At 41.0% G+C, this 125,687-nt stretch overlaps 2 protein-coding genes across 10 annotated transcripts; one reads left to right on the top strand and one right to left on the bottom strand.

Moving 5' to 3' along the window:
- Positions 1–5,993: 5,993 nt before the first annotated feature.
- On the bottom strand, positions 5,994–84,749 carry RBM6 (RNA binding motif protein 6). 8 transcript variants are annotated; one of them, XM_020789346.3, is made up of 21 exons: positions 84,631–84,749; positions 79,813–79,911; positions 75,728–77,036; positions 75,161–75,250; positions 71,414–71,483; positions 62,660–62,733; positions 36,472–36,546; positions 34,803–34,863; positions 34,146–34,430; positions 30,570–30,730; positions 27,133–27,230; positions 26,534–26,576; positions 24,755–24,812; positions 24,103–24,197; positions 23,372–23,521; positions 20,999–21,088; positions 20,495–20,752; positions 17,720–17,794; positions 11,519–11,616; positions 10,078–10,207; positions 5,994–6,266 (listed from the first exon to the last, which is right to left on the bottom strand). In XM_020789346.3, the coding sequence occupies exons 2-21, from the start codon at positions 79,854–79,856 to the stop codon at positions 6,141–6,143; spliced, it is 3,390 nt and encodes a 1,129-aa protein (XP_020645005.3). In that variant the 5' UTR covers positions 79,857–79,911; positions 84,631–84,749; the 3' UTR covers positions 5,994–6,140. The 8 variants fall into 8 exon arrangements, with proteins under 8 accessions (XP_020645005.3, XP_020644996.3, XP_078241639.1 ...); XM_020789337.3 differs by having other exon boundaries at positions 34,146–34,436; XM_078385513.1 differs by having other exon boundaries at positions 34,146–34,436; positions 75,728–77,252; positions 84,631–84,709.
- A 5,239-nt stretch (positions 84,750–89,988) lies between these two features.
- MON1A (MON1 vesicular trafficking associated A) lies at positions 89,989–109,926 on the top strand. 2 transcript variants are annotated; one of them, XM_072989856.2, is made up of 6 exons: positions 89,989–90,279; positions 99,228–99,375; positions 103,075–103,542; positions 106,235–107,000; positions 108,003–108,150; positions 108,808–109,926. In XM_072989856.2, the coding sequence occupies exons 2-6, from the start codon at positions 99,249–99,251 to the stop codon at positions 108,946–108,948; spliced, it is 1,650 nt and encodes a 549-aa protein (XP_072845957.2). In that variant the 5' UTR covers positions 89,989–90,279; positions 99,228–99,248; the 3' UTR covers positions 108,949–109,926. The 2 variants fall into 2 exon arrangements, with proteins under 2 accessions (XP_072845957.2, XP_072845958.2); XM_072989857.2 differs by lacking the exon at positions 89,989–90,279 and adding an exon at positions 91,075–91,162.
- The last annotated feature ends 15,761 nt before the right edge of the window (positions 109,927–125,687 follow it).

Here is a 125,687-nt window from a genome sequence, read left to right on the forward strand (position 1 = left end):
CCGGCAGCGCAGAACTATCCTGTGGGCATACAGAGAAGCTCTTTGATAAGAGTTGCCTTGTTCACGCAGTTATTAGAAAGCGCGCCGTGGGCACAGCCCCTCCCCCTTGTCCCTGCCGGGAGGAGGCCCGGCCCTTGACGTCGCTTTTATGCCTTATATCGGGGCACGAGTGGGATGGACGGAGGTGGGTATGGAGAGCCTGCCTGCTCCTCGGGCGGGCCGGCGAAAGCTGCCGGCCTTGCCTCTCGGCCGAATCGCCGCCCCTGCGCTTCTGGAGAAGTCCACGGTAGAAGGCCGAAGAAGCTGCTGCTTTTTCATTCCTCCTTGAACTATGATTTATACATTGGCAGGAAAGCCTTGACTTAAGCTTCCATAAGGAGGATGCAATCTTTTCTTTACTGTACACCCGTTTGTCCGAAATTGTACCCTTCACAAAACGGCGGGTATGTTAGAGAAGTCCCTGCTGGTACAAAGCAATTCCAGTTATGAAGGAGCTGGTATTTACTATCACAGAGTCCCTCCCACGGCATTAAGAGTGTCAGGGGTGATGTACAGTCGAACTGCAACGTTTTTCAGTTTTCAGGCAAGTGTAATCCCATGTAATTTAGGATGGATCCTTATTTCTTGGCCTTCTTTACAACAGACCAGGAGCACTTCTGTCTTACCATATTTCAGTTTGTTTGCCCTCATCTAGTCCATTACAGATATCAGTCACTGGCTTAGGGCCAAAGCTTCCTTGGAATTAAAAGGAAAGGAGAGAGATAGTTCAGTATCATCAGCGTTTATACCCTATACCAGTGATGGGAAACCTGATAGTTCAGTATCATCAGCGTTTATACCCTATACCAGTGATGGGAAACCTATGGCATGCAGAGTCCTCTCAGAGAGCACACAAGCCATATACAGTATTGCTGGATCGCTACCCCTCCAGCAGACAAACCTGAGGAGTTGGCTGCAGTCACAGTGCTAGCACCCCAACAGGTGGCGGCCAGGATCCGGAGCAGCTGGTGCTGGCAGGGGTTGGGCACAATTGGAGGCAGATCCGGAGTGGGGTCTGGATGCACTGTCACTTCTGCTTCCACACTCTGGGTTGTTTTTTTCCAGTTTGGGCACTCAAATAGGTTAACCATTAGTGCTCTACACCAAAACTGGAGGACCTCTTCCAGTCGTTTCACGTAAATACAGGAAATAAAATTATGAAATAAATAATATAAATACATGAAATAAGTGCATGACATTAAATAGCATGAGGGTCAAAACCGAATCCTGAGGGGTGCCAAAGGCCAGGGCATCTAACAGAAGTCCCCTACCACCACTTTCTGAGTTCACCCAGGAAAGGCTGAAAGCAGTCTCACGTCTGTAACCAGATCTGTAGCCAAACTGAAATGGATCTGGATAATCCATTTCATCCAGCAACCCCTGAATGAGGCAGCTATGAAGGAAAACAGTTTTTAATTCAAGCAGCCATGCTGGTCTTTGTTGATTTTACATGAAGATTATACCCCAATGTAAAACACTCTTCAGTTTCTTCTGTAAGTGCATGAAAGTACCATCAAACCACACCAGAACTTAAGCATGCCTGACTAGTTTAATAGCTTCCAAATGTGGGACCCCAAATTTTTGTTAATACTTCAGCTTCCAGACTTCCCAGCCAGGATGACTAATGCTCAAAGCTTCTAAGAATTGTCATTCAGCAGTCTATAGGGATCACATTTGGGGGACACCTTGTTTACTTCGTTCAGGAGGATCTAGTCAGAAGCACAATTTACCATGATTTGGGAGATATGTAAGTAGTGTGTGCTTTTTTTTAAAAAGGTAGTCATTAAATAACACAATCATCTCTATTTCAGTGAAATTTCCCTCATGTCCACATTATTTAGAAAAACTACTCTGTGGGAAAATACTTTCCCCCTACCATAGGTCCAATCAGATTTGTCTCTACAAGACAAAGCAAGAATCTCTGTCTTCACTGTTTGGGACATTCTATCATAGTACCTTTCCTGTTCCCTAAAATCCTTCTGTATATCAAAATCCTCCAGGGAGGTGTACAATAGTCAAGAACTGTTAAGAATACCACCTTACATAGAATACAGTGGGGTCTCTACTTAAGAACTTAATCCGTATTGGAAGGTGGTTCTCAAGTTGAAAAGTTCTTATGTTGAATCTGCATTTCCCATAGGAATGCATTGAAAACCATTTAATCCGTATCTGCTCTTTTCTGTCCATAGAAACTACAGTGGAACCTCTACTTAAGAACTTAATCCGTTTTGGAATGGTGTTCTTAAGTTGAAACGTTCTTAAGTTGAAGCAAAATTTCCCATAGGAATGGACTGAAAACCAGTTAATCTGTTCTGGCTGTTTATTTTGTTATGTAGAGGTGCGTTCGTACATTGAAGCATTAGTTCCCATAGGAACTAATGCAAAGCTGGTTAATACGTACTCTACCACTAGGGGGAGAATTTTTTTTAACCTAAGATGACCTTAAAAAAAGAGCAGGAAAGTTTTTTTTTCCTGTTCTTATCTTGGATTTCTGTTCTCAAGTAGAAGCAAAATTTAGCAAATGGAGCTGTTCTTAAGTTGGATTGTTCTTAAGTAGAGACGTTCTTAAGTAGAGACCCCACTGTAATAGAATAATGGAGTTGTAATGCCATGCAGTCCAACCCCTTGTTCAATGCAAGAATCCCAATCAATACATATCTGACAGATGGTTGTCTAATTTTCTCTTGAATGTCTCTGCCACTGGAGCGCTCAACACTTCCCAATATAATTGATGGCTTGGTTTACAGTCCTCTTGCCCTCTTTTGAACTCGTTCCAGTTTATCAGCATCCTTCTTAACATGCAATGTTCATAACTGGACACAGTACTCAAGACAACACCTGACCAGAGAAGAACAGGAGGGAATTTCTGAGTTCACCCAGGAAATTTCTGAGTTCATTCCATTATTCTGTATCACAGGATTTGAAGATAGTACTTCATTTAATACAGACTAAAATAGCAATGTATGGAAGAAAGAGCTGGACCATAAAGAAGGCTGACTGCCGAAGAACTGATGCTTTTGAATTGTGGTGCTGGAGGAGACTCAAGAGTCCCCTGGACTGGAAGGAGAACAAACCTATCAATTCTAAAGGAAATCAACCCTGAGTGCTCACTGGAAGGACAAATCCTGAAGCTGAGGCTTCAATACTTTGGCCATGTCATGAGAAGACTCCCTGGAAAAGGCCCTGATGTTGGGAAAGTGTGAAGGCAGGAAAAGGGGGATTGACAGAGGATGAGATGGTTGGACAGTGTTACCAAGGCTACCAACATGAATTTGACCCTACTCTGGGAGGCAGTGGAAGACAGGAGGGCCTGGCATGCTCTGATCCATGGGGTCATGAAGAGTCAGACATGGCTTAACGGCTAAACAACAAAATAGCATTTACCTCTTTTTGTGGCCACATCACACTATTGGCTCATATTCAGCTTGTGATATACAATTCTAACATCCTTCTTCCTCATAGTATTACTGAGCTGAGTATCCTTCATCTTGTAACTATTCGGTTTCTCTTTACTAGATGCAGTTAATACCTGTTAAATTTTATTTTGTTGTTTTCAGCCCAGTGCTCCATCCTATCATAATCCTTCTGAATTTTGTTTCTTGATTTCCAGGGTATTAACTATTCCATCCAATGTTGTATAATCCACAGGAAAGCATTCCCTGCACCTCCTCATGCAAGTCATTAGTAAAATACAGTTTGTTAAGGCGCACTGGGGTCTCGACTTACGAACTTAATCCGTATTGGAAGGCGGTTTGCAGGTCGAAAAGTTCGTAGGTCGAATCTGCATTTCCCATAGGAATGCATTGAAAACCATTTAATCCGTATCTGCTCTTTTCTGACCATAAAAACTAATGGGAAGCTACTATTCCGCCTTCTGCCTCTAGAGGGGGATATTTTTTTTTCCTTTTAACCTGATGCCTTAGATTTTCAAAAAGGAAAAAAAAACAGTTTGTAATTCTAATCTAAATTCGCAAGTTGAGTCCGTATATTCCTGAGAGTGGTCGTAAGTCGAAAAGTTCGTATGTAGAACCGTTCGTAGGTCGAGCCCCCACTGTTATCAAATCAAATAATCAAATAAATTTATTGTCATTGTAAGTATATACATAATATACCCATACAACAAAATATCTCCTCCCAGTTTGAGGAGACATTGAGTACAATTCTGTAACTGACTGTGTATCCATTTGATAGCTGTTCTATCCAGCCCACACCTAGTATGCTAATCAGAATATTGTGGAGCACTTTTGTCAAAAACTTAGCTTAAGTCACAGTATCTTATTGCATTCTCACCATCTACCAAGGAGAATAGTTGATAAAAAATGAGATAAGATTGGTCTGGATGGAAGAATTTGTTCTTGACAAGTCCATGCTGGCTTCTAGTTATTACTGCATTGTGGCAGGGATGCTTTACCAGGGAGGAATGAACTGAAAGTTACAATTTGGTTTACACTATGAATAGAATTTTTACCCATTGACAAATAATTGCTTTTATAAATACAAGTTTTACTTTTAATGGTGGTATCATGCCTGGTCTGTAGTTCCCTAGTACCTCTTTTTTGCCCTTTTTGAACATAGGAATAGCATGTTGTTGTTCAGTCTTTTAAGTTGTATCCAACTCTTTGTGACCCCATGAACCAGAACACGGCAGGCCCTCCTGTCTTCCACTGCCTCCCAGAGTTTGGTCAAAAGTAATAGCATTAGCCCTATTCCAGTCCTCTGGCACTTCACCATGATTTTGAGAAAATAAAAGACAATGTTTCTGAGAGCTTTTTAGCCAGTTCCTTCAATACTTATGGATGCTGTTCATCAAGCCTTGGAAATTCGAACTCATTCCAAATACGTAATAAAGTATTCCCTGATCATTTGTTTATTAATCTCAAACTGTAATCCTGCCCTCTCCACTGTACTTCACATTTGCCTGGAGGTCATAGATTGTCTTTCGGGAAAAGATGAAGTTAAAACAAATTTAACATTGTCTGTTATCAACCCTGTGCAAGTACCACAACATTATATGCAAATTCCATTCATCTCTGCATTGAGCTTCATAATAATTCTTGATATCAACTCCTCCTATGCAACCGAAATATTGATATTTCTTGTTCTGCTTTATGTGCATTTTTCTGTTAACAAGATTGCTTATTTAAACAAAAATGCAAAAAAAAAAAAAAACCCACAGCCCTGCATAGCACTTACATTTCTTGAAATAAAAAACTATTATTTCAATCACCTCTTGCTATATCAACAGTAATGTGACATGAAATACTGTATAAGGTACTGAGGAGTCTGAGCTGTGACTACAAATCAAAGTTCTGTCCTAGTGCAAGTAAATCATTTTCTAATACCAGCGTAATTTGGTTTTCATTCCATCAGTCATATCCTCTTTTCTCTTGCTGTGTGCTCTCAATTTACTAATAATTATTGGTTATTAACCTTTTTACACGACATTCCTTTGCAAATGTTCATCCAGCTAATTTTCTCATGTGCTACATGAACAATAGGACACTGGACATTTTTAAATATTGCTTCTTGTCTATAGTTACATGAAGTGTTTATATGCTACCACTGTTAATTTCCCCATTAGGCTTTTGGTTTAAAGAGGCTACGTAGTTTTCAGAAGCACAAATAACAACTCAGAACTCCAATCTTTTATCTCCATGTTTGTAAAGCCAGATTTGCATAGTCCCTTCCAGCAGATAACAAAACTCAATCCAACACCCCAGCAGAACTCTCTTCCTTTAATCCTGGATTATTCCTCATGCATCGTCCGCATCTGTGAAGGGCCGTGGTACAAGCCCATGAATATAATACAGACTAACTATTCAGAGGGATATTTATGGCACCCAGTATACTGCAGATGCACACAGCTACATAGAAGTGTGCCTGAATTAAAATCCTGTTTCCCAATTAAGATTCAGTTCAAAAATTTGGAAAGAAGGAAAGAAAAGACCAAACACTTACTTTTCCCTTTTATTTGAAAAACATGAAACAAAAACACCTCAGCAGGAAAAAGAAACATTGATTCCAAAAGGGAAAAAAAAACAAGGACACACACACAGGAGGGCTGAAGGGTATAGGATGTGTTGGGAATTATTTCCATGTTTTTATTCAAGTTCCTTGTAGCGGGCAAACATGACTCTCCGTACAGCATCTCTGTATGTTTCATTAGATTGCCTTCTACTGGGTCTCCCTTGGGTTCCTAAGCCAGCTCCCCTCTTCCGGCTTTCTGGCTGTAAGAGAAAAATATAATGTATATGATATAGTGCTTGCACCAGAAATTTATGAGCTTGTTTTTTTCATTGCCAGGGAACAAAACACATGTTCTTTGATACTAAGTGTAATTTAAAAAATACTCAGTATCTTTGATAAAAGGAATAGCATATGATGGACGTATCTTCAAAACCACCTAGTCTTGCCTAACACATTTGAAAAAGACACTGATTGTTTGGTCCTTTATGAAGTGGTGTTATATTAATTTCATTTTATTGATTCCCTTTCTGAACCCCATCCTCAGAACTGAGACCCACCATATTCCCATTCCTATTCAGCTATATTTAAGTGTGTGCTCCACAGTTTCCACTTCAACAAAGCAACTAAAATAGGAGTAAAACAAAGAGAAATGTCATAATAAAAAACCCAACAAACAATAAAAAGCATTAGCAGACTAAAATTATACCAAATCCAAAGACATTTTCAAAAATCAGAATCAAGTTCAGCCAAGTGAAAGGCTTGAGACAGAAATGTTTATATGCTGAGAGAAAACCATTAATAAGAGGCTTGTGGAAATTAGTGAAAAGTGTGAATTTCCCCATTCTTCCTATCATTGAGCATTTGGGGCACTTTGGATTGTATTTCTTGGTGTTAGGGTTTTAAATCTGTTGTTATTCTTCCTACCTTGGATGTTCTCATGAGCTCATCCTCACACCGGGCTGCACTGATGTAAAGTGGGATGCTTTCCCATATAGGCTAACAAGGTGCCTGTAGCTTCTGAGAAGCTAAGCCATGCCTGAAAGAGATAGGGTTGCCTGCTCCTGATTGCCACCAACTACTTCAATCTAGTAGTAGTAGTTCTGGAATAGAGATACCCCTTTGCATAAAAGTATTGATACTTGCTGGACATTGATTCGCTGACTGGAGCCAGGAGTGTTCAAATGCCCACATGGCTCAACCTCAAGGAATGTGTGCCTCAGCTGGAACTCGGACCTATTCCACCACCTACTGCTATAGAGCTGCAGAGCTTTCTTCATCTGATAAACTGTATCTTATTTACTGTCATTACAGTCAATAAATCCTTTGTTGCAGTGGTTCCCAACCTTGGGTAACCTTGGCCTGCAATTCCCAGAAGCTTTTACTACCAGCTATGCAGGCTGGGGTTTCTAGGAGTTGTGGTCCAAGAATACATGTGTTATCCAAGAGTGGGAAGCACTGCTATATTGAACAAATGGTGATGTCCTTTTTCAAGCACCCCACAACCTGTTACCATGGAACCATGATGTAGCAACCCAATTAAAACAGGAGGCAGCTGGAGCTGCAACTGAAGAGGGCCTTTTATGTTGGTTCCATCAACGGTACCTCATATGTCAACATGAAATTCTAAGAGTCTCTTCTGGTGATTTCATTGAACAGACAGCAGAGTACAAGAGAAGGTGGTCCTTCAGATGCATTACGCTTTTCACATCTGGATGCACTAGAAGCACAACATTAAAAGTCTTTCTCCCATAGAGAATGTCAAGAAATGAAACTGGGTGAGTATACTTTTCTTCCATAAAAGATGCTAGGAAGTTCAGAGAATTTTTCCACCCAATTTTTCAGTTTTTCAAGGATCAGTTTTTCAAGGAGATAGCTGTTAGTTGCAGCAAAAACATGGCATATTTTAGACTCACTAGTTTTATTTGGTATAAACTTCAGTAGGATGTAGCCCATTTCTACAGATGTATGGATCACAGCCTCAGGAGATTATACAATGGTGAGAAGGAGAGAATATGAAACATACTAGAAGCACAAGAGGCCTGATGCATTGATGCTCATCCTTGGGAATGACAAATACAATTCTAAATGACACAAATACAGCATGTCTTCAAAAAATTCTGGTGGAGAGGGGGCACTTAGTTATGTACGTATTAAGTTTTTTTATTGGTTAGTTTTGTATTTTTGGTGTATTTTGCAGTCAATAAATTATTTTTAAAAATGATAGTTGTCAAGAGTCATTTCCTAGACAGTGAATGACTCAACCATTAATTCAGATCTATGAAGGGTGTCACAGGACTGTTGATTTAACCTGTTTCTTTTGTCAACTGAAAGACAAGTTGTTACCTAAGACACACACACATCTGGGTAGAGAACTCCCTCTTGTTTGGAAACAAAGGGCAACACAAATTCCTTATCCTTTTCCACTAACTGGTTCCAAAATCCTAAGTCACCTGGGGTCTGACTGTCTCATTATGTATCTATCCAAACATTAAAAGCTTCAGGAGAGACCTTCTTGAGAATGCCGAGAGTTGCAGAGGTCCACCTGAAAGGCACACAGGAGAAGGCTTTTTCCCATGCTACTACCAAGCTGTGGAATGTATTCCTTCCATTGTTGCAGTCTTCTTTTCACTTAAATTTCTTTTAAGGAAGGATGTGAAAAGATGTTTGAAACTGGTTCATAATACTGTTATAATATTAACTGTTTTTTGATGTAATTTACAGTGGTGCCTTGCTTTACGATTGCCCCGCACTACGATGAATCCGCTTAACGATCTTTTAGCAATCGCAATTGCGATCATAAAACAATGGTCTAAATGGGGGAATTTCACTTTGCGATGATCGGTTCCCTGCTTTGGGAATTGATTCTTCGCAAAACAACATTTTTCTTACAGCTGATGGGCAGTTTCAAAATGGTTGCTGGGTAATTAAAATGGCTCCCCGCTGTGTTTAGGGACGGATTCCTTGCTATACAGGCAGCGAAAATGGCCGCCGTATGGAGGATCTTCGCTGGATGGTGAGTTTTTACCCCATTGGAACGCATTGAACGGGTTTCAATGTGTTTCAATGGGGTTTTTTATTTCGTTTTACGATGTTTTGGTTTAACAGCGATTTTCCTGGAACGGATTATCGTCGTTAAGCGAGGCACCATTGTATTTTAGTGTTTATGTTTGTCTGAAAGTTGAATCATGGTGACTTCTGTCTTACTAGGTTGAAACATTTTGCTACTCATCCAAGTACCTTCTTCAGTCTGAGAGTTGGTAAGAGATCCCTGATACATCCTTCACATTGGTTTCACTTCCCCCTGGTCTGAATAGATGGACAAAGGACTGGAGGGAGTGAAAATCCCACTTCTGCACCCCCAGTCCTTTGTCTATCTAACCTGCCTATTCAGACCCAGGGGAAGTGAAACCAATGTGAACAATGTATCAGGGGTTTCCTACCAACTCTCCTCAGACTGAAGAAGCTACTTGGACGAGTAGCAAAACATTTCAACCTAATAAGAAAGAAGTCCAGTTGCCATGATTCAACCTCCAGATAACCTTACCTGGATGACTGAGAATCTTCACAGATAAGTTTATATTTGCTTTTGTATGATTTTCATGATTCTGCGATTGAATTTGTTTTTATAATGTTTTATGAGGACTATAAGCCACTTTGAGACTATTTAGTAGTGGAAAGGTATGACAAAAATGGTGATAGTAGTAAGAATAGAAATTAATTTAAGTAGGAGCTGCAAACTGACAGCCTACAAATTGACAGCAGTTTTTCAGAGGTGTCTCAGAAAATAGCGTGCTCATTAAGTATATAGTTCATGCACCTAAACAAGAATCATTGGCAGAAATCCTGTTTGTGATACAAGCCAAATCATAACCTTCCTCCTTGCTAAGAGAGAGTGCAATTCTTAGTCGGGGGGATGCACGCACACATGTCAACATTTATGTGCCCTTGAGAATTATGACAGGGATGCTTTGTTTAGTAGGGATGAATGAACTAAAAGCTACAATTTGGTTTATGCTATGAACAGGATTTCAGCTACTGAAAAATAATCACTTTCATAAATCCATGTTTTACCTCCACTGGTGATGTCATGCCCTGCTCATTGCGTCCTAGACCTGAGCCTTCCTTCCAGCCCATAGCCTGCATCATACGGCTTCCTTTGTTACTGCTGTCTGTCCTTCCTTTATCTGTGGGCTTATAATCACTGCAAGCAAATTTAGGACATTAACATGAAGGCATTTTCAAGAGAACGCACAGCATAAGTCATTGTATTATATTAACCACACATTTCACAGGTACAATTGTAACTCAAAGAAGACTTGACATTCTCCTTCCTAGAGGCTCATTATCTAAAGGAAGAGTCAAATCTTGTAAATCCTATTTCTCTCTCTCCTATAATTACAGTGGTGCCTCGCTTAACGAGTGCCTCGCTGAGCGATGAAATCGCTTAACGAGGCACTCTGGGCCATCGCTGGAGCATTCGCTCAGCGATGGCCCCTATGGCGATTTTTCGCTGTGCGATGATCGCTAAGCGATTCGCTTAGCGATTTTTGCACAACGAAGCGGGGGAGAACAGCTGATCGGCGGTTCCAAAATGGCCACCGGAAGGTCCGCGCCGCATTTTCGCGCCCTGCCCTCGCTTACCGAGGGCGCGAAAATGGCGGCGCTATGGAGAAACATCGCTTAACGGTGAGTTTTCAAGCCATAGGAACGCATTGAACGAAGTTCAATGCGTTTCTATAGCTTTTTTTATTCCGTTTAGCGATGTTTCGCTATAGCGAAGGTTAATCCGGAACGGATTAACCTCGCTATGCGAGGCACCACTGTACTCTGGTCTTACACAGTTTATATTTAAAGAGCAACAGGATCTGCAAAGGATGTCCTAACATTTAAGGTGTAACCAACTTGTGCTAAGTGACTTTGGATAGGCACATTCTTCCCTTAAAAACACAGCTGTCCTGATGGATCAAATGAAGTACTCTGTGCAAGACTTCTTACAGGCAATTTCTGTGTGCCTCTAACTCTTAGGGTTAAGAAATCTACAAATTTCTCAGACTTATAGAGAGGAGAAAGCAAAACATCCTCACAAACTGCATCTCTGCCTCTTCATCATATCAGACATATATTACTAAATTTCTTGACTCTTACAAATAGTAGCTTATTAGAAGATATATTGAAATCTGAATGTAGTTAACAATGTAATTAACAATGTTAACCAGGAAGCTTTTTCATTCAAATCTCCCCTCAGTCATGAACTCCATCCTCACTAGGGAGCAACCCATTCTCTCCTGACCTCAACCTCCAATTTGTTCTATAGAAATACTGATCTACTTTTTAAAATTATTGTAAAGATTGCTGAAGATGTATGCACGGTATTTTGAATTCTCTGAAATATCTACATGCAGGAAATATTATTAATGTTATCATTAATGCTGTTTCTTTTCATTTCCTATATACAAAACACACAAGACATTATAAGGATACGTTATTTTGTGAGAAAATGACACAGCATTACCTTTCAGAATTCCTGAAGTTTCTTGGCCGTTTTCTCTCTGGGGACTCCCGTTCCTCAAATCTCTCTCTTCGGCTACTTGCTTTTTCTTTAAACTTTCCCTTTATGACAGAAAGCAGAGTTAGTAAACTCCTGCTCTGATGCGGTGCCTAAAGTTTGTTTCCCTGCAAATTTCAAATGTGATATAGGTAGTGGAAGAAAGTTGCTAAGTCCTTTAATACTGCAATCAAACATCTTATTTCGTTCCCCAGATGCTTTGAATGAGGAAGATACAGAGATAGAACTCAACCATTTATACTCTGCAAAAAAAAAATTTTAATCTACCTTATTTGATATTATCAAGCTAATATTCAAGTTCTTCCAAAATAACTATCTGCTGCTTTATATCTTCATCAAATTTGCTACAAATGAAATGATGCTTTATTTTGCAAAGTACGATTCTTCAAGTGGCTGTCTGGAAACTGACAGCAATGGGTACCGTTATGTGACTGTGTGGACACCTGTTTGGAACATTGTGCAGCTGAGTCAGAAAGGAAGCCTACCCCCACCCTTCACCATGCATATCTAAGTGCACCTGAACTTGAGTTGTTCAGTTATAGCCTGCCACAATTTAACAGAAACAGAATGGAAACATAAGGGTAGGAGAGTAGGTTGTGCAAGTTCTCAGATGACCATTAGAAGAACCAAATTTACTGAAACACATCATTCTTTTCTCAGATCTCTGTTACTCACACTGCTGTGAAACTTATAAGCTGTTTAACCAGTGTCTGGACAGCATAAAGGAAAGAACTGTCCTGATGAAAGATGCCTCAGCTTGAGAACAAACAACCAGATGGCAATGGTGGATGAATGTGAAAAGCTGTGGACCACCTTGGTATAAAGAAGGTGTCCTGCAGGCAGAAGAATTTCTAGTGAACAGTTTCAGCTGATGTTGGAAGTGGTCTTGTTGAGAGAATTCTCAGAGTGGATGGAGGACATCCAATGAGTCTATACACCAGGGAGAGGCAGTCTGTTCCCCAGTGAGTGAAACACTGGAGAAAAAGTGGAAAATCTTGCAGTCACTAACATAACATACAAAAAGTTGAATGGAACACTTGAAAAATGCAGTCCTGGGGGTGTATAACACTACTGCTTTAAGAACATTGAAAGTACACAAGGCCTGCTCTGATAGAATAGTTGGACCCTGATAAAAAGTGGGCAAGACAGTGTTCTGCTTCAGGTGGAATTAAGACACTACACTGAGTAGAAAGGAAGTATCAAGGTGCAGAGTACGCTTTGGGAATATTCTCAAGAAATGGTGCAAGGTTCTGGAGCTCTGGAGACATAATTTCGCTTTAGAATAAGATCTAGTGTTCTTACTCCAGTTCTGTTGACAACCTTATTAATGTTGGGATTGTGAAGCGGTGGTCTGTTAACTCCTCAGTCTTGTCACTGAAAGATACTTCTCCATCAAATGCAGGCCTTCAATGAGTAGGCTGGAATCTTCAGAAACCTATTTGTGCTAGGTCAGATATGACATAGTGCAATAGTGCCTGAGATCACCTTGGATGTGCAGTTCTGTCAGGCATTTAATCTGATGCCCCCACGAGTCTAAAAGCCTCAGCTTGAAAGGGGAATGCAATTGCCTTATGGTCATCATGCAGACATTGAAGGAATGCCTCCAACTTCTATAGGAATTGCTGATATATCACCATCACCATCTAACAACTATTGATTCCGATTGCCAAGACTGCAGAAGAATATGAGTGTCTGCCTCAGATGTCAAGTTTTGTCTGCTTTTATTCAGCAGAGAAATGTGCAGCCTGCTTTCCTCTTGTCCATGAGGCTTCAACAGCAATGCAGTTTGAAAGAGAATACAGTAATCAAAGAAATAGGCAGCACTTTCTTCCTGCACGTAATAGAAATGCTCAATGTCAACAGGAAGTTGGGAAGTATAGTTTAGTTCATGACTGCTAAATTAAGGTTGCCAGAGCAGGTAGAAGAGGCAACAGAGTTAGAGCAGAGGATTACTGATACACTCTGCTAAATACAGCGTCATCAACCAGCAGTGAAACTTCCTTTACATAAATACCCAGTGACTTTGCCATCCAAAGAGCCAATTTGGCATACGGTCTGAGATCTCCAGAGGGAGAAGTCAGGGCTGCATCACCCACAACCAGAAATGATTGGGGATGAAGAACAGGGAGGCGGCAGGTCCAATACTAATTATCCTACTTCCTTGTTTGATGCCAGCTGTTCCATATCATGATCCCGTGGCTTAGAAAACAATATTGATGCAGCAATCAGTATCACAGGGTATTGTATTGGCAGCATTGTGAAGACCTTAGGAGACTAAGGTCCCTTCCTCTAAGGTCGGTGACAGGAGACAGGTTTATTAGTCAAGTAATGCTGAAGGACCGAGAACTCCCAGAAGTACAAGCGGGATTCCGAAGGGGCAGAGGAACTCGAGACCAAATTGCTAACATGCGCTGGATTATGGAGAAAGCCAGAGAGTTCCAGAAAAACATCTACTTCTGCTTCATTGATTATGCAAAAGCCTTTGACTGTGTGGACCACAGCAAACTATGGCAAGTCCTTAAAGAAATGGGCGTGCCTGACCACCTTATCCATCTCCTGAGAAACCTATATGTGGGACAGGAAGCAACAGTTAGAACTGGATATGGAACAACTGATTGGTTCAAAATTGGGAAAGGAGTATGACAAGGCTGTATATTGTCCCCCGGCTTATTTAATTTATATGCAGAATACATCATGCGGAAGGCTGGACTGGAGGAATCCCAAGCCGGAATTAAGATTGCCGGAAGAAATATCAACAACCTCCGATATGCAGATGATACCACTCTGATGGCAGAAAGTGAGGAGGAACTAAAGAACCTTATAAAGAGGGTGAAAGAGGAGAGTGCAAAAAACGGTCTGAAACTCAACATCAAAAAAACTAAGATCATGGCCACTGGCCCCATCACGTCCTGGCAAATAGAAGGGGAAGATACGGAGGCAGTGACAGATTTTACTTTCTTGGGCTCCATAATCACTGCAGATGGAGACAACAGCCACGAAATTAAAAGACACCTGCTTCTTGGGAGGAAAGCGATGACAAACCTTGACAGCATCTTAAAAAGCAGAGATATCACCTTGCCAACAAAAGTCCGAATAGTCAAAGCTATGGTTTTTCCTGTAGTGCTGTATGGAAGTGAGAGCTGGACCATAAAGAAAGCTGACCGCCGAAGAATTGATGCCTTTGAATTGTGGTGCTGGAGGAGGCTCTTGAGAGTCCCCTGGACTGCAAGGAGAACAAACCTATCAATTCTAAAGTAAATCAACCCTGAGTGCTCACTGGAAGGACAGATCCTGAAGCTGAGGCGCCAATACTTTGGCCATCTCATGAGAAGAGATGACTCCCTGGAAAAGACCTTAATGTTGGGAAAGTGTGAAGGCAAGAGGAGAAGGGGACGACCGAGGATGAGATGGCTGGACAGTGTCACCGAAGCAACCAACATGAATCTGACCCAACTCTGGAAGGCAGTGGAAGATAGGAGGGCCTGGCGTGCTCTGGTCCATGGGGTCACGAAGAGTCAGACACGACTAAACGAAACGAATGCTGAAGTAGTGTGACAAAGCCCAGCAGAATATGCCTGTAGAGAATTTAACACACCTGTGTATGCTTGGGATAGCAGTAGAGTCATAAGCTTAATATCAAACAAGGTTATGTTGATAAATCCTTTAAGGTGTACCTTGAGGAGTTCTTTGGTATAAAGCAGTACTAAAGAATAATATGGTCACATCTTGTTGGGAACTGTGTTAAGTATGCACAGGGGAATAGCCGTGTTGACACACTGGCTGTGAGGTATGAGCATTGAGATCAGGGACAAGAGCATCTGGATCATGATCAGGACCTACTTGGTTGGCACTGTGTTCAGTAATGATACAAATGGTTTCATTGTTAAAACAGGTGTAGATGGGGGGAATGGCTGAAAGCTGGATGTGTTCACTGAAGGGGATTTCTAGGAAGTAGCTCCAGTCAGTACACTTTTGGTGGATTTCTTGGACCTCTTCCTGGTCTGAGCAACCTCTGTTTCACCTGCATCTGCCTGGCATTCAGAGGCTTATTTCTTGGATCTCAGCACTGGAAAGTCTTCCCCCAGTGTTGGTGGAGGTGACCAAAGGGAAGCCCTAAGCAAGGCCATGTGGATGGGTGACCCGTAGGTGAAGTATTTATAATGGTAGGCTGTATATTGTCCCAGTGAAGCTGAGACTGATGTGGCTGTGATTGGTGGTTTCACGTGGTTTTTTATATTGACAACAGCACCTGCTTCAAAGACAGCTTCTTGCAAATATTGACCAAGGCTGAATGGAGAAGTTTTTCTCAGCACCCTGGTCAGTGGTTTTCAGAAAGTTCTCCCAAACATATAATCTGAATTGGAATTTATATAGCTTCATTCCTTGTTTTGTGAAGTTGCAGCAGATTGTAGAGGTTTGGGAAAATTCAGAAGCAATGAGAATGACCATCATCTACGACTGCATAACAATGTAAGAGCCCTGCTGGATCAAGCCAAGGGCCCATCTAGTCCGGCTTCCTGTGTCTCACGGTGGCCCCACCAGATGCCTCTGGGAGCACACAAGACAACTAGATACCTGTCTCCTGATACCGCTCCCCGGTTTCTGGCATTTGGAGGGACCTTCCTTTTAAGCCTGGAGATTATACATCCCTATCATGGCTTTTAACCATGGTCTTTTCCTCCAGAAATCTGTCCAATCCCCTTTTAAAGCTATCTAGGCCTGATGCCATCACCACATCCTATGGCAAGGAGTTCTACAGACTGCAATTTGTACATTTTCAAAGCAAATACGTTGTTGCCCTACCAGGCCCCTCTCCTGGTATGGCAATGACACGTGGTGGCTAGGGAGAGTGCTGGGGTAAGACGATAGGTTGACATGGGTCAGGGAAGGTCACAGCAGTGCACTGCTCTGGGGTAGGGGTGGGGAGAAGAGATTGTGCCTCCAATTTTTCCTCTGATAGAGACTTCAGCCTGACCCTTTAGCTGTTTGTGTGTGTGTGTTTTTGAATCAACTGTTTACGCTGTGTAGTTATGTTTGGAGGCATGAAAATTATACAGATTTTTAACTACACGGGGATCCAGCAGCCCAACCCCAGTGTTGTTGAAGGGAGAAGTGTACTAGCATGTATACAAAAGCAGAAATTTGGAACTCGGCACATTTCTGCAAACTGAAATCAGGTCCTCTTCTGGACACAAATTCTACAATTATAACTTTTAGCATCTTCTACTTGCAAATGTTTCTCTCTCAAAGAGATGTGTGTTGCCTAGTCTGAAAGAAAGGAAAGTAATCTTCTGGGAAATTCTCAAGTAAATAACAAGCATTTGCAGATAACCTCTACACGCGAAGAGAAAGATCCCTGGATGAGGCACAAACAGTACTAAATAATAATGGTTGAAATACTGTCGAAATACTTCACAGTTGTAAATGGTGATGTTATAAACTTTCCTATTTCTCTCTTCCTAGTCCCCAGAGGGAGGTGTTAGAAAACATTGAAGTTTACAGATTTTGATATCATTATCATTTACAGCCATTAAGCTCTTCCAAGAGGATCTCAGCCAATGTGTTTTGGGCTTTTTACCCACTTGAGAGTTATTCCTGACTAATGGCTTTATTTTGGAACAACTACCAGACTATTATTTCCAAAAATGAGGTTAAGCATCAACACTCTCCAGATAGCAAGGTGAATAACAGCAAAATACACAGGTTACACATATGAGGAAAGCTGATTTAGTCCAGTGCACTAATCATTATTAAACATCTTTTCTTCTCTGTGATGTTGCTGTTCAGTATTTCCATTTTCTGACAAAAGTAGGTTGGACTAAGAATGATACTTTAATTCACATTACAGAATCACATTCCAACTCTGAGAGGTCAGGAACTTGCAACTTTTCAGGTGCTTCTGAGTATGAACCTGACCATTCTTGATCATTAGCCATGATGACTTGAAGTGGTGGCAGATGGAGCTCAAATATATTTGAAAGGACACAAAGTCCCTTTCCGCCTGTTTCTCCTGTCTTGTACTATTTATGTAGCTACAGTCAGGGTGGTAGACACATAGAGGCCATTGTTAATGTTTTGTTTACATATCAGATTTAGCAGCACAAAAGCTACAGAAAGCACACTATTCCTTTCTGAATCTCCAGTTACCTCTCGCTCTCGCCGTTCCAAATATGCCAGCTCTTGCTCTGATCGCTTTATCTTTTGATGAATTTCTAGGTTTTGCTGTTAGAAAAAGTAAAAAGAACAAACAGCTCTTAAGTCATCTCACCTTATACAATGAAAAATATTTTTTCTAGATATTTAGAATTCTCATCCAAATATAAAATTGTATTAGCAATGAAATATTAAGATGAATAGTAGATATTTGGGAATAAATGCACTAAATGTAATCACCACTAAATGCAAACATTTAAATACACACTACAAAATAAATGCAATAAAGAACATAAAATGTAAACAAAGGAATACCCACTTATTAGGAGCCTTGTGACACAGTGGTTAAACTGCTGTACTGCAGCCAAAACTGTGCTCACGACCTGGGGTTCAATCCCAGATAGCCAGTTCAAGGTTGATACAGCCTTCTATCCTTCCGAGGTCAGTAAAACGAGTACCTATCTTTTGGGGGGGGGGCAATGTGTAGCCTGCATAATTAATTTGTAAACCACCCAGAATTGTGCTTTAAGCATCACAGGGCAGTAAGCAACACACTTTGATTTTTATTACTCTCTTCTTAAAGAATATATTCTTCCAATCCTCTTAGAAAAATCTGAGCCATGGCTTTGGGTGCCACTGTCAATGTAGCTTAGTATACCTCTAACTAGGAACAGAGCTTTTCCATTATGACACCAGTTTGGTTAGTGGAATCCTAATACTGTAAAGATCCAGAATATGAGTGTCCTTGGTCAAGTTTTCTGTTAAAATAAAAAAACAGGATTTACCATGAAGTTTGTTTTTAATTAGTGAAGAATAGACTCAACACACAAGAGAGAAGCAGAAAGGCCTAAACAAACTTCATGTCTAGTTTGGGAGGAAGAAATCCCCTCTACTCACAGAGCTAGTCATCAGCAGTTAGATCAAAGAGAACTCTACTGGCTGGAATGAACAAAACTGGACAGAGACTGAGGCAGCATGATATAGGTAGTGAGCCCTAGGTGATTCTACCTATTTGAGGGAACTGTGCAAATGTGATGGGAAAAATGACTCCCCCCCTTGTCCTGACCACCAAAGAATCACCCACTCGGAAGAGATGTCAAGTCCATTCTCCACTGATCAGAAAGTACCTTCACAGTCAGTCCAACCTTCCATTTTTGGTCTGTGTAAAAGTTAACCCCAAACAAAAGGGATGTAGTGCAGCACTATCTCTTCTTGAGTGGGAAGTGCTGTAGTATTCTACAAATGAAATACAGCACAGCTACTCGACAAAAGTGGAAGGAGCAGCCCATGTGGCTACCCATTCCAGAGCCAAAAAGTCTGTTAAACCACACCCTCTTCACAGTGCATGCTCCCCACCCCTTAGCTAATCCTGAGTTCTTCCAGCCTGCCGCTGATAAAAACATGTATCAGTAGACTGAGGGGAAGGGGCTGGGTTGTGTAAATTCAGATGACCACTCAAAGAACCATACTTATAGGTAAGCAACAGGTGCTGCTTCTTTGTGGTCTTTGTGACCACAATGAGTGACTGACAAGCTCATTTACTTGTTTAAATGGCCACCCAGGGCACCAATTGGAGAATGTGGATGCCAGTCAAACTTTTACTACAAACTGAGGAGAGCATCCAGCAGGTAACACTGTTGGTTTGGCTTTGATTTGGCTAAAATTGGCCTCTCCTGGTGGTTAAACTAAATTTTCATCCCAACTCTCTGATGGAGGCTGGCCATGTCGTTGCATTGCCTTTGTCCCCCAGCTGAAAAGAAATCTTAAACTTCAAAAGAAGGTGATGGGGTGGGGAAGGAACGAGGTAGTTGAAAATTACCTGGTGGCTCTTTGTTTCAACAGTTGGGAAATAAATTCCAAATAAGTGCCACCTAGGGAGGAATTTGAAACCATACCAACTCACCCAACAAGCTGTTTGCAGACTGCCTCTGAACTCACCTTAATAAGATTGCCTGGCACAAACAACTGCCATGAAACTTTTGGAATCTAACATATAGTTTTTCTGAATCATCCACAAGAACTTGGTGCACAGCCTGAGGGAGATGAATTATCATGGAAAGCTAGCTGTTTGCAGCTGAGTGGCCTAATAAAGTAATCACCTGCTCTTGCATTTTTTCAGGATCCTTGTGACTTGGAAAACCTCTCTACCTGAGCATCACTCTGAATATAAGGATGTCCCTCAGGTGCAATGATTCCTACATCCATTGGTCTAAAGCAGTGGTTTCCAAGCTTGAGTAACCCAGGTATTCTTGGACTGCGACTCCAAGAAACCCTGGCCAATGCAGCTGGAGGTAAAGGCTTCTGGGAATTGCAATCCAAGAACACCTGGGCTTCCCAAGGTTAAGAACCACTGATCTAAGTAATGAGTTCCCAGGGATGACTGGCATCAGGTGTAGGACTGTTTATTAGGGATAGGACTTTTGTGGGGGAAAAAACCCAGTCCCATAATTCAGTGGGAGTCCTCCACGCTGAATTATGGGACTGGGAGCTATCAAACAGCAGAAGGTAGAGTAGTCATTTTACCTCCATGCCCTTCCCACACCACTTCTTTGTGCCTTTGAAAGGTATACCACTGCATGTTTGTGAGTCACAAGGACTCCCTGGAACTTGTAAGTGTGCAAGGGGAAACAAGTCTCTAGAGAGGCTGCCTTTATAATTTTTGGCAGTGTTTCTGTCAAGAATTTCTGCCAATCAGAAAATCTGTCAAATAAAGTAAGATACAAGAGGAACATTGGAAAACCCTCCTCAATGAATTGCCGCACTTCTTACTTTGTGAAGGTTGGAAAGTTGTTGATGCTTGATCAGTACTTCTTTATTTGGAAACTGCCTCCGGCAAAGTAAGCAGGCCAGCTTATTCCAGTCGGTCAACTTATCTTCCTCTTTTTCAGCCTTCTGAGGCCTTTCCTCTACTTGTACTGCTGGCCGCGGAGGCAGAGGCTGTGGCTCTTCTTCTTCCTCCTCCTCCTCATTCTCACTGTCACCACCATATTCCCCTAGGAGTCCTATCAGAGGATTCACCACTTTCGGCTACAGAAAAATGAAAATGGAATGAGATCCACATGCAATCCTGAAATATGCAGCTATTTTGAAGGTCTGAGATAGGTTGAGGGGTGCAGCTCTAGAAGCTGTCTACTGCTGCACTGTAACTCCATAGTCTGTGCTAAATATATTTCTGCAAGAGACTCCACCCTGGTCAAGATTACCAGAAAGACATTAAACCTGGAGAAGAAAAAGTGCTCCAATAAAAAAAAAGCTAAGCAATTTTTTTCTTACCGGGGGTGTACTCTCTTCTTTCTTCAGCACTGGAGGTAGTGGCTTTTTAAAGACATCTTCAGCAGGAACCTTCTCTTCTTCAAATTCATTCTGAAACAGCAAGAGTGGACATTCACTTTATAACCAGTTGGGCTTCCTCACCACTTGCTCTTCAATTGTTCTTAAAAGTTTCCTTTCTTCACCAGTCTACTATGTCTTCCTTTAAAATGACTGGCACACCAAAACATATTTCCTTGCTTGTGCTCTCTCACTTGTTTTATGCCTTCCCCTCCCAAGTACAACAAATTATGGTGAGAACTGCAACGTGCCTAAATGCTTAGTAATTAGAGCATTACAGCTTTCAAAGGAGGGCTCATATACAATGTGGTAATTTGTTTGCTCCTAGATATAAGTAGCAATGGAAAATATACTCTCAATTCCCCTCCTGAGCTAGTTCCTAGTCTAGAATGTAATTAGTGCTGGTACTCCCTCTTCAGACTAAATCGGACCTGCATTAAAACAAAGTAAAATTCAAAGTATCCATTTACTGAGTAGCTCTTAGAATGTGAGGAAATAGTTACTGGGAATTGTGTTCTAAATGTCTGAACAAATTTATTACATATCTCAAATCCTATACTTATAGCCATATTATCTTAGATGCAAATGAAATACTCATGTACCTGTGGTATTAAATAGAATGGTTAAACTGGATAATACCATAGTCTGAGCAATTTCAAGCAATGGTCCACAAGTCAAATCACAATCCTTTCTCACTATTAAGAGTTGAGTCTTCAAGAATAAAACAGTTTTGATGAACAACCTGAGCTACCTGAATAGGTCCATGAATGTGCTTCCTAGTCCTACACTTTTCAAATTGTTGTGTTAGATGTGAACTGGGTATTACCTATTTGTCAGCTCTAAGACAAACAAGGATTGCATGATCTCTAAACTGAACAGACCTTTGGTTCATTTGAAAAATCTGTAAGTTGGGGTGATCTTACCTGTCAGTCATTTATAGTACAATTACAAATATATATATCTTAATAGCCTAGCTTCATTTTAGTTTATTATGTATGGAGGGCGAAAGGTGGACAGTAGAGATAGGTGTATTCATACGAACATTAATATCCTCCCACAGGTGGCGATAACGAGGGTCCAGCCCCATGGTGCCGGACGGTCCACTCACCAATCCGCCACTGCTGCGGACACCGTGATTCCTCCAATGGCTTCACAGATCGTGATCGTCTAGCCACTCCTGGCACGAGGCGGGAGGACAAGCCTTGCTGAAAGATTGAAGAGTGGATCACAGATCGCAGTCTGCAGAGCCGTTGGAAGAATCGCAGTATCCACAGCAGATCGGTGAGTGGACCATCCAGCTCCATGGGGCTGGACCCTCGTTATCGCCACCTGTGCAGGGGTATTTGTATATGAATAACCCCATCTCTAGTGGACAGTAAAGGAAGCTAAGAGGAAAAAAACTGATTTGTTTAAATATAATGAGGGAGAAGAACTTTACTGAAACAAATGGATCTTAGATCCAAATCCAACCTGAATTCTCTTGATAAGCAAAATTACAAAACTGAGGCTGTCATACATTGGGCACATTATGAGAAGATGAGAAATACAGGGAAATACAACAACATGAAGATGAAGACAACGGAAAATGAGGAAGCCCCAAAATGAGATGGGTTGACTCCACCAAAGAAGCTACAGCCTTGAGTTTGCACAAGCTGAGTAGGTTTGTCAAGGAGGGGACATTCTGGAGGTCACTCACTCTTAGGGTTGCCATTAGTTGGAGTCGACTTGAGGGCTCATAACAACAATGTTTCTCTGCTTGCTTCTTTTTAAACAGACATTTAGATTCTGCATCCATAAATCTACTTCCTCCTTTGAAAGTCTGTTCGATCTACTAGTTTTTACAATAGAACAAGCTTTTTTGCTCATGAGGACCTTGGGTGGCAAAGAGTGACAATAAAGTGGAAATTATATCAGTTAGTTGTTGGTTAAAGTAAACACTATCCAATGCATATCCTTCCAAGTCTCCAGAATTATCTAGTTGCAAAGACAAGATTTAATTATAGCAGCATTGCTCCTCAGTCCCACTAACAGACTGAGACGCTTCTCCTACTGGGCTTTTGATCAGAAATCCCCATCAGTGCAGTAACCTGGAATTGTGCGACTAGGTGAAGCACTGCTGAGATTCAAACACTGATCTCCATTAAATTTTTTTTTTAAATTTCACCCTTCGCTTATCAGTGGCAACACTTGCACAAGTAGCCCAATTCTACACTTGCAGGATCTTTTGTTCAACAGAAGTTGAGTATGACACTGGCCTAAGACTATTGGGGGGGGGCACTTGATTCATAACCATGAGTTTGTGACAGAGAAGTGTACCTTTGCTGGTCTGCTTCTGTGTCTGTCTCTTCTGTCTCTTTTATCTTTACTGCATGTCTCCTCTTTTTCACTTGACCTTTCCCGACTCCTATGCCTCCTTCCACTAGGTGGCGGTGATGTAGATTCTTCTCTACCCATTGGCACTTCCCTCTGGATGGAAATATTTGATATATGTTTAGAGAACAATAGCCAAAATCCCATTGCTTAGTGTAATAAAACACACTAGAGTAGGCCCATTGAATCAGTGGAGATTTAGTGAGTCAACTCCTACATCAGTTTCGTTAATTCAAATGGGGGTACTGTAGTTTGTTTGTTTGTTTGTTTGTTTATTTATTTATTTAACTTATATGCCGCCCACACTACCCGAAGGTCCCTGGGCGGCTTACAGCATTTAAAATACAATAAAAAGGCAAAATAAAAGGGCAAAATAATTAAAATGCAATTAAAATACATATTCTAAAAATTGCCATCAGACCTACAGCTGATATTATTTCAGTTAAAAGCCATTTGGAACAGGAAGGTTTTGACCTGGCGCCGAAATGTCATCAGCGTCGGCGCCAGACGAATCTAGTTGAGATTTACTTTAGCACAGGTAGAATAGGATCATTCAAATCAATGGAACTTGCAGTCGACTCACCAAATCTCCACTGAGTCAACAGACCTACTCTAGTGTAATTTATTGAACAAAGCAACAGGATTTAATCAAATATGAACATAAACATTATTCTCACCTGCGTATTGGGATCATAATATACTCCTGTTATTGGGTCAAAATAGTTTCCAGTATCCGGGTCATAAATGAATGTGGACACATCCGAAGAAGAGGCTGAAGGGAAAGAAGTGCAAACATGTTATTCCAAAGGGGACACACATATTTTAAATAAAGCAGGAGTGGCTCAAGCAAAAAATCCAAAATGTGCCAAACAGGGTATTTATAAGTCAGCTCCTGTAAATTCTGATTCAATGGGCCTAATCTACTTACTACTGCAATTTTGGCCACTAAAAAAAAGAAGACTGCCAATCTACTGCCTTTTAGTGATATCTCTGAATCAGCCATCTGGGACAGACATTCTTACCTGTCAGCCACCTATGACAGAAAGGCACGACATACTGATGAAGACCCTATTACTGAAAGACTCTGAATGAAGAAATTTCAACCCACATGAGTCTGGCTGAATTTCACTTTAAGATTTTATGGCTGGATTAAACAGTCTGATACAGAATGAACATGCAGCTTTCTTCTAAGGCATCTGTGTTTCTAAAATATCTTGCAGTTTGTTTTGATTGAAAGCATCAACAAATTATACAGAGAAAAACATTAAATATGAAAAACAGTAGTACAGAGGTGTCAAGAACAATAAAGTCAGCGAAGTTGTGCCTTACATTCTGATCTTCGTTTCTGTGAACCAGAGCTTCTCCTTTCACTCCTATCCCGTTTACTCTGAAATACAAAACATATACAAGTAAAACATCCAGTGAACATTTTTCCATTGATTAAGCATTCCAAACTGAAATGCTGTTAGCTATGAAATCCAGCTCCCCTCAGGTCCCAAATCTTCCTAGAAATCCTTTGTGATCAGGGGAAGCCTTTTGGTATCCTCAGGACGGGGGAAAAGGTGTGGAGCCCTTAATATTTGAAAATTACTGCCACTGTTCCCATTGCTGCAATCATGACCACCATCAGCAATTTTCAGGTATTAAGAGCCCCCACCCACCCACACACCCATTCCAAGGATCCAAAAGGCCTGCCCAGGTCAAAAGAGATCCCTAGGGAGTCCTGGAATCTGGAGGGTAGGGATAGGAAGTTTTAAATTAATTTAAATTACAGATTAACATTGGAAGCTGATATCATCAGCATTTACAATGTGCAGCTCTGCAGTTCAGCCAGTAAGTTCGCATGTAACAAGATACCAGTACCAACATATTTGGCTACAGGCATAACTAGTAGATTACAGATAACTCCCCCTCCCCTGCAGTAAGCAGGGGTAGATCTTATGCTTTTATGCTCTATCTGTTCTGATTTGTGACCCTTTTGAAAAGGGTCACAAATCAGAGCAGATTTGTGCATTGAAAAGGGTCACAAATCAGAGCAGGTACAGAGCATAAAAGCCTAAGACCTACCCCTGCAGGTGTAGGGAGTTATCTGTAATCTGCTAGTAATGTCAGGTTTGATCCTATTCAGGTGAAAGGCTTCCTGGAACCATGGGATAGAACAGGGGAAAACACTGCTTCAAAGTTTAGTTCATCAAGTAATCACCATGTGAGGAAATGATACCATCTTTCCCAAGAAAGCCAGATGAATGGTTATATAAAAGCCTCAATTGGACATAAGGTAACAGGGAAAAGAAAACCAGTGCTGGATGGTTCTTAAAGCAAGTGGCATGTCTAATACTTACTGGCCAGCCTGGATATATCACTTTTCCCAACTAACTTTGTTTCAATATACTGTAGCTTAGTTTTCAGGTATGCAGCTATGCCTATGTATCTGACCTGAATCTACACCACACTGTGGCTGTACATGGTAGTGTGACACTTTTTTTCTCCTCACCATCTTCCTACAGCTGAAACTGCAATCGAAAAGCACACATTGCAGGGTTTCCAAGTCCTGTCAATTCTGCTTACGATAAAAGTTAGCAGATGTCTTCCACTGGATTTAGTCCAATATACACACACGTACTCTAATGTGTAATATTACCCAAACAGAGACAGAATATTTTATTTTTCACACTTATTTTATTCTTTACATTTTTATGGTTTGTGCATGCTATGTGCCATTTGTCTGGTATTTTTCTAATCTTTCCAATTTACTTTACCTGGAATCTGACTTTGAATCTTTCAGAACCTAATTTTCAACAACCTCTGAAAATGTGTAGCGATGTGTAGCCTGTATAATTAAAAATTGTAAACCGCCCGGAGAGTGCTTGTAGCGCTATGGGGCGGTATATAAGTCCAATAAATAAATAAATAAATAAATAAATAAATAAATAAATAAATAAATAAATAAATAAATAAATAAATAAATAAATAAATAAATAAATAAAAACGGGGGAGAATACCAGGTAACATTCTAAATCAAACTATGTAGTCATATAGTCTCAGCAAAGCTTCAAGGCAACATTCAATTTCCTCTTAATGCAGTCACAGTTTACACTAAAAACATACCTGGCCAAAGCGGGGGAAATCACCCTGATCGCCATATTCATTTCTAGCAAAAGAAAGAAGGGAACATCTGTTAATAACAATTCATGGGCTCTGAATCTGCTACACACGACAGGTTAATTATGCTTCAACGATGTAAGCAGACCTGCTGGCTTACAAAAACGTGGGTAAGAATCTAATATACTACAGTATTCTTAAAGCACTAAACAGGCCAGGAAATTCCAACATCTGCAACATATCTCATGTTTAGCTACAAATCGTTGATGGGAAAAGAAACAATACAATTAGCTTTACTACTTATTTTTGTTCAGCCTATTACTATCCACATTCACTAACCTAACTCTTCAAATGGTATAATATATTATGGCTACAGTACTTTGTTACAAAAGGAACAATGGGTTGAACTAATTAACACAGCCTCCTATCAAGAAGATTTCAACTGCATAAATCGTAATAAGTACTATCAGTCATTTCAATCAAAAATGGGCTGTCTAAAACATTCCTTAATTTGGAAAGTTTAATCCCCTTAATTCAGAGTCTGGCGTAAGACTTGTATTAAGACAAAGGCACTCCAGCAAGTGTTTTGGTGAGGTGCCTATTACCTTCTCTTTCCTGTGGCTAGGTTTATATCCACAACACGTCCATCAAAGCTAATCGGGGGATCCAAATCTTGTAAAACCTTCACTAATCGGACTGCTTCCTATGAAGAAAATTAATGAATTTCATAAAATGAGATATATTTCACCCACAAAGCAAGGAATTAGCTACCACAGGCTCCTTCAAGTGCCCCAAATTCAAGGAAGTTCTGCTGTGCACAAAAGCAAAATAAGCTGCCTTGGCCAGATTAGGCTCCTTTCACACTGTGTTGTCTCTACCAGCCTGTCCCTTACTCCCTGGGCAAGTACAGCAATACCAGACTTAAGTCACACTGCTTCAAAAGAAATTAGATGACAAACTGTTCCTCTTCACAATGTGAAACATGAAGTTAGCAAGACCACCTCTGTCCCTTATCCCTAAATCAAACCCCTTCATCCCATCAATAGTGGCAAGAAAAGAAACCACACACCTGAACTTCAGATGGTAGTTCTACTGAACTGCCTCAGAATGTTGGTCCCTCCCTCATTACAACCTTGTTGTGTGCAGAACCACTCCAAAATAGCTAAGAACTCCCTCAAATCTTCATGACATTACCCTCAACACAGAATGTGGTTCGTCTCAGGAGGTCCACACTGAGTTCTGCTCACTGAATGGCTGAAATCCTGTTGCACAGTTACATAAACAGTGTAACTTTTGAAAGCAGATTGCCATAAATTAAGAAATCTCCACAGCATTATCTGTTGTATTCCAAGTTGCATGCAACAGATAATGCCTAGGTAGATTTCTTAACAGTAATTGATGTATAAAAGTTTCACCATTGCCAGGATTTCAGCCCATGTGTACGATCTTTCCATGCTTTCTCCTGATCCTGAGAGAACAATATACTACTCTGAAAACAAGTATCTAATATGCAAGTCCTTCAAAATGTGTCCACTATGATTACTACTATGCTGTAAAGTTGGTAAATTATGCTGGGCAGGAAATAAATGCTGAGTAGATGTCTACTCAGATCTAGGGATCTTGGTGTACATCTCTGGAAGACCCTTATATATGGCAAAATAAAATGGCAGAGTTATACTGCAGCAAGACAGTTTTTAACAACAGAAGAAACAAGTAAAACTTCAGTAGACATGAAGGTCCAGAGAGTTCTGTGACAGAAGGCAAAATATGAAGTGAAAAGCAACAATCTCATCATGAACCTAAATTATGTACTACACATCAAGGCAAATGCATTTCTTTCTCAAAAGCGGCGGCGGCGGCGGCAGCACAAGGATATTCAATCTGATTCATGAGTTGCTTGCGGCAAAACTCCGCATGCCACAATTTTAATTTATTTATTTATTTATTTATTTGATTTATATCCCGCTCATCTGGTAAATCTATACCACTCTGAGCGGCTAAGGCTAAGGTTCCCCTTTGACAAATGTCCAGTCATGTCTGACTCTAGGGGGCGGTGCTCATACCCGTCTCCAAGCTGTAGAGCCAGCATTTGTCCGAAGACAATCTTCCGTGGTCACGTGGCCAGTGCGACTAGACACGGAACGCCGTTACCTTCCCACCGAGGTGGTACCTATTTATCTACTCGCATTTTTACATGCTTTCGAACTGCTAGGATGGCAGGAGCTGGGACAAGGGACGGGAGCTCACTCCGTCACATGGATTCGATCTTACGACTGCTGGTCTTTCGACCTTGCAGCACAGGGGCTTCTGCAGTTTAACCCACAGCGCCACCACATCGCACCCCACCACTGCCACAATAGTTCTGACTAATATGGTTACAGCAGTCAGCATAGTACCATTATGGCCATACTGCCCACATCTACAAGGATTATTACAGTAATGCAGGAAGATAAGATGTCATCATGTAGTACACATAGGCTATGCTTACACCACAGTTAAGTGTTGCGTAGTTAGTTATTACCATAGCATTATTGTTATGAGAGTTCTGAACTTTTCAGTTCTGTTGTTGACTAACCATAGCTTAACATAACATCCATATCCAAATGGTTTAATAAAGACATTGCTCATAGGGTCAAAATATTAGATGCTTTTCTTCAGCAGGAATTATACTACTAGCTCCCAACCCTCTCAGGGTTTACACTGAATTGGGAGCTGACAGGGGAAACAATACACTGTTGTGAATCATCAGTTATTGCACAAAGTACTTGAGGATGGAGTACAATTTAAATGAGCAATCAAGACTAATTACCTTTACAAAAGACTTTCTCTTGATGCAGATAAGAAGGGCTAAAACTGATTTGCTGATGGGGACCAACAGAGCTGCCTGCATTTTTGGGCTGCCTTTGAGGATGTTGCTGCAAGGCTCCCATTAGACTTTACACCACTACTGAACCCAAGTACAGTGGTGCCTCGCTTAATGAGCGCACCATATAACGATGAATTTGCATAGCGATCCGTTTTTTGGGATCGCTAATGCGAAGGCATATCGACGGTCACAATGGGCAAAACTCGCATTGCGAAGATCGGTAAGCGTTTCGCTTACCGATCTTCGCATTGCGACGTCGGGGGATCAGCTGTTCGGTGGTTCCAAAATGGCCGCCGGACGACCCAAAATGGCCGCGCGCAGCATTTTCACGCCCTGCCCTCACTTACCGAGGGCACGGAAATGGCTGCCGCTATGGAGGAACATCGCTGAACGGTGAGTTTTGTGCCCATTTGGAACAATGGGTTTCCCCATTCCGTTTAGCGATGTTTCCCCATAGCAAAGGTTAATCTAGAACGGATTAACCTCGCTATGCGGGGCACGACTGTAATTACACTGTCTATGGCTTATGAAAACAACTTCAAATTTCAATGTATAATGCTAGCTTATTATAGTAATAGTAAAGATTAACTAAAATTTATGGTTTCAGATACACCTTTAACTTGTGGTTAAAATCTTACCTCAGTCAGAGTAAAACGCAGTAGCATTTCTGCAATTCCTAAAAGCCTTCACAACTAGCTGTGCTGGCCAGGGTTTCTGGGAGTTTCACTCCAGGAACAACTGGGCCACCTACAGTTAGGAATCACTGCTATAAGAAGAAGTCAGCATAGCCTTCTGTTGGTAAGCACTGAGTTGCTTGACTCTGAACACAAGAACAAATGCTTACAATGACTTCTTAACATGTGACAATTTGTCACTTGAAATTTGGGTTATGCCAGCATCAATATGTAACAGGATTCTGGACAATATATACAAATGCATCCACTACTTGCTAGCCTTGGCTAGAGAAAGCAGAAGAACTGAACAAATGTAGAAAACCCAGTACTGTAAATAGGAAGCTCCCACTCTGAAAGTGGGAAAGCGGCCTAAAATACAGTAATTGTGAATAAAGGAACTGAGAACTATAAGCAGAACTGGAGCCTTTCATACAAAACAATGCCACAGTATTGTATAGCACACTATGTGGAAAGGTAGAAGAGAGGAGAGAAAACTACATACAGCATGAGAGTCCAGTTCAATGAAGCCATAGGTGTAGCCCATCCGTCCAGCTTTGTTCTTCACCACACGTACATTTGAAGTAGAGAGACGGACATATGGGGCCAGAAGTCCTACAATCACTTCTGGTGGAGTGAAGTGAGGGATGCGTTTCAACATAAGTGCTGTCAAAAGAAATATAAGGGGATATATGTATTTACTCCTTTCCATGCTTGTCTGGCTTAAAGGTTATGAAGTATAGCTTCAGTGAACAGAAAGACAAATACTAGGCTGCCAGCTGTGTCATGGGCACAGAAGTTACTAAAATTCAAATGGCTATTATAAAGGAAATAAGGCACTAATGCTGCACTAATCTTCATGGATTGCTGCCTTGTCGTGGCGAAGGGGCTTGAGTAACTCAGAGAAACTATGGGCTATGCCGTGCAGGGACACCCAAGACGGACAGGACATAGTGGAGAGTTCCGACTAAACGCAATCCACCTGGAGTAGGAAATGGCAAGCCACTCCAGTATCTTTGCCAAGAACGCCCCATGATCAGAAACAAAAGGCTAAAAGATATGACGCTGGAAGATGGGCCCCTCAGGTCGGAAGGCGTCCAATATGCTACTGAGGAAGAGTGGAGGACAAGTACAAGTAGCTCCAGAGCTAATGAAGTGGTTGGGCCAAAGCCGAAAGGACGCTCAGCTGCGGACGTGCCTGGAAGTGAAAGGAAAATCCAATGCTGCAAAGAAAAATACTGCATAGGAACCTGGAATGTAAGATCTATGAACCTTGGGAAGCTGGAGGTGGTCAAACAGGAGATGGCAAGAATAAACATCGACATCCTGGGCATCAGTGAACTAAAATGGACAGGAATGGGTGAATTCAGCTCAGATGATTATCATATCTACTATTGTGGGCAAGAATCCCGTAGAAGGAATGGAGTAGCCCTCATAGTCAACAAAAGAGTGGGAAAAGCTGTAATGGGATACAATCTCAAAAATGATAGAATGATGTCAATACGAATCCAAGGCAGACCATTCAACATCACAATAATCCAAGTTTATGCACCAACCAGCATTGCTGAGGAGACTGAAATTGAACAATTCTATGAAGATTTACAACACCTTCTAGAACTGACACCAAAGAAAGATGTTCTTCTCATTCTAGGGGACTGGAATGCTGAAGTAGGGAGCCAAGAGATAAAAGGAACAACAGGGAAGTTTGGCCTTGGAGTTCAGAATGAAGCAGGACAAAGGCTAATAGAGTTTTGCCAAGAGAATAAGCTGGTCATCACAAACACTCTTTTCCAACAACACAAGAGGCGACTCTATACATGGAAATCACCAGATGGGCAATATTGAAATCAAATTGATTATATTCTCTGCAGCCAAAGATGGAGAAGCTCTATACAGTCAGCAAAAACAAGACCTGGAGCTGACTGCGGTTCTGATCATCAGCTTCTCATAGCAAAATTCAAGCTTAGACTGAAGAGATTAGGAAAAACCACTGGGCCACTCAGGTATAATCTAAACCAAATCCCTTATGAATACACAGTGGAAGTAAAGAACAGATTTAAGGAACTATGAAGAACTTTGGATAGAGGCTCGTAACATTGTCCAGGAGGCAGCAACGAAAACCATCCCAAAGAAAAGGAAATGCAAGAAAGCAAAGTGGCTGTCCAACGAGGCCTTAGAAATAGCAGAGAGGAGAAGGGAAGCAAAATGCAAGGGAGATAGGGAAAGTTACAGAAACTTGAATTCAGACTTCCAAAGAATAGCAAGGAGAGACAAGAGGGCCTTCTTAAATGAACAATGCAAAGAAATAGAGGAAGATAACAGAAAAGGAAAGACCAGAGATCTGTTCAGGAAAATTGGACATATTAGAGGAACATTTTGCGCAAAGATGAACATGATAAAAGACAAAAATGGGAGGGACCTAACAGAAGCAGAAGACGTCAAGAAGAGGTGGCAAGAATACACAGAGGAATTATATCAGAAAGATTTGGATATCCCGGACAACCCAGACAATGTAGTTGCTGACCTTGAGCCAGACATCCTGGAGAGCGAAGTCAAGTGGGCCTTAGAAAGCCTGGCTAACAACAAGGCCAGTGGAGGTGATGGCATTCCAGTTGAACTATTTAAAATCTTGAAAGATGATGCTGTTAAGGTGCTACGTTCAATATGCCAGCAAGTTTGGAAAACTCAACAGTGGCCAGAGGATTGGAAAAGATCAGTCTACATCCCAATCCCAAAGAAAGGCAGTGCCAAAGAATGCTCCAACTACCGTACAATTACACTCATTTCACACGCTAGCAAGGTTATGCTCAAAATCCTCCAAGGTAGGCTTCAGCAGTATGTGGACCGAGAACTCCCAGAAGTACAAGCTGGATTCCGAAGAGGCAGAGGAACTCGAGACCAAATTGCTAACTTGCGCTGGATTATGGAGAAAGCCAGAGAGTTCCAGAAAAATATCTACTTCTGCTTCATTGACTATGCGAAAGCCTTTGACTGTGTGGACCACAGCAAACTATGGCAAGTTCTTAAAGAAATGGGAGTGCCTGACCACTTTATCTGTCTCCTGAGAAACCTATATGTGGGACAGGAAGCAACAGTTAGAACTGGTCATGGAACCACTGAGTGGTTCAAAATTGGGAAAGGAGTATGGCAAGGCTGTATATTGTCCCCCAGCTTATTTAACTTATATGCAGAATACATCATGCGGAAGGCTGGACTGGAAGAAACCCAAGCCGGAATTAAGATTGCCGGAAGAAATATCAACAACCTCCGATATGCAGATGATACCACTCTGATGGCAGAAAGTGAGGAGGAATTAAAGAACCTTGTAATGAGAGTGAAAGAGGAGAGTGCAAAAAACGGTCTGAAACTCAACATCAAAAAAACTAAGATCATGGCCACTGGTCCCATCACCTCCTGGGAAATAGAAGGGGAAGATATGGAGGCAGTGTCAAATTTTATCTTCCTGGGCTCCATGATCACTGCAGATGGAGACAGCAGCCCTGAAATTAAAAGGCGCCTTCTTCTTGGGAGGAAAGCGATGACAAATCTTGACAGCATCTTGAAAAGCAGAGACATCACCTTGCCAACAAAAGTCCGAATAGTCAAAGCTATGGTTTTTCCTGTCGTGATGTATGGAAGTGAGAGCTGGACCATAAAGAAAGCAGACCGCCGAAGAATTGATGCCTTTGAATTGTGGTGCTGGAGGAGGCTCTTGAGAATCCCCTGGACTGCAAGGAGAACAAACCTATCAGTTCTAAAGGAAATCAACCCTGAATGCTCACTTGAAGGACAGATCCTGAAGCTGAGGCTCCAGTACTTTGGCCATCTCATGAGAAGAAAAGAGTCCTTGGAAAAAACCTTGATGTTAGGAAGGTGTGATGGCAAGAGGAGAAGGGGACGACCGAGGATGAGATGGCTGGACAGTGTCTGCAAAGCAACCAACATGAACCTGACACAACTCCGGGAGGCAGTAGAAGACAGGAGGGCCTGGCGTGCTCTGGTCCATGGGGTCACGAAGAGTCGGACACGACTAAACGACTAAACACACACACACACAATGCTGCAAGTAAAATCTGCTTACTTTTACTCTCATCCTCTTGGTGTTTGTTGTCCATGGATTTTCTTGAACCACGTTCTTGGTTTTCTTTTCGTGGTGAGTATGTCTCAGAATTTCTTTTCTTCTCCCGTGATGGCCACTGTTCCTTGCTTTCATCCTTTTTCTTGAGTTCAACCTCCTGAGTCTGGCACTGCTGTTCAGGAGGCTTTTCAGAAACCAGTTCTTGTGGAGGAAGAGGCTCTTCAGCAGGCTCTTCCTCAGGTACTGGTTGTTCAGGTAACTCTTCTTCCTCTTTTTCATTTTTCCCCTCTGTTACTAGGAATAAGCGGTGGCAACCAAGTCACGTCATCATCAACCGCTAGGTTAAAACTATTATCTTTTATTCTTATCCCTGCATAACATATACTATTTTAATCACTTATTTAATGAGTTATTACAGAGAATAAACCTATCTGCTGAGAACATGATTTTTTTTTATTTATATGAATGAGAAGCAGAGGTAGATCACACCCACACGAATGACCTACGATGACCAATGTACACAAAAGTGTCTTAAATTCATCGTAAGTCAGTGTTGGACATATACCAGCTGCTACTTAAATAGGTATTTCAGTTATTTAAATACATGTTGTTGTTTGTTTATAAAAACTCAATGTAAGACAGTAACAGAAGTGGGCTCACCATTTCTTGGGAGTCTGCAGAAATTACAGGATAAACAGTACGATATAGTGGACACTTTACACTGCAATGCAAAAGTTGAAGCATAAGAAACATAAGTCTTTGTCTTTTCGGAAAAGTTTATTAAGCAGACCCACATAGATAAATTCTGATGAACAAAAATTACTGTTTTACTGAGGTTCAAACAAGATGTTACAGCTAGATTCCTGTGAGTTGCCAATCTACATCTCAATGACAATATTTAGTTGAAATAAAGTGTCACATGACTACATTAGCAGCGACTGAAGTGGCAGGCCAGAAGAACACTAATGCAATGCTTTGCATTTTACCTTTTTTTTTTTTTCTACTACACTTACTGGAATGCCACAGGTTGGTGGCAACCACCATCTCCTCAATGGCTAAAGTCTTGTTGTTTAGTGGAATAAGTTGCCCTAGAGTAGGCCCATTGAATTAGTACAAATTTAGTAAATCTATCCTCCCGCCCAACAAAAAGAAGTCTCTAATTACTAGCAATCTCCTGCTAGTGGTGATATCACTCCTGCTATGCCAGTGGAGGCCAAGACAATACTAGTCATAAAAGCTAAAGAAGGAAGCACTGGCCTAGACAAACCAAGAATGCAACCTTCCAAATGGGTTTGGACTGTGTCTGCTATAACCCCACACTGTAGGTTTTGCTGACTAGGACTGCTGGAAACTGTAAGCCAAAACAAACAAACACTGAGAAGCAAGAGTTGTCCACCTCAATGTAAACAACTGAAAATCTGCTCTCTAGTTGATGGAATCCAACTCCTATCAGTACCAGCCAGCACATCTAAAGATCAGGGAGGCTGGGAGCTCTACTTCAGGAATTTCATGTTCTCCACTCCTGATACACACAGTGACACTTCTCAAAGCAGAACACAAACATTTCTGGAAGCAGTGATTATAAATAATAAATTAGTACTGGCAATGAACCGAAAGCAGCTCTTAGCACCTAGAGTAGAAAACATTTTGAAATGCAACAGTCTTGCTTTCAATACAGACATACTGTATTTAAAGAAACAAGTGTATCTAGAACTTTAATATGTGGGTATGATTCAGAAAGAACCTCTTCATTTAGAGCAGAAGTGAGGAACTAGCTTCAAATGTAAAAAAATGAGGGCATTCCCCAACAAACCACTAAGTGAGGAGGAAGATGGAAGAGACAGAAGCGGGTGACAGAGAACTTCTGATCTTGCCTGCTTTTGACTCTAGTCCCATCCGCTTATTACTTCAGTCCTGCCCACTGCTGGCATGCAGTTGGCACCCAACTGGCAATCTGCGAGGAAACATGTCCCTCAACCCAAAAAATGTTTTCTACCCATAACTCAGATCTTTCAATCCAATGAAGAGTTTAGGGTATTCACATGCTTTGTGACTGTCAGTGGAATATCACCGGCACCAGGTGATAAGCTTAAGAGATCCAATAAGGAAATAAAACATATTTTTAAAAAAAAGCTACAGTAATTTTCTCTACCAAGGAATGGTGCTCATATTCCCCCACTTCTCTGTTTTTACTGACTTAAGATTTCTCCCATAGAAAGCAACACACCATTAGAAATATCCACAAATCATATGCCTAGTCCCTTTGCCTTTGCTCATTTTGTTACATGCTATCAAGTCAGAATTGACTTATAGTTCTCCATATACTCACACGCTTGCAGTGCCAAAATTCAGGGGACTGGGTATATTCCAGGGTCACTTCTTTACCACCAATTACAAGGGTTCCCTTTTGAAATTGGACAGAAAGTGAGAGAGAAATGGTTAACATGCTCATAATAACAGAAAACACAAAGAAAGGTTTTACTGAGAAGAAAATATATCTGATTTAAATGCGTGGAATGCTGGAAGTCAATGAAAAACAAAGGAAATGTGGCCACTGCATTCAGGACACATTAGCTCTCTACTGCTGTGCATATAGGACAAAACCCATAGATATTGACTCAGCAAAAAAGGTCAAACAGGGAACTGCCTTCTATGGCAAATATAGATGAAAATATTTATTGATGTACAATGGAAGTTTTGTTGAGAGAGTGGTGAAGAAGTTACTGTAAGACTTAACCATTAACTGTAGAGGTAGACATGGCCTACAACAATCTTTGTTTAATGGCAAGGACGCATGCACTCTCATCCTAAAGCAGTAATGCTTGTCTGCCTGACAACAGTGTCACTGTAAGACCACTGGAACACTAGTGTACAGTAACATATATTTTATTATTTAGTGCTGAATCCTTTACCTTAATCTCTTGATTGCAAAGATATGTTTCTGATACTACTTTTAACATATAAATCTTAAGATTTTGAGATGTATCATAGAAATTATTCTACCTTTAACGTAATGTGTTCAGAAAACAATTGATGCCATTTCTTACATTAATTTAAAAAAGAAGATGAACATAAATTGTACTGTTTTCCTAGATGACTATTTCTTGTCAACAAAAACGTCTCAAAGAAATAACCATTGTCAGCATGCTTAAAATGGCTTCTTTTAAGCAGCTTCTTCGCTTTTAAAAATTCAGTATCTCAAAGAATATGATCTTATTCTCCCCTAGCTACAATCCCTAAGCAAGTAGAGAAGCAAGTCACAAGAGATTTTCAGTATGGACCAGTTTTTACAAGGAAAGCAAACAGGTAACATTTCACCAACCAGAATGAACTTATATAATAAAGGCCATTGAAAACTTGAGATAGTCTGTGTTATTCAGCTGATTTATGGCAGGTTTGTTAGAATAAAGCATTGATTATGTAATCAGACCTGCTGATTCAAATCTAATGGATGGAGAGAGGAATGTAAGACGACATTCTCTCTGATATTCTAATTACAAAGTGCAAAGGAACACACTTCAAGTGTTGTATTGCTAACGTACTGAATGAAATGTCATCACAAAAGCATCCAACATTATACAGGATGTACTCTGCAAACAAATACTCAAACAGAAGGGAACAATAAGGTTTGTAATAAAGTTAGCTTGGTCTGAAATTCCAGAACAAGCTAGATACACAGATAAGCACAGTGTACTTTAAAAAGTAATAGCTGCAAGCATGGAGGCCAGATTTAAAACTCACTTCAGAAGTACATATACTGTACATGAACATATACTGTAGATGAACAGCTTTGTTGAAGGAAAGCTTGACCTTTCTTCTTCTCTCCTCCCTCCTACTGCTACTTGCACTCACTGAAGGGTGGTGGTGATGTTGGAAGACCTATGAACATTGCAGTCTGTCTTCCAAAGTAATGGGATTCCTCTAATCTTCTATAGAGGCTTTTCAGTGGGAGCAGGAAGCCAGGAAAGAGGACAGGAAGGGCAATTGCATATGGTCCAAGCAAAATTCAGTCCACACAGTAAGTTTTGAACACATGAACACTTGACTCCCAGTTGTTGTTTAATTCAAGCATCAAAACAGAACAGAAAAGGCTGTATACAGTATGTTACTTGTGCCTCTAAACCAGTGGCGGCAAACCTTTTTGGGCTTGCATGCCCAAACTGGGAGGAAAACAAACAAACAAACAAACAAACAAAAAAGCAAGTGGCGTGGCAGCAGAGGAACCGGAAGTGGTGGTGGAAGGGGGACTCCCAGGCACGGAGGTGCCTCGAGACCCCACTCCAGATCTGCCGCCAGCGCCAGCTGCTCCAGATCCGCCTGTCAAAGCACCAGCACCATGGCTGCAGCTCCCTTCTCAGGTTTAGCTGGCGGGGGGAGTAGCAATCTGGCAACGTACGGCTTGCATGCCCGCAGAAAGGGCTCTGTGTGCCACCTGTGACACACGTGCCATAGGTTCGCCATCACTGCTCTAAACGGTTCCCTGCAAGCACAGATTGTGTAGACTCTTGCCTCCTCCTTGGTAGACAACAAACCCATGAAAATGGTGATGAGAATATTGCTGTGTCCATGTCTCAATTCACTCTGTAAGCTGATGCTCTTCTGATTTTTTTCTAAAACGTTTAAATGCTTTATCCTAAAAACCCCAAGCAGTTTACAAAACATAAAAAGGTAGCCTTGTCACGGCAGATACACTCCAAAGTGAATGTTATAAACAAAACACAGCAAATAGATTACAAATGGTTTAGGCAATAGGAAAGCCATAAAAATAACAGACTATGTAACCCATCTTTTTTTATTATCATTAAAATCCACTTTAACTGAGCTTCTGAACGTGTAGTCGCCATTCAGAAAATTAGGATGGGAACAAGAAACTATGCCATAAGCTCAAGAACAACCATTCAGAAGATACTACAGGCAAGCCACAAATTACTTTAATTTAAAATCCCTAAATGCCAGAGTGTTGATGTTCTACTCTAATGTGATACTCACATTACTGTGATTTGAGTTAGTTTCCAAAGCATTTTTTTTGTTACCTGGGTTACATCAGTACTTCAGTTCTTCTCATCAAACTATCTCAGCCACTCAAAATATATATTCATTTGTTTGGAGGAGAAACACTGATGATGTTCTGTTCATTATTCTAAACCTTTCTGATGTTTTATTTAAAACTCCGTATTTTATAGCATAATTCCTCTCAAATACGTCAGTCTCACTAGTTATGCCCAGTTTAAGATTCCAATACAAATTCCAAATCTTGATGAATGAAACTCATATTTCACATATCATTCACTAAGGCAAAAATATGCTACTGGTTTCAATTTATATAGGTACCTCTCACATACATTAACTAGGGGATCAAGCGGGATGACAGAGAAACAAGTGTTCACACCACTGCAGTATTCATCTTTCAGATACAATCACAAGTACTGAAAAGACAGTCATATGAAGAAAGCCACAATCAGAACAAGGTTTCACCTAAAGAGGCATCTCTGACTCAAAGTGTGGCCACAGCAGTTGTACATATCAGAGATGGAAAACATCTGGGTTTTCGGATTACAGCTCCCATAATCCCACTGCAAGTGTGGCCATTAGTGATAGGATTCTGAAAAATGTGGTACAAAAAAAACTCAAGCATTTCCCATTTCTGGCAGATACATCTATCTGGAGCCAAAAAGCACTGAAACAAGAAGCTATATAGTGAATCAAAACTAGAGATAGGTGCAACTCACTTCATGCTGTGTCATCACAAGTCACTGGCATGGCACCACAGATGCCACACGTTCCCATTCCCCACCCCGGCCAGCACCCCACTCACCAGATGGCATGCACTGCTCATCTTCTGCTCTTCGCGCAACCATCCGGTCACAGCAGGGGCACGGACTTCCTTTCTCAACCTCCTCCAGAAGCTGCCCACTTAGATGAGGTGGGGCAGGGATTCCCGCAGCGCTACCTTTGAGTGGACAGCTGCTGGAGGAGGCAGACAAGGGAAATACATGCTCCTGCTGCAACTAGACAGTCGCGCAAAGACCAGGAAACAGGCACTGCATGCCGCATAGTGAGTGGGGGAGCAAACCAGGGAGTGGGGGAAGGGAATGTGCACCACCTGTGGTGCCACACTGATGACTTGCAATCAGACAGGATGAGGTGAGCCATACCAATTAGTCAGAACATGATTGCCATCACGTCTTTGTCTCCACAGTTCATTTAAGCATCTATTTATTTCCTCTTAACTTCATTGATATTGTGTCTTTCTCATAGCAAATGGACCTTTCAAATTTATCCATCAAAATTTAAATACCATTGTGGCTTCTTCACTACACTTTTTCTGATAACAGAAGTGGATGGATTTTCTGGCATAAACGCCACTAGCAACTGACTATGTCACGCCATGGTGCAACAAAGCACAACAGGCCTAGCTACTCAATTGTTTTTTTTCATAAAACACTGATAAAAGTCTGCATAATTATTAAAAGCGGGCAATATTATGTTGGCCTTTTAACTTAGATTACTAAATCAGTTATCTGTAAGTCACCCCAAAGCCTTTGTTCTCCTTCTTTTATCCCTCAGACCAACAAGCCTGAAAAGTATTAGATGCTGCTGATCTAGCATCATTTAAAATCTTCAACTGCTCAGTGTGGTATCAACCCCACCCCTAAAGTGTCATAGGCATCAATACAAATTAAGAAAAAATCCAAATTCATTTCATGGAAAACTACACTGTTAATTTAGGGTCTCCTCATAATTTTCTTTTATAAAAGACATTTAAAAAAAATTTAAAGAGAGACTTATGAGACTTTTCCATTTCTAGTACTGCTGAAGATGACAAGATGCCTGCTCTGGCAGAAGGGTGGGTGACTATCAGAGGTCTGGGTGCCATACACACCCCAACCCCTGGACTTTGCACAACTGTACTCACTCCTGTAATACCCCCAAGATTCTTCTTATAAAAATGGCTTATTAACTTAAAAAACAATGTGCCTCATAGCAGCCTAAAAGAAGGCAATAATGCCCCCATTTCCTCTCAAGGATTCCAAAAGAATTTTTCCAAACAAACAAAACACCCCAAACCAACACACCTTTAAAAAACAATCTGGGGGTAGGAGTGCTGGCAGTCTCCAGAGGGCTGTATCAGAGAATAAGGAGACCCATCCCAGAATTACCTGCTACTGTTGTACACAGAATATTTCTTCTTGTTTCAATTTCCTGCTCACTGTCAATATATATATTTTATCTTCATCTCAAATGGCATTGATCAGTGATTCCAGTAACTTTTTTCAATTAAAATGATATTCCAAATCTATTTCATGTTTGTGTGTAAATTGTAAACATTCTGTGTAATAAGAAAAAACAACTTCCTTCAAGCTTCAATAGCAAATTTTTCATTAGTAATATATATTCCAAGTGAAATAAAAACTCAGGAACACATCTTTGTACAACAGATTTTACTGAAGTCTTGTTATGCCATGTGAAACATTTTTGGGGTCTACCAATACTAATGGTAAGTTAAAAGCAGGAACATCCCCAATTCTTCTGTTTGCCATTTTCTTTATATACATATTTAAACTCTGATACTCCATTTCCATATGAAGATCATAACGTCTTTTTTCTCCACAAATTCCTAAGTAGGAGGTGGGTTCCAAACTGGAAACATGTGGCCTCCTGAAACACAAAAAGTATTAAGAAATAATAACAGCCATATTATCAATTAAGAGGTTTTCATGTCACTTGATTAGTAATGATAATTACCACTTACCTGACTGCAGTCACCAGCATCAAGCTTTTCTTTGTTTAAAAGAACTGCTTAATAGTGGCTCTGATATCGATGCTGCACTGATCTTGAATAGCACAAAATTTCAGAAGGTCTTTTTTTATCTACCTTCTTCTGGAGGCACCCTCTATAAAGCCTAACAGGTCAGCAAGATTATGGATTCCAGAAAGCACAACTTAAGTTTCCTCTTTTTCATATTTAACAACCAGAAGCAAGGCCAGAGAAGGCCATGCAGCCTCAGAGGTAAGCTCTGTTCCAGCTGAGAAAAACGTATTGGTCTACAAGTGTGTGCTTGTGGGCTGAAACTCCCAGACATCTGCCTGGGAAATTCTTGGAGAATTTGGACAGCTGGAGTCCAAAAATAACCCCCTAGGAGCCAAGAAAGAGGTATCAAGCAGAACGAATAGGACACAAGCACACAATTCACTCATGGTAAGCCAGAATTTACAAGAATTTTGGCTCACTGCCTGACATAAAAACAGCCAGCAGTGCAATAGATGGGTTCCTGAAAATTGTTAAAAATGTTTTCTCATTCTTGGCCATGCCCCAACTAATTGTACTTTTCCTTAGCAAAGCTGACCTCCACCTGATATTTCAATCTTTTGAAGCTCCTCTCAAGACATATGGCATTGGGAAGCAGTGTGTTCTTTGAGAAACACCCTAAAGTCTTTTCTGTAGACAGAAATTGCTGTGTGATTCCTGCAGTTCTTCCCACTAATTCCTTTACTGTTATAATTTGTTTGGATATAGGCCCTTGATAATGTATTTTGTACAGTGTAAAGAAATTACAACGTGCTAATGCATTGCCTACAGTGTACATATATTATACATAGTCAACAAAGAGTAAATGCTGTTTGTGCAGAACTTACAATATTTCTTGTACACTTCAAGAATGAATATCCGTGGAAAGTAACACCACAAATCTTCCCCTACCATATGGTGAAACAGTTAAATCCCCTGAAGATCCACAATCTAAGGTTCAGACTGATTTCTCTCTATAATGTACAGTTACTGTTCCATTTCCTTTTGTGAATGGAAGAGTGCTTTCCATCTGTGGAATGGAACCTAGTCCAGCAAATGATTCTACGAAAAGATATGGACAGTCATCTGAGTTACCCCATACTGAACTACGGAATCCACCAACCCTCTGGAGCAGATTAATAGAAATGCAAAGAGCTAAAGGAGGACAGTCGTAAGGTTCTTCCCATTACCACAAGCAGGACTCTTCTGTGATCATACAGTATTTCCAAAGGAAGTTCTCCTGTCACTAGCATGTTAGAATCTAAGCCCACAGCCTTTTAATTTAGAAAAGAGATATAATTACATTTTTCTTCCCTCCCATTTCTGGGAGGCAATAGCTACATTCATCATCAGCTTGCCGTCTTATCTGCTCAGTTATTTGGGGAAGATGATAGCTGCAGAACAGATAGGCAGCAGCCTATTGGCCAAACAGAAACTCCATTTTAAAAGAAGTCTACATGGGGGAATGTGTATTACCTGCTGTTTCTTTGTTTGAAGAGGAGGGGATGAAATCCAAGCAACTTTTACCTACCTGAGGTATAGTTCGAAAGCCACACCTCAAGTGCAGCCTGAATTTTTTTCTAACTCATCTCTATGAAACAAGACTGCTACAACCATCTGCCATTAATTTCTGGCACTCACATTTATATATTTTTATTCGTAACTGTTATAGCAGTGCAACAATGGAACCAATTACCGCAAGAGGTGGTGAGTGCTCCAACACTGAAGGCATTCAAGAGAAATTTAGACAACCACTTGGCAGATATTCTTTGATTTGTATTCCTGTACTGAATAGGTTGGACTAGATAGCCAGAGCTTGAAAAATGCACTTGTCCACTAGTCTGTGATGAGTGAAAAATGCTGCTGGACAAGTCACGGCTCCCTTCCTGACTGCCTCCTTCCCCTCCAACTGTCTCCTGCTCTCTAATCCTGCAGTCCTCCCCTCTCTCCTCCCATTGCAAAAGGAAAACTGCCCTCTTCTGGTGAGAAGAGAGTTCGAGCAGCACATAGAGATATAGCTCTGCAGATGAATGTAGAGTAATCCCATGCTGGAGAATATGGAGATTCCCTGCTCCCAAGTTCAACCGAACGAGGACACATACTGGGGTGGGAGAGAACCATGGCTCCTTAAGAGGCTAGGCGCTTTTGCTTTCAGTTTTATTTTTGCTTGAGAAATTCAAAAGGAAGCCATTCAAAATACAAGCTTCATGACCCCAGAGGCACGCAGGTGATAAAGCAACCCAAGTCTGAGGGTATAAATCAATGATTTCCTATCCCAATAAATTATAATGCTATAGTCTGGACATGCTGACTGGTGAAATTTTTGACTGACTGGTGAGACTTTCTAAAATTATTCAAGCCCTGTAGATAGCCTTATAGGCCCCCTTCCAACTTCATTATTCTGTGATCTGCCATGAATTTCTGAGACTGCCATTTATATAATTTTATGCACAAGACAAGGTAGGCTTGAGCAGTATGCGGACTGAGAACTCCCAGAAGTACAAACTGGATTTAGAAGGGACAGAAGAACTAGAGATCAAATTGCTAGTGTGCACTTGATTATGGAGAAAGTCAGAGTTCCAAAAAAAACATCTACTTCTGCTTCATTGACTATGCAAAAGCCTTTGACAAACTATGGCAAGTTCTTAAAGAAATGGGAGTGCCTGACTATCTTATCTATCACCTGAGAAATCTATACGTGGGACAGGAAGCAACACTTAGAACTGGATATGGAACAACTGATTGGTTCAAAATTGTGAAAGGAGTACGACAAGGCTGTATATTGTCCCCCGGCTTATTTAACTTATATACAGAATACATCATGCGAAAGGCTGGACTGGATGAATCCCAAACCGGAATTAAGATTGCTGGAAGAAATATCAAAAACCACCGATATGCACATGATACCACTCTGATGGCAGAAATTAAAGGGGAATTAAGGAAAGTCTTAATGAGGGTGAAAGAGGAAAGCGCCAAAAATGGTCTGGAGCTCAACATAAAAAACAAAACAAAAACTAAGATCATGGCCACTGGTCCCATCACCTCCTGGCAAACAGAAAGGGAAGATATGGAGGCAGTGGCAGAGTTTACCTGCAGATGGTGATAGCAGCCATGAGATTAAAAGATACCAGCTTCTTGGGAGGAAAGCGATGACAAACCTAGACAGCATCTTAAAAAGCAGAGACATCACCTTGCCGACAAAGGTCCGTATAGTCAAAGCTATGGTTTTTTCAGTAGTGATGTGTGGAAGTAAGAGCTGGACCGCCGAAGAATTGATGCTTTTGAATTGTGGTGCTGGAAGAGACTCTTGAGAGACCCCTGGAAGGACAGATCCTGAAATGGAGGCTCCAATACTTTGGCTATCTCATGAGAAGAGAAGACTCCTTGGAAAACACCCTAATGTTGGGAAAGTGTGAAGGCAAGAGGAGAAGAGGACAGGATGTTTGGACAGTGTCATCGAAGCTATCAACATGAATTTGACCCAACTCTGGGAGGCAGCGGAAGACCGGGTGGCCTGGCATGCTCTGGTCCATGGGGTCATGAAGAATGAGACACGACTTAACGACTAAACAACAACAATGCACAAGACATCAGTGCCTGAGCATGCCTGAGGAAGTAAACCTTGAGTCACAAAAGCCTGCAGATTGTTTGCTTTTTTAAGTTATCTAACAAAGGTATCACCCGCTCCTGCATTTGTATATTGTAAAAATGATACTTTTTTCCTTTTTAAAGAGGAAACAAGCCTGTCTCCAGCAAAGCAAGTAGCAGAGTCATAAGATTGTACTGTATAACAATTTATCATCATCAAACTGCAGAGACAGAAGAGACCCTATAGATCTCTTAGTTGGAAGGGGCCTATAAAGCCATCAGATCCAATCCCTACTCGATGTAGGAATACAGGTCAAAACATATCTGCCAGGTGGTTGTCTAAATTTCTTTTGAATGTCTCCAGTGCTGTAGCACTGACTACCTCTTCAGGTAATTGGTACCACTGTCTTACTGCTCTAATAGGACGTTTTTCCTGATATTCAATCAAAACCTGGCTTCCTGTAAATTGAGAGCACTGTTGCATGTTCTGCACTCTGGGATGATAGAGAACAGATCCTGCTCCTCCTCTGTACGACAACCTTTCAAGTATTTGAAGTGTTATCATATCACACACCCCTCCGTCTTCCTCCTCTGAACTTGTTCCAATTTGTCAGCATCCTTCTTGAAGTATGGTATCCAGAACTGGACACATTACTCAAGGTGAGGGCTAATCAGTGCTGAATAGAGGGAAACTAGCACCTTGCGGGATTTGAAAATTATACTTCTGTTAATGCAGCCTAAAACAGTATTTGCCATTTTTGTAGCCACATCACACTGCTGGCTCATATTCAGCTTGTGGTCTATGAGAACTCCAAGATCCTTTTCACTTGTAGTATTGCTGAACTAGGCAATCCCCATCTTGTAACTGTGCATTTGGTTTCCTTTTCGGAGGTGCAGAACTTTGCACTTATCCCTGTTGAATTTCATTCTGATGTTTTCAGTCCAGTGCTCCACCCTATCAAGATCATTTCGAATTTTGTTTGTTTTCCAGGATATTAGCTATTCCAACCAATTTTGTGTCATCTGTAAATTTGACAAGCATTCCCTGCACTTCCTCATCCAAGTTATTAATAAAAATATTGACGAGCACTGGAACCGGAACTGAGTCTTGGGATACCCCACTTGTTACCTCCTCCCAGTTGGAGAAATTGAACTATGAAACTCTGGCTCCACAAACAAATACCTAAACCATGGAGTTATCCAGCAGTCTATGCTAGGACTGTTTGTATCCAACTTCTTCTAATATCCGCTTCAGAGGAGTCTCTTTTCCCTAATTCTACAGTGTGTCTGTATATGTGTGCATGTCCTGGAAGGGAGGAAAGAAGGGACATAAAAGATATGGGAGATATTTTTACATATGAATGTGGAGAAAGTCATTTTAATGACCCAGCAAATCATGAACAACTTACAAATCCTGCTAGATCTCAAAACCTTGTGCTGCAGAGAACCCAGGCAGGCAGAGGTAGAAGAGATTTATTCCCTACAACCCACCTGGCAACACCTAATCCAGCTTCACCCAATTTATATCTTTCTCATACGTACAAACCGGGTCAGCACACTCATCCAAGGTCTACACCTAGATGACTGCTGTTTTACATTCACCACTCTGGTATTCAGTAGTACTTTCAACTAGGAGGCAACTTGCTGGGCTACCTGAACTGAATGGGGTTCAGAGTCATCAATACTCTCCCAGTGTATCTTGATCCTACAGTTATAACTATTCTTGACACCCACCCTTCATATCCCTCCCCACTACAATCAATAGTTCACACTTTAGAAACTAAGAATGATACACAGTTCAGGCAGAGAGAGAGAGAGAGCGCATCTTGGCTGTTCCCTCTTCTGGTAGGGCAAGGGTGAGCATCATGAGGTCCTCAGACTAAATGCAGCCCCTAACATTTCAATTTTTGCACACACACACCCAATAATTCCTTTTTAAAGTATCCAAACCCTCCCCCAACAGACTGGTCTGTCGCTGAAAGAATAGTCCAGCTCCAAGTCACCTTTTGCCTTGTCTATAGTGTTTTTGTACTTAAACCATTTTGTCTCCTCTTGTTGATTGATTCACAATTGTTTACAGCATTTATCTTTATCTAAAACTCTAGATTAGGGTGTGTGTTTTAAAGTTCAACTGACTTAACTTATTCTGGAAACTTTCACTTGAACTAAACATTTCCCAGCGAGTTAATTAGCAAATAGAAAACAGAAAGTACTTAGTTTAAGTGAAGATTTCTGTTACCAATTAAGAGAAAAATAAAGTGAGACAACAGTTTTAGATAAAAAATAAATATTGTATAAAATAATTGGCCACTGCACAAGGTAGTCCTTATTCTTAAGGATTTATCCATTGTACCAGGAGTGGGCCCACAGACTGAATGTATACTCAATATAGTAATCGTGAAGAGGGAAAGACAAGTGCATTGTTCAATCAGTTACCAGAATGGCTGTTGATATTGCTTCCCCATACCACCTCCATTCTGAAGGTCAGAAGGACACAGAGGAATGCTGAACTTAACAAACATGTAAAAAAACTTACTTCTCATGGGATTTTGATTAATCATGATGTCATAACAGCCCATGTGAACAAAATATAACATTTAGAACATTTTAAAATCACATTTCTGCTTAATGAGTCCTGAGAGAGGTAAAGTCAGAATAAAACCTATAAAACATAAAAAGCAAAATAGTACAATAAATCCAGGTATTAATTATTAAAAAGTTGGGAGCAGTGTTACTTGTTAAAAGCTTGGTTCAATAATGCTGTCTTTTACTATGTGTTTAAATGACAATACAGAGACTAGCCTAAATACCACAGAATACAGTCCACATAGCTAAAGTGTTACAATATTAATAAAGGCTATGTTTACTCTACTATAGTGGTGCCCCGCTTGACGACGACCCCGCTTGACGATGAGTTTTTTGCGATCGCTATAGCGATCACAAAACGATGGTTCCTATGGGGTTTTTTCGCTTTACGTCGATTAGGTGCCTGCTTCGCGAACCGTTTGTTTGCAAAACGATGTTTTTTCCGGTTCTGCAAAATGGCTTCCCTCCCTTCACAAAATGGCTGTTTTCCGGACAGAAGCTTCGGGAGACAGTGATTTTAAACAGCTGATTGGCGGTTCTCTATGGGCGATCTTTGCTGGACGATGAGGTATTTCCCCATTGGAACGCATTAACCGGTTTTCAATGCATTCCAATGGGTTGTGTTTTTTTTCACTTGACGATTTCGCTTAATAGCAATTTTCCTGGAACGGATTGGAACACCACTGTAGTAAGTTGGGTGTGTAAAATGATTTGTAAAAGGGACAGTGGGTAACACTCCTGCTTCCCCAGTTTGAAGTGGTTGTGAATTAGTCCAACACACACACTACAGTAATCTAAATGTGAAGAACATTTTGATATTCTTTGTCAATGTAAGATTACCGTATTTTTCTGTGTATAAAATGACACTTTTCCCAAAAATAATTAGAGGAAAAATTGAGGGTCATTTTATACACTGAAGTAAGGAGGGGGGAGGGATCAAAGTGCTCTGATCTCTGCTTTCCCCCTCCACTTTTGCAAAAGTGGAGGGGGAAAGCAGCTTTTTGCAAAGAAAGTGGACAGGAAAAGCACTTTCCTCTCAAGGAAGTGGAGGGGGAAAGCAATTCCTTCTTTCCTCCTCCACTTTCTTGAAAGTGCTTACCCCCTCCACTTTCTTTGCAAAAAGCTGCTTTCCCCCTCCACTTTTAGCGAGGGGAAAAACAACTTTTTGTGAAGAAAGAAATTTTGGGTTAGAAAAGTTGTGGGTCTTATACATGGGGGGGCCTTAAACACGGAAAATATGGTACATTTAAAACCAGTAATAATCATACTGATATGGTGCACACCTAAAGGGAACACATGACTGAGAAAATTGTTTCATTTGTAATGGGGGAAGTAGGCATTATGGTTAGAACACAAGCATGTCACTCAGTTTTCAGAAGACTTTGTGATCAGCATGGAAGATCTGCTTGTTGTGTTTCAGACCGACCGGCTTAATCACATACCCTGTTTCCCTGAAAATAAGACCTAACATGAAAATAAGCCCTGGTAGGATTTTTCAGAATGCTCATAATATAAGCCCTACCCCTAAAATAAGACCTAGTTAAGTGAAACCTCGCCCTCCACCATTATGCAGCATTGTGCAGCAACCAGAAGATGGCATGACTGTATTTGAGTAAATGTATATTGTTGTACATGGAAAAAATAAAACATCACATGAAAAGAAGCCCTAATGCGTTTTTGGAGCGAAAATTAATATAAGACCCTGACTTATTTTGGGGGAAACAAGGTACATGTTCATTGATAGCACTCTATGATCACACACACTATTTAAGCATGGCTATTGATTTCCACTGGCCTCATACCTTTCTATGGTCACTATGAATCAGAACTCACTTAATGGTGCATAATTACAGTGGTGCCTTGCTTAGCGATTGCCTCGTTTAACGATGTATTCGCTTAGCAATGAGGTTTTTGGAGCGATTTTGCGCTCCATTTAGCGATGTTCCCTATGGGGAAATTTCGCATAGCGATGTTTGGGACCTTGCCTCAGTTGTCAAACGGGCACTTCAATGCATTTCAATGGGGGGGGGGAATTCACCAAAAATTAACGAAGACTCAGAACAAAGCCAAATTAAGTTTGCACACGTTTTACAAGGTGCTCTAACGAATCCAAGCATTTAAAACAGTTTCTGAGTCTTCGTTAATTTTTGGTGAATTTTTTCTCCCCCATTGGAATGCATTAAAGTGCCCGTTTGACAGCTGTCAAACTTGGGTTCAATGCATTTCAATGGGGGGGGGGAAATTCACCAAAAATTAAGGAAGAGTCAGAACAAAGCCAAATTAAGTTTGCACATGTTTTAGAAGGTGCAGTAACAATTCCAAGCATTTAAAACAGTTTTTGAACATTTTAAGACACTTTTAAAATTGCAAAAATGGACATTGTTAAGCGAAACAGGGGACCCAAAATGCATTCGCTATGCGAAGCATGGTCCCGAAATTGCTAAGCGAAAATCACCCATAGGAAACATCGTTAAACGATGCGGAAAATTCTTTTAAAAAACCCATCATTAAGCGAATACATCATTAAACGAAGCAATCGCTAAGCGAGACACCACTGTATTTCCAAAACCTGAAGTGATGCCTGATCACTTGTTTTGGAATAAAACTCCACACCCTTATGCCTTAAACAAGCTAGAGAAAGATTATCTAATAAAATTGCTTCACCTACCTTCACTAAAGGTCATGAGAGGCTCTTTTTTTGGGGGGATGTCTTCTTTAATAGTATAATGGACGCTGGCTCTCCAAAGACTTGGGTTACTGTGTGTAGTCCCTGGCTCTCTAGAGGTTGCCCTACATTTTTTGGGGATGTCGCTCAAGAAAGCACCCTGATTTAAAGGACAATTCCTCAGGGACATACAGACCCACTAAAGAAAGAGAACATCTGGGAAGTCCACACATAGGGAGTTGCACATGGTTGTTTGGACCATTGCCTTTGTCTCAATGATGTTCCTAGATGTGGTGATTTTAGCTAATTTACTGGGGTGATTAAAGAAAGTGGAGAAGTCAAGTTCTTCTGGACTACTCACAGGATATATACCGTAACCATTTTGACTAAACCAATGAATAATAATGTTGAACTATTATATGAAAAAGGACCAAACCTTTTCTTTATTTATTCTACAGGCTATGCCTTGGCCAAACACATCAGATTTTAGCTGGAGTATTTCTCCCCATTTCAAACAGCCTAAAAGTACAATGATTTGCAGAAATTCAAACTTAACAACCAGTATGAATTGTATATCCATACGTAATCTACCACAAATACTTTAAGCATGTTTTCTTCTTAAGCACTGACTGCACAGAAAAGGAATGGGTTGAGCATGTATTTCATAAACCTCCTAGACTAGTGATGGTGTACATTTTTTAGCTCAAGTGCCCAAACTGCAACTCAAAACCAACCATGACAATTCCAAAAAGTCCCACTCCTCCAGCACCTGCCTGGGACACTCCCCGCTCCACCTCCAGATGCAATCGTTAAAGGTGCATGCCTGGCATCTGGGCGGGTGTATGTGTGTGTGTGTTTGTGGCAGCAGTTGCCATCTTGGCTCTCTCTCATTTCCCAAGAGTTTTTCCTGAAATCTGGGATTGGAGGACAGGTAAGTATTTCTTGATGGCGACTTATGGCTCGTGTGCCCACAGAGAGAGCTCTGCATGCCAGTTGTGGCACACATGCCATAGGTTCACATTGCTGTCCTAGACTGAATACAGTGGGGTCTTGACTTGAGAACTTAATCCGTATTGGAAGGCGGTTCTCAAGTCAAAAAGTTCTCAGGTCAAATCTGCATTTCCCATAGGAATGCATTGAAAACCATTTGATCCGTATCTGCTCTTTTCCGTCCATAGAAACTAATGGGAAGCTGCTATTCTGCCTTCGACCACTAGAGGGGGATATTTTGTTTCTTTTTTTCTTAGGTCAAGAAAGGTTCAGGGAAGGCAGGGAAAATACAGTCCAGGCAGTACAAGTACCAGGCAGTCCGAAGACTGTCTCCCAATCCACTCTCTAAACGCTGGGAGGCGTGAGGAAGCAGACAGGCACCCTTTTCACTGGCCAACAGTTAACTGAAAGTTCAAATTTTGCAGGAGGCATCCCACGTGGTTTTTTTTCAGTTTTTAACTCAAATCTAAGTATGTAAGTCAAGTCAATATTTTCCTATGAGAGCGGTTCTTAAGTCAAAATGTTCTTAACTCAAGCTGTTCTTAAGTCAAAACCCCACTGTAAAATACATCAGTAGAACATCTTCCAAGGCAGCACACAAAACAGTATATGAAATCTGTCAAAAGTTCTTACAACACTACTAGAGTGTGTCATAATAAAAGATATGAGGAGACATGCCACTACAGGAAACTCTCTATACAAACATTATTTTAGGATAACTGCTTTGATGTTTTTAGCATCAAAGTCCTTGCATTTAAAATATGTACATGCATGCTTTCTTCTGTAGCACAAGGTGATTACTGTTCTGGAGTTACACGGATAAACTAAAAGTATGATGACATAAATATAAATATGAATGTGAATAAAAATATAAATATTTTTGGCCATGCAGTTCAATATGCATTTTCTTGGGCTAAGTTCCAATGCAACATTCCATCTAATTTTTAGCCCCGCTGGGCAGGGCTCTACTCCTTGCACACACTCAGTTTCTGCACACACACAGGGCTCTGTTGTGACCAGAACCAAAGGGGTTGAAAATGGTTGTCGTTGATTCACAGAGGAAAAGAAAGGCTGTGTGGAGGGGAACAGTTGCTCATGCAGGCATGCACCTTAGAGGGAACTTTGTTCTAGTGATATTAAAAAGATGTCCTTCTGGGGAAACAATGACTGGGCAGCACTATAATTCAGTCAGGAGATTCCCCACAGCTATCCTCCGATAGAAACATATTTAGGATGAACCAAATTTTCATGAGAGTTCATCAGTACAGTGGTACCTCGATTTATGTACGCCTCAGTTAACGTAATTTTTGGTTTACAAATGAAAATCCATGCCTCAGTTTAAAAAAAATTTCTCGCAATACAAAGCAAGTTTTCCCAAGATGCACTGGGAGGTTTATAGCGCCACCCCCATGCATGCTGGAGTCTGTGGGTAGCACGTGGCATCGAGTGTGGAGGTGTTGGAGTGGTTTTTGCACCCAATTTTGGAGCCATTCTGGAAATTTTGTGCAGCAGTTTTGAGACTTTTTGGAACTTTTCTGGTGCATTTCTCAAGCAGTGGAAAGGTAGAGAGCTGAACTTTGTCATTTGCATGCCTTTTACTGTGTGTTCTGCCTTTAAATTGCACTTTATAAATAGTTTTGAACAGATAAGACTTTTTAAAAACTTTTTTCTGACCTCCAGAATGAATTAATTGGTTTTCAATGCGTTCCTATGGGAAACCACATTTCAGTTTACAAATTTTTCACATTACGAAACATCCCAGAGAACGCATTAAATTCATAAACCGTAGTACCACTGTATTATATTCAAGCCACTGAACTGAGATTTTAATCTGACTACCAGATGGGCAGTGGAAAGTAATTGAATGTCTCCCCACCACTATTACATTAGTAAAATAGAACACATCTTCCTATAAATCCAAGGCAAACAAACATAACAAAATCACTAGTACAAAAAAACTAAGGTCGACATGTTGAAACACAAATCTCCAAAATTATTTAAAACAGTATTTCTAGGTTTCACTAAAAGCTCTGAGGGTAGTGCAGGAAAAGATCTATTCCAACCTCCACCACAAGCTGACCTTACCTTGGATTGAAGGATTCAACAGTTCCTTCTGAAAATCTAAATAGGCAAGGAGAATCACATGCGATTCCCATTGTCTTTGTTCAGTCAGTCCACCACCACTCCTCAATTTTATAATCTGGGAACCAGTGGGATCTGTACTGGTTTGGTAAGGAAGCCCTCAAACACTATAACTAACCTAACTGAGAAGAAAAGCAACAGAATCTGTTAAATATGTTTGTGCTACAGAAACTTCAATCTGGCTCTCTAGAGTTTGCAGAAATAAATCACCATCACTTACTTTTTCTGACTGATAAGAATCAGTAACACACAATTCTGTATAAAATGTGCAAGAGAAGAACCAGCCTCAGTCAAGTCACCGGCATCATGCTGAAGTAAGAAGGTCCTGCAAAATGTTCTAGATGTATCCATTGAAGAGCTTTACATTATTGGCTAGCTTAATTTTTTTTTATATAAATTAATTCTATGCCTCTGCGTAGAACCAACACTAACTCCATTATACAAATCATTTTGCTACTTAAAGGTTAAAGATAATTGTGCTAGCCTTGCAACATGTATTCCTTCAAAGTTAATGCACTATTACATTACTTCCATTGTTCATAAAATAATGGATGGACACCTTTTCTATATGAAAACACTAACAGGTTTTCCTGTTACAAGAGCAAGAACATTATGAACAGTCAACTTTCTGGTACAAATTTACAACTTGGCCATTTAAACTATAGCACATGGGTGGATAGCTCAGTGGTCTGGGTATCTGGCTGTGGAGCCAGAGGTTGGGAGCTGAATTCCCCACTGTGCCTTCTGGGAGAACTATGTATGCTTGGGCAAGCTGCAAAGAGCCAGGTCACCACAATAAGAAGGAAATAGTAAATCACTTTTTTTGTTTTCTCTACCCAGAAAACCCTGTAAAGAGTGACCATAAGTCGGAATCGACTTGATGGCACACAATTATTATTACATATTGAATGGGGGTAACACTTTCGAAATTGTCTAAACAGTACTACCTCCAGTTCTCATCAGTCTGTTCTAATTTCTTGCTTCATCAATGTCTCAGTAACTACTTTTCACAGAGGCGGACGCGAAATGGTAAACTTTCAACTCATACAAATATGTAAATATATAATATTACATTATTTATACATGTAACAGACAAAATTGAAGGCAAGCTGTTGCTCACATATTCCTTTTTAACACTGTCTAATGTGATCTATGATACTTTTTCTCAGGCATTTAGCTTAATTAGTAAAATGAATAAAAATGCATGTTAGTTCTCCTTTGGCTTCATATTGAAAGCAGCTATCACAATTAAGACAATCAAAATGAAGTTTTAATCAATAACACCACTTTAAGAAATACACTAGCACAAAATATAGTCTCAATAAGACACAGCAGTCAATCAATAAAGAACATACTGGAACAAAAAGTTGTTAGTGACACATGCATCTAAATGCTCCCCATCATCTTTGTGGAGAACCTCCTACTTGTACTGAAATCTGGCAACGCAGTAGGGACAAACTTCCCTGCAATTCCTGCCTCGCATAACATGTACAGAGAGCATGGGCCCTGTTCGTTGGATCAACACTACTCCATCACATTTTCTAAAAGCACTACTGTGTTTTAAAACTTGCTTCCTGCACACAGTGTTTTAAAGAGCTTGGTGGGGTTGCCAGCACAATCTGGTCGCATGGCAACAAAATCAATGTACAGTGTCTAAAACAGTTCCCAGGGGATTAGAGGAATCAAGTTGGATGCCTGCCTCCTTAACTTACCCATCTCTGACCTAGGCCTCCTTTTTGAGTCTACCTCCTGTGCCACTGATAGTAACTGACACAGAGAAGAGCCTCTCATCCCATCTTAATACTGTCAGATTCATAAAAGAGATCACTCGTAAAGTACCCAGGTTTTAATTCCCTGTTTTAGTTAGTATCAGCAACTCAAGCACTCTGTCCAAAAATGAAACAGGCAGTCAATGAAGATAGTACAAAGTCTCACTCATAGTGAAAACTCTGGCATCAAATAACTCAGAGACATTCATATAATAGCAAACCCAGAACTTACCATCCCAACCTGAAGCTATAACATAGATTGCTGGAAAAAAACATACGGACGGAGTATAACGAAGATCACAGATATTCAGGCCATCATTTGTTTCTCTTTCTCACCAAAGTAACTGAGAGGATTTTCATTACTTTGTTATTTAAAAAAAAACTCAGGCATTTACCCATGACGTATTTGTTGAGAAAGGAACTTGTTTCAGAACTGGTCAAATTTCAACAAGAAGAGCCCCTATCATCTTCTCTTCTTCTTTTCTTTCTTCTCCTACCTCATTCTCTTCTGCTGTATGAGATACAGCAGACAGAACATCCTGTGTATGTTCGCTGAACAGGCAGGAAAAAGGTTCATTTAGAAAGGAAGCCCCCTAGTCTAACCCAAATTTGTCTTTCTTGAAAATACCTTTTTCCCCACTGATGCTGAGCAAAGCACCTTTAAGTTTGGAGTACTGAATAACAACAAATAAGCACCATTTTTTTTACACTGAAACTTTCTGTGGAAATGCTAAACCAAGGAAACAAAAATATTTATTTTTTAAAATAATCCACCAAAATTACTGTAATATTAAGCTAGAAAAGAATATCAAATGTCCTCTCAGTTTCAAAAGATCAACATTCATATTACAATTACACTATTTCAATGTAAAATAAGAACAAACCACAGAGTTTTTGTTACACAGTCCAAACATGTTATCAACTAACTAGATCCTAACTTCATACTCTTAATCTATGATACAAAATTCCTATATCTAGTAACACATTTATAGACACCAGCACTGCACTTACAATTGCAAAACATAATGAAAAGGGGTAATTTCCCTTGCGGAAAATTACAGCATTGTGTAAGAGTTATTCGTCCTATAGCATAGGGATCTCTTTCACAGAATTTGCTGGAAAATCTAATCAAGATTTAGATTACAATTCTATATACATGTCCTCACTCAATAGTGTCATTCATAACCAAACATATGTCTGAAGACTGCCTTATTAAGCAAAGTGTTCTATGGTGCATCTAACAAACATATTTCAGAAAAAATGAGAAACTACAGATCTTTAAACTGCAGCAGTGACAAGAATTACCCAAAATGTATATGCTCCCATAGTGAATTCACCTGATATGGCAAATAGGTGTTGAAAACCAGAACTGGATTTAAAAATCCTAGTTATCTTTTCAAACCAAGTTAACTGCAAAAGCAATATCGCATACTTCACCATTTACACAGAAATTCTACAAATGCCACACAACATACCCAACATATTATTAGTTAAGGACTCCAAGTGTGCATATTCACTGGAAAAATGTGGCATCCACAAATAACCACGTTTTTAAAAACCACATTAAGAGCTGCACCCACTGTCTTAACTTGCCTTTCATCCAAAACAACTGTTTTCACCTCACAACTTCCCAAATATCTTATAAAGAAGTTATTGGCTACAATGTATTGGCTGAAATCCTGTTGTGCAGTTATGGAAAAGGCATAACTTTCAGTTGTAAACTGCTGTAAGTTAAGAAATCTCTATATGCATTATCTGTTGCATACCAAGTCACGCAATTCCATATACAAAAGGTAATGTGTCCTGAGATTTGTTAACTTGAATCAATCCACTTCCAGTAGTTATGCGATTTGCTTAACTCTACCAACAGGATTTTAGCCATTATACCAATAAAATGTAATCTATGTCAATCAATCCTCCAAAGTAACCCCTCAATATTGTTGCAAGTTTTGTTTGTGTTGTCTGTTTGTCAACAGTTCCCCACTAAAAGTGCTCTAATGCATCTTAAGGATTTACTCATTCCACCAGGTGTGGGGCCACAAACTGCATGCAACCCAACAGCCAACACCATATTCCAAATGTAAAAAAGTCAGTGTGTGCATATAAAAAATGGCCTGTTTTCACTCTCAGAGATCTTCTTCAAGAATATGCATTAGGGAGGTGGAAATCCCCGCAACCAAAAATTAAAATCAGAAGCGCCTGTTGAGCAGTTCCTATTGTTGTTTCTCCCCCACCCAATTTTCAGCCATTTCTGAGCCTGGTGCAATCTGTGGCAGAGCAAAGACTTGGCTCCAAAACCTTGCCAAGCTGCCCACCTCTGCATTACACTGAACATGGCCCTTAATTAGGAAGCTCTGGGGCAGGGGATTTACCTTTTCTTGTTGTACTTAAAATGAGATAATGTACTGAATTTTCTAATGTGCTTGATTTACTGAATAGATATTTCTTGTATGAGGAAGACTCCAAATAGCAGGAAATGGATCACTCTATTTTGTTCAAGAAACTAACCCTGCAGCACATTCCAATGAGTAGTCACCTCTTAATTTAATGCAGCAACATTATCACTAAAGTCAGCATCGAAAACATCCAACAGCACATTCTATAATACATATGCCATCACCTCTTCTGATGTTCAATCAATTACAAGTAACCTATGTTTCTAATGAACTACAAAAGTCACAAACTGAAAACTGGAGCAGAGAGAAAGAAGCCGGCCCTAGAAGCATTTTAGTCCATCCTCACATCCAGGTAACTATAAAGTTTCAAGGCCAAACAATGAAGCAATACAGGCTGGCATACTGATATATGAAAGGTTGAAAGGCCTAGTTGTTTTTGCACTTGCCTCCTACAGTTAAAAGCACATTGTATGTGATTTGGTTTTTAAATGTTATTATAGGATGTTCACAATTTCCATTAGAAAATTAGTAAATCCCAAGAGAGAAAAATATAAATATGAATTTGTATTAAGAAATGCCAAGTTGTTTCCCTCTCAATATAGCCATTTGAAAGAGAAAGAAGATAGGTCATCAAAGCAGAAATCATTTTGGTGGAGGACGAGAATTCATCTAAGTGGTTAAAGGCAGTCCAAGCCAGATATACGATCTTCAAGTTATTTTCCAACTTTTGGGAAAATATCAGAATATATATAAAATAAAAAAGCATAATCTCCATCAATGATCCAAAGCAACCAAAATAGAAGCAGAAAGTAATTTTGAAATCTAAGTGACAGATAAATCATAGCAGGCTACCAACGCTTAAAGCATGGTACCAAACCCTTCTGTGTAGCACAGTGTGTGGTCAATGAGATCAACAAAATAAACATAATGTAAAGACACAGACATCAATTAGTTTGCTTTGCTCACTTCTCCCTCTTATGTTGAATGCTGGTACTATAATGCAACCAAAGTACCTGACTTTTGAAGTAAATCCTGATTGAGGACAAACGCAACAAGAACAATGCTTGTTAGGCCGAGTCCCATGGGATTTCACTATCCCTCTGCACTGGTGAATTTGCATGTCCATACCCTCATAAATTTCAGTCACCTCTATATTTGGGCACCCTTTCAGTAATCCTTCTAAACCTCCAAGAGACATTTTAAAAACCCAGTTTTAACTGATTTGGATAAAGCAGTTCAAACTGTCAAAAAAACAATGCATCAGTCACACTTGCCAAAAAAAAAGGAAGCAGTTCATTTTTTATATACCATATATAAATGAGAAATTGTCCCTCAATATCTAGAACACATATGAACACCACTGAACAGAATGAAGATGGACTTGGTCAATCTGAGCAAAAATATCCAAAACATTACAAAATAGAGTATCAGTCTGAATTAAGGGAAGGCAATCTGTAGCACGCCTGAGGTTTGACCAAAAAAACAGTACTTATGATTTTTATTTTTTATTTTTGCCAGCTAAGTGACCATTACTTCTTGAAAAACAGATAGCTATAACAGAAGCATGCTCATTGTAGAATAAAAACTGAGCATGTCACATTACCATTATGCTACTGCATTGACCAACTAACTGTTAGACCAACACATATAACTTTTGTAATGGCATATTTAACCCATAATTAAACCCGTGAAAGCTTTTGAGAATATATTAACCCATGATTAATCAAAATTCCGTTATCTAATGAAACAGAATAGCATTTTCCTGAACTTCTTCCCCATCAGCTTCAGTAAATCAATTCTTCTTTTTGGAAGTATGTTAAACGGCCTATTTTGAAGGCACAACTTTGGTGCCTTGAGAAACAAGACAGGAATCATTTATCAGCTTTGTTCTGGATTCTAAAGCACTGAGTTACAAACTATGGGTTTGGGGAAATTTGTGGAATTGTCCACCAGGTGCCTGAAAATAAAGGCTGAATTTGATGTAGTATAAATGACAGAGGGAAAAACACAAAATACTTGTAAGTTATTTATTTATTTTATTTATATCCTGCCTATCTAGTCGGTTAAGACCACTCTAGGCGGCTAAGTTAGGGCATGGTACACACAAGATGGGTTTGGAAAAAAATATCTTGGTTGGTGGATCTTATTATCAAAGGATCCTGAAACACGGATGTTGGACAGAATACAAAACTGGACAGTACTTCTTCCCTGATGTTTACATCACAAACCAAGAGCCTATCCAGTTGGTATGATAAATAGATACTGTATTGCGATGTCTTTCAGATCACCCCAACTTTTAAGATGGGAAAAATTCAATGCTATTACTGATATACTCCCAAACGTGAGCAGGCTCAGAGCAGTACAATTTTTTCCCAAGCCTGAATGTCTATGAGAAATGTTTCAGGACTTCTACAAATTTAAGGTTGAAAGAAGGATCTCTCCAGGGTGTGTGTGTCAATATTTTAAAATGAACTGCAAATCCAATTATTTGGATTATACGTTGAAATTAATGCAGAAGAAAAAAATATGTACCCATGGGAAAATTCAAGCTACTGCTAGGAATGAAGCAATAGACAGCCTATGGAACTGCAGCTAGGAAAGCTTGTATCCTCATTTTCACACCTGAATAAACACAATTTAGTCATGATTTTAATAATCTGCAGAACACCTAATTAGGGATTATAATTAAATAAAAAATCCTTTACCCCCTTGAAATTAATAAATTCTTGTGATGCCCATGTTGAAAAACTACTATAATATACGTTATTTGGAGAAGAGACCCGAGTCGTTTCTAATACTATACTCAGATTCTTAATCAAGAAAAATTGTTTCTGGGACACTGATCAAGGCATGAAAATTTAACACTCTTGAAGAACAAGTAAAATAAAAATGAATGTTTGAACTATGCTTGAAAGAAATATAATTAGGAGTTTCAGATACATCATTCTGAACTTTTTCAAGGAGGTTTAGAAGTATTACTGAAATCATTCTGAACTTTATGCAATAGAATAAAGAACTTTCCAGTAAATCAAATTTGTAGGAGAAGAAAAAATTCTAGAAAGACTACAACCTACAGAAACAAAATTGACATATGTGCCAGCAAATAATCACAAGCTTCAAAAGGCTGGTTTGATCTACTTTATCCTAGCCTACTGAGATGGAATCGATCCTATATTTCATCTCATAAATTACTAGTGATAACTCACTTAACATAAATCTGTTTATCTGAATTACTGATAGTGTTTCTGGGCTATGCAAACTTTGTGAAAAATAGCTACTTCAAAGACGGAGTTGCCAAAAACTTTAAGAACTCAAACAAGATATAAAACACTATTTAAAAACATGCATGAATTTAGTATGCATAAATACATAGATAAACTCTTAAATATGGGAAAACAAGGTTGTTGTGTTCTAAAAATTGCAAGTTACAGGAAGCCATATTTAGGCTGAACATCAGGAAAAACTTCTTAACTGTGAGAACAGTGTGACAATGGGACCAATTACATCAGGAGGTGTTGAGCACTCCAATGCTGGAGGCATTCAAGAGAAAACTGGACACTGATTTGTCAGATCTGCTTTAATTTGTATTCCCGCATTGAGCAGGGGGTTGGATTCAATGGCCTTATAGGCCCCTTCCAACTCAATTACTGTATTCTACAATTCAATGAAAAATCTGGAATATTTATTATTGCCATAATATATTTTTCCTTACAGAATTTGCTATAAAAATCTAGTCTACACTTCACTGTATAGGTCTAAATCCAATTGCTAGCCCCAATTAGAGGTAGCACTTTGAATTAACTGCTAAAAAGGAAATTAGCAATTATGTAAAACCCAATGATGCAATGGGTCTATTCTGGTTAGGACTGGCAATAGTTTATAAAAACCATTTTCTATTTCAGAGAAAATCAGATTAACCAGGTACATCTGCAACAGGCAGACCCCTGCTATACAGCTCCAAATTGCACACGGCCAGAATGAATACAAAAAGAAACAGACAAAACCCCATACACACCCACCAAATGAAAGCACATGGACAAATGAGGCATGCAAACAGAATTTTTCACTCAGAGCTGCATATTAGTGGTCTAGCCCACAAAAAACAAAAACAGAAACAGAAAAAAAACCAGGTACAGATGTCTGTGCATACTCCAACATATCACCATTTTGCCTAGAGGAAGCACAGATTCTGTTTGCTAACATAATGAAGAAAATAACACACCTCAAGTTAGCAGCTTAATACCTGTGACCTGAAAACCACAATATACACTAATTCACAAATATAGCCATCAGAACTGGGAACCCTCTTCTTCACTACTACACTCTGAATCTATCAAGTCTGCAAAGCTTGCACAACTTGATGGGAAGACTCTTCAAATATATATATACACACACATAAATAAACACACTCTTTCAATAGAGTACTAGGCCTCTCCAGATTTCTGGGAGACACTAGAATATCAGCTGCCATGTTGTACATTTTGGAATAAAAATCCCTCCTTTGAGCCATTGTTTAAAAAAGGTCAATAGGTGACCACCCGCCCCACAAAAATATTCTTCTAGCAGCATTTTCGACCGAAGTGTAAAGCAACCTGGTTGGCTTCCATGCAGGCGATGGCCTCTTCCAAGAGGGAAAACTCCACGCAGATATAGCCATAGTTGTAACCTGGGGACAGCATTTAAATACAGACGGGATTTGTGTTAGTGCCAGAAAGCCACATGTTCAGTACCCAATTTCCCTTTCCCTCTCAGCACACACCCAGCAGCACCACCCTATGCTCCCCACACAAAAAAAGAGATAAAAGCAACATTCAATGCTCCTTATACCTGAGATCAAATTCAAATTTTGGTTTGGCAGTACTTGACTGCAACCCAATAATTCTCTTTGCTCCTTTCTGAATCAATACAATACAGTAAGCAATTTTTGTATGTGTGTGGAATAAAGACCCATAGAGTTATGGGTAGATTCCCTTCCAAAAAACTGGGGAGATGCCAAAGCTAACCTTACAAAAGAAATGCAACAGCCATTTCACAAATCCAGACAGAGTTTGCTTTCAAGAGCAAGATTTTAAATAGAAAAAGGTTTCTTTAGTTTTCAGCTGCATTAAGCTAGGACCTTTTTTCCATTTCAAGTATATAATATGATAATTTTCAAACTTTTAAATTTTGATTTATATCAGTCTAGTGCATTTATAAATAAATGAAATTACTAATAAGTGCATAATTAAAATGTTATTCTTTCTTTCTTCAAAGATAGTCCAGATGAAAAGATAAGCAACTATTGAAGTCATTGTAATCTCTTTAGCTGAAGACATAATTATTTAACTATAATGCATTGAGACAGAAGAGGCTATTCTGGAGATGAAAGCTGTTTTAAGAAAGAATGCACCCATCTTCCTGAAATGGAGGTCAGAAAGGCACACAAAATGTCCTTACCTCAAAATTATCAAGGATTCATAATCATCTAAATTAATGACAACGTGTACTCAGGGGAAGACGTGCCACTTTAAACAATGAACAGTGTGCAAAGTTTCCACGGCTGAAACTGTAAGAACTGTTTTGCATTGGACAATTCATAACAAAACCAAAGAGAACATTGTATCCTGACTACTTCATCTACTTAGACGCTTCAACTATATGATTATGTATTCAACATTATGTATTCTCTCTTATATGGAATACATATATCACAAATTAATGCAATAGATAGCATTTCAAAGCTAATTCTATAATTGGTTACCACTGACGAGCCCAGCACGTGTCTCTCTTTTGTTTTTGAAACAGCCAAGCACTTTCAGCAGCACAAGCCCACCACACTGAGTATAATTATCAAGAGATAAGCATCTTCATATGGTACAATGGGAAAGAAATCTAGTAAATACTTATATTAGCAGGCATAGCTATTTATTACAAATGACACAGGGATCACACTAAAAACACCTTTCTCTGTAACACATTATTGTACACACACATATTAGGACTACATATTCCTGAATGCCCATCCTACTATATGCTATTGGTTGTTACTTGTACAGGCAAGGAAAAATACCTTGGTTTGTCATGATATCATAAAACATTGCCCTTTATTTACAAGGAAAAATGGACAGTACATGCCACTTTGATGCTACTTTCAACAACCTTTCTAAGTTTTGTTATGCCAATAGGATTAATGCTGCTTTGATTTGTTAAGTTCCTCAGATCCATTAATTCCCTCAGAAGGGTTCATTTTGTTTGATTTGTTAACTTCTTCATGAACAATATCCATATCCAAACCCATGTAACTACAGAATGAACTCCTGATATTTTTAGGATCATTAACATTTTCTCGAAGGCAAAGCTACAAACTTTATTTACCAAGCCATTTATACTGTGAGCCTATGAGGCAGCATGTCTCTGAATGTCACAAAATCTGGAGAGAACTACTGTCCTCATGTCCCACATGTGGGCTTCTATGCAGGATCTCATAAGGCCACAGCAGGAAACTGGACTCACTTGGTTTGGTCCATCAAGTCTCTTCTTAAATTAACCATATGAAATGTAATTTGTATAGAAGCATATTCCGTATAAATTACAGATAGATTCCATAATACACTCTAGCACTATCAGAGAAGATCTTGCCTGCAAATAAGGTACATTCATCAACCCTTTGTTCTACCTCCAACCAAGTTAGGAAGATCAACTAGGATATATTGCATTTCATATTACAAGTTCATGTTCTGATGTACACTGATCATCTACCAGCAGCCATTTCACCATTCTGCAACAGAAGTAGAGAAGAGAAACAGGGCCGTTGCTGGCTCCTTTTAGGATGCCAGATATTTTGGGCCCCTCTTTGCCATAAACTGCTTGCTATTCTAACAGTTCATTAAATGAACTCTTTACAAATTGGCAACAAAGACTGTCTCTCTCCAACCTCACCGTTCCATTTTTTCTTGCATATTTTAAGCTTGGGGAGAGATACATCATTTTTCATTAGTATCTGTAAACTACTCTATGACCCTTTGGGCTGATAATAGATTTTGGGAGAAAGCAGCAATTTTCAGAGAGCAAGTATGGAAAAGTTAAGTGGTTCTTCTGGATGTTTCATATGCTAAGCTAGTTTCTCAGAACTTCTGATTCCATTCAAATAAGAAGAGGGTGCTGTCAGGCCTAAAGCTGAAACTGGACCATTAAGAAGCAAGGAACTATTGACATAGAGAAATACCCAAACGCAAACATACCAAAATACCTTTGAAAATAATTTAAGCGGCCAAAAACACCAGGACTACCCATGGAATGTAGCATGAGAAGAGGAAAAAGAAGGGAGAAGCAGATTCTGGTGTGGGAATGGAATGGAATGCCCTGCTAGGAGGGCAGAACTGGTTAGAATCGTACACAAGAATCCTCAATTTAAGAGGGAAGATACACTGCCACATTATACTGCAGGTCCCATCTGTTACACTTACTTATGTCCATGATTTTGAAGATGTAACAGCAGTTTGTTGCCTTAACCCTTGTTAAGATCTAACACATAATGGCTCTATTTGGATATTATGCTAATACTATACAATGTTCACACCTAAGCGTGAGTTATAATAAGGCTCCAAATTCAGTACTCTCTCCCTGCAATCAGTTGCCAAAAGAAGCAGATGGGAAGTCCTCCTTTCACTTTAGATTAACCTGGCAATACAAAATCCACATATGCCGTCCCCCAGCATCCCTAACGAAAGGAGCAATTTCACCATGTTTCAGGAGCCCCCAACATCCTGCTTCTCACCCCAATTAATCTTTCTTTTTTTTTAAGTTTGGCCAACAGATGTGTGATGATTTTGGAGTTCATCATATATTAGACCTTATGAGAACTTAATCTCACATAAATCTATTTTTTGATTGAGCTAGAGAGTCACCAGAGCAGCCAGAAAGGAGAGAAGCAAATCAACAATGGCTAAAATAAGCAAAATGAGGGTGATGTTTCAGGACAAACAAACTTGATGTACGGTATTCACTGGAACCAAAGGCACTTTCTTGTTAGAAATGTTTCCATCAAAATGCTAGAATGTTAATATATGAAGTGTAATTGTTAAATTCTTGGCTTGCATTGATCAGAGTAAGCCAGAAGTCAGGAAACTGCCACTTTCTCGATGTTACTGACAACAGCACCCATCAGTCCTGACCATTGGCTATGATTGCTGGGGCTAATGAGAGCTAGAGTCCAATAAGATCTCAAAGATCAGAGGCTCCTCATTCCATCACTAGGCACACAGCCTTTTACCTGGGTTTTGCAGATAATGGACTTCAAAAATAAAAAAAAAGCAATATAAATGGCACTCCAAGCAGCTCACGTTACAATGCAGACTTTTAATTTATAAAGTTTAAGTTAAGCAACTTGCTAACTATGAGTTCCTCTTCCCACTGCTACCCATTATTTTCTAGCTCTGAAACCAAGAATTATGCTTCTGCCACCCTGTTTTATATAATATTATTCACTACTAATATCTACTCAGAAGGAGAAAAGCACAGAATTTGCTATAAGTGTTCATTTTTGTGTGTGATACATGATATGAATTTAGCTACAAATCTTGGGCAAAACAAGGAAACATCCATCTCTTCCATCTAAGTAAGCTTTCCTCCATCCTTTAACCTGAACCAACCCAGATCCACTAGCAGACTGGATTGGTCCAGGTTAAACCAACTGGTTGAAAATGGTCTGTTATTCCAGAGGGCCAGTAAAATGGTATGTTGTTCAACATTACAAGGCATCCTGAAACACATTTCAGCAAACTGTAGGATAATGAACAATAGGTTAAGAATGCCCACCAATGATAACATCATACAATACAGTGGTGCCTCGCTTAACGATTACCTCGTTAAACAACGAATCCGCTTTATGATGAAGTTTTTACGATTGCAAAACAATGTTCCTATGGGGAAAATTCACTTAATGATGATCGGTTCCCTGCTTCAGGAACCGATTTTTCGCTAGACAACGATTTTAAAACAGCTGATCGGCAGCTCTAAAATGGCCACCTGCTGTGCAAAATGGCTCCCCACTGTGTTTTACGATGGATTCCTCGCTTTGCAGACACTGGAAAATGGCTGCCCTATGGAGGATCTTCGCAAAAGGAGCAGGTATTTTGCCCACTGGAACACACTGAACCTGTTTTCAATGTATTTCAATGGGTTTTTTAATTTCGCTTGACGAGCATTTCGCTTAACAGCGATTTGAATGGAATGAATGATCCTCGTCAAGCGAGGCACCACTGTATAGGTTTCCTACATGAACATCGCCTGCATGGGGAAAGGTTTAAGTCCTTTATGTAGACTCTTATACTAATTGTCTCCTTATAACAGTCCATTAAGCATTTTATTCTCTGTTATGTTTGAATACACTTAGTAGCAAACCAGGACCACCCATGGCATCTCAGCATCACATAAGTAAAGAAATATTGTAGTATGGTGCATTTTGTATTTTCTTAAGCTCAAAGATTGGTTGAAAAACTTGCAAATGTCCCCAGTCCCAGGTTTCAGAACAACTTCTGAGCAGCACGGGGTTTTGTTACAAAAGAGCTGCTATCACACAAAACATATTAATTTAAATGCTACTTTAACATATAGCCCAGGATCCAGATTATCCACATGTACACTAGAGTTCCCCACACAGAAAATTCTCACCGAAATAACTCATGCTCCTGAGCATGGCACTTGGCCAAAAACAAACAAACAAAATCCAAGCAAATACCACCACTACGCATCCACCTACCTTTGTACATATAAAGAAACACTTTCAATTTGCATGTCAGGCTCTTTAGAGCCCAACCATTAAAGACAGATGGACACATATTAGGTCACTACGGTTAAAAAAAAAAGTATGTTGGTATATTTACAATTAAATGTAACGCACAATTGTACTACTTTCTCAAACACCAGAATGTTAGTATATAACTTTTTTCTCCAAATTTTTCACCCCTGTTTTTCAACTGATTTAATAGTGGTTCCTCTGGACTGTGCTTTTGTTACAGCTACCTAATGAAACAACAGTACAGCAGCAGAATCACTCAGTCCCACATTATTGTTGGTTTCTACCATACAACTACGGAGGTATTATATTACAGGCACAACTATATTATGAATGAGTTCCTATCCAACTATACCTATATTTTAAACACACTTCTATGAAATCTTAAGCTCCCATGTTTTATCTCAAAATGCTCACTTAGTTTCAACGGCCATAATCCTGTCAATGAAAGAAGAAGCAGAAGAGCAACCATGCAAGCTATTTCCTTCCTCCATCGCGGTGTTCTCTGCATGACTAGCCAGTCACACACTGATTTTACAACTGGTTGTGCAAAGGACAGTTAATCAGGACAGAGAAACTGTCTGAGTGATGGCATTTGCACATACGTTTTCCTGAACAGGATTACGGCCAAAAATAAATCAAGTGACACAATGAAAATACAAAATTGCATGCACCAGCCATTCTTTCATCCATGTTAACTTTAATATACTGCTTTATTGGTTACCTTTGCTATTGTTGAACTCCCTGGTGGCAGAAATAATGACATGTACAAATACACTAAATTCAATGTTCCACTATTATTTGTAAGAACACTTTCTTCCTCTCCCCCCTGAACTACTAAAAAAAAAAATTAATAAACACCAGCTCTTAAGAATTTACCAGGTCCCCAAATCTAATTTGGGGGAGGATGCGTACACAGAAATGCAGCAATGAAGGAAAGCTGCCCTCAAATGATTCTACTACAATCTCTGCTATTCGGCTGGTAGAAGTCCAGCATTGGATATTTAGTATATTTTTAGAAACTGATTAAAATAACATGGACTTACTAATTTGCCTGTCATGCCATTCACACATTTGATCAATTGTGATATAAACAGAAATGTATAAGGAACAGATAAAAAAAACAGAAACTCTGATCATGTCATTATCTGGTTGAGCTAGTGGGGAATATCTCTCTTTCACAAGGCAGAGTTTCAGCCTGCATGAAAGAGGTAGTAGACCCTTATTGAACCTTCCTTGAACCCTACCATACTGGATAATTACTAGCCAGTCTCTAATAGAGATGGGGATATCGTGTTAAGTTACGAATATGAATACCCAGGTCCCAACTGCAACTAATGCAGCTCCAGCTCTCAGAACTGGCCCATCTACTCATGCGTTGCTACACTGCTAGTGTCCTGCTCTTCCTGCCAATAGCGGAAATAGCTCCTCCACCTCCCTGCTCAGCTGGCCACTCCAGAAAGGGGGCAGGGATCACAAGTCTCCCCGTACCGCTCCTAAGCGGCCAGTTGAGCAGGGAGACAGAGAAGCTCCTTCTGCAATTGGTGGAAAGAGCGGGATGCTAGCAGAGCAGCAGCATGTGAGTAGATAGGCTGGTTCCGGGGGCCAGACCCTTATTAGTTCCAGCTGGGTCCAAGATATTCATATTAATGAACAAATACAAATATCCCAATTTCTAGTCTCTAACATATCTTTGGCAAGGTACTAGAACATGCGACAGCTTATCCGCTCCAGAAGCCCCTAGATGACACTAATTATCTAGATCTATATCAATCTGGCTTCAGATAGTTTTGGTAGCCTTGGTGTATGGCCTACCCTAGAAAATGGACATGATGGTTGACTGTCCTTGTTGGTTCTGCTGGATCTCTCTGCAGTTTCTTGTGCTTTTAACTAATATCTCTCCATGCTTCTTCTTTGGGATGGGGCTTGTTTTATTGTGGCTTTGGCCTTTCTTGGAGGGGTGAGCTTAGAAAATGGTGCTGGATTACTCACTTGACAACCCTGCTAATGTCAGGTCTCTTAGTGGCCTTGTCCTGCCCCCATGCTTACAGGTAACCTCTGGGAGAGGCTGCTCCAAGCGCAAGTGTTCAGTGGTACCCATGATTTAATCATGATTTAATTTTTTTTAAATCATTTTTTTAAAATTTAAATCATAAAAATCTAAGTTTTTTATTGTGATTTAAATCAAATCCATCCCATTCAGAATTGTCCCAGTAACAGCCTCAGAGAGCTCTTTAGAAGCCGAGTTCAAAAAGCAACCCACAAATCTTGTTTCCTTTTAAACTGCTCTCCAAACTGATTTTGAATGCAGGGATAAAGAAAGCTGTTCAAGGATATGTACTATGAGGGGTAGCATCTGAATAGAAATGTTCACAATAATATATGTAGTAACCACACTTGGGCTACAGCTATATATGCAATAACTGGAGCTCAACATATTATAACTACCTAGTAAAAAAAAGTAACTATGATGAAACAATGAATAGCTTTTTAAATGCTATGAAACAGTAATACTCAATATTGTTATATACTTAAATTTTTAGTGTTGTTTCTTATGCAGTTTTCTAATGGTTATTATGTATTTGTAACTGACTATGATCCATCCTAAGTCCCCTATCTAGAGAAAGGTGGCATATAAACAAAATGAATATAAATACACATATATAACAGAAATTTAAAATTCTACATCCATATACTATAGAGATGTGTTACAATTAGGGTAGAGAAAGAAAGAAAAATCCCAGAAGGACCTCCGGGACACCTCTCTGTTCTCTTTTGCATAGCTCTACCACCTGGATCTGTAATCATTTTCCATATTGCTATCATCACATTGTCAGGCAATTGGGACAAGAGAAACGAACTACAAACATTTGCTGATGTGACTTATAATGAAGAATTTTTTGATTGGGGCCAAACAGCAAAAGGGGGGGGGGGAGAAATGTTAGGGCTCCAAAGGAGCAGGACTCATAACAAACATTCAACTTTGCTATATTTTATTCCCATCCCACTCACAAAACTGTGAATTATTTCTTCATAAAATTCATCTGGATACCAAGCAGGAAGTTGTACATAAACCATACTCTGAAATAAGAAAATCCACTCAGTATAGAGATCTGGGAACCATATGTTAAGACATATCCCACTAATTCTTCTAGAGCTACTAGCATTTGGTTATACTGAACATAGATAACTCTTTGGTAGTGCCATGAAATCACATGAGACATAAAGAACCTATCTGAACAGAAGCTGTTACAGGGGCAAGTATCTTCAGGGTAAAAACCTCGACCAGTGAGAGTATTTCATTTGAAAACACTCACAAGAAACAATACCACCTCTTGAAGGCTTACCTAGAACAACTCTGACTTTGAAAGTGAGCTAACCTCATGGCTTGCACGGGAGATTTATAGTTGAATTGCTAAGTCTGTGGCAAAACTCATTAATCCTGGAGAAAGCAACAAAATGGTCCCACCAATATTTAAAATCAAGAGGTGTTAGGATGTCAGCTGACAAAATATTATCTGACCGACACTTAAAATTTTAATGTGAGCCCAAAGAACACAAAAATTCTCACCTGTAGTATAATCTTTCAGGCGCATGTTCTTCAAAGGTACACCCGCACTTGCTTGGAAGGCATTAAGAATCTGCAGGAGTAAATAAAATGTCAAGTTAATTACCCACATATATATTATAAACAATACAACTGCAACACAGGAAGATTATTCCCACTGTAAAGACTAATATTTCCTTGTTGTAAAATGGGGGTGAGAATCCAAAACCAGAAGAAAAATGACATTTCTATAACATAGCTGATAAAGTTCTCTCAGGCCCAAAGGAGTTTAGGCTACAATAAAAGTATTATTCCTTAAAACATGCTACTAATAGATTTTAGAATACATATTTTTATATTTCTGAAATAAAGGCTTCTAATGGCTTTGGCAGTACGCAATGTGGTGTAGTGGATAGAGTGACAAACTAAGACTTTGGAGGCCTGGGTCTGAATCCCCGCTCATGGAAGCTCAACGCAGGAGTGGCACTGGTAAAATCACTCTTTAAATATTCCATATACTTTAAAGCCCAATTAGGGTTGCTATAATGCTATAATGAAATGCTGCTTTTCATTCTGGTGATGAACTACAGTACAGAGAGGCTAGAGCTAAACTGAAAAGGGGCATTAAGGATGCCAAAGCTATGTACAGCCAGAGAATTGAACAACACCTTGAAAGTTCTGACACTCGCCGAGTGTGGCACGGCCTAAGACAAATCACTGGTCAGAGTAACAAAAACAGTCTGTGTAGCAGCAGTGATTTTTTGGCTGAGCAGTTAAATCAATTTTTCAGCCGTTTTGAGGTGGAAACAGGAACAACCATTATTCCAGCACCTACTGTCTATAATGCATCACTAGAATCTACCATCAACAGACAACCACTAGTACTGCAGATTTCAGATGTGAGACGCGCTTTCCAGAATATTAATGTTCGAAAGGCAGCTGGACCAGATGGAATCATGGGACGAGTTATTAGGGGCTGTGCTGCAGAATTAGCTGGAGTTTTTACGGATATTTTCAATCTATCCTTGTTGCAGTGTTCAGTCCCCACTTGCCTGAAGACATCTATTATAGTGCCAGTCCCCAAGCAGTCAGCTGTGGTATCTCTCAAAGATTACAGACCAGTAGCTTTAACATCTGTTGTTATGAAATGTTTTGAGAGATTGGTGCTGGATTACATTAAGGCTAGTCTTCCACCTTCTTTGGACCCATGGCAATTTGCATACAGGAAAAATAGATCTACTGATGATGCTGTGTCCATTGTACTCCATACTGTATTGAGCCACTTAGAACATCAGGGAACTTATGCGAGGCTGTTGTTTGTGGATTATAGCTCTGCTTTTAATACCATTCTACCAAATAGGTTGTTTTTTAAAATGATCAACCTGGGATTACCTCAGGAGATATGCATGTGGATAAAGGATTTTCTGACAGATAGGCCACAGTCAGTAAGGATGGGATCTCACCATTCTTCTACCCTGGTACTAAGTACAGGAGCTCCCCAGGGCTGCGTGCTAAGTCCCTTCCTCTATTCCCTGTACACACATGATTGCACCCCACTGTATAACACCAATGCAATTATTAAATTTGCGGATGATACGACAGTGGTGGGGCTCATAAATAAGAACAATGAGTCTGCTTATAGAAAGGAAGTACAAAGGTTGATACTTTGGTGTAAAGAAAATCATCTCACACTTAACATCAAAAAAACTAAAGAACTCATAATTGATTTTAGGAGGAAGAGATATGTACATTTACCACTGTACATAAACGGTGAGGAAGTGGAGAGAGTTGGTAGTTTTAAATTTCTGGGTACTTACATCTCAGAGGACCTCTCATGGACTATAAATGCCAACATGCTAATGAAGAAGGCACAGAAGAGGCTGTATTTCCTGAGAATGCTCGGCAAGTTAAATTTATCTCAGCATTTGCTTCTGTCATACTATCGTAGCACCATTGAGAGTGTCCTAACCTATGGCATTCTGGCATGGTTTGGGAGTAGCTCTGTAGCGGACAAAAAAGCTCTACAGAGAACCATTAAAATTGCCCAGAATATCATCGGGCTCCAGCTACCAACCCTGGATGACATCTTCACATCCCGCTGTCTAAGGAAATCACATAGCATCCTGAGAGACTCTTCCCATCCTGCTTATAACTTTTTTGAACTGTTACCATCTGGCAGAAGATATAGAACAATTAAGACTCGGACCACACGTTTTCTCAATAGTTTTTATCCCAGAGCTATAATTGCAATTAATAATGAGCTTAAAGACCACCAGTAGTGAATAATTAGTTGGACTGTGTAACTTGGCCTGCGGTGTAGATGTTTGTATTTTTAGTGGGGGACTTTTAGTGGGTGGGGAGTGTTTGGGAATTTTATGTGTGTGCATGTGTCTGGTCTCTGGGTGTCTGTGAATTTCGTTGTATGTGTATATACTTACAATGACAATAAATTATTATTATTATTATTATTATTATTATTATTATTATTATTATTATTATTATAAATGGGTTCGGACTTGACAGCAGGTAACTAACTAATGGCTTTGGACTTCCATTTCTCATGACCATCAAGGTGTCATATTCCAACAGGAATTTAAGCATGGACAAAACTATTCGGGTTTTCACTTCTTTCAAGTTTTAAGTTATGTATTATTTACTGCGCTTTAATGCCAACTTTACACTAAAAAAGCATGTTAGGCAGCTAACAAATGCCATGAAAAAAAATTAAACTGCAAAACTATTAAAATAACGATCATAATAAAAAAGGACCAGCATTTTAATAGGTAAAATAAAAATGCATCTTCATGCTCTTCCTAAAAGCAGCAACTGGTTTCAAATATAATAGCAGTACACTCCTCAATTCACAATCTTTGTAATAGAATGCATTTACATCTACAGTGCTCCATAATTTAGCATGTTCTTCTACTGTCAAGGAATATTTACAACCAATTATTCTACATGATGACAAGCAGGCATCTTTAAGAACGACTGATGCTATGAACATCAAAAGTTTTAGAGAAAAATCACAAATGACAAGCTTGCCTTCCTCTGTCTTAAAGCAAGCAGTAAAGACTTTTCTAATGAAGGTAATCTTTCCTAATTGCAGTGAAAAATCAAATTATTAGGCAACGCATGCACAGAAGAGGGGGGAAAGTCTTGGGATAGTTTGCACGCAGCCCTCCAGATCCAACAGGCAGTTTCTGATCCGGTAACATTCCTCCACTTTTAGAAATACTCCAAAGAGACAATCACACTATTTATGATGCACAATTAGCAGTTTTGTCCTCTTTCTGCCTCCTGGACCTAGTTTAAAACCGAAGAGGTTTCTTTTTCAAAACCTGAAGCGGCACTGCCAATTAAAAAAAAAACCCTCTCCCTGTCCTAAAACAAATCCAAAGGGAATACTGTACTACAAAATTGCTAATTACACTCTATAAAGATTTCAGGAGCCCTTGGACAACTAGAAATTGCCAACCTCTGTCTTAGGACTACCAACCATAGCAGAAATGAGCAATCATATCCTGTTCCTAATCATTTTTTTAAAAAAAATTGCCAGTTGTGAATTCAACTAGGGCATCAAAACAGGAAACAGAAGGTGGAAGTGTAACATTTTTGAAAGAGTATGAGTGAGCAGTGCAAGTGGACATCAGTATGTCAGCAAAACAGAGAAACACCATGATTCATTCAAGTATTGGAAAGCTAATCTAAAAAGAAGAAGACTGTTAGAATACAGCTATTCTTCACTTCAATTTAACAAACTTAAATACTTACATCATCTTTTGTGGCAGTTTCAGGCACTCTTCCTAGCCGAATTAGCTTGCTTGGTTTTGCATCTTTTAGGCAGGTCCTGTAGTCCTGATCCTTCAAGATAAAATTCCAGAGAAGTTCAGAAGACAATGATGAAACAGAGAAAAAGGAAAAAAATTCAAACATATTACTTTAAAGATACGACAATTTACTAGGAACCATTTCAATTTGATTTAACAGCACAGTAAATCAGTTTTATAAATCATTCCGTTCTAGATAATTCAAGCACAACTGGATCATATAAACGCTGTTTAACTTCTCTGTCACCTTTAACTATCAATCAGAAATTAGAAATTCAACATACAGGAAACAAAATAAAGCTATATAAATTGAGAAAATGATGGGGGCCACATTACAGATCTCTGTATCACTACTTCAGAACACCTTAACCACACACATAGACAAAGAGAGGAGAACAATTAGCAGGCAAAGAGAACATACGATTTTTTTACTTCATCAAAAGAATACAAACATTTATAAAAGGTTTTATAAACATGCTTGCAGGGACAAGCTTTTGGGAATGCCACATACCTGAAGATCTGGCTGAGAATCCTTAGAAGACTTTCCTTCTGCAAATGGCCTGCCATGATCATAATCAAAGACTTGGCCTCCTGGAAGTCTATGATCTACATCTCGATACTCAATGCCTCTGTAGTCTGTATCTTGTCTTCCAAGGAAATCCAGGTCACTTTTTTCTTTCAGTCCAATCCCCGATGATTCAGACACTTGCTGTTCACCTACAGAGAGCTCCTGATTGCTAACAAAGGCTGGAGGAGGCTTTTCTTGGTCCTGAAGTGAGGGAAGAGGACCACAACTGTTCTGGAACTCTACCGAAGATTTGGCTTCAATGTTCGGTCCTTGAGATTCCTCTTCTCTGGCTCTTGGCTCTGAGTGTGGAAACTCCTCATTCTGATTACCCAAGGAACATTTCTCTCTAATAACCTCTTCTGTCTTGCATTCTCTATCTGGTAGAGATGCTGTAGATTGACTGGGCTGGATGTCGACAACATTTTGGTCCACTGGGGGCACCTCCCTATCTGTAAAATCCAAAGATGGTGGCACATCCCTACCCCTAAAATCTTGGTCAGCTTGGGATTTGGGCCTGTTCCTGAAATTAGGATGCAATACATCTCTGTCTCTGAAGTCTAAGTCAGTTGCACCCATACCCCTTAAGTCTACATCAGGCATATCTCTTTTCCTAAAATCTGGATATGGCTGTTCTCTGCCCCTATATTCCTGTTCTGGCACTTCTCTCGTCCTAAAATGTGGATGAGCCCCATCTCTATTTCGGAAATCTAAGTCAAATGCTCCCCTTCCACGAAAATCTGCTGAAGCATCATCTCTGCCCCTATAGTTCATAGCATGAGCTTCTCTATCCCTATAGTTCATGCGAAATGCATCCCTGCTCCTGAAATCCATGTGAGTCATGTGTCCTCCACTGTAATCCATAGGCTGTCCTTCCCTTTCCTGAAAATCTCCCGGATGCATCTCCCTACCTCTAAAGTCTGGAAGGAGTGGCACCCTAGCCCTGAAGTCCAAATGTGAATCATCTCTACCCTGGAAGTCGGAAGGTGGGTAGTCTCTTCCTCCAAAATCACGCAAATGCCCCTCCCCACCTCTAAAGTCGCTACGTGGTCCATCTCTACCTCCAAAGCTGAAAGCAGGTTCCTCTCTGTTGGCAAACTGAGGATTGAGGATGCCTGGGAGTCCCTGGATATCAAAAGGAAGTGAATCTCTGCCAGAGAAGTTGCCAGAGTGTCTTTCTTGAACAAGACTATCAAGGGGAGGAGGAGAGTAATCCCTGTTCCACCCGGGAGCAAATCTTTCTTCTTGGCTCCCACTGTAGAAATAAAGACAGTGTTACTCATAATGTCCGAGTCTGTAATATACACATCAGCATGTTCTTCTCTAATTTTTTTACACAGTTGTTCAACAGTAAGATCCGCAGAAGACATTGATGTTTGGTAGTTTAAGAGGAGGTAGTGTACGACAGACGTGATAAGTAAACTTGCGCATTCCCATTTCACCATAATTCCCCGAATTCAACATGGCATACCTGAAATATTAACGAGTTAATGAGGGTAGCAATCTACAGAGTCTCAGAGAACATATAACTGGGACGTTTAGACCATCATTTGTTTTAGTAAGTCAAAACATGGGTCCTTCATACTCCAGCAACCAGTGAATTTTTATTATGCCAGTTTTACCACTGTCTTAAAAAGGGATCCCCTATAAAGTCTCTCCAAGCTCATGAAAAAATACCTCATCTATCATTCATAGCAATGGCACATATTTATACACTGCATAGGGTATCACTTTAAACATTGAAAATGTAAGTGGGTCTGTTATAAATTAATTCAGATTTTTTCCACCAGTAACTAATGTGATATGCCTATGTTTTGATACAGCCATATCACACCAGTCACTGGTGGATGAATGTGAGATTAATTAATAACAGACCCACTTACATTCTTTGATTTTTCAAAGCTCTGTAGGAAAACATGGTCATTGTAAATATTCCTTAAGCAATGTACAAGTTCTATTGAGAATCTTTACCGGCAGGTGGTCTAAAGAGTACATAAACATTTACTAAAAGTTATGCTTAAGGCATTAGGAACAGATTTATGGGGAAGAATGTGCTTATGCAAATAATAAAAGGCTGTTCAAATATGAAAAATCTCGACATTGTTTCCAGGTTTACTGGCAAAACTGACATTGCCATAGAATTTTACTTTTCCAATGCACGGCATTCAAAATATTCTGATAAACAGTTTGGCAGATAATCAACTGTTTTACAAAAATGAGAAAGCAGCTTAAAACTGTGACTCTTTAGATGTTTCCCTTCATATTTTCAGAAAAAAGGATGGGGTAGATTATGTCTTAATTCCTGATACAGTGGTGCCTCGACTTACGAACACCCCACCTACGAACATTTCGACTTACGAGCAGGTCCACTCGCAAAATTTTGCTTCGACTTGCAAGTGGAACTTCAACCTACGAACAGGAAAAGGCGGGAAATTCAAACCGTTGGTGGCGAAGAGGCTGCTTCTTTGTAGCTCTTTCACCCCAACAGTTAGAGCGGGGGGTCAGGGACCTTTTTTACTTCTGCGGTGCAGGAGGAAGAGGTGGGGCGGCTCCAGATCGCTGCCGGGCACAGGAAGCCGGTGCACTCCCTGCCCATCCCTGGTGTGGGTCTACTCATGAGTAAGGGCCCTCTCCGCTATGGCTGGCCCTGCCACGGCTGCCCTACGCCACCAGCCAGGGCCTCTCGCCAGCTGCCAGAGTGAGTGCCATCAGAGGCGGTTTGGTCTGCCTGGTAAGGTGCTGCTTTTTACTTTTAAAAACTTCTGGGTGGGTATGGGCAGAGGAGAGTTATGTTTCTGTGCTTTTTTTTTCAGGCCCAGCGTGGGGATTGCTCAATGTTAATTTTGGTTTTTTGCAGCCTTCGAGGCTTGTTCCGTTGTTTTTTTAAAGCCCCAGCACCTTCCAATGGGGCTTTCTGTGTGTTTTTTTAAATTTATTTATTTAAAATGCTGGAACGGATTAATCCCGTTCCCATGCATTTCAATGGGAAATGGTGCTTCGATTTAGGAGCATTTCCACTTATGAACATCATCTGCGACGGATTAAGTTCGTAAGTCAAGTCTGTACATGTAAACTTTGCACCACTTTTCCACAAGGTAGAAATAGGCTACTAAAACTACAGCAAGGCGGCAGATTAAGATTCCTACCCTTGAACAGTCAGGAACACATTAACTGTATTTTAGCATGCTTTTCGTATTAGACAGCCATCTAGTTGTATTAGTGTGGGGCTTCAACATTACAGATGTGGACCTGCTTCTGCAATAGGACAACTTACCCCTCCTTTCCTCCAGCATGGAACAGGTAATATTTCTCTCAAAATACACACTCATGAGTTACCCATGAAACTGTTGGTTCAATACTGACAAAAGTGCTTTTCACAAACTATGCTATAATGGAATTCATAGCTACAAGTGACAGCTACTAGTTAAATGGCTCTAAAAACAAATAAGACCATATTTGCCACCATGCACTATTTTTGAGAATCCTTTCCATTCCCTCTCTTGCTTTCTTAGCATTTTTCTCCTTAAAAATATTTTGCACTTCTGTAAAACTTTGGATTTCCTGCTGAGGCCTCCCAGCTCTTGTGTGGATGATGCCACTTTACCTACATATGCAGCAGCATTAAGAGTTTAGCTGACTTTTAATATGGGAAAGTGGAAGCTGCAAGAAAATATTACAATCTGGAGGTTCCTGTTCAAGTTTTCCGCTAGCCACTGGTTCTCCCAAAATATTCCACTCTATTCCCCGACTTCCTGTTTTCTTGTTTGTAAGCCAGAATCCAGGAGACTACTAATCAGTACATCACAGACATTATGGAACCCACAAAAATGTTATTTGTACCTTTTTTTGAGGAATACCTCTTTTGCACACTAATTTAGGAATCACATCACAGATAAATCACATATGAGGAATAGCTACATATGCCTGATCCCTCCAGCCATTATCTCAATAAGTTATTTGAAGCTCATTCTAGCATTGTACATGTGGCATAAGTATCACTACAAAAACATACTTCACATTAAAATACTCACCGGAAAGGACCCATTCTGTTGGCAGGTCGAGGGTTTCCCCACATTTTGTCCGTCACTGACAAGCAGAATGTTCTTTTTGTTGTTAAAAATCTGTAGAATCTGAGATACAAAGAGAGCAAAGTTTTTAAGTAAGTTCATTATCCATTATCCTCTTAGCACAAATTTATGCTGTGCAAGCCAGATAATGTCATCATCTATCACCAGCAATGTTTAATTTCAATGAACTGAAAGTTTCCTATATGTACACCTCTCAAATTCTGAGGTTGCCTAGGGCTCCCTTTTGCTTTTGTGAAGCCTTTAGGAGTCTCAGGATGGGGAAGAGCCTTTAATACTAGAAACTTGCTGCCAGATCACTACCAGCAGTCCTGATCAGCCAAGGGTAATTTTTAAATTTTATTTATTTATTTTTATGTACTTATTGGAGCTACTACCCATTCTTTCTCTTTCTCATAGAGATAAACAGCCAACTTCAAAGCCTTTCTTTGGCCAATCTTAATGGCATTATGTAACCGTGCCCTATCAGTATATTGTCAACTATCTGTAAGCTTGTTAAAGAAATAAAAGGGAGTCCTCCTGGGGGCACTGCCCCAGGGTTTTATTGAGAGGTGTGTGTGGAGGCCTCTGCTGGCAGACATCTCTGTGTGTGACTGACTTCTTTAACTTCCCTCTCTAAGACTATTTGCTATCTTAATTATCTGGTGATCATCTAACCTATCAGCCTTCTCATTTCCTGACCGCAACAAAAAGCAATGCCAAAATAAGTCCCAGTGGCAACAGCAGCCAAAAATCCCAAATAAATGCATTACATCTTAAAGGCTTCCAATGCAATCAAATTATTTCTGACCTTCCAAGGTTTTCTAGGTACAGTGTACTCAGAAGCAGATTATCATCTTCTCCTTCTGTAGGTGCTCTGGGACTACATACCTTGCCCACCACATTGTGGTCTACTACAAGGTACAGTAGGGAATCAAACTCCTGATCATGTGCTCCATCCCACTGATCTATCCAGCCATATAGACAGTTTGCACTAAAACACAGAGAAATGGACAACTTGTCCCGGGGGCAACTTTCTCCTCACAGAATCCTCTGGGGCCAAAAACAGTTTACCAACAATGTAGAAGAATAGGAAGGATGAAACGGATATGGACTGGAATTCCATTTCCCATTTTGAAAATTGCAAAAGAGGACATATGACTTATCTGAAAGTGCATTTACTAATGCTAAAGGGTTATAGAGCTGAAATGGAGGGGGTGCTGGAAGACACTGGTTTTGGTGGGAGGTCAAAGGAGAATGATGGGGCTTAAAATAGCTTGGGCAGCACACTTTGCCTAGCCACTTTAAATTTAAAAAAGACAAATCATAAACTGAGCAACACCAATAACAGATTAGGCTGAAAAGCCCATTGTTCTCTAAGTGTATAGCATTTTTTAAAATCACAGTACAGTAGTGCCTCGACCTACGACCATAATCCGTTCCAGAAGATGCGCGTAACTCGAAATAGTTGTTAAGTCGAAGGACCATTTCCCATAGGAATGCATTGGAACGCGATTAATCCATTTCACAAGGGAAACCCCCCCCAAAAAAATTAAACACTGCAAGTCTCACAGGAATGCAATGGAGCCGAAAAACAAACACACCAAAACACACACACACACACAGAGCAAGCCCCATAGGAATGCATCAAAGCCAGAAAAAGTTTTTACCAAAAGAAAAAAGAAAAAAAGCAAGCTCTGTCAAAACACAGGGTCAATTTTTTTTTACCAAAAACAAAAAAAGAAAAGAAAAAAGAAGAAGCCAGCCCTAGTGGAACCCAATAGGGCTGGGAAAAAATTCACAAAAACAACCCCTATACACACAGCCAGCTCCAGTGGAACATGATGGAGCGGGGGGGGGGGGAGAACACACCAAAACACAAAAAACATCGCAGCACAGAAACATAACCCCCCCCCAAACCCAAACCCATCCTGCAAAACAAAGTAAATGTACTTACTGAGGAGCAGAAAGCAGCTCCAGGCAGCCCAAAGCCTCCTCCAACGCACTCACTCTAACCTTTGCGGCTAAAGAGCTACAAAGAAGCAGCCTCTTCGCCTACCAACAGTTAGCAAATCTGAATTCCCCGCCTTTTTTTGGTGGCAACTCGAAGCTCCAGCTGCAAGTCGAAGCATAATTTTGTAGCCGGAGCTGGTCGCAACTCAAAATGGTTGTACTGTATGTTGGGACGTTCGTAAGTCGAGGCACCACTGTATGGTACAGATGCAGAGTAAAGCTCTGATTTCTGCCAAATTAATAAATGAAGCTATCAAATTATTTTTATTTTATTCTTCTATTCTTCCTTCCAGGGCATCTAATACACAGCTACTTGATGAGACCCAGATTTCCTTAGCTTCACAACAGAACATCAAGACATTAAATCCAAAAACCGATATTCACCCTGAAGAACTAGTTTGTAGTAAAAAGTGGTGCTAGACCCTGTATTGTTCCTTAAACAGCTGGCGATTTCTGTTCCAAAAGTGTTTCTCCCCTCAGTTTCGGATGACACACTAGCTGCACCCTTCTGGGAGAAAACAGAGTTGGCTATGGTCAGACAGGCTCTGATTACACTCGGGTTAAAATATTGTAATAATGGTCAGAAACTACACACAAATACTGCTTTCACAGGGGTACTATTAGGAACATATTTCTCCAATATTGTTCAGGCATTCATGCCATGTTTGTTTCTAAGGTCAATTTAAAATAGTGGGTTATTGTAAAATGTTGCAGAGTTTGGGTTCAGTGTGTAAAAGACCAGCTGCTGCCAGGACTTTGTCCATCCACAGAGATTACTAATACGTAGAAGCACTGACCATGCCCTCCAGCATCTGAGATTAACTACAGTGGACCCTTGACTTACAGACGGCTTGACTTACAGACTTTTTGAGTTACAGACTTCTCTGGCCGCAAAATTTAGGTTTGACTTGCAGACTGAGATTTGACTTACAGACCAGAAAAAAAACAAAATGGAACAAAAACGGCCTGTTATGGGATTAATCGGTTTTCAATGCACTGTAGGTCAATGGAGACTTGACTTACAGACTTTTTGACCTGAGAACCACCTTCCAATACGGATTAAGTTCTCAAGTCAAGACCCCACTGTAGCTGGGAAGACAGAACAGGACCTTCTCAGTAAGGATATCAAATTCTGAAACCACTTTCCATTGAATGTGAAAACAATCCTTTTTAGCAAGTCTGAAATGTCACTCTGGATAGTTCAGTGCAGAGTCAGATGATGGGAGTTCAATTTCCCACTGTGCCTGATCCATAGGGTCCTTTCCAGCTCAGCCGATCTAACATTATTATATCAATTCCCTGATTTAAAATTAAACTATTTTTTATTTTCAGAAAGAGAAATGGAAATTTTATTTAAAATGTTTTATTCCTGAACACACAAAACTCCATCAAAATAAATTAAATGATGTACAGTTGTATAATTATGAGACTTATTTTGCCCACACTGAATGGGATGTTGCTTTTAAATATTTTAAATAAATATGGTAAGGTAATTATCAAAAATCATCATGATTCCCTGAACTGAATGGTACTTGGATCTTGCAGTCCTGTAATAACTGATGCTCGTTATAACCTAGTTACAGTATGTTGTTTATACTAAGATTTTGTTTTCACAGTCTCATTTTGTTGTTAAAGCCAAACTGGGGATAAGAGGGTATATGTGTGGCTACAAGCCAGCATACAAATACTGATTTGCTATGCTACATAATTAAGTGGGTTCAGGTCAATAATCAGTGTTGAAGTATGAGGCATTATTTTGACGAAGTCTATCTACCATGTCAAAATCTCTAGTTTAAAAAAGAACATGTCCCATATCCAGCAATTAATTCTTTCCAGAAACTAATTAAGAAGGGGGAAAATATCAGAGTTTAACTTATTGCCAATTTAGATTTGCACCCACTTTTGCCCCAAGCAACTCAAGAAGAAAGAAGGGGTGGTTCTGAGTTTACATGCACAATGTGAAGCATTCAGCAGATCGATGTGCCACCTTGGCTCATTTGTTCTATAATTTTCCGTGCTGCATATTTCCTCCTTCTGCTTGTTCTCCAGAGGACAGACGGGGGGGGGGGCGCCTATCATTCTTTTCTTCATTTTACCCAGCACGAGTATGCTGAACTACAAGTTTTTCATTAGTAGGTTCTCCCATTCTGTTGAATCCGGTACAACAGCTATCCGCCTAGTAGTGCGTAGTAACGACAGATCTCTACCATGACAGGCGAAGGTCTCGGACGAGGCGACTCCCTAAAGCCGCCAGACCAAAAACCTTCGAAAGAGGCGTTCCTTTAACAAAAGAGGCTCTCTCTCCCTCGCTCCCTTAATCCCAACCCCAGGCCGCAGCCAGCAGGAAGACCCAATGATAAACCCCTCACCAATAAACGACGGGCCTGCTTTTCTATTCCTCCCCACCCCAGCTCACCTGCTCCTCAAAAGCAAGCCAGCGAACGAACCCACGGCAACAAAAAGGCCTCCCACGGCCCTCAGCGGCCAAAGGCAGACGCGAAAGGCGCGGCGAACAGGCCCTCAGCGTCAAAGTCACCGACACACCTGCACCACCACCACGACGACGACGACGACGACGCCCGCCCGGGCCCTGTCAACGCCAAAGGCGCCTTTCCCGCGCGTCGTCGTCGTCCCTTCTCCCTCTAACGGACCAAGCACCGCTCTGCCTCCCTGACAAACCCAGGGCGGAAAGGGAAGAGAGGCGCAGGTGCTCGGCAGGGTTCAAGCAGGTCCGAAATGAGGGAGGGAGGGATGGAGCGGACGAACACCCACCAGAAACAGTCTCCAGCCACCTCCGCTCCGGGCCTTGCGCGAAGCTGCAGCGCCGCTCAAGAAGAAACCGGAAGTTCCGGCAGAGCCGACCACGTGACCCCCGTCCTCCCTCCTCCTCCTCCACACACACACCCCCCGGTGCGAACCCGCGGAGCCGCTCGAAGCGTGGACTGGGGAGCCGATAGGCTGGTCGCGCGGAGCTGGCTTGCTGGGCGGCGCCTTTGAGTCTTCCAGCTGCCGCCGCCGCCGCCGCCGCCCCCCCCGTCACTGCCTCCTGGAAGTGGGAGGGGATCGGAGGAGACCATTGGAGACGGCACGGCGGGTTTTAATTTTATTTTTGCCTTGCCCTCGCCTTCCGAAAGCAAAAGGACGACATTGGAGGCATTTTAAAGCTCGACGGGATTGTACGCAAGCTAATGGATTTGCAGGATGGTTCATATCAGCCTCCTTGATCTGTTTTCGTCAAGTCGCTTCCATTTTATGGCGATCCTGGGAATTAGCGCCCTCCAAAAAAGTCCTACCATCCCCAGCCCTCCTCCTCCTCCGTTTTTGGAAGCTTCAGGCCGTGGTATCCTTGATGGCATCCATCCAACTCATATTTGCTCTTCCTCTTTTCCTGCTTCCTTCAGCTTTTCCTAACCTGATTGTCTTTTCCAGTGACTCTAAACATGTGCTCAAAGTACGCTTGCCTCGGCTTAGTACTTTTCGCTCCACGCCCTCTCTGTATATGGCCAACTGGGTGCAAACGTCTTCATTTCAGTAACGCGAAAAAGTGTGAACTTCTATTAGCATTGCTGTCTTTTTAATATGCTCAGAATATGACTTGGCATCAAACTAATTGCGAAATAAATCAAACTAGCCTTATTTAATACAGGCAATTTAGTGGATATACCAAAGGCAGAACTGCTGCTTCTTGGAGGCTGGACAGCATCATGCCTATTCCAACGGAAGATAGGGTATCTATAAATAATGATGTTGCATTTTATCTAAACAAATGTTTAAGGTTTTTAAGCTAGAAAATTATTTTCCTTTCCACATTGCTGTTCTGGTTGATTTTTGCCTTGAATGATCAGCTGTGACAATCTTGTGTGGCCAACATTTTCTAGCTTTCTTCCTTTTCTGTGGTTTCTTGACCTTTCTTTTTTCATCTCAGTTGGTTTGTTGTTCACCCTCTCAATCCAATAAAATCTTAATTCCTATAATATCCTATCCTTAATATCCTAAAATAATTCTCATTCCCAGTGGTTCTGACTTTTTTTACAGTACCCCCACATTAAAGTCCATGATGCCATGCCATGCGATAGGAAGAATGCACTACAGTTAGGGGGAGGATTTCTCTGCTTCCTACATTTGAACCCATAATCAAGTTCAAACATGTTAATGAGCAATTTGGCCTTTCTCACCAGATTACTCATAAACATGTTCAAACCACCCATAAGCTCAAACATCTTGTTTTTTTCCTGCAACCTATGTCATCGAAATCCTCCTGCTAACTACAATGCACTACTTGCACATTCTCAAAGTTTCTGTGGCAAAGTTTCTTAATACTGTATTTACATTTTCACATCTTGGATTTTTGCATGTTTATTGGTTCTATTGTTTTTAAATTTTGTAATGCCTCCCACAGTAGACCATAAGTCTAGATGGGCGGGGTAGAAATCTAATTAAATAAATAAATGTTACATTCTTTGCTTTTAAAAAACTGCTTCAGGCCATCTCTGTCCCACCTTCTATTCCCTGACTATTTCACTATTCATTCAGGTAAATCACAAGACACTATTTAAAACCAGGAGTTCATAGCAGTCCTCAGTCTGGGTAGCAAAGTTCAGAAAGGATTCAGTGATGAGACAGGTCTTTAAGAGACACAAAAAGCTTGCCACAGAGGGTGCCTTACCAATATTAGGTATATTCCCATGATATTTCATTAAGATTGATGTAAGAAAAAGGTGGTGAATTGGCACAGCTGACATCATAGTAGTATCCATCTGCGCTATGCACAGTACTCTTTTTTATATATACGGCAGCGTCAAGCACTCGCAGTTGTTTCTGACACATGCACCTTAAATGCCTGAATGTAAGAGTGGGCAATGCCATTTATTGGACCACTAAAACAAACAAATAGCAAGGTTTCATGGAGGAAATTCCACTGCATCGGGCCAAGTACCACCACTTCATGGACACTGCAGGAAAACTAGACATGTCTACAGATTGTCTACAGTTTTTGAAGTATTGGTGCTTAGCCTGATGAAGTGGAATTTCCTCCACAAAAACCTGCAAGTTACTTGGTTTTTTAGTGGTACTGTACAATAAAAGGTATCACCCACTCTTTACATATGTATAATTTTAAGGATTATATAGCCTTTTCTGTGTTCTAAATCAGTGGTTCTTAACCTTTTATTTAACACAGGCCTCCATTAAATATCTTTTGTTGCTGTGGACCACCAAGACTTAACTCAAGATTTAAAACCTGAAAAGTACATCAAATATTCCAAGTTTCTCATGAAGGGTCTCACTGACAGATATAGCTTTCTATAATGGTGACACTTTTTCAAATGATTGGAAGAAGCTTTATTTTGTTTTGAACAGGATACACCCTCATCAACATCATCAGTTCTTTTACGTTTCAAATTCAGCCAGCAATCAATTCTCAGGCTTGATTTCTTACTGTTATGAAATTGAGAGCGATCATATTGAAAAGTCACTTTACCCAACAATAACCTAACAGTTTTATTAGCAGAAACTGAAGAAGAAACATGCTCATGAAGTCCATCCGAACACTCACTCACACTGACACTGACTGACTCAGACTCTCTCTTCCTGCAGCTTCTGATGCAGGAAGACTTGTGCAGTACAAAGAAATATCATGTGCTGTCTCTTAGCCACTCAGCTTCATTCACTTTCCCTTTTCACCGTGTACAGAAATAAACTTAGCTGTTGCTAAGAAGGCTGGAATTGGTTGCACTGGATTTATCTTAAATAATAACAGAAAGAGAGATGATTCCCTGACACACACACACACTAGTAAAATTTATTCTCAGTCTTGAAGGGTAAGAAGAGCACTTTGTACATTGTGTGGAGCACTGGGTTTTTTAATAGTTACTTCAAGGTCCTTACATGAAAGCTTCACTTATAATTTGGAGGGAGGAACCATATCTGCTTTTCTGCTACATTATCAATAAACTACTTTTTTTGGGGGGGGGAGAATTCCAGTTAATGCTTGGCTTGCTTCCTGATTTTAAACATGCTCCTAAAATCAAACATGTTTGGGAGTGATGAACAGTAACGGAAAAGATTCCCTGTTCAGCTCTTTAAACTTTTGGTTCAGTTTCTGATATGCCAGAACTCCAGTGTAGTTATCCAACTCATCTTCCCAGAATGCAGACTTGAACACATGTAATTGCAAATAAGTCTCAAATCAACAAAACAGGCTTATTTCCTCCTCAGATTTATATGAGGAACTTCCAATGTATTTTTAAATCTAGATATGTGGTTGTTTACAGACCTCTACACCCACATTTACTAATGTCTCAAGATAGCTATAAAAGGTTACCAGAGGAGTTGCCATGTTAGTTTATACAGTATAAGGAAGTGAGGTTAGTGGAATGGTCAGGTGGGCATTTGTCCTGCTACTTGGTCCACTGTGGGGATGGGCTGGTTCTCTCCTTTTTCCAGCAGTCCGATGACGTAATTGCTGCAGCAAATCAGCCTGTCCCCAGAGCATTCCTATCTGGAGATTCTCATTTTTTGGTGTGGGTAAAATCGATCCATTTTGGTTCATTTCCAGAACACTTGATCACTGGGATTGAACCAAAGTGAGCTTCCTTTTTTAAATTCTCAGCTGGTTGCAATATACTCATGTCATTAGTGGATTAAACAAACTAGCTAAGCACTTGATGACATGGGGGAATTGGGAATAATATTGGGAAATTATAAACTTTTCCTGTGCTCCTCCATGGAGCAAAAGGAGGAAGGATTTCCCCACACACACACACCATTTAGGGGAACTCTAATGCAATGTACTGTATCAGAGAGAGAAAATGAAATCTTCCACCCAGAAATGGGAGGAGATAAGAGGGGAGGAAGGGGAGATTCCCCCCCTTGCATTTTTGCTTAAAGGAGCCAGACCAAATAGGGTCACTTGAGGTATGTATGCTATTTGGATGCAAGGATCCAGATCAAATTAAATACCAGACCTTGATCAAACCTCTAGTGACCCTGCTTAGCCTGCTCCAGTGAGCCCTCGTACATAGACAAGCTCTGAGAGATTTATGATGGAAAAAGGTTTGATGGACTCTGGTCCATAAAAGGTTCTAGTTCAATAAATTACTAGCCTAAAATAGCACAAGTCTCTTTGCTTTAAAAGATTTGTGATGCTACACAAGTTTTTCTGCATGGAAATCATACTCTTTCTCAGCAAGGATAATTCCTACTGTTTCTATACCGTATAAAGCCAAGTGGGTTGGCTGAAGAGATTTTATTGCCTGCGGTAGAAAAGTAAGTAGCATTCCCTATGCCCCACTATACATTGTCCAAGGAGTAGAATTTTGCTCTCAGATATCAAATTTTACCAATCTTGCCTTGCTTGAATTACTAACACAACTCTGAAAAATACAACTGAGAATTAACCATTTGGAAACATCATAGAGTACTGTAAGATATGAAACTGGATCATGATGCTATCGTAAGGAGGCAAATGGTGTGAAAATGCTCAAACACATAAGAATACAAGAAATGATTTGCTGGATCAGCCCAAAGATATGCAGCCATAAACAGAGTTCTTAGGGAGTAAGTACCAGTGTCTCTAAAAGTGGGGTTTGTATCCATGAAAATTTGCACTGAAATAAATAGGTTCGTCTTTAAGGTACCACACCTCTTCTGCTTTTATTTATCTGTTGCTTGTGTTATATATCCTGAAAAAAAAAAAAACCTTGCTGATGGTTTCCTACTTTACATAAAGAATGTACTGTAATATGAATTATTCAAATCATTGTAACAAAACATTCACAGAATCTGAAACTGGGCTTCCTCCCCTTCTCCCGAACTAAAATATGAAGACAAAAGTAGCGACCAATTTTGCAGGATGATTGTAAGGATTAAAAATGGAATGTGAATATAGAGCCTAGATTGGAGAGCATGGAAAAGGTATTTATTTCCAGGATCTTAAAAGCATTTATCAAAATTACTTGCTACAATCATTAACACTATCAAACAGAGAACCAGGGATTTCTGGGCTGAGGGAAAGCTGCAATCTAATTTGGATTTTTCACATAGCGGCAGATGTGTGTGCCTTGCAAGCTTTTTCATTTACTATGCAGAGTTGTGGACTACAATACCCAAGATGCATTGGGGCTTGTGGCAGTGGGGGGAAAAAGTGACCTCTGAAAAGAGAAGTAGGTAGTGAACCGTACTTTCCTGGCTTTAGCTGGCTGCTAAGGGCAGGATCAGCTGGCTGGCTGAGGCAATGTGTCTGTGACCACAGTGACAGCCCCCCCCCCCAAGGAGGTAGTAGCGTGCTTGGACCCTCCTTCCTTTTCTCCCTGAGGCTGACGTTCTTCCATTTCTGCTCAGACATCACCGGCAGCAGCAAACACCCAGGCACTCCGCGCACAGACGTTTTCCGTGCTTCAGCAGCCTGCTCCTGTCAAAGCTGTAAGTATCCTTTGTGTGCTGCTGCTGCCGCTAGCTGTGGGCCCTGTGAGCAAACAGGAAGGGACGGGCAGAGGGTGGGCCTCTTGATTTCATCTTTCTACAAACTTTGCATATTCTCATTGCTCCTGTGAGCGGAACAAGCCACTCACGGTGAGGTCTGGGCACTGAAATGCTGCCAAATTTAATTTACTAGTACATTCCGTTTATGTAATCACTCTGTTCCTACTATTTTAATACAAGTTCTCGTTGTATATTTTATTTACAGCCGACTTTTCTCCCAATACAGGGATCCATTGCAACATACAAAATGATTTTTAAAAATACGATACGGCTAAAAGACAGTAAATCAAAGTATTAAAACTTAATTAGATGTATTATTATAATAAAACAACTACTGAATTAAAGCATTTTAAAACAGTGTCCAAATATCCACAGAGAAAACGCAGTGAAGGGAAAGTCAGGGCTTCATTCCGGAAGAACTAGCATTACTATTCCTACTGTTTGAATTATGTGCCGGTCTGAGTTCTCATAGTTTAGATGAGGTCAGGAACTGTACAAAACCACAAATAGTTACATATGTAATTTTGTGGGCTGAACTTCTGTCTTCAGAGCTAACAGGTAGCTGCAGAGTAAACTACTCATTACGTCCTCGTCCCTAAGCAAAGAATATTGCTTGTTTTAATAATTTTTGCTATACTTTAAAACAAGCAGAACATTTTATTAACTTTATTGCTTTGGCACCTTTGTTGTTGTTGTTTTTAAAGACTTTTACTGAAGTGGCTGGACAGGCTGAAGTAACTTGTGGAAAGCCTCACCCTTTAGCGGTGAGAAGAACTGATGTCCATGTCTTAAGAAGGGCTGCCATTCATTTACCTGGAAGAAAGTGACCCTTTAAGAACCAAACTGGGCTGTAGCTACATTCACATGTGTAACTAACAGATTCTGGGTGGGGAGGCCCGTTCTGACTACCATTTCCCACGTTGGGCCTCTCCCCCTGCTTTACATAAATTGGTAGAAACCACTTACTGTATATGAAAAGCAGAAACTAAATGTAATGCGCCCAGAGATGTAGCTTTTGGTGGCTTTAGTGTCCAAGAACAGAGACAGGAGTTGTCTCTCCTGAGCTCTGTCTCTCCATGCAATCATTTTCTTTTGTGTCACAGAACTTACGGGGAATCATCAAGAAGGAAGGAGCCACATATCCGTGTAGTTTTTCATAATGGCGCAGAGCTGCAACGCAACAGAACAGGGCACCTCAATTTTACATAGAGGCGAATTTAGCTGCAATTCTGTGTAAATTCACACACAGTTTATAGTCCACTGTATTCTGTAGAACAACCTGTTTGAAACAGTAGTCTTATCCTGGCACATAAGAAGAGGCAGGAATTGCCTACTTTCTAAACCCCAACACAAAAGACACAGGATCTAGTGGCAGAATTTGGTTATTAAAGTTTCCACTTCCACTTCTTGAGCCTCCCACAGGCTTCCTCAGAGCAAAAAAAAGGAGCCCTAGGTAGCCTCGGAACTAGATGGAGGGATAGGAAGCTTTCAGTTAATTTAGTTTAAATTTTACTAACCTGGATAATGATGTCATCCAGCTTCTGCAGTATAAATGTGTGGCCAATAGGATTTTGGCCAATATGTTGTACAGTATTCCTTAACTCTGCAGTTAATCTTACAACAAAGTTGTTGTTCATTCCTTAAGTTAAGGATATTCTAATTCAGAAAATAAATGTAAGAACAGAGTTGTTCTCGTTCAACCTGCACTGCAATAGCTAGATTCTGTGGAAGAGCAAGCTCTCGGCTGCATGATGATGATGCCTTAATTTATGTGTACTATTTCCTAACGTGCATGAAACTGAGAGTGCTTTAGTCTGTACAAATCACTCAATTAAATCCTGAGACATAGGAGAGGGGAACACATTCTAAAAAGCAACTGATACTTCTAAAATGAGTAAATAGGCCCATCTTTGCCTGAGTTAATGAATCCCACCCTCAAAGCCCTGGCAACCTCTCTCTTGCCCCACACATTCTTTTTTTCATACTGGTCTCTCACTTCATCCTAGTACTGACCCTGCTTGTACCAGTGTAAAAAAAGCCCTATCCATCCCATTGCAAGACTTCTTTCTCTTTTTTCTCTTACTCTATCCCCCCCACCCCAATTTTCAGCCCAGTACTCATGGGATAGAAATGTAACTTCTTCTGACAGCATCCAAAATCAGCCAGGTGTAGCCTGCCAAGGCAGAACCTACCCAGATGCATGAGGTAGAAAATGCAATACCGTGCTTCAATTTTCTAGGTCCCACTGTTTCAGTTGGAGGGCTCCACCTCCCCGAATCCCCCAGGCAATCTCTTTGGAGTACAGCTCCCAGAATTCCCAGTCAGCATGTCTAGTTGAGGGTCAGCTTGTCTAGTTACTGTATTTAGATGAGAGAGACAGCAGTACAGTATTTGAGGAAAGCAATTGTATTTGCTTGGTATTGCCATTTTGTTGAGAGGACAACAGCAGGCAGAATAATAATTCTCCAGCTTCTGTGGCCAGTCTTATTTATAACCTATCCAGCAATTTAAAATTGGATCCCACTAGTATCCATGCAAAATTTTGTATTTCTAGTGTTATTGTTTCTGAGATTTTTCAAAGTTATGAGGATTACAACTCTCAGAAGGCCACGGGTAATTTCTTTGGACCGCAGCTCCCCAGATCCCCAGGAAGTATAGTCAGGCAAGTTCTGACCTGCCTAGTTATTTAAGCTGGTATTCTGTACTATCCATGCAACATTTTGTGTTTCCTGGTGACTACTTTAGTGTGGCAAAATGATTGCTGCTCTGGGAACCTTCCAGTCTGCATGACAACGTGAAAAATAGCCTTTGCCATGTATTTAATGTTTGTAGCCCTTACCTTTTTTGGACATCTTTTGAGGTAGTAAGATAACAAATCTCAGAACTTATTCTTGTTAAGTGCCATCAAGTCACCTGTGACGTATGGCAACCCTATGAATGAGGGACCTCCAGAATGTCCTGTCTTCAACAGCCCTACTCAGCTCTTATAAACTCAAGCTTGTGCTTCCTTGATGGAGGCAGTCTATCTCTTATTTGGTCTTCCTCTTTTCCTGCTGCCTTCAACTTTTCCTAGCTATTGTGAGGCCGGCTCGAAGAAAGTGTGTGCTGAAAAATAAATGACTCCCAAAGACAGAAGACTTCGCTTTGTTTAGCTCTTTCAGTTTGCTGGGGAGAGACTGTTCTTTCTGTTAGCTGGGGAGAATACTGAACTGCCTCACCGCTTCTCTCTGCAGTGTTCTCCTATTTTCTCTTTCGGTTTCTCCCTCAGCTTTATCAGCTCAGCTCTCTCCAGCCACTGTCAGAGTGATTTATTGCCTATAAGAACGCCTACTTTCAGCAGAGTTTCAGCCTATCAAACAGCTTATACAGCAAAACCTATCCTATTACAATGCAATAGGAAATGAGGAAATATGCTTCTTCCTGTTGCCTATAGATATATGGAGAGTACATAGATTTATAGATATAGCTACATACAGTAATAAACTCTCTTTTCTGCTGCTGCAGAACCATTTCCCAACATTCCCTCCGTTGTTTATTTAAGCAAAGGATTATAGTCATCTAGCCTGATACAATCGCTTAGGGCTAAGAGAATCTGATGGGATGGTTCAACGACAGTAGGATAGCAGTGTAGATACAAGAGCAGGCAAACATTGAATAACGCAACATTAAATAACTAAAATTACAATTATAATAATGATATACATAACAAGGGCACGCAACCAGGTCCACTAACATGACATCTAAAGCTTGGTGATTCTGCAAAGCAACTGAACGTAGTTCGCTGAGCTCTGAATTTACAAGCTTTAAAGCACAGATGGTATCATTAAACATGGCTTTAGTGAAATTAGATAACTTTAGTAAACTGCGATAATTCCAGGTAGCGCCACTTCAGAATTTCAGACACCTTACTTATCTCTTTAAAATAATAATTGTCCTGCCATGGTCCTAAAGAAATACTCTGACCGCAGGAAAAGATCAATAATAACACTAAGCACATTATGAGTCCACAATTTCCTTTGGAAGCGCAGTGCGCCATGGTCGAACACATCGTGCAGGAATCCACACAGCTCCTTTGTCCAAAGCAATCGCCGCATATCCACGTCCCCAGGTGATCAGCTCGGCCGGGCCCTTCCAGGTAGGGTCCGGTGGCTGACGATATGACACCAAGGGTCGCGGCAGCTGCTCCTGGGACCTAAAATGAAGCTCAACAGGAGTGTGGTTCCTATTGTGAGGAAACAGCAAAAAGTTTAATGTGTACAATACATGAGCAACAGCTATAGGGATGTCAACTACAGGAACATTCTTCCCAGAGGTCTGTTTCTGAAGAAGGGATTTAAAGGTTAAATGAGCACGCTCTACAATTGCTTGACCTGTAGAGTTGAAAGGAATCCCATGTTTAAGCCTAATTCCCCATTGTTTACAAAATTGAGAAAAGGCATCTGAAACATAAGCCGGCCCATTGTCAGTTTTGATCAAGGCTGGTCGGCCCATGACAGCAAACGTGCGAACACAATGCTGGATGACGTGTCTAGTAGTTTCTCCTTTCATTGGTGTCGCCCAAATAAAACCTGAGTAAGTGTCAACAGTGAGATGAAGCTTAGAGAACGGGGACAACAATGGAGTATGAGTTACGTCCATTTGCCAAATCTCATTAGAATGTTCTCCACGGGGATTAACAGCATCAAAAGGCAGATTCAAAGGAGAGGTAGTACAGGATGAACAGGCTGAGATGATGTCCCGAGCTTGAGCCATGGGAATATTAAACTGTTTATGAAGAGTCTTAGCAGATTGATGAAACATCCCATGCGAAGAAATAGGATCATCAAAAAGGTGAAAGGTCTCAGGGATGTCATGTAAAAATGAATCCGCCACCGCATTTCCCTGGACAAGGAACCCAGGCAAATTAGAATGGGAGTGAATGTGAAAAACAAAACACTGATTGATGCGTGACTGAAGCAGAGACTGCAAAGTGGAAAACAAGTCATACAGTTCCTTGTCCATCGAGGGAGCAAGATAGGAGAAAGGCAAATGCAACAGTAGTCGAAATACGTACTGAGTGTCCACAATTAGGTTAAAGTCCTGGTGAGCAAATATTTGAAAGGCAAGAATAACAGCAGCAAGTTCCGACCGTTGTGCAGAAGTATGAGAAGACGTAAATTGAGGAACCCAGTTACCACTTTCGTCCTGCCAGGTGACAACGCCCTTGCTTGGTGAGCCATCTGTGAACACGGTAGTCGCTGTAGGCAATGGATGATCTGCAAAGGAAGTGGTTAAAGTATAGGGAACAAGAGACAGCAAAGTTATACGTTTGTCCTTTGGAGGATTAGGAATGATTTTGCCGAGAAAGTCGGCGCATGCAATTTGAAAATCAACTGAATTTTGTAGAAGACGTTCAGCATCCCCTTGCCTGAAAGGAAAATAAACACAGTCAATATCAGAACCAATCAACTGAACACAACGAGAACGGGCCTTAGAAAACAGGTCTGCCACAGCTGTGACAAATGGATAGAGTTTGCGAGAAGGTGTGTGAGGAAGATGCAACCATTCAATTATGGCAATCCTTTCAGACGTGACAGGAGCATACAGGATGGCTGTAGGGAGTGAAGGAGTAGATAAAATAGCACATGAAAGACGAGAAGAGTCTGGAGGTAGTCGATCAACGGCTTGAAGTTTAAGGCGGTGAGAAACAAGTTGAAACGCTTGCTTCATTGGCTCCGTGATAGGAATGACATCTGCCGGCGATGTGGGACCAGCGAGAGCGTCGAATAATGGAGAAAGTTCTTTTGTGGTGAGAGCCAGGAAAGGTCTAGCCCAGTTAATATTTCCTAGTAGGCTTTGTAATTGTACTAAGGTCAGAGTAGATGGAATCTTCAGTTGAGGAAGTTTTGGTATAGATGCTTGTTGTGCTGTAGCATACATAGCTGCCTTATAAGAAATAGAGCCCACATTTTGACAGACTCTTAACATATCCTGAATAGTGGTTTCTGGGTTGCTATAAATGGGAGTCAGTGCCTTTCTGCAGTCATCATTAGCATTTTCAAAGGCCAGCTGTTTTTGAAGCATAGAACGTGCCTTATGGTTATCAATTTGCCTTTCTATTGCTGTAATCAGGCGACTAACAAAGTCAGAGAATGATTCTGTAGGGCCTTGTCGAATGGTTGTAAACCCAGGTGATGGCCCCTCAGTAGACACTGGCAACTTGGCCCATGCTTTTTTCATAATTTTGGCAAGCTGTTCAATGGCAAGGTCTGAAAGGCCAAGTTGTTGGGCTGTTGTTTGAAACTGCCCATCACCAATAAGTTGATCCCTGGTAACCCTGTTTATGACTGCTTGGTTTGACTGGGCATTTTGTTCAGCTTGCTCCGTTGCCAAGTGTCGCATTTCATCCAAAATTAACAGTGACTGAGCTGGAGGCAATAAGGAACGAACAACCAGTTTCCAATCATTAGGTGTCAGCTTCTGTTCTGACAAATTTTCCAGTAAGGCTTTGGTGTAGGGTGCATGAGGGCCATATTCTTTAACAGCCTGCAACAAGTCCTTGATCAGTTTCATTGGGATGGGTTCATATCGGTCCGGGACCGCGGCTGCACCAGGGATCGCAGCATTCCCGCCCGCAGCAGGAATTGCAGCGACAGCAGGGGTCCCCCGGATGATGGGAAATGCAGAAATCATTGGGTGTGCTGTATCCCCAGAGTCAATTAGCGCAGCGGACAGAGAAGCTGCAATCGGGGTTACCACAGGGGTTGTTCTTAAAGGTGCATTGTGGTCATTTTGTAGAAATAGGTCAGGAGTGCTAAAGTCATCATTGTCCAGTCTATCAGGAGGCTTCTTCCTACTGTGGTAGGAATCATACTGAGAAGGCAATGGAGGTGCAGAAGGCAATAGGGATGCACTAGGTGCTGGAGGTAGTATCTGTGGCAAAGGAGGGTACATGGACATGGCCCCACATTCCATTTGTTGATTGAAAAGGATGTTCCTTGGGGAAAGATTCTTAAGAGAAGCCCTCACTTTGCACCAACTAAAAAGAATGTGTGAAGTAATTTTTGGGTCGTTTTGAAATGTGCTCCCAATCTTCATCCATTGTTCTAAGTCAAGGGTGCCACTCTCAGGGACCCATGGACAACATGAATATATGGCCAAAACTAAGTCTTCCAGCTCTCTCTTTGTGGCTGGGTGGCCATGGCTTGTAATTAGAAAGAACAGTTCATCTACGAAAGCCTTTTGGTCTTGTGATAATCCTGAGCCCATTGTATGTATGTGAATTTGACCAACCTACTCACCCTTTGGGATCCTTTAAAAGGATGATTAGCGCGCTGAGCTCGTGCAGAGCGAGGTGGTAGGGCAGAACACAAGTACCGTCGTTCTGTGGTCGTAACTGAAGATTGATGGCCCTTTTCTTACGTTCGATCACACGGGAGCACCACTTATTGCGAGGCCGGCTCGAAGAAAGTGTGTGCTGAAAAATAAATGACTCCCAAAGACAGAAGACTTCGCTTTGTTTAGCTCTTTCAGTTTGCTGGGGAGAGACTGTTCTTTCTGAGGCTGGGGAGAAAACTGAACTGCCTCACAGCTTCTCTCTGCAGTGTTCTCCTATTTTCTCTTTCGGTTTCTCCCTCAGCTTTATCAGCTCAGCTCTCTCCAGCCACTGTCAGAGTGATTTATTGCCTATAAGAACGCCTACTTTCAGCAGAGTTTCAGCCTATCAAACAGCTTATACAGCAAAACCTATCCTATTACAATGCAATAGGAAATGAGGAAATATGCTTCTTCCTGTTGCCTATAGATATATGGAGAGTACATAGATTTATAGATATAGCTACATACAGTAATAAACTCTCTTTTCTGCTGCTGCAGAACCATTTCCCAACACCTAGCATTATTGTCTTTTCCAAAGAGTTTTTCCTAATGTAGGACAGCATCAATTTTGTCATTTTTCCCTCCAGAGATTCCCTGTTTCCCTGAAAATATGACCTAACCTGAAAATAAGCCCTAGTATGATTTTTCAGGATGTTCGTAATATAAGCCCTACTCCAAAAATAAACCCCAGTTAAGTGAAATTCCGCCCTCCATCATTGTGCAGCAACCAGAAGATGACATGACTGTAAAATAAAACATCCCCTGAAAATAAGCCCTACTGTGTTTTTTAGAGCAAATATTAATATAAGATCCTATCTTATTTTCAGAGAAACATGGTAGTTCAGGCTTGATTTGCTCTGGGAGCCACTAGTTTATCTTTCTGGCAGTCCAGGATATCCACAAAGCTTTTCTCAAGCACCGTATTTCAAATGAATAATTCTTTTTCTTTTCTTCACTGTCCAGCTGTTCACCTGGTCCTCCTAAATGGAACTGTGAAGGATGACAGGCCTGGGGAGTTTACCTTTATACCAGCCAATGGTGCTTCAATGATAGACTATGCCATAATCTCACAGGACCTGGTAGAAGCAATAACAGATTTTAAGATTGACAACTGCAGTTATCACTTACCTTTGATTTTAGAGGTTAACCTGGGAGAACCTGTAATGTCCTCTGAGGAAGACAATCCAATAACTCTTCTGATGGCAGAAATTAGAGTTATCTGAGCAACATGGTCTGCCAAGCAAGGAGACACCATAAGAAAGTTGCTATACATGGAGCCCTATCTGCAGATGAGTTACCTAATTAGTACAGCTCATTCAATTACAGATGTACTACAGAATTATGGGGAACTATTAAATTCTATTTGAGGTTACTTAAAGTGTAAGAATAACAGTAATAGAACACAGACTTCCTTTAATTCAATCTCAAGATCATGGTTTTGTCAGGAAATGTAGAAAAAATAGACATCATCTGTTGAATAAATATAGACTGTTTATGTTACTTTTCTCTTTTGTTTGCCTACTTGTGTCCAGGTTGTCCCTAGCTTTGAAATCATGGCAGCTGATGTTTACAAGAAGAAAGGTGGAGATATGCTCAATGGCTCCTTGGTCCCAGCTGACAGGCCTCATGCCGAGAGGGCAGAGAGTCCTACGCCAGGACTGGCTCAGGGAACAGAACCAGGTAGGGGTGCAGCAAAGAGAGGTGAAAGCGCTTTGTCTGGAAGACATGCCATCATCACCTTCTTATTTCTGGATGGCACTGAAACCTCATCCCTGTTCAGGCGTTATGTAATTAGACTAAGTAAACAAGGAAGGAGGAGCTTGATCTAGCCCCTCACCCTCCATTGTAGCTGAAGGTGAGAGTCTTCCCTATGTGCAGAGTAGAGATTTGTGGGTCTCGTTTCGTGGGTCATCAACCTTAATTAATCACAAACCACAGGTTTCCCCTGGAGGCACAACAAACCTCAAATCAATCCATCGATTTGTCACATTTTTTTTAGAAAGCCCCATGGACTATCTTTAAAAAAAGGCTGAGCCCCCTGCCCCCACCCCCTTCCCACTGCCACTTATCTTGCCCAGCTGCTTCCTCCTGCTCTGCCGCCACTTTCATTGAAATAGAAGCTAGACTGTTGGAACCATGGTTTCATTTCTGGCAGCCTAGCTTTTACTAGGAGCAGTGGGCATGCCTGACTGAAGTGATCACTCCCCCGCTCGCTGTCTTTCCACAGACAGCGGGGTGGAGGATGGCTTTGGTCAGGCTCCTTCCATCCTTCTATGCTCAGCCAGCCATAAAACGTTCAGGGAAGCCTGAGCAAAGCGATCCCTTCGGTCTTTGTAAATAGGGGTGGTGGCATTCCCTTTGAGTAGGCTTTAGCAAGCCACCCAAAGGGAAAACCTCCCTCTGCCTATACCCCCAAGGAACAGCTGATCCACAGGGGCATAAGCACACAGGGGTAGACAAAGGGATGAATATTAAAAAAAGGTAAAGGTTCCCCTTGACAATTTTTGTCCAGTCGTGTCCGACTCTGGGGGGTGGCGCTCATCCCGCTCTTCAAGCCATAGAGCCAGTGTTTGTCCGAAGACAATCTCCGTGGTCACATGGCCAGTGTGATTTAGACACGGAACGCTGTTACCTTCCCACCAAGGTGGTACCTATTTATCTACTTGCATTTGCATGCTTTCGAACTGCTAGGTTGGCGGGAGCTGGGACAAGCAATGGGCGCTCACTCCGTCGCGTGGATTCGATCATACGACTGCTTGGTCTTCTGACCCTGCAGCACAGGCTTCTGCGGTTTAGCCCACAGTGCCACCACTGCTTTGTATTCATTGGGGGCTCTGGACCTCAAGAATTCAAAGCAATGAATATCTGATGAATCAGATATTTGTTTGATTCTAACTAATCAGATATTCATCTGATGGAAATATCTGATGTTTTTATATTTGTCCCTGTGGAGAGCCTTTTTGCACAGTTTAGGGATGGTGATTTTTCAGGTTTCTAATCACATGGAGAACCTCCATGTTTAAGGGACCTCCTCCTTTCATTTTCTATATGAAGAAAACAATGAAATTTTCAGTGGAGGGAGCAGAGTCAGCATGCTCCATTTGATCCTTTTGTTTTAATTAAAACAACTGACAAAATACCATAATAGATATCTTCTACTTTTATTTCTGTGACCTTCTGGCTGAATATCAGTTGGTGTCAGGAAAAATCTCTCCCAACGAGTGATGCTTTATATCAGGGATGGGCAAGCTGTGGCCTAGCACATATTTACTTTATTTATTTTATTTATTTAACTTATATGCCACCCATATTCTTAGACTGTAACTCCCATCAACCCTTGCCAAGATAATTAATGAGGAGGAATAAAGGGATTTGTAGTTTCACAACTTTTGGAGGGGTACCGATTGCTCATCCCTTGCTTACAGAAAGCAGCAATTATTCCTGCTCAAAAATCCATGGAAATCATTATGCTTGCGGAGTGTTTCCTGCAGATACATGGGAGTCTCCATATCCTATCTATTTATACATTGAAGATGTGATCAGATGGGGACATAGCTCATGTTTTAGACCACTTTGGTGTGAACTGTTTTCTGGCAATCAGATGACTTCCTGGAGATCACAAACCAGCCACACCCTGCTCCATGCTCAATCCAGGCTTTTTTGGTCCAGTGGTACAGCTAATCTTTCTGGACTTGAGTGATTCTTGTGGACACGGCAGGGTCACTTTAAGGGAGTTTGCTCCCAGTGAAGCAACTCTTTCCAGTGCTATCAGATGTGATCCTTTATTGCTTTCTAATCGCCCACTGAGATGAATCCAATTTGTATTTACAGGAAGAAGTATGCATTCAAACCTATTCATTTTTTTAGTCAAGTGCATATTAAATGACAATTTTACTGTGATTCTGATAGCAAGATTCCCCCCCCCCAGACATGCAGCCCAGCCTGATCTATCTTTATTCCAGAGTCTATTTGCCTTCCTTAACAATGGGACTTCTTTCCAAGGATGTGTTCTGAGAAATAAAATCTCAAACTGCTTGCAACTGAGTTCTTTTTCAGGTAGTTGACTAAGAATTTAAATGCTCAGTTCCTTTTTCACTTTGTTGTTGTTTAGTCATTAAGTCATGTCCAACTCTTCGTGATCCCATGGACCAGAGCACACCAGGCCCTCCTGTCTTCCACTGCCTCCCAGAATTGGATCAAATTCATGTTGGTAACTTCAATGACACTGTCCAACCATCTCATCCTCGGTCGTCCCCTTCTCTTCTTGCCTTTACACTTTTCCAACATCAGGGTCATTTCCAGGGAGTCTTCTCTTCTCATGAGATGACCAAAGTATTGGAGCCTCAGCTTCAGGATCTGTCCTTCCAGTGAGCACTCAGGGTTGATTTCCTTCAAAATGGATAGGTTTGTTCTCTTTGCAGTCCAGGGGACTCTCAAGAGCTTCCTCCAGCACCACAATTCAAAAGCATCAATTCTTCGGTGGTCAGCCTTCTTTATAGTCCAGCTCTCACTTCTATACATCACTACTGGAAAAACCATAGCTTTGACTACACAAACCTTTGTCGGCAAGGTGATGTCTCTGTTTTTTAAGATGCTGTCGAGGTTTGTCATCACTTTGCTCCCAAGAAGCAGACGTCTTTTAATTTTGTGACTGCTGTCACCATCTGCAGTGATCATGGAGCCCAAGAAAGTAAAATCTGTCACTGCCTCCATATCTTCCCCTTCTATTTCCCAGGAGGTGATGGGACCAGTGGCCATGATCTTCGTTTTTTTTATGATGAGCTTCAGACCATTTTTTGTGCTCTCTTCTTTCACCCTCATTAAGAGGTTCTTTAATTCCTCCTTTTTCACTAGACAGCCATAAATTGCTCAAGGATAGCAGTTTCTTTGTGTTCTGAATTTATGTAAATAATGTATATGCTCTGCTTAGTAGGAAAAATTCAGTGAATTGCTGATACTTTGATGAGAAACAGAAGGTTTTGTGTATATAGCTGTGCAGTTACATCAAAATGGTGAAATAAAAGGCACCCAGGGTCTCTTTGCTGTACAGCTAAGCATAGAACGGATGCACTTTCAATGGGGAAATGTTTTTTTTATATACTTCAGGTAGAATTTAGGATATGCCTTTACAGTTGTGTGGCTCTTATATGATAATAAATCACATCTTATATTGTGACCTTGTCTCTCTTACTAGTACCGAGGCTCTGGCACGAGCATAAGGAAAACCTTGGCTTATGTCTGCCAGCATATCTCCTTCTGTGCATTTAAGAGTTTTCCTGCTTACCCCATTCCAATGCTTTTGTGGTTGTGGCTTTTGCTATTATCCCTAAGTGGCTGGACGGTGTGTAACTGTTCAACTCTCCTGGTACTTTTTACAAGGGGCCGGCCAAGAGGGAGCCATGTTTGTTCATGCGAAGTCCTATGAGGATCTAATTGGTGCAGATCACCAAGATGCAACCCCTCAGAGCCCAGATGAGGAGGAAGAATCCCAGGCTGACCAAACAAAGATGGAGGAAATCAGCAAGGACTTCAGTGAGCTGAGCACCCAGCTTACTGGTATCCCAGTGGACGTGGAAGAAGAGATAAGACAAAGTGGAGAGGACAAGGAGGATTTCTTGCCACAGGTCTCGCGCCGAGATTCAGTTCTGTCAGGGAAGGAGGAAGAAGATATAACTATGGAGGCCTGGCGTATGCATCAGAAGCATATTTTTGTACTAAGTGAGGCAGGCAAGCCGGTGTACTCTCGGTATGGGTCTGAAGAGGCCCTGTCAAGTACCATGGGAGTGATGATGGCTCTAGTGTCCTTCCTGGAAGCTGAGAAGAATGCCATCAGATCTATTCATGCAGGTACTTGCTGTCATACTGGTGTATTTCTTCCCAAGGCAGTGTTATTATTAGAAAGTATTGTAAAAGAGCACAAGAAAAAGAGAAGAAAGGGGGTATGAATTAAGTAACCTCTGAGTGACCTTTTGCCAGGAAGGCATGAGTGCCATCCTTGGCAGAACAGGCAGGTATCAGATGTGATCTTTGAGAACAGCCCACTGCAAGTACCAACTTGCATACAAAATAATCAGAACTACTTGTGTAATTTCGCTGAGTTGGACAATATGCTATTTTCCTCCTCAGGTTAGAGATCATTTAGAAATTCAGCTAGGTAGAGAATGATTAATGGAATAGTACCTCTGTGTGAGCACTTCTCAAAAGAACATATCCACAATCAGTATTTAATAATAAGAACTGAAATCTGTATTCAATAGGGAAGCTCTTACAAGATTACAAGCAACAGATGGTGATGTTGGAATATCAGGTCAGTGAGTCTGATGCCTGAATATCTCCCTAGGTGCCACAGAGAATTTTATAGACCCCCTACAGAAAAAACAGAAGCTTGTGTTCATCACAGATGACGTTTATCTCAGTTAAGGGTTAATTCCAGAATAAAATCAGACCATCATTTCCAGTCATATCAAGGTATAAGTATTTTCATTGTTGCAGTGATTCCAGGCAATATCAGTTTGTCTAATTATACATACTTTATTGATCTACATTGATTTTATGTTCCATATGCATAAAATAAACTCCCAAATATTGAAAACATCCCAAAGTCTTACACTTATGGAAAACTGTAGGCACAAATACTTAAACAGAAATCCCTCCTTGAAAAGTTGTGATTTTCATCTGCAATTCTTACACCTATGAGAAGTTGCATTCAAAAACAAAACTTCAGATGTAGGTAGAAATTAAGTCATGTTATAATTATGTTTCAAAATTGGAGGAGCTTATTTTCTAAAATGCAAATGCTTATAGCCTAAAGGGGCATATTAAAAAAAACCAGAATACATCTCTAAAATACATCATTTAAAAGTAAAAAAAAACATTATAGTTTTAAGTAATCTTTAGTCTTTGAGCTTATTACTGGACACACATGAAAAATTGTCAAATAATGTTTTCACTGAACCAAGCTAGCCTTATGCCAGTTTGCATCTATGGAGGGAAATCCATAATGATTGTGTTGCCAGCTTTTGGAAATGAAGCCTGCTGCTGTGCTGCAACATGGCTGCTACTTTTTGATGTACGGTGCCCAGTATTGGTAGTATCTGGTACATATAGTGGTGTGTGTGGTATAGTGTGGAGTTTCTGGCTGTTATTTATACCCTTCCCTTCATCAGCAATGAACAATCCTTTCTGCTGGACCTGGAGGTCCAGGGGCCTGCTGTTCCAACAGACGTTTTATAATAGGAATTTCTGTTATCCCTGCACCTCCTGTAACTATAAAGTCTAGTAACTTGGAATCTGGCACACTACCATTATAATGATAGACATAGTTGTTGTTACTTAGATTTGTATAGCCTGGAGGAATAAAGGCTTGTAAAATAAAGAGTCTGGTGCACCAAGATCCTGTAAAACCAGAGTCCTGTGGCTACAGATGGTGCAACATACATTCTATTTATTTCAATACAGTACACCTTTAATTCAGTCCCTTTCTTTACGTCCACCCTGAACTGTCAACCATGAATGAAATTCTTTTGCAAGGCAGTTTTTATGTGCCATGTGACCTTGTTCCCGGGCTTTGCTGAAGAGCTGGCTGATCGTTTTGCAGTTACTCTTAATAAAGTGCTGTTCCAGCCTAATTTTTAAGAACACTTTCGTTTTCACAATTATGTTTTCTACGCACACACACCCCTTAAGTATTTTAACACTCTGTATACCTACAGTTTCACATCTTGACAGGGGTTGAGGAGAAAATACAGATAGGTGATATCAAAGGTATGTGTCTTGAGAGCCTCAATCATCATGAATATTCCAGGGCCTAGATATCACCTTCCCCCCCATTTATGGATTTTTGAATAAAAAGTTTTTTAAACCACCCAGAAGTGAGCAGGTGTTTAGTTATGTGTGCCCCCCCCCCCCGACCTTCAATCTGAAGTAATACAGCCTTGATACAGATTGACGAACTAAATGTCAACTGTGCCTTTGAGGATCAGAAAATAAGCAATGTTTTTCATCCCTCCTTGAAATTTCCAGTATGAGCACCTGTTCAATAAAAGTTAATCAGTTAATCATGAATCTTTGTTGTAACAATATTTGTTTGTTTGTTTGTTTGTTTGTTTGTTTGTTTGTTTATTTATTTATTTATTTATTTATTTATTTATTTATTTATATCCTGCCTATCTGGTCATTGCAACCACTCTAATTTATTCATAGTATAGGAGAAGAGATATTTGCTTCCACTCCCTTGATAGTACTACAGTGTACTTGGTAGACAGTAGAATTTTAGCCTCCTTTCACACGATTGCAAAGAAAGTTGTATGGTCAGAACATTCTCTTTCTTGTTACCATTATCGATAGTAAGGGTAGGGAACATGTAGCCCTCCAGCTGGTTAGGGCTAACGGGAGTTGTGATCCAGCAACACTCCCTATCCTTAGCCTATAATTTCACAACAGCTGCCTTGTGATGTAGACTCATCCACTATAATTAGAAGATACTGATATGTTTTCCCTCTCTTTCTCCGTCTTTCCTCAACCCCGGGCTTCTTGGCAGATGGCTACAAGGTGGTGTTTGTACGCCGGAGTCCCCTGGTGCTGGTCGCTGTGGCGCAGACCCGGCAGTCTGAGCAAGAAATTGCTCAAGAGCTCCTTTACATCTATTATCAGATAGTCAGCCTTTTGACATGGACCCAGCTCAACCGCATCTTCCAGCAAAAGCAAAACTATGACCTGAGGAGATTGCTGGCCGGCTCTGAGCGCATCACTGACAACTTGCTGGAATTGATGGCTAAGGACCCCAGTTTTCTGATGGGCGCTGCTCGTTGTCTGCCTATGGCCTCAGGAGTCAGGGATGCTGTGAGCGCCTGCCTCCAGCACGCCAAAGCCAAAAGCCTGGTGTTTGCCATCCTGCTTTCCAAGAACCAGCTGGTGACTTTGGTGAGGAAAAGGGACCAGTTCCTGCACCCGATTGATTTGCACTTACTCTTTAATCTCATCAGCTCCTCTTCATCTTTTAGAGAAGGAGAAGCGTGGACTCCCATCTGTTTGCCCAAGTTCAACTCCAGTGGTTTCTTCCATGCCCACATTTCCTACTTGGAACAGGACACAGACTTGTGTCTTGTCCTGATCTCCACTGACCGTGAGGACTTCTTTACCGTTTCTGACTGTAAGCGCAGATTCCAGGAGCGCCTGAAGAAGCGTGGTGTTTATCATCCTCTCTTGGAGGCACTGCGCACCCCTTTCTACAGTGTCTTCCAAGTGGGAATACCAGACCTACGACACTTCATCTACAAGTCAAAGAGTTCGGGGCTCTTCACTGGGTAAGTGGCTGTGTTCTCAGTGGATGTCTCTGTTGGTTGTTTACAGGCTAGTCATTATAGGTCAGGATAGCACCCATGGTTTGGGACATCAGGCTTCCACTGAGTTCATAGAAGAGATTCTATATGAAATGGTTGTCTAACCTACTGCTGTAAAAATCTGGAATAGAAGGTAATAATCCTTGTTCTTTTTCTTCTATCCTGGCCAGATTTTGAGATCTTGCAGATAGGCCTTCAAGTCATGGACGGTCATCATATCCTGCAAATCATGTAAATCAGGAGTAACAAAAAATTAACAGAGGAAGCTAAATGGTGCGGGTTGTTGCACATCTTTAAGAGCCAGAGCACCCAGAACTTTGGCACTGAGTCAGGCTTTCTTGCTAGCCTCTCCATTTCACTCCTGGGGCTGCTCCTTTCTCTCCTGTTTAAGTAGTCTGGAGTCAGAGTCGCACACTCAAGGGAGATGCTCTAATGAGCTCAGGAGTCTAATTCCCATTTATACTTGTTAAATGACTGGGTGCAAAATGAAGCACTTTGAAATTTTCCTTCGTAGCATCCTGCTTTTTAAACGAAGAGTGAGGGATGATTATCAAGGTTATCCTTTTTTGCCTAATAACTCCTTCGGGGATGAATCAATCAGATTGGTCATTGCAAGCAAAACAAAGTACACTGTATTTCCAGCCGAGGGGCCGTCTGCATGACTTTCATACAGCATATCTGATTTGTTATCCCAATTAAAAATGTAGATTTCATGCTGGTCTCCAATCTGTCATGCAGACTTGCTAAATTAGTGTTCCTTATTAATAAAATTCTAGCTCTAGTAACTAGATGTTCTGATTCAATTATCATTCATCTGACCATATGGAGAGCACTTAGCAGGTTCATCCGTTCTTATCTCTTGCCTGAGGTGATTTCCCCCCCCCCCGTCTCATGAAAATCAGCTGTTCTGTTTCAATTTTCATTCATAATGAGAGACTTTAAGCAAAGGAACATGTGTTTTTACAGCCCGGAGATTGATGCTCCCTACGTCACTGAGGAGGAAAAGGAGAGACTTCTGGGATTGTATCAGTATTTACACAGCCGAGCCCATAATTCCTCTCGTCCTCTGAGTAACATCTATTACACTGGATCAAATGAAAATCTCCTGGCTTGGGTAAGAGCTCTGCACTCCTGCTGCAACCAAATTGCACTCACTGAAGAATATATAGTAAAAGCAAAACCTGAAATAAGAGCTGCTAGAGCAAGGGTGAAAAATCTTTGGCCCTCCAAGTGTCTGCATTTCAGTTCCCACTAGCCCTACCCAGCATGGCCAGGATTAAAGAATATGGAAGATAAAGTGTAGCAACAACTGGATTGCCAGATATTCCTCACCCCTGGGCTAGAACTAAAAGTCTAAGTTTGTTATCTGGTAGAGATATTAATTTATTATATGGGCTAGTTGTTCTAGGACTACAAGATTAGAAAAAGATGCTAGGGCGCATTGCAATAAATTTTTATTATTAGCATCTTTGCCCCCAGAGGGGGTATTTTAATGCTATTTTATTTTTTTTAAGTGACAAGCTATTAATGAAACTGTCTGCAAGTTTTACAGTAATTTTTCATCAGATTTCTACCTGAAATGCACATCTGCCAAATACAGCATGTAAAAAAAAATCATATCTCACACTTTGCAACTAATATATCAGCACCTCTTCATATGTTATGAGAATTAAAAAGTTAGTTTGCTCTGAATGTGAGCCGTATAACATTGTGAACATTCCATTGCTTTGACTGCACGGCATAATGACATTTTAACCTTTCTGTTCTCCAGGTGACCAGTGCTTTTGAGCTGTACGTCTGCTTTAGCCCCCTGGCAACCAAAGCAGCAGCTGTCAGTGCTGTCAACAAACTTATGAAGTGGATACGCAAGGAGGAGGACCGGCTCTTTATATTAGCTCCCCAGACATACTGACCACTGTGCCCCATTCTATCTGATCAGCACATATTGAGTTTCTTCTTCTCCATCTAGTGAATGCCCCAAGGAACTTCCTCACACCTCTCTGTCTCTCTGTCTCTCTCTCTCTCTCTCTGTGTATGGTAGATTTGCCTCATAGATATAAGGGAGAGTTGGGTCGTCAGATAGCAGAACTTTATACCTGCATTTGAGAAGGAGAGTTGAACTTCAGTTTACACTCGATTTTGATACTAAGTTTTCTGCATCTGGAACAGAACATGGACCTGACGTCCTCATACAAGTCTCTGCTGAGATTTCTTTCATCCTAGATTGTCCCTTTTCCCACTTCTTCCACTTTTGGGGGGTGGGACAGACTGATTTAATCAAACCCAGTCCTTATCTCCATGGCCCATTTTCTTTCCTTTTCATTCCAGTAATAGGCAATGTTTTCCACTACATTTGCCTGCAGGGTACACAGGACTGATGGTGCAATTAGACGGCTCAGTTATCCTGGCCTGGATTGGTCATGCTAAACAGGTTTCATTTGGACATATGGATCAACCAAACCACACCTCAGTGCCTTATTAATTCAAGATAAAAATTGGCAAAATGCATTTTAACATGGACACAACACTACCAACTACTGGAGGTCTGTTGGTGTCAATAGTTGGAACTATATGTGGCAATGCACAGAGACCCACCTAAAAATGGTCTGAGATCCACAAGTGGACCACGGCCTGAAGTACGATACACCCAGCTATAAAGAGTACATACATCGCTACCCTGGGGTTTAGCTTGTCCTGATGTAAAAGAGGTGATAAGGTCCATTCCTTCTCTAACATCACTATTGGACTGGACAGTAGGAAGGTATGTGAGCCACACCTACCCTGTTTCCCATCAGTACCATTAAGGACCACAACCAACCCTTTTTTTTTTCTTTTCTAAAGGCTGTTTCAGATGAGATGTCTTTAAATTGGGCAATCACATTCTCTAGAAGCTTCTGGTGGCATGATTCTGCATTTTCAAGCCAATTTGTTTTCTTATAATGGAAAGTGCCGGGTGTCCTACAGGCTATAGGAGGGGTCCTGGTGGATTGCATTACATAATCGTAACACAAAAATGTTAGATTGCTCATTATTTCAATCAAAGCAGGAAGTTGCACATTCATGAAGGAGAAGTGAAAACGCTGCTCCAAACAAGGAAGGTTTAATCATTAAGGAGTTGTTAATTTTAGATTGCCTGCCACCCTAGCAGTTTGAAAGCATGTAAAAATGGAAGTAGATAAATAGGTACCACCTCAGGGAGGGGGAGGTCATGGTGTTCCGTGTCTAGTCACGCTGGCCACGTGACCACGGAAACTGTTTACGGACAAATGCTGGCTCTACAGCTTGGAGACCGGGATGAGCACCACGCCCTAGAGTTGGACATGACTGGACTAAATGTCAAGGGGAACCTTTACCTTTACCTTAATTTTAGATCGAGTACTAGAAGAAATCAAAATTCGGATTAGATTCACCAAAGAAAATAATGATTTAGGTTATGATCTGATATAAGAGGTAAAGGAAAGAAAATATGCTTTCAAATTTAAAATATTTTTCATATAAGACTACAGTATAATGCAAATTAAAAGCTGGCTGTGGTTTAATTCTTAGTCCTGTATTAACATTATTTATATGGAGCACAAAGAGGGAAAGAAAAAATGTGCTTTAGCTTCATGTTATGAGAGCAGAAATATGCTATTTTATGATCAGACAGATCTCAAAGTGGCATAGTGAATAAAAGCATCCAGGTTTTGGACCCTTTCCCCATGGATGAGGCAGAAAAAGTATATTGAGCCCGAAAACCCACAACAACCATTAGATCCCGGCCATGAAAGCCTTTGCGAATACAAAAAAGTGTATATGTTTGAAAATATGCCTTTGATACATATTTTTTTTTAAAAATCATTTATTTCACAAATAATGGACAACATAAGAAAATTAGAGATCTGTGCCTCCAGCAGATGCTTTAATTGCTTCATTGTAAGTCCTATAATGAAGTGATTTAAAATGCACTGCATGTAGACAGAGATCACTACATTTTAATGCATAATTTCTCTATACTGTTCATTATTACATGATGTAATTTCCTCTAAGTACTGTATATATTATTGGTTTTATTTATATGCCACATTTCTCCCAACAAGGGACCCAAAGCGGCTCGCAACATTGTGTGAACATTAAAATGTGTGAACATTAAGCACAATTTAAAAACACAATAAGTTAATATTAAAATATAAGTTAAACAATATGTGATTTAAAATACAATTAAAATGTTAAAACATGAAAAAAAAGATTAAAATTATCTGCTAAAATGGGGTTCAGGGATTCAGTTATAATTGTTAAAAACCTGCCTGAAGAGATGGGTCTTTAGCTTTTTTTGAAAGGATAACAGGGAAGGGGCCATCCTGATCTCCCGAGGGAGAGCGTTCCATAGCCTGGGAGCTGCCACAGAGAAGGCTCTCTCCCGTGTCCCCATCAGCTGTGCTTGTGCTGGCAATGGGACCGAGAGGAGGGCCTCCTCTGCTGATCTTCATCGCTGAGAAGGCGCATATATAGGGAGATAGGAGGACATGTGGGGACAATTCTGGAAAGAGACAAAGAGCATATGCGATGGCTTATATAATTAGAAGACAATATTTAAAGCTAAGAACAATGAGTCTAAAAAGGAATCTTACCTCATTAAAATATAATAGTATGGCTAAAAACAATAAGTATATAAATATTTAAAAGGAACAAACAAATATCACTCTTGAGAAATGGTAAACACAAGCAGTACTAAAAACACAGTCAAAGCACTAATGCATAACAATCTGTCTAAAAACCACACTCGGGCAGCCAGTCATTAAGGGAAGACTTTCCTGAAGAGAATTGTTTTTATTTGTTTGTTTGTTTGTTTGTTTGTTTGTTTGTTTGTTTGTTTGTTTTATTTCTATCCCGCCTATCTGGTCATATTAGACCACTCTAGGTGGCTTACAATCAAACAACAATAGAATTTTAAAAACATTACAGCTAAACAAAGATAAAAATCAAAGAAATATAAAAAGGAGAAAATCGTCAGGAGTTATCTGTTGGGAAGGCCTGCCTATACATCAGTGTTTTTAATTGTTTCTTAAAAATGCCCAGCGAGGGAGCTGCGCGAATCTCAGGAGGTAAGTTGTTCCAGAGGCGAGGAGCCACCGCCGAGAAGGCCCGATTTCTTGTCTTTACCTTCCGGGCCTCCCTCGGCGTTAGGCTCCTCAGCCTCACCTCCTGGCTCGCACGAGTGACACGGGTAGATCTTGGTGGGAGAAGGCGTTCCTCCAAGTATCGAGGTCCTAAACCGTTTAGGGCTTTATAAGTAAGCATCAACACTTTGAAGTCGATGCGGAATCAGATGGGCAGCCAATGCAGTGCGGCCAGAGTGGGCGAGATATGTTGGTATCTTCTCACTCCACTGAGTAATCTGGCCGCAGCATTCTGCACCACCTGTAGTTTCCGCAGCAGCCTCAAAGGTAGCCCCACGTAGAGCGCATTACAGTGGTCTAATCTTGAGATTACAAGCGCATGTACCAAAGTAGTGAGAGCCCCCACATCAAGGTAGGGTCTCAGCTGGGCTACCCGCCTAAGATGGAAAAATGCGGTACGGACCACGGACACCACCTGAGATTCCATAGTGAGCGCCGGGTCCAGATGAATCCCCAAGCTGCGAACCCCATCCCTGGCAGGCAGGGTCACACCCCAAAAAATGAGGGAGTTTCCCAAATCCCCAGCTGTGGGAGCGCCCACCCTCAGTACCTCCGTCTTGTCCGGGTTCAGCCTCAGCCCGTTCTCCTGCATCCATTCCCGTACGGTTTCCAGGCAACGCTGAAGGGACAGAACGGCATCTCCTGTAGTTGGAAAAAAGGAGATGTAGAGCTGCGTGTCATCCGCATACTGATGGCACAGAGCTCCACACCCCCTGATGACCCCCCCCAGCAGCCTCATATAGATGTTAAACAGCATTGGGGAGATGATCGACCCCTGTGGGACCCCACAATTGAGGCTCCACGGGGCCGAGACATTCTCCCCAAGCTGTACTCTCTGGGGGCGGTCCTCCAAGAAGGAACGGAGCCAGGCGAAGGCCCAGCCACCTATTCCCAACTCAGTGAGCCTCCCCAAGAGGATACCATGGTCAATGGTATCGAAGGCCGCTGAGATATCGAGGAGGACCAGCAGAGACACTTTGCCCCTGTTGGCCTCCCTCAATAGATCATTATACAGGGCGACCAATGCCGTTTCTGTTCCATGGCGCGGCCTGAAGCCCGACTGGAATGGATCCAGGGCATCTGTTTCATCCAGGAACGCCTGCTTGCGGAAGGACAGCAAAAATAGGGCCAGTCTTAGTCTCCACAACATGTATCTAATTCATCACGACCACCATTCTTTTGATGCCATCTACCAGTTTTCAGTTACACATTCCCCACCCACCTGATTCCACATTTTCAATTGCCCTGCCCATGGTGAAGTAATGCTTCTCTGCCAGTCCAGCCTCATGCTTCAAAAGGCCTTTAAACTGAATGGCCACAGGATGGCAGCAGACAGCCAGATTTGTGAAAAAGCTTTGATACTGTTCAGTGTGGAGAGAAATAAACATAAGTATAGTAATTTAGAAATCCAAAACGCATATTATATGTGAATTTTATGTGTATGCAGCATGTGACAAAATATGCCTCATCCATTTCAATCTGAAAGTCTTATGCTTTAAATTTCAGCAGTTGTCATATTCATGAATGATTCAGTTGTATTTCTAACTTTGAATTTCAGTATACTTAAAAACACTGTCAAAACCCTGATTACCTAATTCTGGTTAGAGAATTAAGTTTAGCTTTCCTCATATCATGTAAACTTTAAAAACAATATTTTTATTAGTCCAGAATGCACATTTTGAATTTTCTGGGAAACGTCTACATTATGGGAATAAGCTGTTTTGATCACTATCCTATGTCATGTCGGGGAATTTGCAGTTGAGTATGTTGAATGACTTTGACCAAACTCGGGGAGGCAGTGGAAGACAGGAGGGCCTGGCATGCTCTGGTCCATGAAGTCACGAAAAGTCGGACACGACTTAACGACTAAACAACAATGTATTGAATGACATAGCTATTACATTATCTGTTTGCATAACTTGTGGTTGGTGAGTGTTGTACCAAGTGCGTACTATGAGCACTAATTACTTCAGCTCAAGCCAAAGTCATACAGTCTAACAGCAAGAGGCTTTTCCAGTCCCTTCCCCTTTTGTCTAGTGATTCTCAATCCCCACCCCTGGGCCAACACAGGAAACAGCTCAAGAGGTTGGCTAGAACAGTGAATTCCAAGAGCTCTGACAGGAAGAATCTTGAAGGGAGAACACAAATCTGTAAGAAAACACCAGATCTTCGAGAGGAGTGGACCGCTCCTCATTTCCCCCTGTCCCTACTTTATAGCGGGACTGTGAATTACGTGTGGCCTTCCATAGGTTCCTGATCTGCAACTGCCACCAGCCCTCACCAACACAGGCAACAGGATCATGGGGGCTCTACTTCCGACATGTGGAGAACCCCTTATTCCTCCTCAGTTTTATGGAGGCAACTTGATACATTCCAGATGGTTTGAATTCTTGGGGAGGGCCAATGGTCTGAGATCATGAGAGCTGGAGTCCAAAACAGAATGGCGCGAAGGTTCTTTCCCTTCCGCAGTCAGAAACAGTCCTCCACTTCTTGCAAGGAAATACTGTACATTCTCTCACTTGCTGCTGCCATGTATAATAGGATGCAGGGAGGGGCTGCAGGTGGGGGGGGAGAAAAGCTACATTGTATTATCTGTCTCTGTTATGAATTATGTCTGGTGGATATCAAGACTGATGTCACGGCATGTGGTGTAGTCACCTGGGTTTTTGACCACAATGCTAGTTAAAAACCTAGAGGGTATGACCAAGAGACAGGACTGACCATCTCTGCCATCGAAATGTGTACCCTTCAAGAATTATGGAAGAGAGTGAGTGACAAACACAAATGCACACATGCAGGTGAACAACTCAGAGTGAAACTAAATGTAAGGCATAGAAGTTTACTGTGATCAGGTCTACTAGGATGGGAGAACTGATCCAAATAAGTATTGCAGGGCTGAAGGACAGATCCTCAATGTGGATATACCTCTTTCACAGTTTTGATATACCTCTTTCACAGCTTCCTTTCACAGAAACGTGAAAGGAATCTGCAAAGCCTCTTTAGCTTGCCTACTGTCTCTGAGGGAGAACACAATAGCACACGATCCACCTAAAGAGAGACTAAGGAAAATAGAGGAAAGGGGTTTGCAAAGATGCCTGCTAGCATTTGACACACATATCAAGGAAATGTGATTTTATTTTGTCCAGGCTTAGATTTTGTTGCCAAAACATTTTCTATGTAAAAGGTACCACAGATACTTTCCATAAACTAAGATGATTCTAAATGCAAAGAATGTTTTTGAAAGGTACACCTGTATTAGAAAAATGTTTGACAAGACTGTGAAACTCTCTGCAGATCAGTTAAAGTGCTTGCATTTGAGATTTTGGTTACTGTCTTTATAATTTTGCTGACTGAGAAAGATGGGAGTTGTGGGGGCTGATTAAAAATATAAGGAACAAGGTTAGAGAAGACTGGCATGAGATCTAACCTCCACTCCTTTGTTTTTCTTTATGAACACAATAAAGGTAACAACAAATAATGCAGAAAGATGATAGGTTACCAAATACCATGAAAAAGTATGTGTCTTGGAATAGGAATTGAAATTATTAGAGGAACAGGGAATCATGGAATAATGGAGTTGGAAGGTGCTTATGAACCCATCGAGTCCAACCCCCTGCTCAAAGCAGGAATGCAAATCAAAGGATATCTGATATATGGTTGCCTAATTTTATCTTAAATGTATCCAGTGTTGCAGTGCTTGCCACCTCCCAAGGTAACTGGTTCCATTGTTGTAATATTCTAACAGGAAGTGCTTCATAATATTCAACCAAAATTTGGCTTCCTGTAACTTGAGCCCGTTGTTGTGTGTCCTGCACTTTGGGATGATCGAGAACAAATCTCACCCCCCCCCCCATGACTGTCTTTTAAGTACTTTGAAAAGTGTTGTATCTCCCCTCAGTTTTCATTTCTCAAGGATAAACAGGTCCAGTTTTTTTTAGTTCTTCATAGATTTATTTATTTTTATTTATTTATTAAATTTATACCCCGCCCCTCTAGACCATGTCTACTCCGAGCGGCTTGCAACATAACAATAAATCAATATAAAATATATATACAGTGGTGCCTCGCATAACGAGCGCCCCGTTTAATGAAGAAATCGCATAGCGATGGCTTTTTTGCCATCGCTTTTGCGATCGCACTACGATCTTGCCTATGGGGAAAAAATCGCCGCTTACCCAGTCCAAAAACGGCCTGGGTAAGCGGCGTGGGTAGGCTTCAAGCCTTCCCGATCCCGCCCCACCCTGTCCCCAATGCTGGTAGCCTCCCCGCGCCACCTACCCCAGCCGTTCTCGGACGCCTGGAAGTCCGAGAACGGCTGGGGAAAGCGACACGGGGAGGCTTCAAGCGGCGGCTGCAGGGTGGGGGTGTGTGCGCACCCAGCCTTCCCCCACGGCTTGGATCCAAGCCGTGGGGGGAGGCTGGGAGGGTGGTGGGATTGGGATGCCTTTCAGGCATCCCGGGCTTGGATCCCACCCGCCGCCAGTTACCCTTGGGTAACCGGCGGCGGGTGGGATCCAAGCCCAGGACGCCTGAAAGGCATTCCAATCCCCCCACCCTCCCCCCGCGGCTTGGATCCGAGCCGCGGCAGCTACCCCAGCCATGGCCGGACTCTAGGGAGTCCAGCCATGGCTGAGGTAGCCGCCGTGGGTCAGATCCAAGCTGCGGGGGGAGGGAGAAAACTGGATAATCCGTTCCAATTGGAACGGATTAACCGGTTTTCAATGCATTCCTATGGGAAACGGTGCTTCACATAACGATGTTTTCACATAAATTTTTTTTTGGAACCAATTAACATCGTTATGCGAGGCGCCACTATATAATCATAAAAATACAATTGCAATATTAATTAAGTCAATAATTTGAGAAAGGATTACCAAAATGGGATAGAATAAGAAAAGAAGAGATAAAAAGACTTAGCTGACTGGAGGGAAGGCCTGCTTAAATAGCCAAGTTTTTAACTGGCTTTTAAAAATACCCAGTGAGGTGCCAGCCAAATTTCTGTTGGAAGGGTGTTCCACAGCTGAGGGGCCACCGCCAAGAAGGCCCAGTTTCTAATTTTTTCCTTCTGAGCCTCTCTCGGCGTCAGACCCGTCAGCCGTCCCTGCTGGCGATGACGGGTGATTCGGGTTTGCCTGATCATCCTTGTTGCTCTCCTCTAAACTTGTTTCAGTTTGTCTGAATCCTTCTTAAAGTGTGGGGTCCAGAACTGGACACAGTACTTGAGATGAGGCCTTTTGTTGTTGTTTAGTCATTGCCTAGCCAGTGCTGAATAGAAAGGAACTGGTACTTCATGGGATTTGGACACTATACTTCTGTTAATGCAGTGTAAAATTCCATTTGCCTTTTTTGCAGCCACATTACACTGTTGGCTCACATTCAGCCTGTGGTCTACAATAACTCCAATATTCTTCTTGCATGTAGTATTAATGAGCCAAGTATTCCCTCATCTTGTAACTGTGCATTTGATTTCTTTTTCCTAGGTATAGAACTCTGCACTTACCCATTAAATTTCATTCTGTTGTTTTCAGCCCAGTGTTCAACAAATAATTAAGCCTGAGATCCTATATCTGGGCTGTAATTAAGCTTTTACATTGGCAAACTACCAGTCCAGACATTCTGCAGGTATTCCGTCTGTAGAGTGGCGCATCTCCCCAGTCCTTCCCTTTTTCCCAGTCCAGGGATTCGGGGCCTCCAGCAGGGAGTCTTCTTCAAGGGCACAGAGGATGGGCACTGATTCTCCCATAGCCTCTGCCTCCTCCTCCTCCTCCTCCGAGTCCTGACTGATTGATTAAACACAGTGTCACAGTTTGCTGTGTAACCAATTACAGTTCCCGTTACAGTAGGGTAACCTCACAGACACAACTAAGCAGCTTTGCTTTTATCTTTATTTTTTATTTATTTGTTTTATCCCGTTTCATAGTTTTTAAAGTTTTAAAGTGTGGCTTTTGCTCTAGATAGATTAATAGAGGACTTGGGAGGGAGGAGCTGTCATCTTATTCCCCTGCTTGAAAGAATGCTTTTAGCCTTGACACAAGCAAAATTGAGATAATGACCGTTGAAGTTTTAGTTCATTAGTTTTATTTATATGCCGCATTTCTCCCAACAAGGGACCCAAAATATGATAATACCAGTGTTTCGTCTCCTTGGAATGACATCCTTGAACACATAGTTGACAGAGAGGAGGAGATTCGGCATGTGGGTATGATAATGGTATCAACTAGAAGGGGATATAAAACTCTTGGACTCTCCCTCTCAGCTGCTCATTCCTCTTTAAGGCAAATAAAAATTACCCAGTTTTTTTCCTGGCAGGAGGAAAGAAACAAAGGTGGAAAATAGGAAGCTACACCCGACAAGTTCGTTTGGACTGGTCCCTGGATTTTAAAGGGAACCTCAATGGCTACAAAGAGCACTCTGATTCCGTTAATTTGGCTAATGAATTTTTTCTTGCGGAGAATCTGACATAATGCAGTCTTCTGATAATCCTTACTTGTCCAAGGAGTTAAAGATGAAGTGCCCATTAGTGCTGACCCCAGACAAAGGGAATGTAACTAAGGAAGAATCTCCAAACCAAGTTTTGACATCAAGTGGAGATGTTTTGACATTGAAAAGCTGGTTTCTCTATTTAACAGAAAATATCCAGCATATAAAAACTGTCTTAAATGAACCTAAGAAACTTCTAACTACTTTGGTAGACTTTTGCAAAAAGTTAACGCTAAAATCTGATAAAGAGGACAATGACAGTAGATCTAGTTCAAACAGAACTACTATCATGATGTACAATGATGTATGTAAGGGGAAAAAATTAAAAGGGGAAACACTAAAAAGACAAGCAAAAACATTAAACATTTCAAGCCAGCTCATTACCAAAAAAAAAAAAAAAAAAAAAAAAGTCAGAAAGCTCTTTAAATTATTGGAAAGTAGCCCAGCACAGAAAAGTGCTAATCATATTGTGAAGCTAATTGCAAAAATAGAAAGAAGAAACCTTAAGAAACGCTATTGCTGATGCAGGGTGTATATCCAAACTTCTGTATTACCATCAGCCCAACTGCAGAAACATTTAGAACTCACAAGCTCATGTCTTGCTGGAAACTAACTAGACACTCATGGAATAGGATTACCAGAGATCATGACTGGAGATTACTCTTGAATAGACAAAAGCTAGTTATATTGAACAACCCCAAACTAGAGGAGTTCATATCATAATGCAAGCAAAAATTGCACTTGTAAAATCTTCTAAAAGCTGCCTTTCCAGGAACTCTTCCCTAAGGGCTCGAGCACATGTGAGCAAAGAACCTCCAATTATTCCAATTCCCTTCATATCTTTGCTGTACCAGTACATTTTTGTAGCAGTTACGTGGTATATATATTGGTGGGAGCATTCACATTGTTTTTAGTGGTGTCCTCTGGTTCAGTTTCTCCTTTAGGCAACTCCTCTTTTTGTGGGGGAAATAAAATCGGAGACATTTTTAACACATTCAAATCTTGAGTTTTTATTTGTTTCATAATTCTCAGTAGCATTAATGACTGGGTGAAAACAGGTCAACTCTGGCAACAAGCCATAATTTGGTGATGCAAAGTCCCTTCCAAAGTCTAACGAGTTCATTGGGGTGCTCAGCCAAATCGCTCCCGGTCCGTGGACTTCCGTAGAGGGGTGTGTGTGTGTGTGTGTGTGTGTGTGTGTGTGTGTGTGTGTGTGTGTGTGTGTGTGTGTGTGTGTGTGTGTGTGTGTGTGTGTGTGTGTGTGTGTGTGTGTGTGTGTGTGTGTGTGTGTGTGTGTGTGTGTGTGTGTGTGTGTGTGTGTGTGTGTGTGTGTGTGTGTGTGTGTCGAGAAATACAATGACTGTCCCCTCTTGTGTTTCATAGACAACTTCTCCCTCAGCCTTTGGTGCCGGATCAGGTAGCAGTCCTCCCACTTTCAGGTTGAGGAAATCCTTCAGCAACTCCTGGGCTTTTTTATATTCAAGTTCCTTACGCTTCTCTGCTTCCCACTGTCTCATCCTGCTTTCCCAGTCTGCCCCGAACCAACGTTCCCCTTGCTCATTTATACTTTCCTCCCACACTGACAGCTGTTGCTCCTCCCCTTTCTTCTTCCCTCTTTCTTCCACCAAACAGACCGCTACCTTCCCCTTTTTCTCTTTTCACTCCTTTTCATATTTTCCCATCTTTGCAACCGCTTCTTCTGCGAAGTCACTCTTTCCACTCCTGATGTCATTTTTCCCGCAATCTCGCATGCCATATCCTTCCCCGCCTCCTCTATCACTCCTTCAGTCACAATGAACGGCACACTCTCAGTTATTCCTCCTTCATAAGTGGCATCAGTTAACTTCTTTCTATTTGAACTATTATAGCAGGCTACACTGCTCTTTAATTTTTTTATCAATCCATTTTCTCTACTGTTTCTTGGCCCAATCCTTGTCCTTTTTAAAGAAAATAACAAAAGTGGTATATTGGCTTGATCACACTTGCCAAAACAACCCCAGTTAATATCGATTTGGCCATTTTTAAAGATTATTTCATAATCTTCTGTTCATATGATGCACAGCCAACATTGATTCATTTCCCCTGGCAATCGGCTTGTTTCTCCCTCACTGGGAGGATTGTGTTAAATTGTAGCAATGATGTGTTGCTTCATTCCTTATTGTTTCAGCATATCTGAACTGGGTCAATTTATTTCATTTGTAAAGGGACTGGATTTTGGTGCACTGTGGCCATTTCATGGCAATTGTGCTTGTATCCTTAAAATTTTTAAAGGGATATTGGTAAATCAATGTGAATACAATGCTCAGAAGGAGATATCTCAAAGGAGACAGCCTTCCTCTCCTCCCTTCTGGGTGAACGAGGGCTTGAAATAGAGTCATTTCCTGCTCTGAACTGTAAAGAAAGGAGTGTGGCATTAATGTCTACTGTCTTTTTTAAAACCCTGCTCTTCATGATATGCTTCCTCTTCCCAACACTGTGCAAAGGTGAAAAGAAATATGAAAGGAAGAGAGATGTAGGGAAATAAGAGAAAGGGGAAGAGTGAGTGAAGGTGGGAACAGAAAAGGGGAGGAGGACAGAAAACTTGTACTGTGCTATTGCTCTACAGATATACAGTGGTGCCTCGCTAGACAGTTACCCCGCATGACAGTTTTTTCGCTAGACATTGATTTTTTGCGATAGCTATAGCAATTCGCAAAACAGTGATTCCTATGGGGGAATTTCACTGGACAATGTTTGGTCCCTGCTTCACAAACCAATTTTCGCTAGATAACAATTTTGATAGCTCCCTCCGCGCTTGCAAAATGGGTGTTTTTGGGACCTAAGCTTCGCAAAACAGCTATTTAAACAGCTGATCGGGGGTTTGCAAAGCGGCTGTCCTATGACTGATCTTCGCTAGACAACGGCGATTCTTCCCCGTTGGAACACATTAAACAGGTTTCAATGCATTCCAATAGGGAAATGCTTTTCGCTAGACAATAATTTCGCTAAACAGTGATTTCAGTGGAACGGATTATCATCGTCTAGCGAGGCACCATTGTACCACTTTTGTCATATTTTTTTAAAAGGACAAGCAGGGCTCTGATTGCCCCCAAGAAAGAGTAGAGAAAATGAATCACTACAAAATTAAAGACCAGCATAGGTAAAGGTAAAGGCTCCCCTTGACATTTAGTCCAGTCGTGTCCAACTCTAGGGGGCAGTGCTCATCCCCGTTTCCAAGCCATAGAGCTAGCGTTTGTCCATAGACAGTTTCCATGGTCACATGGCCAGCGCGACTAGACACAGAACCCCAGTACCTTCCCACAGTGGTGGTACCTATTTACTCACATTTGCATGCTTTTGAACTGCTATGTTAGCAGGAGCTGGGACAAGCAAAGGGAGCTCACTCCATCGTGTGGATTCAATCGTACGACTACTGGTTTTCCGACCTTGCAGCACAGAGGCTTCTGTGGTTTAACCCACAGCGCCACCAAGTCCCTAAAGAGCAGCATAGTCTACTACAATGGATTCAAACAGAAAGAAATGAACTAATGCAGTTAAAAACAACATGAATGCACCTGTCAATGTTTATACCACACAACCACTGAAAAAAGTGCAATGGTACAAGACGGTATCAAAAGAATTGGTATTAACTGAGGTTCTTTTTTCATGTCTGACTGAGTCTTTAGTTGATATCTGTGCAGTACTTATATTCCAGTGGCCCCCATTGCTTGTGCAGTAATCACATTCACTAATGGGAGCTTAGCTAAAATGGCATATGAATCCAAAGATGAGCACTGCTGAGCAAGATTGGTATACCTGTAGTAAGAGTTTTTGAAAACTGTGCTCCACCCATGTCATTGGTGCCCTGTACCCCAGACTAGGTTAAAAGACCTCAAGACCTGATAGAAAAAGATCTGATTTCGGGGGGGGGGGGGTTACTCCTATGGGATTGTCTCCTCTAGTTTTAACCAATAGGTTTTAGTCCAGGTGGAAAAGAACATTGGATGAGAAATTGTTAAACTGGGTATCTCACAAAGTGCTATTTTGGCAATGGGGTACACAAAAGTGAAAAAGGAGCTACACCAGTGTATCACAGATAATGATTACAACATCATGTAAGTGTAGCTGCTGCCTATCTTGAAGTAAGAGAAAGTGGTCAGACTTTTTTTTTACTTGTAAGCCATCTCAATATTTTAACTATTCTGAAATATGGGAATGTGTTTACACTAGCAAAATTTAATGTATTACCATCGGTTCTGATGGAAGGCAGATAGAATGTTCCTTCTGACACACGCTTTTGCTGTTGTGAGGCTGGTGTGTTGAGACAGTAGGGCATGTACTGTTGGATTGTTCCTTTATAGTGGTTTCTGTCACATTTTTATTTATCCAGTTCTACAAATCATCCCTGGAAGAGATTGTTGTTGTTTACTCGTTAAGTCATGTCCGACTCTTCGTAACCCCGTGGACCAGAGCATGCCAGGCCCTCCTGTCTTCCACTGCCTCCCGGAGTTGGGTCAAATTCATGTTGGTAGCTTCAGTGACGCTGTCCAACCATCTCATCCTCTGTCGTCCCCTTCTCCTCTTGCCTTCGCACTTTCCAAACATCAGGGTCTTTTCCAGGGAGTCTTCTATTCTCACAAGATGATTAAAGTATTGGAGCCTCAGTTTCAGGAACTGTCCTTCCAGTGAGCACTCAGGGTTGATTTCCTTCAGAATCGATAGGTTTGTTCTCCTTGCAGTCCAGGGACATCTTAAGAGTCTCCTCCAGCAACACAATTCAAAAGCATCAATTCTTCGGTGGTCAGCCTTCTTTATGGTCCAGCTCTCCCATACATCACTACAGGAAAAACCATAGTTTTGACTATACGTACTTTTGTTGGCAAGGTGATGTCTCTGCTTTTTAAGATGGTGTGAGGTTTGTCATCACTTTCCTCCCAAGAAGCAGGTGTCTCTTAATTTCGTGGCTGCTGTCTCCATCTGCAGTGATCATGGAGCCCAAGAAAGTAAAATCTGTCACTGCCTCCATATCTTCCCCTTCTATTTGCCAGGAGGTGATGGGACCAGTGGTCATGATCTTAGTTTTTTTGATGTTGAGCTTCAGACCGTTTTTTGCACTCTCCTCTTTCACCCTCATTACAAGGTTCTTTAGTTCCTCCTCACTTTCTGCCATCAGAGTGGTATCATCTGCATATCGGAGGTTGTTGATATTTCTTCCAGCAATCTTAATTCCAGCTCGGGATTCCTCCAGTCCAGCCTTTCGCATGATGTATTCTGCAAATAAGTTAAATAAGCAGGGGGACAATATACAGCCTTGTCGTACTCCTTTCCCAATTTTGAACCAATCAGTTGTTCCATATCCAGTTCTAACTCTTGCTTCCTGTCCCACCTATAGGTTTCTCAGGAGATAGATAAGGTGGTCAGGCACTCCCATTTCTTTAAGAACTTGCCATAGTTTGTTGTGGTCCACACAGTCAAAGGCTTTTGCATAGTCAATGAAGCAGAAGTAGATATTTTTCTGGAACTCTTTGGCTTTCTCCATAATCCAGAGCATGCTAGCAATTTGGTCTTTAGTTCCTCTGTGCCTTCGAAAGCCAGCTTGTACTTCTGGGAGTTCTCGGTCCACCTTGTAGGATTTTGAGCAAAATCTTGCTAGCATGTGAAATGAGTGCAATTGTATGGTAGTTGGAGCATTCTTTGGCACTGTCCTTTGGGATTGGGATGCAGACTGATCTTTTCCAATCCTCTGGCCACTGCTGGAAGAGATAAGCACTATATATGCTGTGTGCCAGCAGACCAGTGGTGATTGGTAACTATCAAAATAGTCAGGTTTTGTGCAGGGGCACTAGCTTGCTGGCAAAAATGGTATCATAACATTTTCTATAATGATTATCTTATGAAATTTCTATTTTTAAGAGTTAATTATACACCGTCTATATTTTAACTTGTATTTAATAAATACCATTATTATGTACAGTAATCCTATTACTAATTTCTATTGTGGTTTGTTGTTGAAGGCAGTCATGTTTGCCAGTTTGATCTGTTCACAATTATAAGTAATAAAACTTTTATTCTTTCTCTTACAAATGCCTCGGATTGAATTACTGTGACACACTTTATTGAGACTGTGTCAGCTAATGAGAAAAGGAGTGGGCTACTCTGTGGTACTTGAGGCTCTTCTGCTCTGTAAACCCTCGCACTTCTCCTGCACTGCTAGCGGAATTTAACCAAACATTTAAAACTGTGCAACAGTTTTGGGGTATCGTGAAGAAGGAGGAGACTCACAGGAGTCTTCCCGCTGCCTCTCTTTGAATTCCGAGGCAAGAAGGAAAAACTAGTGAGTAGTGCTGGATAGGCTGACAATGGCTCCAGCCCAGAAAGGTCCCTCCTGGGCACACGCTCCTCCAGCCAGTGTGCCAGACTGTAAAAATTGCAGCACAAACGCCCCAAATAAATGCAGAAATAGAAGCTGAGCAATATTCGTCCCCAGGCATCCAGCGGATATAAGCCACAACTGTTGCGAACAGCGCTCTAACCGCAGGAAGCGCAATGCCTTATAAAATAGGAGGAAGCAATGAGGGCCAGGAGGCTGGCTAGGATCCCGAGGCCGTTGCCAGCGGCACCAGAAAGACCACCTGGAGCGCGTTTCCCTCCGCGCTGAGCCCCGCGCCGACCTTCGTGCCGGCTGACGCCTTCCCTTCGGTTACCCCTGCGGGTCTTCCCGCGGGAGTGATCGCTTGGCAGGCGCACCCGACGCTCGTCCGTCTCTCTTTGAGGCACGTTCCGTTTTCCAGCGTTATGGTATTATTCAGCCGAAGAGTTACAGTTTGTACTTGCATTGAACTGAATTCGACGTTTGGCATCTCTCTCATTCCAGTCAGGGCTTGCGCAAGGCCGTGGCAGGCTCGGGCGCGGGAGAGAGAGAGAGACTTGTTTTAACCCTCTCAGGTCCTGTCTCTCCCCTCCCGACCCCCAAATACCACACGGTTGGCCTTACTAAAACGTGGGGTTGCCTTGGATTGGGGCCCGAGAATCT

This window comes from Pogona vitticeps, chromosome 2 (genome assembly GCF_051106095.1).
Source record: "Pogona vitticeps strain Pit_001003342236 chromosome 2, PviZW2.1, whole genome shotgun sequence".
In the NCBI taxonomy this organism is placed as follows: Eukaryota; Metazoa; Chordata; class Lepidosauria; order Squamata; family Agamidae; genus Pogona; species Pogona vitticeps.

What these genes read in the sequence shown, in the direction of transcription:
- RBM6 (XM_020789337.3), bottom strand. Translation starts at nt 79,856, where the DNA reads ATGTGGGGAAACCCTCGACCTGCCAACAGAATGGGTCCTTTCCG. An exon ending in TTGAACTGGACTCTCATGCT is followed by an intron (nt 27,231 to 30,569) that starts GTATGTAGTTTT and finishes TTTTCTTCATAG; the next exon opens with GAAGCAGTCCGATTAGTGAA. An exon ending in TGGAACGGCGAGAGCGAGAG is followed by an intron (nt 11,617 to 17,719) that starts GTAACTGGAGAT and finishes TCTGTCATAAAG; the next exon opens with GGAAAGTTTAAAGAAAAAGC.
- MON1A (XM_072989856.2), top strand. Translation starts at nt 99,249, where the DNA reads ATGGCAGCTGATGTTTACAAGAAGAAAGGTGGAGATATGCTCAATGGC. An exon ending in CATCAGATCTATTCATGCAG is followed by an intron (nt 103,543 to 106,234) that starts GTACTTGCTGTC and finishes GCTTCTTGGCAG; the next exon opens with ATGGCTACAAGGTGGTGTTT. An exon ending in AGTTCGGGGCTCTTCACTGG is followed by an intron (nt 107,001 to 108,002) that starts GTAAGTGGCTGT and finishes GTGTTTTTACAG; the next exon opens with CCCGGAGATTGATGCTCCCT.